The sequence below is a fragment of the Zea mays genome, chromosome 8 (assembly GCF_902167145.1).
Source record: "Zea mays cultivar B73 chromosome 8, Zm-B73-REFERENCE-NAM-5.0, whole genome shotgun sequence".
Classification (NCBI taxonomy): domain Eukaryota; kingdom Viridiplantae; phylum Streptophyta; class Magnoliopsida; order Poales; family Poaceae; genus Zea; species Zea mays.
Window position 1 is genome coordinate 23,204,686 of NC_050103.1, and position 143,456 is coordinate 23,348,141.

Below are 143,456 nucleotides of genomic sequence, written 5' to 3' on the forward strand. Positions count from 1 at the left end.
TTAGACAATAATTGATCAAAGGTCGGGCCGGATTTGACCACCTATTTCTGGTCATCGTGGTTTGAAGGTACATGGTCGTCGTGGCTCCTGGGCGTTGTCGGATCGTCTACTGGGATGACCCGGACTGTCCGACGAGGTCCTGGACTATCCGCGACGCGTAGAACAAGTTCCCGCGTTCGACCACCTATTTGTGCTTGCCCCCAGCGTTGGAGGTTGTGATGGTAACCTTCAGTGTCTCCCCTCCATCTGGAGTCTTCTCGGCAACCACCTTCCTGTAAGAAATTCTATTATTTTCATCGGCCTTTCGTGCGTTGTCGATGATGACTCCCTTGCTTTCGCCCTTATCGGTCGCGCTGGGCCGAATTAGTACTTTTTTGCCCTCGAAGTCGATCACATTCATTGGGAAGGGCTCCATGTCCTCCTGAAATTTCAATCGTCCCTCGTTAATGGCTGATTGGATTTGTCATCGAAACAAATTACAATCATTAGTGGCATGGGAAAATGAGTTGTGCCACTTGCAATATGCGCGACATTTTAATTCGTCGGCGGGTGGAACAATATAATGTTGCCATTTTTTTAGTAATTTGTTGAATATCTTATCATTTTCCAACATTAAATGTAAACTTAAACTCCTCCTGACGTTTCCTTTGAACCGGCTGCAAGGAAGAACAAGCCGAAGATTTGTCTTGCTTGGGCCAAACCATTTCGGCAGCGTAAACTTCCTTTGATTTGTCGTCCGAACTATTTTGATCGCATTCTACTATATGGACATCGTGACGAACCGTTTTGGCTAGTTCTTTGCTTCGTCTTTCACAAGCCAAAGCTCTCTGATGCAACTGTGCTAGCGTAAAGAACTGAACGCCTTCTAATATCTCTTTTAAATAATAGTGCAATCCATCAAAGGCTAATCCCGCCAGCTGTCTTTCTGCTAAATGAATTTGAAAACATCGGTTTCTCATATCCCGGAATCTCCGGATGTAATCATAGGACGGGTCATCTCTTCCTGGCCTTCTATGGGATGGAAAGTTCTCTCCCCCACGTGTTTGAAATGGTAGGTTATGGTGCTAGGGTGTCGTATTATGGGGCTGGTGCATTATGTAGTGCGATGGGAAGTGTTGCTGGGACGAATGAGGATTTAGGTAACAATCCTCCTCAAATAACCCTGTGCCGGACTGTTCGGTCGGATGCGCGGATCGTCCGGCTGCGTGTGCGGACTATCCAGCCATGTGGTCGGACCGTCCATGGTCATATGCGAATCGTCCGTTGCTGTATGGGGACGGTCTGACTGGGTAGTTTAGGGCTTGCGTGGCATGTGGCGGCTCGTATGCATGTCTCGGTAATTCATTAAAAATGGGACTAGGCGCCGCCTACATGCGTAGATCGGCAAATCTATCGCCGATGTGCATAGAAGGTCGTGACTGCCAAGGGTACGTGTCTATCAGCATCCCATAAAGGGGTTGTGACTGGTCGTGACAATCTATAACCGATGATTCACGCGTGTTTTCCCCTAACTCAACCTCGTGCAAAGGAAAATTTGCAATAGTAGACTTATCAAATGCACGCATTAGCCTTTTATAATTATTTTATATACCCCCTACGATATGTTGCATTTGCTCTCGATGTTCGTCTATGTAAGCTTTAAGATATTGGAGCTCGTTGGTGTTACTTACATTGGGGGTATTCGTAGTAGGTTGGAGCGAAGTCAGACCTGTCACCCGTTGTCGAACGACTTTGTTGTTCCTGACACCTTGAAGTCGGCCAGAAATTTCGCCTTTGCTTCCTGGATCAGCTGCTCCTGGCGCTCCTCGAACAGGAGCTGTTCTTCAGTCGGTAAGGTTTCCTATATTGGCTTGATGATATTGCTGGTGGAAATGTCTATCCTTTGAACCGGCCATTGAGCCCGATCTTGATAGGTCTATATAAAATGTCCCAAGTGGAGTCGCCAAAAAGTGTGTTGGCGCCGATTCGGTGAAAGGGAAATGTGCCCTTGGGCCATTTCTAAGTATTTTGGTGATTGAGTGCCAACACAAGTGTTTTTGTGCTAATCTATGCAAAGTGGTGGACAAAGTGCAAATCATGTCAAAAGGTATGTTTCTAGACTTAGTACATTGTTTTATGGACTAATGTATTGTGTCTAAGTGCTGGGAACAGGAAAAATTGAATTAGAAAAGAGATGGCTTTGTTCAGCCAAAGTCTGCGCAGTCTGGGTGCACCGGACTGTCCGGTGGTGCACTGCACAGTGTCCGGTGGTGCACCGGACAGTGTCCGGTGCGCCAGGCTGGCTCTGGCGAACAGGCTGCTCTCGGGAGTTCGACGACAGTGTACGGCTATAATTCACCGGACTGTCCGGTGGAGCACCGGACTGTCCGGTGAGCCGTTCACAGGCGAACTCGTCGCTCTCGGGAAACCATCAACGGCGTACGGCTAAAATTCACCGGTCTGTCCGGTGGTGCACCGGACTGTCCGGTGGTGCACCGGACTGTCCGGTGAGTCAACAGTCAGCCGGGGCAACGGTCGGCCGAGGATTCCGCTCGTGACGCGTGGCCGAGCCAACGGTCACATTGGTGCACCGGACTGTCCGGTGTGCACCGAACAGTGTCCGGTGCGCCAACGGCTCTCAGACTCCAACGGTCGGCTTCGCCAAATAAGGAAGGATATCTGCACCGGACAGTGTCCGGTGGTGCACCGGACTGTCCGGTGCGCCAGTCGACAGGCAAGATCTGCCTTCCAGGAATGTTCTCAACGGCTCCTAGCTGCCTTGGGGCTATAAAAGGGACCCCTAGGCGCATGGAGGAGGAAAATCAAGCATTCCTAAAGCACTCTTGATCACTCACACTCCATTCTTGCGCACTTGTTCGACATTCTAGTGATTTGAGCTCCGTTCTAGTGTGCTAGTCTTTTGAGCTTAAGTCTGGGTCTTGTGTGTGCGTATTTGCTGTGATCTTTGTGTCTTGTGTGAGTTGCTAATCCCTCCCTTACTCCGTGCTTCTTTGTGAACATCAAGTGTAAGGGCGAGAGGCTCCAAGTTGTGGAGATTCCTCGCGAACGGGATTAAGAAAAGCAAAGCAAAACACCGTGGTATTCAAGTGGGTCTTTGGACCGCTTGAGAGGGGTTGATTGCAACCCTCGTCCGTTGGGACGCCCCAACATGGAGTAGGCAAGCGTTGGTCTTGGCCGAACCACAGGATAATCACCGTGCCATCTCTGTGATTGATATCTTTGTGGTTATTTTGTTTTGTTGAGACTCCTCTATAGCCACTTGGCGATTATTGTGCTAACACTTAACCAAGTTTTTGTGGCTTAAGTTTCAAGTTTTACAGGATCACCTATTCACCCCCCTCTAGGTGCTCTCAATTGGTATCGGAGCCAGGTTCTCTTCACAAAGGGACTAATCGCCCGAAGAGATGGATCCTAAGGGGAAGGGAATCGTGATCAACGATAAGGAGAAGGAGTCCTTCGTCAACGAGCCAAAGAATGACAAGCCTACCGACTCGGGCTCCGGGCACAAACGCAAAGATGGCAAGAAGAAGACAAGGCGCATCAAGGAAATCGTCTACTACGACGACAGCGACGAGTCCACTTCTTCCCAAAAGGACAACGACGACAACGACTACGAGAGAAGGAAACCGGTTAATTCGAACTTTTCTTTTGACTACTCTCGTATTCCGAAAAGTACAAATGCTCATTTGCTCTCCATTCCACTTGGCAAACCCCCTCACTTTGATGGAGAGGACTACGGATTTTGGAGCCACAAAATGCGTAGTCACCTGTTCTCTCTCCATCCGAGCATATGGGAGATTGTGGAAAGTGGAATGAAATTTGATAGCTCGGATAGTCCTATGTTTATTAATGAACAGATTCATAGAAATGCACAAGCTACTACTGTGTTGTTAGCCTCCTTGTGCAGGGACGAGTACCATAAGGTGAGCGGCTTGGACAATGTCAAGCAAATCTGGGACACCCTCAAGATCTCTCATGAGGGGAACGATGTCACCATGCTCACCAAGATGGAGTTGGTGGAAGGTGAGCTCGGAAGATTCGCGATGACAAGGGGCAAGGAGCCAACCCAGACATACAACCGGCTCAAGACCCTTATCAACAAAATAAGGAGCTACGGAAGCACGCGATAGACGGACCACGACTTCGTCCGCCTAATGCTAAGGTCCTTTACTGTTCTTGATCCACATTTGGTGAATAATATTCGTGAGAATCCCAGGTACACCAAGATGTCGCCCGAAGAAGTCCTTGGGAAGTTCGTAAGTGGGCGAATGATGATCAAGGAGGCGAGATACGTGGACGACGCATTGAACGGTCCAATCCATGAGCCTCAACCCATTGCTCTCAAGGCAACGAGGAGCAAGGAGACGCTACCTAGCAAGGTGGCGCAAGTTGAGGTGGCCGGGCTCAATGATGAAGAGATGGACCTCATCATCAAGCGCTTCAAGACAGCGCTAAAGGGTCGCAAGGGACAGCCAAGCAAGACCAAAACCAAGGGGAAGCGCTCATGCTTCAAATGCGGTAAGATTGATCATTTTATTGCTAACTGTCCCGATAATGGAAGTGACCAGGAACAAGGGAGCAAGAGGGAAAAGAAGAAAAATTACAAGAAGGCCAAGGGCGAGGCACATATCGGAAAGGAGTGGGATTCAGATTGCTCCTCCTCCGACTCCGACAATGAAGGACTCGCCGCCACCGCCTTCAACAAGTCATCCCTCTTCCCCAACGAGCATCACACATGCCTCATGGCGAAGGAGAAGAAGGTATGTACTCGGGATACCACTTATGCTTCTTCAAGTGATGATGATTCTAGTGATGACGATGAGATAGACTATTCTAGTTTATTTAAAGGTTTAGATAGAATTAAAATTGGCAAAATTAATGAGTTAATTGATGCCTTGAATGACAAGAATAGGTTACTAGAAAAGCAAGAGGATTTGTTGTATGAAGAGCATGATAAATTTGTTAGTGCACAAAATTCACTTGCTTTAGAAGTTAAACGAAATGAAATGCTTTCTTGTGAAATATCTACTTGCCATGAGACAATTTCTAGCTTAAAGAGCATAAATGATGATTTAAATGCTAAGTTAGAAAAATCTAGTAAATTAACATCTTGTGTAGAACACGTTATGATTTGCACTAGGTGTAAGGATTTTGATATTGATGCTTGTAGTGAACACCTAGTTTCAATTTCCAAATTAAATGATGAATTGGCTAGTCTTAATGCCCAACTTAAGACTAGCAAAAGTGAATTCGATAAGCTAAAATTTGCAAGGGATGCCTACACGATTGGTAGACACCCCTCAATTAAGGATGGACTTGGCTTCAAGAGGGAAGCCAAGAACTTAACAAGCCATAAGGCTCCCATCTCCGCCAAGGAGAAAGGGAAGGCCCCTATGGCTAGTAATGTGCAAAAGAACCATGCTTTTATGTACCATGACAGGAGACAATCTAGAGATGCTTATAGGAATTGTAATGCTTATGATGCGTTTGATTCTCATGCCATGTTTGCTTCTAGTTCTTCCTATTTGCATGATAGAAATATGTCTAGGAGAAATGTTATTCATCATGTGCCTAGAAAGAATATTGTTCATGTTCCTAGGAAAGTTAATGAACCTTCTACAATATATCATGCGTGCAATGCTTCATTTGCCATTTGTAGAAAAAATAAGAAGGTGATTGCTAGGAAGTTAGGGGCCAAATGTAAGGGAGACAAGACTTGCATTTGGGTCCCTAAGACAATTGTGACTAACCTTGTAGGACCCAACAAGAGTTGGGTACCTAAAACCCAAGCCTAAATTTGCCTTGCAGGTTTATGCATCCGGGGGTTCAAGCTGGATTATCGACAGCGAATGCACAAACCATATGACGGGGGAGAAGAAGATGTTCACCTCCTACGTCAAAAACAAGGATTCCCAAGATTCAATAATATTCGGTGATGGGAATCAAGGCAAGGTAAAAGGGTTAGGTAAAATTGCTATTTCATCCGAGCACTCCATATCTAATGTGTTTTTAGTTGAGTCTCTTGGATATAATTTGTTGTCTGTTAGTCAATTATGCAATATGGGATATAATTGTCTATTCACAAATGTAGATGTGTCTGTCTTTAGAAGATGTGATGGTTCACTAGCTTTTAAGGGTGTACTAGACGGCAAACTTTATTTGGTTGATTTCGCGAAAGAAGAGGCCGGTCTAGATGCATGCTTAATTGCTAAGACTTGCATGGGCTGGCTGTGGCATCGCCGCTTAGCACATGTGGGGATGAAGAACCTCCACAAGCTTCTAAAGGGAGAACACGTAATAGGTCTAACCAATGTACACTTCGAAAAAGATAGACCTTGTGCAGCTTGTCAAGCAGGGAAACAGGTGGGAGGCTCTCATCACACCAAAAATGTGATGACCACATCAAGACCCTTGGAGATGCTTCATATGGACCTCTTCGGACTCGTCGCCTATCTGAGTATAGGAGGAAGTAAGTATGGTCTTGTTATAGTTGATGATTTTTCCCGCTTCACTTGGGTATTCTTTTTGCAGGATAAATCTGAAACCCAAGGGACCCTCAAGCGCTTCCTCAGGAGAGCTCAAAATGAGTTTGAGCTCAAAGTGAAGAAGATAAGGAGCGACAACGGGTCCGAGTTCAAGAACCTTCAAGTGGAGGAGTTTCTTGAGGAGGAGGGGATCAAGCACGAGTTCTCCGCTCCCTACACACCACAGCAAAATGGTGTGGTAGAGAGGAAGAACAGGACGCTCATCGATATGGCGAGGACAATGCTTGGAGAGTTCAAGACCCCTGAGCGCTTTTGGTCGGAAGCCGTGAACACGGCTTGCCACGCCATCAACAGGGTCTACCTTCACCTCCTTCTCAGAAAGACTTTGTATGAGCTGCTAACCGGTAACAAACCCAATGTGTCTTACTTTCGTGTATTTGGGAGCAAGTGTTATATTCTTGTGAAGAAAGGTAGAACTTCTAAATTTGCTCCCAAAGTTGTAGAAGGGTTTTTATTAGGTTATGATTCAAATACAAAGGCGTATAGGGTCTTCAACAAATCATCGGGTTTGGTTGAAGTCTCTAGCGATGTTGTATTTGATGAGACTAATGGCTCTCCAAGAGAGCAAGTTGTTGATCTTGATGATGTAGATGAAGAAGACATTCCAACGGCCGCAATGCGCACCATGGCGATTGGCGATGTGCGACCACAGGAACAATTGGAGCAAGATCAACCATCTTCCTCAACAATGGTGCATCCCCAAACCCAAGATGACGAACAGGTACCTCAAGTGGAGGCGCATGGTCAAGGGGGAGCACAGGATGTTCAAAGTGAAGAGGAAGAAGCACCTCAGGCACCTCCAACCCAAGTTCGAGCAATGATTCAAAGGAATCATCCCGTCGACCAAATTTTAGGTGATATTAGCAAGGGAGTAACTACTCGTTCAAGATTAGTTAATTTTTGTGAGCATTACTCCTTTGTCTCTTCTATTGAGCCTTTCAGGGTAGAAGAGGCCTTGCTAGATCCGGACTGGGTGTTGGCCATGCAGGAGGAACTCAACAACTTCAAGCGCAATGAAGTTTGGACACTGGTGCCTCGTCCCAAGCAAAATGTTGTGGGAACCAAGTGGGTGTTCCGCAACAAACAGGACGAGCACGGGGTGGTGACGAGGAACAAGGCTCGACTTGTGGCAAAAGGTTATGCCCAAGTCGCAGGTTTGGACTTTGAGGAGACGTTTGCTCCTGTGGCTAGGCTAGAATCAATTCGTATTTTGCTAGCATATGCCGCTCACCATTCTTTCAGGTTGTACCAAATGGATGTGAAGAGCGCTTTCCTCAACGGGCCGATCAAGGAGGAGGTGTACGTGGAGCAACCCCCTGGCTTCGAGGATGAACGGTACCCCGACCACGTGTGTAAGCTCTCTAAGGCGCTCTATGGACTTAAGCAAGCCCCAAGAGCATGGTATGAATGCCTTAGAGACTTTTTAATTGCTAATGCTTTCAAGGTTGGGAAAGCCGATCCAACTCTTTTCTCTAAGACTTGCGATGGTGATCTTTTTGTGTGCCAAATTTATATCGATGACATAATATTTGGTTCTACTAACCAAAAGTCTTGTGAAGAGTTTAGCAGGGTGATGACGCAGAAATTCGAGATGTCGATGATGGGCGAGTTGAACTACTTCCTTGGGTTCCAAGTGAAGCAACTCAAGGACGACACCTTCATCTCCCAAACGAAGTACACGCAAGATTTGCTAAAGCGGTTTGGGATGAAGGACACCAAGCCCGCAAAGACTTCGATGGGAACCGACGGACACATCGACCTCAACAAAGGAGGTAAGTTCGTTGATCAAAAAGCATACCGGTCCATGATAGGTTCTTTGCTTTATTTATGTGCTAGTAGACCGGATATTATGCTTAGCGTATGCATGTGTGCTAGATTTCAATCCGATCCAAGGGAGTGTCACTTAGTGGCCGTGAAGCGAATCCTTAGATATTTAGTCGCTACGCCTTGCTTCGGGATCTGGTATCCAAAGGGGTCTAACTTTGACTTAATTGGATATTCAGACTCCGACTATGCTGGATGTAAGGTCGATAGGAAGAGTACATCAGGGACGTGCCAATTCTTAGGAAGGTCCCTGGTGTCGTGGAACTCTAAGAAACAAACTCCCGTTGCCCTATCCACCGCTGAGGCCGAGTATGTTGCCGCAGGATAGTGTTGCGCGCAGCTACTTTGGATGAGGCAAACCCTCCGGGACTTTGGCTACAATCTGAGCAAAGTCCCACTCCTATGTGACAATGAGAGTGCTATCCGAATAGCGGAAAATCCTGTTGAGCACAGCCACACAAAGCACATTGACATCCGTCATCACTTTTTGAGAGACCACCAGCAAAAGGGAGATATCGAAGTGTTTCATGTTAGCACCGAGAACCAGCTAGCCGATATCTTTACCAAGCCTTTAGATGAGAAGACCTTTTGCAGGCTGCGTAGTGAGCTAAACAGGCCCGTATATGGCCCAGTGCAACTGGGCCGACGGAACCAGGCCACCAATATCAGTAGGCCTCCAATTATGAATTCTCCATATACACGTGGTCCATGTATGCTGGTCCAGGATATACTTGGCCTCCAAATTTGTGCATTACGATTGGAATTCTAGGCTTTGTTTCTTCCTTCCGTAGTTCCGCCAATCTCGCTAGCTGAAATGACGCCGATCTGGGAGTGCGCCGCCACCACAAACGCTCCATCGCCAGTCATCACGCCATCGATGCCGAGCTACTATGGGGCCGTGATCTCGCCGTTGCCGACGCTTTGACCGTTTGCCGCACCTGGACGTTGCAAGGTCGACGCAACAAGCCAATCGAGACTGCAGGTATGTGATCAGGAAACACTCCATTGTTTTTTTCCTTTGCTTGCAAATTGCAATCGATAGGCGAATGATGCTTTTTAATAGAAGATATAATCGAGACTGCAGGTATGTGATCAGGAAACACTCCATTGTTTTTTTCCTTTGCTTGCAAATATGAAGATATAATTGAAGATTTCATTTCTAAGAATGCTAGATGAATGATGCTTTTTAATAGAAGCTAAGAATATTTGTAAGGAAGATTCATCTTTTACTGTTTAACATGAATGCTCATGATAGTTATGATATCTAAATACATATGGTTAATTGCAATATTATATAAATATAGGCCTCCACTTTGTGTTTTGCACCAGGCCAAAATAAACTCAGGTACGGGCCTGGAGCTAAATGTCCTAGATTCGCGGAACCTGGATTGATTTATAGCATACATGTGTTTATGCCTTTGATCATGTTCCTTATGCATTTTGTTGTTTACTGTGGTGCTCAAGTTGTACAATCACTCCCCGGACCTCACAAGTCCTTGTGCAAGTGATGCACATATTTAGGGGGAGTTGTGCTACAACTTGACCCTTTGAGACTAACCGTTTGCTTGAGTTTGCTTGATTTAGTCTCAAAGGAGGTTTGAAAGGAAAAAGGTGGACTTGGACCATGCAAGACTTTCACTGCACTCCGATGAGAGGGTAACTTATTCCAAGTTCATCTCATGTACTCTTATTGCCTTTGTACTCTCATTTGAAGATTTTGGTGAGGCAATGGAGTTAAAGGGCCAAGATTGATCCCTTTTTGGTGCTTGATGCCAAAGGGGGAGAAAATAAAGGCCAAAGCAATAAATGGATCAGCTACCAATAAATGGATCAGCTACCACTTGAGAAATTTTGAAAATAGTAGAATAGAGTTTTTGGTTTGGCAAAACTCTTTTATTGTCTATTTTGTCAAAAGTTGGCCTCTTGTGGGGAGAAGTGTTGATTATGGGAAAAAGGGGGAGTTTTTGAAATCCTTGATCAATTTCTGTTGGAATACCTCTCTTTATGTCTCTACATGTGGATTTGACTTAGAGATAGTAATTTGAGTTTGATTTGCAAAAACAAACCAAGTGGTGGCAAAGTATGATCCATATATGTCAAAATTGAATCAAAACAATTTTGAGTGTTCATTTGCATTGATATTGCACTTGTTCTAGTTGCTTTATGTTGTGTTGGCATAAATCACCAAAAAGGGGGAGATTGAAAGGGAAATGTGCCCTTGGGCCATTTCTAAGTATTTTGGTGATTGAGTGCCAACACAAGTGTTTTTGTGCTAATCTATGCAAAGTGGTGGACAAAGTGCAAATCATGTCAAAAGGTATGTTTCTAGACTTAGTACATTGTTTTATGGACTAATGTATTGTGTCTAAGTGCTGGGAACAGGAAAATTGAATTAGAAAAGAGATGGCTTTGTTCAGCCAAAGTCTGCGCAGTCTGGGTGCACCGGACAGTGTCCGGTGCGCTAGGCTGGCTCTAGCGAACAGGCTGCTCTCGGGAGTTCGACGGCGGTGTACGGCTATAATTCATCGGACTGTCCGGTGGAGCACCGGACTGTCCGGTGAGCCGTTCACAGGCGAACTCGTCGCTCTCGGAAAACCATCAACGGCGTACGGCTAAAATTCACCGGTCTGTCCGGTGAGTCAACAGTCAGCCAGGGCAACGGTCGGCCGAGGATTTCGCGCGTGACGCGTGGCCGAGCCAACGGTCACATTGGTGCACCGGACTGTCTAGTGTGCACCGGACAGTGTCCGGTGCGCCAACGGCTCTCAGACTCCAACGGTCGGCTTCACCAAATAAGGAAGGATATCTGCACCGGTTAGTGTCCGGTGGTGCACCGGACTGTCCGGTGCGCCAGTCGACAGAAGGCAAGATCTGCCTTCTAGGAATGTTCTCAACGGCTCCTAGCTGCCTTGGGGCTATAAAAGGGACCCCTAGGCGCATGGAGGAGGAAAACCAAGCATTCCTAAAGCACTCTTGATTACTCACACTCCATTCTTGCGCACTTGTTCGACATTCTAGTGATTTGAGCTCCGTTCTAGTGTGCTAGTCTTTTGAGCTTAAGTCTGGGTCTTGTGTGTGCGTATTTGCTGTGATCTTTGTGTCTTGTGTGAGTTGCTAATCCCTCCCTTACTCTGTGCTTGTTTGTGAACTTCAAGTGTAAGGGCGAGAGGCTCCAAGTTGTGGAGATTCCTCGCGAACGGGATTAATAAAAGCAAAGCAAAACACCGTGGTATTCAAGTGGGTCTTTGGACCGCTTGAGAGGGGTTGATTGCAACCCTCGTCCGTTGGGACGCCACAACGTGGAGTAGGCAAGCGTTGGTCTTGGCCGAACCACGGTATAATCACCGTGACATCTCTGTGATTGATATCTTTGTGGTTATTGTGTTTTGTTGAGACTCCTCTATAGCCACTTGGCGATTATTGTGCCAACACTTAACCAAGTTTTTGTGGATTAAGTTTCAAGTTTTACATGATCACCTATTCACCCCCCCTCTAGTTGCTCTCATTCGGGCGCCAATCACTGCGTTGAGAACCGGCGGCGGTGCTCTCTACACAGGTGCGGACGGTCCGCGGCCAGGGGCCGGACGGTCCGCGACCTAGAGCAGGGCTAGGGTTCCCTACCTGACGGGCCGGACGGTCTGCGCGTGCGCAGGGTCGATGGAGTTCGCCAACGACGCCTGAATCTCTCTCCCAGGAGGGACCCCGTCGGGGAGGAGAGATTCTAGGTGTTGTCTAGGGTCAGCAGGCCGACCTGGACACCTCTAATCGACGTAGAGCCGAAGAGAAGCGAAGAATTTGGGGATTGGGAGGCTAAACTAGAACTACTCCTAATGCCTAAGGTAAAAACGAAAGATAAACTGATTATTGATTATTAATCGGCTGTATCCCTACTACTCCTTAAGAGCCTATTGTAGGCGTCCACAACGGTATATGGCGCACGGTTCTACCTCGGCGATCAACGCCCGCGCGACCCCCGCCATCCTCCCCACCGCCCGTGTGACCCCCGCCATCCTCCCCACCGCCCGCGACCCCCGCCATCCTCCCCACCGCCCGCCCTGGCGCCTCCGGCATCCTCCCCACTGCCCGCCCTTGCCCCCCGCCATCCTCCCCACCGCTCGCCCTGCCCCCCCCGCCATCCTCGGATCCACCGCGCCCCCGCCCTGGCACCTCCGGCCTCCACCAGCACGGTCGCGCCCCTGCGCTCCCAAATCTCACATCCCCACCCTCCTCCCCACGCCGTCAATGGCGCGCGACCCTCCTCCCCACGCCGTCGATGGCGCGCGCAGATCCAGGTGGCCGAGGATCCACCCCACCCTCCTCCCCCACCTTCTAGGCCCCCGCTGTGCCCTCGCATGCGGGTATGTCCCGCATCGCGAGATTCTGGTCTCCATCGACGCGATCCCGTCCCCCACCCATCCGCGCGATCCCCTCTCGTGTTGCGGCGCGGATCTCCTCCTCGGCGCGCAGATCAGCGCGATCCACTCCCGTGCCGTGGTGTCCTCCTCGGCCTCTCCCCCGTGACCGATCTCTCTATGGAATACCGGGGTTGCCTCTCCCCCGCGATCCAAAAACTCGGCGCGATCTCTCTATGGATTGAGCCAATGTCTCCTGAAGGATCTACATCGGCGACGAGGTAAGCTCTTTTGGTCTTTTTTTCTGCAACGGTGGTGAGATAAGCTCTCGGGTTGGCACAGCCGTACATGTCTGTTTCTTGGTTGGATTTCCACCCCCTTTCTGCTAAACCGTGACTTAATTAGGTTTGGGAGATTTTCTCAAATCCGACAGGCTATTGGTCTCGAATTCATATATACAGTCTCCTAATTAAGCGAGGAGGACAAGAACTTTAGATACTTTTCATAAACCCTCATGCTCATTCAGATTGTTATGTTTGTCTGTACTGCACCATTCTTTTGTGTTGTTTGTACAACCCTATTTGACATTTTTCTTGTCGGGGGTATATGTGAATATGGCATCTGATCTTTGTTGCTTGTGTGAGTAGTGCGTAGGGATTTGTTAGAGATGGCCAGATGGGAAACGAGTCAGAGAACGTGCTCTCAAGAAGAATGATGAAAGTTCAAAGTTGATCCTCTTGAAGGACTGAGGAAATATAAGGGAGGGTACAACATCACTGACAAGCACTACTAGAGTGTAAACTCCCTACATATCTGAACTGTTAACATACTATTTTCTCTGAACTCTGAACTATAAAATATCCATATGTTAGCGGTCTTCTTGAAGAAGAATGACATGTCCCAGTTTGCAAGCCTACATAGGTTTCCTTCAAGGCCTACTTCTTGTTTACCTTTCATGCATGTTACTTTCCAAAGTATCCTCCAGCATATCCATATAGTAACAATATTGCCATATTCCCAAGCAATATGAAGTTGCACATGTTCTTTTTCTTGCAGAGGTCGTGTTGGCATCCCTTGAGTACGAGAAGACTACCTGCAAGCCAATGTCGTGTTAGCAACACAGGGAAGACAAATATGTTTCATACTCCATATGGTATTATGGGATGTCAGTATTTGCTATTTCGTTTGGAATGTCCTTTTGTGATATTTTAGTCTGTGGTCCAGACACCTTTACTTTTTGGAATGTCTTTTTGTGATATTTCAGTCTGTGGTCCAGACACCTTTGACATCGATTCAAGATGCTAGTGGAGTGTTATTCGTGTGAGTGTTATTTAGTACATGATCCAACTGGTAACAAACTTTATGATACTAGCATATCACATAATAGATGAGATTCATGTTATTGAATATAGAAATTTTAGTTCTATTGTTTTTACACAAATTTGTTTGTGATGTTTCAAACCGCTAATGCATTTTTTTAAAAAGTTGTGCAATGAGCATATCACATAATAAATGAGATTCTTAGGAATAAACCAATTTGCTAATGAGTAAAATTTTGGCTTTGCTTTTAAAAAATATGGGTTCAAGTTGTTCCTGACAGATGCCACTGCACAAATGGACGTTGTAGTGATCACACTGTCACGAGAGCTGAGCAAACTACAACCTGCAAGAGCTACACATGGTAGCCTATACTCCTGCCATGCTATAATTTTCTTATTTTTCTTTTGTTAATGAGTGCAGTTTCTCTAGCTAATGGTAAAAATAATCTGTTCTACAGGCATTCTTGACCACATCATGGTGGAGAATGCAAGTGTTAAAGTTGCATTGAATCGCATTGTCGTTGTTTCTGTCCTGGATGCACATACCCTGTCAGTGATGTCTTATGAAGCTTGGAGGCTCATACATCCGTTTCTGTTGGCTCTCTCTAGCTATATGCATAGTGGAGCTGCTAATATTTACTACTAATTATGTCACTACTGTAGGCGTCCACACCCCCATGGTGCACGTTATGTCGTGCCCCTGCATCCGCCTGCGGTCGCACGCCGCCCCGCATCCCGCCGGCAGCAACCATCTTTGCTGACTGATGGCTACAAATATTTCTTCACGGTAGCTCTCTGCTCAGCAACCATCTCCCAGCAGAGCCGCCACGCCATCTCCCTGACCATCACCAGTTGTGCCCTCTCGGCATTTGCAAGGTATAAATTTTGCTAACCACATTGGCATCAATCAGCGAACTCTTTTCTGTTTAAGTAGCATCGATTTTGTTTCTTAAAAGGGTGCTAAGTTAGGCACATTTGGAGTATTCAATCACATTGCAATGATTGACTTGGTAGAAAGATTTTCATGTTGTCTTTGATAAAATGAAATGTTGAAAGTCTTTGTTGGGCAGTAGTCGGGAGAAGTAATTAGATGCTTGACATTTATGTGATTTCTTACGGTGGGTTAGAGGAAATATTCTTTTAGGGAAGTGAACTGAAGTGTTATACCGTAGAGTGACCTGATTACACAAAATCAGGGTTTCTCCGTACACATTGTAAATCAATAGTATCACAATAAGATGCAAACATGGGAAACATGAGAGGAGTCCACATTTGATATGTAGATATTAAAAATGGGCATGCTTGTGTTCATTTTTATAGATTTCGATGTATTTTGTTCTACAACCAGTGTGACCATCATTGTAAGGAAGCATTTTGATGATATGTGGAATATCAATAACTTTGCCTATGTCCTGCATGTTAGAGAAATCTCTACTACTCCTTAAGACCCTATCGTAGGCGTCCACACTATATGTCGCACGGTTCTGCCTCGGCGCATGGGAAACTTTACACTATATGGCACACTATATTTAGAACTAGAATTTGTGGAAAGATTTACCCAATTAAATTATCATTGCAGATTTACCAGTTGCTAAACTATCCTAAATTTATTCATGTTGCTTTACTGCCCAATTAAATTCCTTCGAGTGTTTATCAGTTGCTTTACTGTCCAAAATGTATTCATGTTGTCCATAAGTATCTCGTGCAAATTTAGTAACCAATGAGAATTTGTCCAATACTTGAATTGAAAGATCACGACCTAGATCATTTTCTATTACCAGAAACTTATTGCTTATGACCATTAAAAAGGTGATCCTGGTTTAGGTGGTGGTACAAATTCCCCACTATTTACAGACATCCTGAACATGGTATGTGGTCGCGTCGATAAAACATCCTCTGACAGGTATGCATCACATTAATCGCGATAATGTTGTGTCACACTTCCAATTCTGTAGTTGTCTGTAACCCTTGGTATCATGTTTGCCTATTTGCTCTGCTTGTTTGTTCCTTGGAGGCTTCTTGCAGTAATAGGTAAAGTGGCTATACCCTGATACACTAATGGGACTGTTGTTGTTCTTACTGTAGTTTGCACTTCAATTCTGATATTTCAGGTCGCATGATCAGAAACAGAAAATGCTTTGAGCAATATATTGAATAATTGAAATAAGGCAGACAAATATTTTTGTTCTGGCCCTATTTGAAATAAGTTCTATCCTAAAGCGTGTGATGCCATACTTGTAGGAACCTTGCCCTGCATAGTGTTGATACCTGGCCTTTTCTTCATTGTAGAATCTCCAAGAAGGCTGGTATATACATGCACAAGTGGGATAATGAACTTTGCATCACTGTTTCAAACTGAAATTTCCAATGGATGTTTCTTTCCCTTATATTTCTAGGCAAAGATGAATATAATGGATGATTGCGAGACTTCTCTACAAGTTCTGAGAGGATTCGATGCTGACATCACTTCAGAATTGAATGATATAAAGGTTAGCACTTCCCTTTGTTCTTAGACTGACTGAATATGATTTATGTTAGCAATCTTCCCTTTGGGTATCTTTATTTCTTTAACATTGAACACATGTTTATATGTAATTCATTTTTATGAAATCAGTGGGATTAACTCTTTAGGTTTGGTCCCCATTATGCAGAGAGCAGTAATGTTAGCAAACAAAAGGACTACAATTCGTTTCCAAGAGTTGAACCAAAAGAAATATCGAACGCCCCTAATTGTAACATTGTCCAAGAAGCAAGGCTGGCGAGGACCGCGTCTATATCTGTATTTTGTTTATTAGGTAAGTTTAACTAATGCTGTTTTTAAATGCATTTATGAGATATGACGCTAATTGTTTAAATAATGACATCATGTACAAACCGGTGAAGCTTATACACAACACTGCAACATGGTTGTATTAATTTGGACAATGTTCCTATTCATGCTTTTTCCTATGTGTAAGTGTCTTTATGAAAATAATGTAAGAAAATATGTTGCAAGTTGTTCTGTGTAAATTCTTCCTCGCTCAGTCATGTCATCCCCGTGCAGCCTCCCTCGCCGGCCGCCACCACCTGATTTTGTTTCTTCCTCCCTCATCATACCATATCCTCCAGTGGCGATGAGCTCCACCTGCTGCTGCTTATAAGGTATGGTGCTTGTGAGACCTATCATGGTTGCTTGCTTTGCTTTGTTTAGAGATGCTCTCGCCGTGGCTGCCAGTTGCTCTGGAATTCAGACAACCTACGTTTGGTCCCTGCAATATAGTTGCTTCTTGAATGTAGGTAGGTGGAGATGGTCGAGAAATTGAGACACATGGTTTTGCTGTCCTGGATAACTTCCGCGGCAAGTGCATTCGATGGTACAAAAGACATAATGGAAGTTCTTAGAAACAAACGTAGGTTTCTAACCAATGAGCTTGAGTTAAATAGCATATTATTATGTTCTCTAAAATCACGTTAAGCTTTACTTTATTTATTTTGCTACATTTTTAATTGGTTTTATTTTATGGTATTTGGCTAGGTGCTTGGTAATACTGATTTTGAAGGCTGATTTGTTTGCCTGTCTAGAAAAAACATAACAGAGTGGATAAGGAAAAAACATAACACTGGGAGCAACATATGGTATGACTTCATTATTTCTGCTTTACAGCTATCACTTTCTAGGATTATCGGATTGGATTGCTACACTGGGAGCAACATATGGTATGACTTCATTATTTCTCTGACTACCTGATTATGTTTAGTGGGAAAGAATGTCTTTAATTATCCAGTAAGCCGCACTTGGTTTGCCGCCAAATTCTATTGGTTCCTTCTTCTCTGCATGCACGAATAGTGAAGCATGTCAAATTGTAAGATGTTTTAGAAGCAAGCAACTCAAGGTTAAATGATTAGCTCAGCTAAAGTGTTTGCCTTGTGTGCAAGGAGGTGCTATTTTTAGTGACAGTCGACGGCGAGCTTGAGATGGAGACGCTGCTCAAGGCGTCGGCCTACATCCTCGGCGCCACGAGTTCGAGCATCGTGTACAAGGTCATGCTCGCTGATGGCACCGCGCTAGCGGTCCGGCGCATCGGCGAGAGCGGTGGCACCGAAAAGCTCAAGGACTTTGAGGCGCAGGTGTGCGCCGTTGCTCGGTTCCGCCACCCCAATATCCTCCGGCTGTGCGGCTTCTACTAGGGCGCCAACGAGAAGCTTCTCATCCATGACTACGCCCCCAATGGCAGCATTGCCAACATCGCATTCCGAAGTAAGCCATTCGTCGCCCACCTCGGCCACACACTGCTTTACCACATTCAGCACTAACTTTCATTCAGATACTAAAATTGCATCGAAAAGTTGCTTGATTTGACATCGACATCTTAACAGAATTAGTTATGCACCTCGAACTTTATAATCATTTGCGAAGTTGGAGTCTTTGGCTTCAACCTTCAACGGCCTGATGAGTCCTATGAAAAGATGGCACTTTACTGATTGTACATGCTCCAGCTTAAATGTGCATTAGTAGTACTGATTCATCTGATCTCTCTTAATCGTACCGGTCATATGTACTGATAGTGCAAAAAGATACTGAAAGAAGCTGTCATTGGCAGATTCAGTAGTTGCAAATCGTAATGCTCGCTCTATCCAGAAAAAACGGAATTCTAACAGAGTGTTATGTTTTAGTATCTTATACTTCTTCCCTCCTAATTTTAAATTCATTTTATACTTTCACTAGATTCATACAATAATTTTGATGCACATGTTTTGTATATGTGTCTATATTCATCACCATTCATTTAAATATAGACACATGTGGAATAATGGGTCACCAATGCACAAGTTTGCTGGTTGACGTCCTGCCCAGTTCTACAGCATGGACTCCTTCCAGACCGCCAACAACCTCGTCCGCACCCAGGCATCAGCAAGACAACACAACAGTTGGATGGAATCTATGCACTCTTTGCAGTATTGAGGCTTGCTGTTGTTGATACAAAAGCAGGTTTTCCACTATTTCTTGTATCCAGGTGCCTTTTTGTATGCTTGCTAGCACATTTTGCCTTAAATATGGTTTGATGAATATGCAGATGGTGCCATTCTGAAGGAGAAACTATGGACATTGATTGCTCAAAATGAACCCTCGTTAATCTCTTTATAGTTGGTAATTCTGTTGTTCTGAATTTTCCACTAAGAATACTTTGTTATCCCACAAAAATAACACGAAAGTGCATGTATGGATGTACTTCAGCATCTCAGCACCTTTTTATTTATTATTTAGAGATCCTGATGAGCTACTTATGGAATATACATTTATGTAAGTTGTGTTTGGAGAAATAATTCTTAGTGGTTATGTTGGGGACTTATTCTCAAGTGCTATGAATTAGGAACAAGGCAACATAGAATGTCAGATGTTAAAGCCCTTCGTCCGCTAAAGCATTATTTCCCCAAGGATTTAATGAACTTCAAACGAAGGTTATGGATAATATATCACGAAGGTTGCACCTTCGTGATCAAAGATAAAACAATGCAAAATGAAATATAAAATATAAAATATAAAACGTTACAGAATAGCAAGAATAAATAAATTCAATTATTTTTTAATGTGAACTTAGATATCAAAACATAATGTTTAGGCACATTTGTACCTTCGCCTTGGCAGAAAACAATAATTCCAGAGTAATACGTCAGCAATTACAAGATTGCGTGAACAGGAAAGGAGTACTGTTCACCTATTTATAGGCACAGGACGCAGCCTGTAAGAAATTACAATCATGCCCCTTACAGAAGATCACAATTATAACTCAGACTCTTATGGACTAAAAAGTAATTCCATCTTTAAGTCGGTTCGGTCCTTCGTCTTTGGACATGCTATAGTGTCGAAGCTTTATGAGCGGTAGCTTCGGTATCTCATATAAACAGATTTGCCGAAGGTGTTTTCTTCCTGCAGGACCTTCGGCGACGAAGCATGATCCCAACAGTAGCCCCTTCGTGGCGCTAGATCGTTTTTCGTAACGAGCTTGACCCGTGAAAAAGTCTCTTAAGCTTCGGGTAGCCGAAGGTCCGAAAAAAACCTTCCCTGAGCTCGTTGCGGAGAAACGATACAACTTCCGAGCGCGGAGTAGTCCCATCATGCATATTTACCTTCTCGGGTTTTGTGGCCCACTGTTCAGTGGGTGCGGGCGAGTGTTCGTCCGGTGTGGGAGACTTGACGATTCACCTTTTTACCTGCAGCACTATATAAACAGACAAGTAGGTGTAAAGTTACCACAACATTCATTGCAATTGCACTGTTTTGCTGCCAAAAATTTCACCATAGCCGAAGCTTGACCCTTGCACTCAAACGAAGCACCACTCCGGACTCTGCTTCGTCACAAGAAGAGCTTCGGAAAAAAGGTCATTAATTTCAAAAAACTTTAGGAATTCATAATCAAATGGCTAGATTGCGCTCTACTACCAGGATTGAGCGTGAGGGAGACGAGGCCGAAGCCACTGAAACTGTTCCGATTTCCGAAGCAATGAGGCGTTCCGGGCTTATTTCATCAGAGGACACACCTGCTGTCGAAGCAACACAAGTTGTTGTTGAAGAAATTGGTTCCAAAGATGAGTACATCTTCAGGATGCCAAGTAAACCTAGTCATCTGGACTTTGGAAGGTCCACCATCTCTAAAGCTGATCTTCCTAAGATGGTGAAGCTGGGTTATTTTAGCGAGGCCAAAAGGAATTAATTCATTTTGGTGGAGAAGAAACTATCCCAAAGCCAGGAAAGAATGAGGTAGTAGTCTTCAAAAGTTTTCTGAAAGCTGGTTTAAGGTTCCCCCTTAACAAGATGATTGCTATTGTATTGAAGAAGTTTGGGATTTACCTTCATCAGCTGACCCCTAATGCTATCGTTAGGTTGAGTGTTTATATTTGGGCCCTTCGTAGCCAGGGAGTGGAACCGTTTGGTGAGGGTTTCTGCCGAGTTCATGAGTTACACTACCAGACTAAAGCCAGAGGAGACGGTCTGCACGAGAATTTTGGCTGCTACAACTTTGCTTATCGCAAGACTACGAAGTTTCTAGTGATAAGCTATCGAAGCAAATGGCCAACCAGATGGAAGTCTGAATGGTTTTATGTTAAAGTTGACGAAGATGAGGATAAATTGGTCCAGAGTCCGCTAGAACTGACCTTCGAAGAGACGAGGCCCCAATGCAACATGATAATGGGGAGCCCAAGTCAGATTGCTTTGGCTGAATTTCGAGTGATTTCAGATCATATTGGCACTAGGGACTTAGTGCAGGAATTCTTGGCTTTTAAAGTGTTCCCAACACTGAGGGACTGGGAGATGCCGAAGCTAAAGGGAGAAAAGAAGAAGGGAGAACTTGTTCGATTGCCTTATCACTACAAATTTAAGAAACATTTTAAAGCACCATGCCAAGAATGGTTGGACACAATTGAGGTTATGTGCAACGAGATTCTCGGCTGCTATTCTAAGAAAGAAGATCAGTTAATGACTGCTGCCTTCGGCACTCGTCCGAAACGAAGATTGAATCAGGTGCTGGATGCCTTGAATTTTGATTATCCTGATTATGAACAACTGAGCGGAGATGCCGAAGGCCAGAAAAGAAAAAGGATTGCCAGTGATAGTCGCCTAGAGGGGGGGTGAATAGGGCGAAACTGAAATTTACAAATATAAACACAACTACAAGCCGGGTTAGCGTTAGAAATATAAACGAGTCCGCAAGAGAGGGCGCAAAACAAATCGCGAGCAAATAATGAAGTGTGACACACGGATTTGTTTTACCGAGGTTCGGTTCTCTCAAACCTACTCCCCGTTGAGGAGGCCACAAAGGCCGGGTCTCTTTCAACCCTTCCCTCTCTCAAACGGTCCCTCGGACCGAGTGAGCTTCTCTTCTCAAATCAAAGCCGGGAACAAAATTTCCCGCAAGGGCCACCACACAATTGGTGCCTCTTGCCTTGATTACAATGGAGTTTTGATCACAAGAACAAGTGAGAAAGAAAAGAAGCAATCCAAGCGCAAGAGCTCAAATGAAGACGGCAAATCACTCTCACTAGTCGCTAGGGCTTTGTGTGGAATTGGAGAGGATTTGATCTCTTTGGTGTGTCTAGAATTGAATGCTAGAGCTCTTGTAGTAGTTGGGAAGTGGAGAACTTGGATGCAATGAATGGTGGGGTGGTTGGGGTATTTATAGCCCCAACCACCAAACTTGACCGTTGGCTGGGCTGTCTGTTCGATGGCGCACCGGACAGTCCGGTGTGCACTGGACAGTCCGGTGCCCCCTGCCACGTCATCACTGCCGTTGGATTCTGACCGTTGGAGCTTCTGACTTGTGGGCCCGCCTGGGTGTCCGGTGCACACCGGACAGGTACTGTTTGCTGTCCGGTGTGCCAGCATGGGCGATTCTGACTCCTGCGCGCGCTGCGCGCGCATTAAATGCCGCAGCAGGTAGCCGTTGGCGCGAAGTAGCCGTTGCTCCAGAGTCGCACCGAACAGTCCGATGCACACCGGACAGTCCGGTGAATTATAGCGGACTAGCCGTTGGAGTTTCCCGAAGCTGGCGAGTTCCTGAGGCCGACCTTCCCTGGCGCACCGGACACTGTCCGGTGTACACCGGACAGTCCGGTGAATTATAGCCGAGTCGCCCTTGGAAATTCCCGAAGGTGGTGAGTTTGAGTTTGAGTCCCCCTGGTGCACCGGACATGTCCGGTGGCACACCGGACAGTCCGGTGCGCCAGACCAGGGGTGCCTTCGGTTGCCCCTTTGCTCCTTTGTTGAATCCAAAACTTGGTCTTTTTATTGGCTGAGTGTGAACCTTTTACACCTGTATGATCTATACACTTGGGCAAACTAGTTAGTCCAAAGGTTTGGGTTGGGCACTTCAACCACCAAAATTATATAGGAACTAGGTGTAAGCCTAATTCCCTTTCAATCTCCCCCTTTTTGGTGATTGATGCCAACACAAACCAAAGCAAATATAGAAGTGCATAGTTGAACTAGTTTACATAATGTAAGTGTAAAGGTTGCTTGGAATTGAGCCAATATAAATACTTATAAGATATGCATGGATTGTTTCTTTTATTTTTAACATTTTGGACCACTTTTGCACCACATGTTTTGTTTTTGCAAATTCTTTTATAAATCCATTTCAAAGATCTTTTGCAAATAGTCAAAGGTAAATGAATAAGATTTTGCAAAGCATTTTCAAGATTTGAAATTTTCTCCCCCTGTTTCAAATGCTTTTCCTTTGACTAAACAAAACTCCCCCTAAAAGAGATCCACCTCTTAGTGTTCAAGAGGGTTTTGATATATCCTTTTTGAAATACTACTTTCTCCCCCTTTTTGAACATAATAGGATGCCAATTGAAAATACTCTTTGAAAAATTAAGTTTTTGAAATTGGTGGTGGTGCGGTCCTTTTGCTTTGGGCTCATACTTTCTCCCCCTTTGGCATGAATCGCCAAAAACGGAATCATTAGAGCCCATAAAGTACTATCTTCACCTTTGGTCATAATTAAATGAGTTAAGATTATACCAAAGACGAAGTCCGGTCCTTTTGCTTTGGGCTTTTACTCTCTCCCCCAAAGACAAGGTCCTTTTCTTGGAGCGATGGCGAAGGATGAGTTACGGAGTGGAAGCCTTTGTCTTCGCCGAAGACTCCAATTCCCTTTCAATACACCTATGACTTGGTTTGAACTAGACTTGAAAACACATTAGTCATAGCATATGAAAGAGATATGATTAAAGGTATATAAATGAGCTATGTGTGCAAGTTAGCAAAAGAAATTTCTAGAATCAAGAATATTGAGCTCATGCCTAAGTTTGGTAAAAGTTTGTTCATCAAGAGGCTTGGTAAAGATATCGGCTAATTGATCTTTAGTGTTAATATAAGAAATCTCGATATCTCCCTTTTGCTGGTGATCCCTAAGAAAATGATACCGAATGGCTATGTGCTTAGTGCGGCTATGCTCGACGGGATTGTCAGCCATTTTGATTGCACTCTCATTATCACATAGCAAGGGAACTTTGGTTAATTTGTAACCGTAGTCCCGCAGGGTTTGCCTCATCCAAAGTAATTGCGCGCAACAATGGCCTGCGGCAATGTACTCGGCTTCGGCTGTGGAAAGAGCGACCGAATTTTGCTTCTTTGAAGCCCATGACACCAAGGATCTTCCCAAGAACTGGCAAGTCCCCGATGTGCTCTTCCTATTAATCTTACACCCTGCCCAATCGGCATCCGAATAACCAATCAAATCAAAAGTGGATCCCCGAGGGTACCAAAGCCCAAACTTAGGTGAATAAGCCAAATATCTCAAGATTCGTTTTACGGCCGTAAGGTGGGATTCCTTAGGGTCGGATTGGAATCTTGCACACATGCAAACGGAAAGCATAATGTCCGGTCGAGATGCACATAAATAAAGCAATGAACCAATCATCGACCGGTATACCTTTTGATCCACGGACTTACCTCCCGTGTCGAGGTCGAGATGCCCATTTGTTCCCATGGGTGTCTTGATGGGCTTGGCATCCTTCATTCCAAACTTGCTTAGAATATCTTGAGTATACTTCGTTTGGCTAATGAAAGTGCCCTCTTGGAGTTGCTTGACTTGGAATCCTAGAAAATACTTCAACTCCCCCATCATAGACATCTCGAATTTCTTTGTCATGATCCTACTAAATTCTTCACATGTAGATTCGTTAGTAGACCCAAATATAATATCATCAACATAAATTTGGCATACGAACAAATCATTATCAAGAGTTTTAGTGAACAAAGTAGGATCGGCCTTGCCGACTTTGAAGCCATTAGCAATAAGGAAATCTCTTAGGCATTCATACCATGCTCTTGGGGCTTGCTTGAGCCCATAAAGCGCCTTAGAGAGCCTATAAACATGGTCAGGGTACTCACTGTCTTCAAAGCCGGGAGGTTGCTCAACATAGACCTCTTCCTTGATTGGTCCGTTGAGGAAGGCACTTTTCACGTCCATTTGATAAAGCTTAAAGCCATGGTAAGTAGCATAGGCCAATAATATGCGAATTGACTCAATCCTAGCTACGGGTGCATAGGTTTCACCGAAATCCAAACCTTCGACTTGGGAATATCCCTTGGCCACAAGTCGTGCTTTGTTCCTTGTCACCACACCATGCTCATCTTGCTTGTTGCGGAAGACCCATTTGGTTCCTACAACATTTTGGTTAGGACGTGGAACTAAATGCCATACCTCATTCCTAGTGAAGTTGTTGAGCTCCTCTTGCATCGCCACCACCCAATCCGAATCTTGAAGTGCTTCCTCCACCCTGTGTGGCTCAATAGAGGAAACAAAAGAGTAATGCTCACAGAAATGTGCAATCCGAGATCGAGTAGTTACCCCCTTATGAATGTCGCCGAGGATGGTGTCGACGGGGTGATCTCTTTGTATTGCTTGGTGGACTCTTGGATGTGGCGGCCTTGGTTCTTCCTCATCCTCCTTTTCTTGATCAATTGCATCTCCCCCTTGATCATTGCCATCATCTTGAGGTGGCTTATCTTCTTGATTTTGCCTTTCATCAACTTGAGCTTCATCCTCATTTTGAGTTGGTGGAGATGCTTGCGTGGAGGAGGATGGTTGATCTTGTGCACTTGGAGGCTCTTCGGATTCCTTAGGACACACATCCCCAATGGACATGTTCCTTAGCGCGATGCACGGAGCCTCTTCATTACCTATCTCATCAAGATCAACTTGCTCTACTTGAGAGCCGTTAGTTTCATCAAACACAACGTCACATGAGACTTCAACTAGTCCAGTGGACTTGTTAAAGACCCTATATGCCCTTGTGTTTGAGTCATAACCAAGTAAAAAGCCTTCTACAGTTTTAGGAGCAAATTTAGATTTTCTACCTCTTTTAACGAGAATAAAGCATTTGCTACCAAAAACTCTAAAGTATGAAATGTTGGGCTTTTTACCGGTTAGGAGTTCATAGGATGTCTTCTTGAGGATTCGGTGAAGATATAACCGATTGATGGCGTAGCAGGCGGTGTTGACCGCTTCGGCCCAAAACCGGTCCGGTGTCTTGTACTCATCAAGCATGGTTCTTGCCATGTCCAATAGAGTTCGATTCTTCCTCTCCACTACACCATTTTGTTGAGGTGTGTAGGGAGAAGAGAACTCATGCTTGATGCCCTCCTCAAGGAAGCCTTCAATTTGAGAGTTCTTGAACTCCGTCCCGTTGTCGCTTCTTATTTTCTTGATCCTTAATCCGAACTCATTTTGAGCCCGTCTCAAGAATCCCTTTAATGTCTCTTGGGTTTGAGATTTTTCCTGTAAAAAGAATACCCAAGTGAAGCGAGAATAATCATCCACTATTACAAGACAATACTTACTCCCGCCGATGCTTATGTAAGCAATCAGGCCAAATAGATCCATATGGAGTAGCTCAAGCGGCCTGTCGGTCGTCATGATGTTCTTGTGTGGATGATGGACTCCAACTTGCTTCCCCGCCTGGCATGCGCTACAAATCCTGTCTTTCTCAAAATGAACATTTGTTAATCCTAAAATGTGCTCTCCCTTTAGAAGCTTATGAAGATTCTTCATCCCAACATGGGCTAGTCGGCGGTGCCAGAGCCAACCCATGTTAGTCTTAGCAATTAGGCATGTGTCGAGCTCAGCTCTATCAAAATCTACTAAGTATAGCTGACCCTCTAACACACCCTTAAATGCTATTGAATCATCACTTCTTCTAAAGACAGTGACACCTACATCAGTAAAAAGACAGTTGTAGCCCATTTGACATAATTAGGAAACAGAAAGCAAGTTGTAATCTAAAGAATCTACAAGAAAAACATTGGAAATAGAATGGTCAGGAGATATAGCAATTTTACCCAATCCTTTGACCAAACCTTGATTTCCATCCCCGAATGTGATAGCTCGTTGGGGATCTTGGTTTTTCTCATATGAGGAGAACATCCTTTTCTCCCCGGTCATGTGGTTTGTGCACCCGCTGTCGAGTATCCAACTTGAGCCCCCGGATGCATAAACCTACAAAACAAATTTAGTTCTTGACTTTAGGTACCCAAACTGTTTTGGGTCCTTTGGCATTAGAAACAAGAACTTCGGGTACCCAAACACAAGTCTTTGATCCCTTGTGTTTGCCCCCAACAAATTTGGCAACTACCTTGCCGGATTTGCTTGTAAGCACATAAGAAGCATCAAAAGTTTTAAATGAAATAGCATGATCATTTGATGCAATAGGAGTTTTCTTTCTAGGCAACTTGGCACGGGTTGGTTGCCTAGAGCTAGATGTCTCACCCTTATACATAAAAGCATGATTAGGGCCAGAGTGAGACTTCCTAGAATGAATTTTCCTAATTTTGCTCTCGGGATAACCGGTAGGGTACAAAATGTAGCCCTCGTTATCCTGAGGCATGGGAGCCTTGCCCTTAACAAAGTTAGACAAGTTCTTAGGAGGGGCATTAAGTTTGACATTGTCTCCCCTTTGGAAGCCAATGCCATCCTTGATGCCAGGGCGTCTCCCATTATAGAGCATACTTCTAGCAAATTTAAATTTTTCATTTTCTAAGTTATGCTCGGCAATTTTAGCATCTAGTTTTGCTATGTGATCATTTTGTTGTTTAATTAACGACATGTGATCATGAATAGCATTAACATCAATATCTCTACATCTAGTGCAAATAGAAACATGCTCAACATTAGATGTAGAGGGTTTGCAAGATTTAAGTTCTACAACCTTAGCATGCAACATTTCATTCTTAGTTCTAAGGTCGGAAATGGTAGCATTGCAAACATCAAAATCTTTAGCCTTAACAATCAAATTTTCATTCTCTAATCTAAGGCTAGCAAGAGAAATGTTTAATTCTTCAATCCTAGCAAGCAAATTATCATTATTATCTCTAGGATTGGGAATTGAAACATTACAAACATGAGAATCAACCTTAGCATTTAAACTAGCATTTTCATTTCTAAGGTTGTCAATTATCTCACGGCAAGTGCTTAGCTCACTAGATAATTTTTCACATTTTTCAACTTGTAAAGCGTAAGCATTTTTAACCTTAACATGTTTCTTATTTTCCTTGATTAGAAAGTCCTCTTGGGAGTCCAAGAGATCATCCTTCTCATGGATGGCACTAATTAGTTCATTTAATTTCTCCTTTTGTTCCATGTTTAGGTTGGCAAAAAGAGTTCGCAAATTATCTTCCTCACCACTAGCATTATCATCACTAGAAGACTCATATTTAGTGGAGGAGTTGGATTTAACCTTCTTCTTTTTGCCGTCCTTTGCCATGAGGCACTTGTGGCCGACGTTGGGGAAGAGGAGTCCCTTGGTGACGGCGATGTTGGCGGCGTCCTCGTCGTCGGAGGAATCGCTTGAGCTTTCGTCGGAGTCCCACTCCCGACAAACATGAGCATCACCGCCCTTCTTCTTGTAGTACCTTTTCTTTTCTCTCCTCTTGCCCTTCTTGTCGTTATCCCTGTCACTGTCACTTGATAATGGACATTTAGCGATAAAGTGACCGGGCTTACCACACTTGTAGCAAACCTTCTTGGAACGGGATTTGTAATCCTTCCCCTTCCGTTGCTGGAGGATTTGGTGAAAGCTTTTGATGATTAAAGCCATCTCCTCATTGTCGAGCTTGGAGGCGTCAATTGGTTGTCTACTTGGTGTAGACTCTTCCTTCTTGTCCTCCGTTGCCTTGAAGGCTACCGATTGCGCCTCGGATGTGGATGGTTCGTCAAGCTCGTTGATCTTCTTTGAACCTTTAATCATGCATTCAAAGCTCACAAAATTCCCGATAACTTCCTCGGGGGTCATTTTAGTATATCTAGGATTACCACGAATTAATTGAACTTGAGTGGGGTTAAGGAAAATGAGAGATCTTAGAATAACCTTAACCACCTCGTGGTCGTCCCACTTTACGCTCCCGAGGTTGCGCACTTGGTTCACCAAGGTTTTGAGCCGGTTGTACATGTCTTGTGGCTCTTCCCCTTGGCGAAGACGAAAACGACCGAGCTCCCCCTCGATCGTTTCCCGCTTGGTGATCTTGGTGAGTTCATCACCCTCGTGCGCCGTCTTGAATAGGTCCCAAATCTCCTTTGCATTCTTCAACCCTTGCACTTTGTTGTATTCCTCCTTGCTTAGAGAGGCGAGGAGTATGGTTGTGGCTTGGGAGTTGAAGTGCTCGATTTGGGCCACTTCGTCCGTATCGTAGTCTTCATCCCCTACGGATGGTACCTGTGCTCCAAACTCAACAACATTCCATATACTTTTGTGGAGTGAGGTTAGATGGAATTTCATTAAATCACTCCACATTGCATAATCTTCGCCATTAAAGGTTGGCGGTTTGCCTAATGGAACGGAAAGTAATGGAGTATGTCTAGATGTACGAGGGTAGTGTAGGGGGATCTTACTAAACTTCTTGCGCTCTTGGCGCTTAGAAGTTACGGACGGCGCATCGGAGTCGGAGGTAGATGTTGATGAAGTGTCGGTCTCGTAGTAGACCACCTTCCTCATCCTCTTGTGCTTGTCGCCTTTCCGATGCGGCTTGTGGGAAGAAGATTTTTCCCTCTTCTCTTTGTGGTGAGAAGAGGAAGACCTTTTCTCCTTCCGTTTGGAGGAGTCCTTTTTCTTCTCCTTCCTCTTGGTGCGGGACTCTTCCGATGAAGTGCTCCCGTGGCTTGTAGTGGGCTTTTCGCCGGTCTCCATCTCCTTCTTGGCGTGATCTCCTGACATCACTTCGAGCGGTTAGGCTCCAATGAAGCACCGGGCTCTGATACCAATTGATAGTCGCCTAGAGGGGGGGTGAATAGGGCGAAACTGAAATTTACAAATATAAACACAACTACAAGCCGGGTTAGCGTTAGAAATATAAACGAGTCCGCGAGAGAGGGCGCAAAACAAATCGCGAGCAAATAATGAAATGTGACACACGGATTTGTTTTACCGAGGTTCGGTTCTCTCAAACCTACTCCCCGTTGAGGAGGCCACAAAGGCCGGGTCTCTTTCAACCCTTCCCTCTCTCAAACGGTCCCTCGGACCGAGTGAGCTTCTCTTCTCAAATCAAAGCCGGGAACAAAACTTCCCCGCAAGGGCCACCACACAATTGGTGCCTCTTGCCTTGATTACAATGGAGTTTTGATCACAAGAACAAGTGAGAAAGAAAAGAAGCAATCCAAGCGCAAGAGCTCAAATGAACACGGCAAATCACTCTCACTAGTCGCTAGGGCTTTGTGTGGAATTGGAGAGGATTTGATCTCTTTGGTGTGTCTAGAATTGAATGCTAGAGCTCTTGTAGTAGTTGGGAAGTGGAGAACTTGGATGCAATGAATGGTGGGGTGGTTGGGGTATTTATAGCCCCAACCACCAAACTTGACCGTTGGCTGGGCTGTCTGTTCGATGGCGCACCGGACAGTCCGGTGTGCACCGGACAGTCCGGTGCCCCCTGCCACGTCATCACTGTCGTTGGATTCTGACCGTTGGAGCTTCTGACTTGTGGGCCCGCCTGGGTGTCCGGTGCACACCGGACAGGTACTGTTTGCTGTCCGGTGTGCCAGCATGGGCGATTCTGACTCCTGCGCGCGCTGCGCGCGCATTAAATGCCGCAGCAGGTAGCCGTTGGCGCGAAGTAGCCGTTGCTCCGGAGTCGCACCGGACAGTCCGGTGCACACCGGACAGTCCGGTGAATTATAGCGGACTAGCCGTTGGAGTTTCCCGAAGCTGGCGAGTTCCTGAGGCCGACCTCCCCTGACCGGACAGTCCGGTGAATTATAGCCGAGTCGCCCTTGGAAATTCCCGAAGGTGGTGAGTTTGAGTTTGAGTCCCCCTGGTGCACCGGACATGTCCGGTGGCACACCGGACAGTCCGGTGCGCCAGACCAGGGGTGCCTTCGGTTGCCCCTTTGCTCCTTTGTTGAATCCAAAACTTGGTCTTTTTATTGGCTGAGTGTGAACCTTTTACACCTGTATGATCTATACACTTGGGCAAACTAGTTAGTCCAAAGGTTTGGGTTGGGCACTTCAACCACCAAAATTATATAGGAACTAGGTGTAAGCCTAATTCCCTTTCAGCCAGCGTCCTTGATAAAGAAGGCACCAAATTGGCTAAAAAGGACAAAGAAAATTCTGAGAAAAGAAAATTGAGCCCTGAGCCGAAGATAGCTGCTCCAAAGAGAAGAAAAGCTGCATCCCCAAAACCGAAGACGCCAACCCGAGAGGAGGAAGCTCCTGCAACACCTTCTGCTGCCAAAGTGGAAGAGATTCTAAAGGTAATGACTGAACCTTTGCCTATCAGGCTAAGTCCACTGGCGCCAGAACTGACGAAGTTTTTTCAAAAGGAAAAAGAACCTTCGGCAACAGAAAGTCCTGCCAAGCCGAAGAAGAAAAGAAGAATTATGCAAGTGGCCAACGTCATTCATCAGACACCACCACCAACATCGGCGTCAAAAATAATTGAAAGCGCTGTTACTGCTGAAACCACAGCCACCAGAGCCAAAACTACCGGAGCCGAAGCCACCGGAGCTGAAGCCACCAGAGCCGAAACTGAGATCACGGAAGATCCTAATCTAGAAACCACACTTGGTGATATTGATAACATACTTCTGAAAATGGCTGAAGAAGAAGTTGTTGCGGTCGCGGTGGACACGACGATTGAGAAAGAAAAAGGGCAGATTGAAGACACTTTGGAAGAAGAAAACTTTAATTTTCAAGATATACTTGGACAAGAGTTATCAGAAGCTGAAAAAGAAGAACTAAAGAAATATGCTATATCCTGTGGATACAAACCAGGGGCTCTGCTGTTTGGCGGAGTCAATGAAGGGAAACTAAGATGCCTTCGGAATCGAACCGAGGCTAAAGTTGTTAGAACTTTCTCAAAGAATGTTGGGCTGCCGAAGATTGAAGCGGACTTGTGCAGATACCAGCGACAGTATATCGCCGGTAGTCTGTTCTATGCTAATTTCAAGGTAAAAACTTCTCAAAATTTTTTTATTTTATATTAAGATGTTTTCTGACGAAGGTTGTTTTGCCAGAGTATATTACTAAGTAAAGTGCTGAGGATGCAACAAGATCTTGAAGATGAGAAAAACGAAGCTACCATCAGAGATCTAGAAACTAAAGTCGAAAGTTACGAAGCTGCTTTGAAGAAAAAGGACTTCGACATTCAAGAACTTGAACATAAAGCTAAAGATCACGAGGCTGCCTTGGAGAAGAAGGACTTCGTCATTCACTCTATGGAAGGCTCGCTAGCTGAAGCTCAGGCTGAAATTGACAAATTAAACAACGAATTACTCATAAAATTAGAAAAATCTGAACAGGAAAAGAAGAATCTTGAAACAAGTCTCAAGACCAAAATTGAGAAGAATTCAAATTTGCAAAAATTACTGAAAGAGCTTCAAGAAAAGTGTTTAGATTTCGGCAACCGATGTGTGCAGCGGCTGAAGGATGTGTTCCACTCAATTGGAGCTAGCTCTGATAAGTTTACACCTTCAGCTGAAAACCTGCCAAACACCTTCGAATACATTGAGGGCGAAGTTGACGCACTTGATGAAGTTATCGCTGGGCATGCCGATTTCTGCGCCCTGTTAGCTTCTCGAGGCACGGCTGCTGCTTTCCTGAAGGCTGGCTGTACGCACGGGAAAATTGTCAATAGGCCAAACTTCAGTTTGTCACCAGCAGATTTAATTGACATCCCCAGCCTAGCTCGAAGCATAGGAAACAGATTTATGACCCAGATTTAGATAAACGGTGGGCGAAAAATGGCTGGTGATGAAGCTCGGAGCCACCTTAAGCCAGTGAGAAACTTATACTTGTTACTTTTACCTTCTCCTTGAACTCTGCGGTTTCCTCATTCCGTTTTAATATGTACAGGATGATGAAGCTAAAGAATGAGGAGCTGAAGCTTTAACAGATATCCCGAAAGACTCTACTGCACAAGATTTTAGAGAAAATTTTGTAATATGATTGTAAAGAAACCTATGTGAATTTGTGCATACCTTGTAATATATTTTTCCCTTTTGTCCATGTACAATCTGCTTTGCTGTGGACGAAATTTTCATTTTGAGCCGAAGGCGAAAAACACCTTCCCTTCTTTTCGTACACAACGAAGCATGAAAATTTCTTCTTTCTGTTTTTCTCCGAAGCTTTGTCCTCGTAGCCGAAGCATCTGTCTTTTCTGTATGAGATGATGATAATGATCCTATGCATGTCTAAATGAATGTTTATGAATGCAAATGTCATGATGTGATGTATCGTGCAAATGAATGTCTGAATATATATTCGAAACCATAATCGTAGCCTTCATTCTCTTAGGAATGACTCAAATCTTTTTGCCGCTTACTTTTTGGCTTCACCGTTTATTTTTCGGTGTATCAGCGTTGACTTTTCGCTGTATGTCTCCCTTAGGAGCTTCTTCGCCTTTTACTTCAGCGGAATCAGCGTTTATTTTTCGCTGTAAGCCTCCCTTAGGAGCTTCTTCGCCTTTTACTTCAGCGGAATCAGCGTTTATTTTTCGCTGTAAGCTCTGCATTCCCTTAGGAACGACTTTTGAGCTTCTCCCTGTTTTCTTTTCTTTTTTGTTTGCACTCGATGGTGCATTCTCAGCTTTTACATTTACATCTTTGGGGGATATTGCTCTTATAGAGCTGAAATAAGGAAAAAGAGAAATTACATGCTATGGCCCCATTAAAAACCTTTCTCCCCCTTTGAAAAGGAAAAGGGTGCCATAAGAAAAAACTAAAAACTAAAAAATAAAAAATAAAAAAGATTACATCAGGTTACACATAATACCGCTGAAGCTCATCCGCATTCCAAGATCTAGGAATGTCGTTGTCGTCCATATCCTTTAATCTGTAGGATCCGGGTCTTGACGAAGATACTACCAGAAAGGGGTCTTCCCACTTCAGCTGTAGTTTGCCCACTGTGTCTGGGTTAGCCACTCTTCGAAGCACCAAATGTCCTGGTTTAATGTTCTTCAACCGAACCTTTCTATCACGCCATTTTATTGTTTTGGCTTGGTATTTATTGATGTTTTCCATAGCCTGAAGCCTGATCCCTTCTATAGCATCTTTGTCCACAGAGCAATCAGCTTCGTCTTTTGCCGAAGCCACTGTTCTTATTGATCCTGCCTAAGCTTCTTCTGGGGTTATTGCTTCATCACCCAACAGCAATTTGAATGGTGTAAAACCTGTTGACCTTGATGTTGTTGTGTTGTGGCTCCACACCACTTTGATTAATTCATCTGGCCACTTTCCCCTTGGCTAATTGAATATTAACTTCATTATTCCTGTCATTATGATGCCATTAGCCCTTTCAACTAGTCCATTTGATTCCGGATATCGAACTGATGCAAAATGGATCTTTGTGCCAATTTGTTCACAAAATTCTTTGAAAGCTTCGGAATCAAACTGCGTTCCATTGTCCACAGTGATGGCTTTCGGCACTCCGAAGCGACAGACAATGTTTTGCCAAAAAAACTTTTGAATAGTAACCGAAGTTATTGTGGCTAAAGGCTTTGCCTCAATCCATTTAGAAAAATATTCCACCGCCACTACAACATATCTTAAGTTCCCTTGTGCTGGTGGTAGTGGACCTAACAAATCAAGGCCCCATCTTTGCAATGGCCAAGTGGGTTGTATTAACTGGGTTAGAGACGAAGGTTGTTTTTGATCTCTTGCACATTTCTGACAGCCTTCACACTTTTGGACTAACTCCGCTGCATCCGAAGCTGCCTTTGGCCAATAAAATCCTTGACGGAAAACTTTTCCCAGCAAAGGCCTAGATCCAATGTGAGATCCACATAGGCCTGCATGTATTTCCTTCATCAATTCTATACCTTCGGCTCTGGATAAACATTTGAGTAACGGAGAGCAGACCCCATGCTTGTACAACTCCCCTTCTATTATTACATATGGACGAGCTCTTGCCTCTATTCTCTTTGTAACACCCCAGGTGTTTATCGTCAGCTCGACCACGAGTGCGGACTTTAACACGTGATAGCGGTGAATAAAATGGACACTAAATTGTTGGCGAAATTCATGAGGACGAATAGGACGAGCATGCATCCTGATCGTTGCATTGTGTTTGTCGTTTGTGCACAAATATGCTTCTCTCACCTTTATTGTAATAATTGGTGATTGTGAACGAACGTGCTTCCCTCATCTTTATTCCGATAATAAATAATTGGAAAATGTGTGAAGCATTACTATCCTATAAGCAAATTTCTAGTCTTGTTTGTTGGGTCCTTTAGACATGTATTTATGTGGCCTATGGTTCTTCTTAGTTTGACCGCTAGTCCAACTTGTGTTTGTTCTGGTGTGTTTGTGTCGGTAGAATGTTGGTGGTATGTTTGTGTAAACTAAAAATTTGGCCATGTCCTCATCTAGGAGCCATGACCCAAATCGATGTTAATTCCCTGAAATATTTCCCCAGTTTCCAAACGTGGACGAGACTGAATTTTTCCATCGTTACTTTGTGATCAAGGTCATATAAATAGATGTTTAGGTAATCACCTTATTGGACCTAAGATGCAATCAAACTTAAAAAATATAATAATAATCTCGAGTCCCTGATCTTAACAGCCAACTTGTAGCTCTTATGGTCATATTTTCATCCTAAAACATACCTTTGTTCGGTTGGTGCAAGCTGATATCTCTATGTCAGTTTGCGTCTCCATCAGGATCATCTTGTTGCTTTCTCGGTCCAACCTAGGAAAGCAGTGCCCAATCGTTTTCTTGAATTTAATGCCTTTGATTTTTTTTTCATATCTCTCGAAGGCTTATCAATTTAATCTTATGATTGTTTCCCTTCCATTTTTTATTGGACGCTAATTATTGACATGATAATCTCTGCGATGGACATAGAAATACGCTTGGGGCTAAAGTAACAGTCTCCCATCGTACTCCCTTATCAACCAATTTTTGGTTTTGGCCGTATCGTGTTTACTTCACCGGGCCATGATCTATTTGGCTCTCTACTTGTAATCATTCTTACAGGTGGAGTCTCTTTTGTATATTGTCATCCTGGCTCAATCTATTTGTTACCGCGTGAGATTTCTTATTGGTTACGTCTGGTAATGGTGTTATGACTAAAATTCACGGTGCCGCGACGAAACCGAGGGCCTCCTGTGGGTGATCAACACATGGTTGCGCTATTTGGCACGCGCTGGTATCACAATTAGTAGTCATAATCCATTATGAGATTATATCGATATGTTATCTTTGCGCAAATTGTTCTTACCACGTGAGATTCATTATCGGTGCTAGTTCGACGGTGGTGTCCTAGTTAATGACTTATGGTGCCGCGTAAAGCCGAAAGTCTCATGTGGCGGCCGACACATGGTAGTGTTGTTCGGTACGCTGGTATCGAAGTCTTTGGCTATGATCCATTATGAAACTACATTGACATGTTATCTTCCGTAGACTGCTTCCTTTAAATGATTTCTATGTTGTTTGTCAGAATGATCAAGCCACATATGCCATCACTGTTAGATCAAAAGGGTATATAACTCTGATGTATTCCTTGGTAAATTTTCTACCCATTCAGAAATCTCCATCGAAAATCGAAACCTATTTGTGTCTAATCATGTGATAAAATCACCCTTTTCATGCAGAGACTCCTTTCTCTTGATCTTAGTGACAACTACACACATGGAACCTTATGTGTTCTTTGTCAGTTGTCGTCTGCTTGTTGACATCTCTAGTTGGCTTAAAGTGATACATGCTATATCCACTAGAGAAACCACATCCTGAGACACTCGCCTTCGCTCAGGACCGTCTTATACTATCGCTAATATAGACAAGGGTTACACACCTCTCTACTCTTAAAAGTCTTTCGTTTCGAATCTCGGGACGAGATTCTTTTAAGGGGGGAGGATTATAACACCCCAGGTGTTTATCGTCTACTCGACCACGAGTGCGGACTTTAACACGTGATAGCGGTGAATAAAATGGACACTAAATTTTAATTATCTTCGTCTATCACGATTTTGATATCGTATCTGTCTCCATCTGTCTAAATTGTCCTAATTTATTTTGCAAAATTCATACTTGAGTAATCTTCCGAAACATCGAATCCAGTATCATTTGGGTTAAGCCATCGGCGTCTTGCCCAAACTTTAATCCTTGAAATCAGATCGGGTTTCTTAAACTTCATTTGAAATTCTTTCACGCTTGTGTTGCACGTGTCTATCTGTGGCCTGGCATCGTGGCGCGTGGTAGGTGCTAACCGTTGTCTGGACAGCGCACGGCCTCTCGCCCACGTGAGCGATGTGTGGCGTCGCTTCCGAAAGGATCACAATTGCGATGCCGCATCGATCTCGCGTATTTATTTCGCGAAATGCCGAGTCTCTGTCGTTCGGATAGCAGGTGATCTTCGTCCGAACTCGACAGAATCAAATACAGATTTTGAACATAGAAGCTGATGTCGTAGTTCGATCCGAGTTCTCTTCCTTCTGATTCAAACATTCGAGTGTAGACAGTTGGTAAAATTTATTTGCTTCTAGGAGCGTCTAACAAATCGAACACAGTCCCAATATTGTCGCCAGTCTCAGCTTGATCTAAACCATTTTTTTATCTTCAAAATCCTAGTTTCTGAAACTGTATTTATCTGTGTATATTTGTATACAATGATTTCAAGTCGCCTGGTCGAACCCTGGGACCGACCAGGCGACTAGTCGCGATTAGGCGACGACTAGGGCGACTAGTCGACCCCTAGTCGGTCCTAGTCGGTCCCTGGTCGTCCTAGACTAGTAGCTATACTTATATAGGTATATATATATAAATATACCTGTATACATTATATAAATTAGAACAAACAACTAGGATAAACAAAGTAACATATTGCTTCATTGTGATTTGTGACTTACCTGAACCTGATGGGCTAAAAAAGGCCCAATAACTGAACCCTAGCCAGGACGACCAGGTCACACAAGTCGGACGACTAGTCGCCCTAGTCGACGATTAGTCGGACGACCAGGACGACTAGGTTGTCTAGTCGAGTCGTCCACCAAATCGTGCACTAAATACCGACCAGCCCGACTAATCGCGATTAATCGCGATTAGTCGGACGACTTGAAATCATTGTTTGTATAGAAAAGAGAGAAAGAAACATCTATGTTTTTATCCTCTACGTGTCATCTTCCTCTCTTATACTGAGTATGTGTGGTGTTCTAGATAGAGAAATCAAATAGGTTCGAATGGCAAATAAATATTTATCCGATTTCAGCTGAATCAAATATCATCTGAAGTATTAAAGCCGGTATTATTTTGGATCTGTCTGTTTACGTGTCGTCCAAACCTAAATCTCAGATCTCGTAAATATCTATAGGATTAAAAAACTTTATTTCTTTCTCAGCCTTATCTTCAGTCTTCTAGCCGATTCTACCATCTTCAATTCATCCAATTAGATCAACCACCGCTCAGTCCTCCTCTCTTATCCATTTGACGCTTGCTCCGTGGAACTCTCACGCACGTCTCTCCGTCAAGTCCCTGGGCCAGCGCTGCTAGGCCCCGTTGATCCCTCATCTCCCTCATGTCCGGAGCCCTGCTTCTTTTTTTCCCAGCCCTGGTGCTCGCTTGCTGCTCCCCATGGCCGCTAAAATCCCCTGCCCTCTCATGGCCGCTGACCCATGGCAAGCTCTGCCGTCGATCTGCGCAGCTGTCCCGGCATCGTCGCGCAGCGAGCTCCGCCCTGGATTTGCGCAGCCCCAATACACGCCGTCGATCTGCGCAGCCGCGGCCACGACAGCTCCCTCGCATCGTGTATTCCGCCTCATCGCACTCGTCGTGCTCGACAAAATGTCGCAGCATGCTGCACCTTGAACTGTGCAGTCCCGATTGCGTTGTCGTCACCCCGGTGAGATCCCGATGTTCCTTCTCTGTTCAATTCTGCATCAGCGTCGGTTCCCTGCTATTAATTGTGTATGATTATATTTTTATTAAGGAATAAAATCCCTGGAAATTTGGTGGAGAAGAAGGTTCAGTTCAACACTCCCTACGTGTTCGATGATATGCTCAAACCGCTGGTCGTCGTCGTTCTTGCAAAAAAAAATCAAGTCGGATCAGGATGTGGTGAGCCACGTCGTTTCTGCGTCTATTTAGTTAATAAATGGTTTGGTTAGATAATTATCATTGTAGTTGTGTTTGATGTATGATGAAATATTTTGCTTGTGTGCCATGATTTTATTGACGTTATGATTGGATAGAAGTGTTGTTTGAGGGGATGTTTAGGAATTAGGTGCAAATTATACAAGGAGTGCTTTAGAGAGTACATATGTCGAGTATGATTAAATGGGTGTTATAAAACGCAGAGGATGGTGTTGATTAGGCAAGGAATGCTTGATAGATACATTGGTAAGCTGTGGTTAACTAAAATAGAAACCAAATTGAATTCTTGCTGTTCTGTTTGGGACTGCATGACCAGTTTTATTTATGCAGCTAGTTCAATAAAGTAAATCATATTTTCTGTAGAAATGTTATATAGGAAAGTTGTAGATAACTTCTTTATCTTGGTTGTGTTAAAATTTCATGACCATAGGTATAGTAGGTTGAGAGTTATGATTTTTCCAAGTCCAGTTTCAGAATCTGTCCAAATTCTGTACAGGTTTCGAAAATTGGATTGTTTGGCTAAGTTAAATTGGGAATCAGCCCTTAGTAATTATAGAAGAATTGTAGTACTTTCCTTAAGCTTCCCAACAAATTTTGGATCACCCTTTTTGGTGATCTATAAGTTAAGTTACAGCTGTTTGAAGTGCGATCTATGAATCTGTCCAAATTTGGACATCAGAGTCTTTCTCATGTTTTCTGACCTTGATATATATTGAATTAACCTGGGATATTTATAAATGAATTATAGATAATTCTATTAGCTTTCTAAAAAGTCTAGGATCACCTGATTTGGATGCCTGAAACTCTAGTTATGGATTTTTGAAGTAAGTAGTTGAATTCTGTCCAAATTTGGACAGAATTTACGTTTAGTACTGTTTGATATTTCTAAATGTCGAATCTCATTGTGATGATAATACCAAAGTTGTATAGGACTTTATAAGCTTTCCAAAAAGTCTTAGTTTACTATTTTTGGATGAATATCGTGTGAGTTATGAATAAAATAACTGACTGTTGTACTGTTGTCCAAATTCAGCAAGTCTGAAATGATTGTTTGGAGTTTCTTTTGTCTCCAAATTCAGCAAGTCTAAAATGATTGTTTGGAGTTTCTTTTGTGTAGTATGATTAAATGGGTGTTATAAAACGCAGAGGATGGTGTTGATTAGGCAAGGAATGCTTGATAGATACATTGGTAAGCTGTGGTTAACTAAAATAGGAACCAAATTGAATTCTTGCTGTTCTGTTTGGGACTGAGTTTAGAAAATTAATTAGATTGCATCTGCTCTTAGTCTAAGTTTTATTAGACCTCCGATGGTATATTTTAACTATGGGTGATAGTGTGTGTTTATAATTTTTCTTACTTGATAATAGCATTAGATCCAATTAAACAGGAGAAACACAAGTATTGCAATTAGTGTATAGTTTACCATTTCGTGATGTTTTGTATTAGGTCCAGTTAATCTAGAAAGGTGTAATTATTGCATTTAGCCATATGTCGATAACTAGCGGTTGCTGATGAAGTGTTATAATGTCTCGTCATTAAGTGTTTAATTCATTTCTGTGACAAATTATTTAGTCTTGCTATTACTTCTCATATTTAAACATGTGCATCATGCATTTCAATTAGGTACGCTAGTTGATCACGTGATGCGGAAATCGAGCTGAGTCGACCACGAGATGCTGTTAAGCGTGGGCTTCTTCGCAAGGAGATACTGATGATAAACCTGAAGATGGATAATCTGAACGAGTGCCAACACAAAAGGCTGGTCACCAAGTGATCGTCATCTAACAACACTCACTTAGTGTTTATCCCAGGCAAGCCCCGGTGCATTTGCCACCTCCCTTGTGTTTACAAAATTTTATCACTTATATGCTGCATTAGGTGATAGGAGTTGAGTGATTAAACACTTGATACATTACCATCCTTGAAAGGTTGATTACCACACTTTGTCACCCGTTTTATAAAAGCTAGAGATGCTTAGTCTTGCTGATAGATTAAGAAACATATTTTTGATCTATGACTCATGTTTTTACAAAAAAAGAAAATGGGCTTGGGATAATGAAGGCATCAAGACGTTGATAAATTCATTATCCAGGTATGGCCCCTCTGTCAGGCGCCAAAATTTTGAAATAGTTTAAAATGGGACCAGACGTTGAGCAGGAAAGGTCGCCCGTCTGTGTCGATTAAGGACCGTACCGATTGTTGGCCTGATGATCTAGGACCTTTTAACTGGCCATATACCTCGTCATGGGTAAGCCTGAACCCGGCTATTCCATACGTGAAAAGACAACCGCACACTGGGCGTGGGAGATGGTGGGAGTAGCAGTTGCCCTCCTGGCAAGAGGCTGGATGGTAGGGTAATGTGCTCCCGGGTAGCGCGGACCGGTTCATGTAGTGGAGGATCCGTGGGAATGGTTGACATATGCAAGTGTTAAGTGCTACATATGTCGTGTGGTTGGAGATCCCCAGCTGGGTATTAATCGATTCGGATCGCCGTTACTTCTCGGATATGAAGATTGGATCGCTGCCCTTCATCGTAGATAACAAGCGAAACAAAATTTTGATTTTAAAAGAAAGTTAGTATAGGACAAGTGAATGCTCTAGATTAGGCAAATCTAGATTCAAAAAAAGTACTTAACTTGTGATGTAAAATTTTGGCATAAGGATCCACTACTAGTAAGCTTTTCTGCAAAAATGAGCTTTTGAAATTTGATAAGCTTTACCTTGATTCCCGACAAACCAACATACCCTTGAGAGTCTTTTCTTTAGTCGGGTAAGTCTTGCTGAGTAATTGCGTGCTGAGTAATTGCGTACTCAGGGTTTTATTCCCTATTGTTTTTCAGGTTGTAATTTTGTTCTGTTGTGGATGGTGCTAAGTGCCGGTGGGCTCGGCCTTCTTATATAAGTATATCCCTTCTATAGTTTCTTTAATGAGGATTGTCACTTAAGCTAGCATGTATTTCAAATTTACAAATATTCTATAACATTTTAAAATGTAATTCTTTTGAAACACTTTCTTTTGTAATCACTCCGATGAGGTATAATAAAATCTTGATAAACTTGTAATCATTTTATAATAAAGAGTTTATTTCCGCTGCAAGTGTTTGTATGTGAGTTATGTTTACTTAATCCTGCGATCTTGGCGGTAAGTGGTTTATCCGGGGTCCTTGGGACACTCGGACAGATCCTGTTAAGTTATTTGGTGCATATGCATAGCTGTTTGAGGTCCTTGGGATAAGGACAGGTGCATGTGGGCCTAATAACTTGGGAGGTTCTGCCACACTCTTGTTATAAGCTTCGTCATCTGAAAGGAAGTTACCCTGAAGGTAAGAGATGATCTCGGTTCTCCAGTCTTCACTATAAACAGGAGATATATTGAGGACTGCTCTTTCAAGGAGTTCAACCGAGGGTGCTTTTATTGTTTCAAAAAATACTTCCGAAGGTAAGGGCAGCCCCTGTGATGCTGACTTGGCTAGCAAATCAGCATGTTCATTTTCTCCTCGAGGAATATTTTTTACAGAAAACCCTTCAAAGGAAGCTTCAATCCTTCGGACCGTATCTAAATACTTCTCAAGCTTCGGGTCTCTTGCCTTACAACTCTTGTCAATATGACCAGAGATAACCTGGGAATCAGTTTTAAGAACCGCCCTTCTGATTCCCATTGCCTTTAACTTTCGAAGACCCAAAAGTAAAGCTTCGTACTCAGCAATGTTATTTGTGCAGCTAAAATCGAGTCTTGCTGCGTAACAAGTTTTAACTTTGGAGGGTGCGACCAACACAGCGGCTGCTCCTGCCCCGAAGGTTCCCCAAGAACCATAGCAGAATATTGTCCATGCTTCGACATCTTTACTCGCTTCTTCTTCCTGAGCCCCTGGCGTCCAGTCAGCAATGAAGTCAGCTAGCGCCTGGGACTGAATCGAAGATCTGTGCACATAATCAATGCAGAATTCATTGAGTTCCGCAGCCCACTTTCCAACCCTTCCAGTAGCTTCTCTATTTCTCATAATGTCCTTCAATGGTTGTGAAGAAGGGACAATTATATTGTATGCTTGAAAATAATGCCGAAGCTTTCTGGAAGCCATCAAAACAACATACAACACCTTCTCCAATTCTGTATAATTTTTCTTTGATAAACTAAGAACTTCAGATACAAAGTATATTGGAGCTTGCTTTTTGACTTGCCCTTCAAGCTTTTCTTGGACAAGTGCCGCACTTACCGCTGAGTGCGAGGCTGCCACATATAACAACAGAGAAGCCCCTGGCGTTGGTGGAGTTAACGTCGTTAAGTCTATCAAATATTGCTTCAGCTCTTCGAAGGCTCTCTGCTGAACTGGACCCCATTGAAAAACTTCGGACGATTTCAGCACTTCGAAGAATGGTAAATTTCTCTCTGCTGATCTAGATATGAATTTGTTGAGAGATGCCAATCTTCCTGTCAATCGTTGAGCCCCCTTCTTTGTGCTTGGTGGTTCCATTCGAAGAATAGCTTCGATTTTATTTGGATTAGCCTCAATCCCTTTTGTTGAAACTAGGCAACCAAGAAATTTCCCCTTCTTTACTCCGAAAACACACTTTTCTGGATTCAATTTTAGATCGGCCTATCTAAAATTAGCGAAAGTCTCCTACAGATCAGCAATGTGATTTTCTTACTTCGTGCTTTTACAATGATATCATCAACATAAGTTAGCACATTTCTGCCTATCTGAGAATGAAGAACCTTTGCTGTCATTCTGCTGAAGCTTCCTCCAGCATTTTGAGCCCCTCAGGCATCCGAAGGTAACAATATGTTCCGCTAGGGGTTATGAAGCTGGTTTTTGGCTCATCCTCCTTCTTCATCCAAATCTGATGATAGCCTGAATAACAGTCCAAGAGACTCATAAGTTCTGATGAAGCTGTTGCATCAACTAGGGAGTCTATCCTTGGCAATGGGAACTCATCCTTCGGACAAGCCTCGTTGAGATCAGTGAAATCAATACACATCCTCCATTTGTCGTTGGCCTTTTTTACCATAACAGTGTTAGCCAGTCATTCTGGATATTTCACTTCTCTGATGACTCCGGCACTGAGGAGTCTTTTTACTTCATTTCGAGCACCTTCGGTCTTGTCATCAGACATCTTCCGAAGCCTCTGCTTTCTGGGCCTAAAGGATGGATCAACATTGAGCGAGTGTTCAATAACATCCCTGTTGACGCCACAAAGATCGTTAGCCGACCATGCAAAGACATCTTTATTGTTGAACAAGAATCTTATCAGGGTTTTCTCTTGTTCCTGAGACAATTGAGATCCCAGCAGCACCTTCTGCTCTGCGATATCTTCGCATAAAAGCATGGGTTTCGGCTGATCGGCCGAAGCAGCCTTCTCCCTTCTATGCTTGTACTGCTCACAAGCTTCGGCTTCATCTATATTGTGGATTGCCTTTGAATCAGTCCAATTCCCCTCGGCCTTTCTGGCAGCTTCCTGACTCCCATGAATAGCAATAGGTCCCTGATCCGAAGGTATCTTTATGCAAAGATATGCTGGATGAAGAATTGCTTCGAAATCATTGAGTGTTCCGCGACCAATGATAGCATTGTAAGGATACTCCATGTCAACAATGTCAAACACAACTTGCTCAGTCCTTGTGTTGTTGACGAATCCGAAGGTCACTGGCATGGTAATCTTACCAAGTGCTACAATCTGTCTCCCTCCGAAGCCACAAAGAGGGTGCGTAGCATCATGAATCTTGTCTTCGGGCTCTTGCATTTGTCTAAAGGCCTTAGCAAATATGATATCCGTTGCACTGCCTGTATCAACCAAGACATTGTGGACCAGAAATCCTTTGATCACACAAGAGATAACCATAGCATCATTATGTGGGTAATCCTTGAGCTGAAGATCCTCTTGAGAGAAGATAATTGGGATGTGAGACCATCTTGACTTGATGAAGGGTCCTTGTACCCCTACATGTTGTACTCTTCTTTGCGCCTCCTTCTTCTGCTTCTTGTTAGCCGGCTCTGAGCATGAACCACCTGTTATCGGGAGAATCAGCTTTGGAGCCGAAGCAGTTACAGCTTGGTTCTTGAACGAAGCCATTAGCTCAAAAAGTGGAAGTGAGTTCATCGGAGGTGGGCGCTAATGTTGGGGACTTGTTCTCAAGTGCTATGAATTAGGAACAAGGCAACATAGAATGTCAGATGTTAAAGCCCTTCGTCCGCTGAAGCATTATTTCCCCAAGGATTTAATGAACTTCGGACGAAGGTTGTGGATAATATATCACGAAGGTTGCACCTTCGTGATCAAAGATAAAACAATGCAAAATGAAATATAAAATATAAAATATAAAACGTTACATAATAGCAAGAATAAATAAATTCAATTATTTTGTAATGTGAACTTAGATATCAAAACATAATGTTTAGGCACATTTGTACCTTCGCCTTGGCAGAAAATAATAATTCCAGAGTAATACGTCAGCAGTTACAAGATTGCGTGAACAGGAAAGGAGTACTGTTCACCTATTTATAGGCACAGAACGCAGCCTGTAAGAAATTACAATCATGCCCCTTACAGAAGATCACAATTATAACTCAGACTCTTATGGACTAAAAAGTAATTCCATCTTTAAGTTGGTTCGGTCCTTCGTCTTTAGACATGCTATAGTGTCGAAGCTTTATGAGCGGTAGCTTCGGTATCTCATATAAACAGATTTGTCGAAGGTGTTTTCTTCCTCCAGGACCTTCGGCGACGAAGCATGATCCCAACAGGTTACAAGAACTCTAAAGGGTGTAGTGTAATCATTCGTATTAAATCTTATAACTTTTAAGATCTTTGATGATACCTCGAAACTAAATCTCTTTGTATTAATGCTTTTGTAACACTGTTTTCTCCCGACAGCTTCTCAAACTAGCAGATGACGATTGCTTAGCCATGCTGGATCTTCTTCAATCACTGCTTATAGATCATTACTTTAGGTCTAGCTCAAGCATATGAATTGGATTTTGTGTGTCAGACCAGCACCTTTCTTTTTTGCTCTCAACTTATTTTTTCTCGAAAACACGCAGGAGAACTGCGCCTCATTATATTAATAAGAAAAAGAAACCAGGGTCTAAAGGAAGACCTAATAGAAAAGACCCCTTACGGGGCCAGAAACATGCATATAGGAAGAAATCCATCTAGGAAAACAAAGGAAAAACCCACACACTGCCAGGGAAGTCCCTATGGCTCAGCTAAGGGGGCTGCCAGGTAAGAAATGCCTTTTGCCCTCGCTATTTCCCATCGATGCATCTCCTCAAGCAGGTATTTCTTATTCTAAATTGTTGAGTTGGAGAATATTTTCCAATCCAGTCATTGCTGCAGTTACATATATTTGGCTTGAATGCTCTAAATTATTGACCTTGTTTTTCTTATTCTAAATTCTTTTAAAATATTGATGCACACAGTTAGCTTCTTACTACTGAAGAAATATGTCTATAGCATGTATTGATTCATTGTCCTTTTGTACAACTACTAATATATCTACTTTGCCATCCAAGCTCGGAGGTGAGAAGGTAGTTTATGATGCTACCAAGAAAATCTTCTCAAGCTCCAGTGGTCTAGCCGAAGATATTCTATTCTTATTCACAGATTGGTTGTCACTACTGGGAGAGATTGTCAATATTGAAACAATGGTACACACCTAATTCTTTGTATTCCTCTTGCAATCATCTGCTTTCCTCTGAATTTGCTTGGGACTCATGTTGGGTACTTGTGTTTTAACTATAGCCTACCGCAACTTGCTTGAGACTAAATTGCTTTGTTGTTGCTGTTGAATCCTCTGCTACTCCAAGCTTCTTTGATGTCGGGTGTAACGTTGTAACTGGCTATCGTTGTTGGCCGAACATTTGGCTAGCGTGGATGATATATATTGCAATGTGAATCCAATAAGCAGGAGAGTGATCAATGTATGTAATCGTTGTACACTAACATTTGTCGAATATTTTGTATATCGTTTCAAGGCACCTAAATATTTTCTAAAGATTTGTATAAGTTTGTAGTTTTTGTGATATATAGAAGTCCGTATAGTACAGTGTAGTGTCGAAATAGCTAGATTAAAATAACAATTTATATATGTCTAAATCATAAATGGATTACGAAACGTTTTCTCACAACAGTATAACACACATTTATACATACGTTATTTTGATATTATATGTTTCCGTTGCAACGCACAGGCATTCACCTAGTACCTCTATATTTATAGAGGAGGGGCTGGACACGTTACAAACCAATCTCTCGGGCTAATCCCACGAATTTAGCTAACAACCGTAGTAAGAAACTCGGAACCCTGATTGGCTCTGCGCGCACGGGCCATCTGCACCACCAGGGCGGACTGTCCAGTCTCAGGGCTGAACCGTCCGGTCTCATTTTGGTGCTCAACACGTAGTACGCAAAAAGTTAACGATATTTTATAAATCATAACTAATAGATTGAGCACCCTTGTAGATCGACTGAAAAAGAATATTTATTATTTGAGAAATTTTTGAAATCACAATCCATAAAAAACACTATTATTAGGAGCAACTCTAACAGACTAAGTATAAATCCTAGCTAAATTTAAAGTATTGAAGGCTATAAAAATGATAGAGGAGTTCAACCTAGGTGGATGTATCCAATAGACTAGCTAAAATAAAAACTATAGAACGTTTTTGTCCTTCCTCGCAGGAGCATCCAACAATCGCGTTTGCCAGCAATCAGCCTGCCATCACGAGTGTGAGTGTGAAGACCGCGCCGGGCCATGAGGTATGCAAGCTGACGGTAGGAGTGATCTGCAGATCGTCGACATGATCGAGACGGCCAGCCGCTCGCCCGGTTCAGTCAAGACTCGAACGCCGAGATAATGAAGGCTGTTGTCGCGAGCACATACATGTCTAACACATTTTTCTCTAGGCGGTTAGAGGTGCTCTAAGATCAGTTAAAACAAAATCTATTTTTCTCTCTCTAAAAATACATACATGTCTAACACATTTTTGACACATGTTAATCTTATTATAATTATGCAATCCATTTATAATAATCAAAACCATAAAGGAGGGGCCATGCTAGCTTCACCATCAAACAAAAAGTCATTCTTGTTTGACATCACACGATCCATCCGTGTACAATACTGCTATTCAGGTCCTTCCTTCTACCATTTCACATTTTTCTTCAAAAAAAAAACAAAAAAAAAACCGAAACCATTTTACATCCCAATAACCAAAGGGCGATTTGAGACGTACGTACCCTCAAGCACGTCACCGATCAACTGATTTTCCCCTGAGCGCGACGGACCTGGTAGCAGACGCGTCACACAAACGACCAGTTGACGAACATGAAGCAGACGCAGTGCACGCCGCCGCTGCCGTCGTCGAGCACCTTCCACGCCAGCGCCTTCTCGTACGACACCGGCCGGCCTAGGCCCGACACGCACATCCCGCCGGGGACGCACGCGAACCCCTGCTCCATGACGCCGGGGAGCTCCGCGCACAGGTTCTTCCTCCCTTGGTCGTCGAACACTCTCTCCAGCGCGATGTCCTGCAGCGCCACCAGCGTCGTCTCCAGCATGTCGAGCCCGGACTGGTTCGCGAACGTGAACACTGGCAAGGCCTGCGTGGGAACGTCGAGTCGTCACCGTGGCAGCCCTCACTTGCCAGTTCCCACTCCACAAGCTAGCAACGTTTTAGAATGATGCAATGCAATAGAGCAGCGAACCTTGAGAGAGCAGCAGAGTATAGCGCCGGCATGGTGCCAGAGAGTTTTCAGCACTGCTTCACCACAGCCGCTACCGTCTGCGGATTTGATAAGCTCAGCCCCGAAATGGAACCTGCACAAGCAAGCAAGCAAGCAGCAGCAGCATAAATCCAAGTATCTAGAACGCAAGCTAGGTGTTCGATCAGGGTACATAGAGAGAGAGAGAGACCACAGACCTGTAACTCTGGCAGATCCATCTTGCAAGCGTGGCTGCCTCCGGACCAGCAGCAGGAGCACCGTGGCTGACACCGCTGCCATGAGGGACGACCAGGCGCGCGGAGGAGAGCGCCAGCGCGATCCTCTGGACCGACGCGACGATGCTCCGCACGTACTGCCTCGCCATGGCTGCGACGCTGTCCTGCAGATGGCTCTCGAAGGCAAACTGGAACACGATCGTCATCACGGCCTTGGAGCCGGCACAAGCGGCGGCGGCAGTTCCAGGGCCGCCGCTCCCGCTTGTCCTGCTTCTGGGAGTTCCGGCTTCGAGGGTGGAGGCAAGGTCCAGCGTGCACTTGGGGCTGGACGTGTCCTGACATGACATGTGTTTGCAGAGGTAAACGAATCAGGCGAAGTTCATCGATAGCTGAATCTCTGAGTGACTGGTGTGGGCTTACAAGAGGAGCGTCGATCGGGATGATACGAAAGCCGGATGGGAGCAGTGGCGAGTCGTCGCTGAACGATGCGTCTATAGGGGCAAAGATGAGCTCTGAACAAGTGCCTGCCATGTTCTCGTCTACCCCGTTGTACATCTGCCAACCCAGCAGTGTTGGAGAAAACACAAGTTATTCAGCTACCAAGCTTCACAGCTCAAGCTCTCTTGTTCATGGTGAACACTAAAACTAGAGTCAGCGACACAGACGTCGTACAATCGAAAACTAAGAGTTACCTGCAACAGAAACAGATCACGGTGCAGGAGCGCGTCTTGGTAGTTACCGGCATTTCCTACTTTTATAACCTCGAGGAACTGGCATGACAAATTAAGCAATGAACACATCAAACAGTAGAGATTTTTTTAAATAAAAAATAAAAAATAAAAAACTGGAGAGATTGATTGAGGTCCACAGTAGAAATAGGAGCTTACTTCTTCAGGGTCAAACGTGTGGGCTAGAGGAAGTATGACCTGGCCACCAAACCCTCCAAGGCGAGGAGGAATAGGCAAGCTGCAGAAATCCGGTTTCATCGCAGAAGCGAAGAACGCGTCTAGATTGCTGTCGGCCCACTGCGACCGCTGCTCCCGCATGAAGCGCAGGAGCTCTGGCGGAGAAACGTCCTAGCAGACAGATAGATAGAGGTAGGGTTTTCATGTGAATCAGATGAAGCGGAATGCTCCGACAGTGTGTACAGATAAAAGGACAACAACAACAAAAAAACAGATTCTAACTGTAAGGCGAAGGCGGCGAAGCTCACCTGCAGCAGCATCGATGCCTTTGCGCAGAGCACACTGCTGCTGCCAGTGCCGACTACAGGTCCGTTACTGAAAGTTGCATTGCAGCTGACCACTCTACTCGGGGATGAACTGACAGAGACGCAGACATCGTCCACCCCGTCACTTCCGACCACAGACCACCCGTCGTCAGCGAGCCCATTGAGAGCTTCATTGAACCCTCTGAAAGAGTGTGGGGAAAAAAAAGAAGTACAGTTGTGACTAAAGAAGATCCATGGCAAGAACCATCAGCATGCATCCTGTCGTCGGCACCGTTCAAGTTCAAGACCCCCAAACCTGGTGAGCTTCTGGCTCAGAGCCCGTAGAGAAGCAGGCTGCCGTCCCCACCCGCCGGTTACCACAGAATGGGCGGTATCTTCGTGAGCAACCTGCCTGAGATAGCGCAAGGCCTGGATTTTGCAACAACGGCAAGAAAATCAATCAGTCCCCCCCCAAAATCGGTGTGCTATCTATGTGAGAGGGAACAGCAGAGAGGCTGAAGTCCATGGTGCAGTACCGCCATTGACATCTTCTGAGCAACCATCGCAGACGACTCGTACAGTGGGCGAACGACTTCGGGCACGCTCCAAGGCTGAGAGAGAGAGCAGATACATACGAGTAGCTCAGGTTTTTTTGCTGTGGATGAACTCGCGCTAAGTAATCAGCAACTGTCGCCTTATTTTTCTGGATTCCATTATTACCTCCAGGTCCATGTGATCAACGATGTGTATGACGCTGCCTCCGCCGTCGCTAGGCCGGACCAAGAACCCACTGGGAAGCATCTCGCCCCTGACAAAAGGCTGGACGAGAGGCATGCTTGGGCCGCCCTGGTTGGCGCCGAGTGATCTCTCGCATACCTTCGTTAGAGCAACCAAAAGTCAAGCAGCTAGCTTGCAGCTTGTTCATGGAGCACTCAGCAGTCAGCTCACCACTAAGCTTCCGTCGTCGAGAATGGAGGTGTACCGCAGCAGCCAGAAGTCGCGAGCTGGCGCGAGCGTCGTGGGGGCGTAGAGCTAAATTAAAAAGACGACGACACAGAAACCAAGCAGGTTTGAGAAGGCTGTTTCCCTTTGAGTTCTGTTAATTAATTAATTAATCGATCAGCTTATTAATGCATTGGGTCAGCGGTTGGCGAATAGGACCTGCATGTAGAGAAGCTCGACTGTGCCACTGGTACCGGCAGGGAGAACGTTCACCACTTCCATGGATCGGCAGTCTCGCAGCCACAGCGGGCGGTCCTTGAGGACCTCAGCGACCTGAGCACGCACGTACGCACCAGCAGTCGGCAGTCAGCACTCTCGGTTATGTATACGCAGGGAAGTGAAGCAACAAGCAAGTGAAGACAGAGAGATCTAGAGAGAGCTTACTTTCGCAGGCTCCATGCCCACGAGGCCGCAAGCTCGCGCGGCGACACCGGGGCAGCCATGCGAGATGGCAATGATTCCAATAGAATCCGGACCAGGCTGCAAGGGTGCCCATGGAATGGAGAGTACGTAGGCAAGAACGATGGAGCAGTTCAGTTAAGCCGCGCGAGGAAGGAATATAATAGTGATTCAGAGGCAAACAAGCAAGCGAAATAGTAGTAGTGATTCAGAGGCCGTGACCAACCTTCATCCCGGGCATCTGGACCCACTCGACGGCGGTGCCGGTGGCCTTGGACAGAAACTCCGTCAGTGTCTCCTCCGCTATGGACATGAGCCTGCAGAGAAGAGACGCTCATGGATACTGCAGGTTGGTGCCAGCCATACTGCCATGGCAAAATAAAGGCAAAAAAAGGCAGGCACGGGCTAAGTAGTACGTACCCGGCAGGGCCCGCGTCGCGCGGCTGGGCTTGTGGCAGCACCGCGGCCACGTTCTGGGGGCCGCTGGTGACGACCGACTCGCAGCTCGTGTCCGTGGTCGCCAGCCCCGCCTGCAGCAAAGCAACGGCGGAGGGGTGAACACAAGCACAGCGGTGCTGCTGCCTGGAATGGAAGGTGAGGGAGAGGGAGAAGGAGTTGAGCGATGAGGGGGAGTACGCGTACGCTCTGCGTCTGCTGGCGGTAGTAGCCGTTCTCGTAGACGAGCTGCGAGACCTGCTTCTGCAGGCGGTCGTTCTCCTCCATGAGCAGCTTGTTCATGGCCGTCAGCTTCCGGTTTACCGCCTGCAGCCGGGACGACTCCTTCCGCTGCTTCTCCCGGCACCTGCGTGCGTGCGTGATGCGCGCCGGTGGAGATCGGTTAGTTCGGGGCCATGGAGGACGACGACGGTACGCGCGCGGGTGGACAGAGCCGGCGCCAGAGGAGAGGAGGAGTGGCTCACGTCACGTGTGGTGTGATAATTACCGGCCGTACCGTACCTGCGGTTCTGGAACCAGACCTTGATCTGCTTGGGGTCGACGCTGGCGAGGACGGGGCAGTCGCGGACCAGCTGCTGGCGGCGCAGCGAGCTCGGCTTGGGGCACTCGTAGTAGAGCCGCTCCAGCGCCTCCACCTGCTCCGGCGTGTACCGCACGTACTTGCTGGCGTCCATGGCCGCCGCCGCCGCCGCGGCCTCCTTGGCCGTCACCATCTGCCTCCGACTCGCGCTCGCTCCCCGGCCCGCCGGCCGCCGTCGCAATGGCACAGCAGCCAACAACTGAGTACTCGATCGAGCGGCCAGCAACACCCAGACGACGACCCCCTACTCTCCTACTAGCTAGCTGAGCTACAGCTCTGGCAGCTGGCGGCTCTGGTAGCTATAGGCCTATAGCCTATACTCCTATAGCAGGTGGTGGCTACTAGCTTAGTAGCACTTGTGCTCAGATAGCTCGACGACGTGGTGCTCAATGCAAGTGATGAGGGTGTGGGAGGCATGTGCGTGGGCGTAGCCGTGGAGTAGGGAGTAGTAGAAGAATAGGGCCGGGCCGGGTGGGGTCGGTCATGGGCGGAGGAGGAGGGGGCGAGAGGCCATATGGCCGGAGCACCGGTGCCGCTTTCCTCTAACGCCCGGACATCGGCAAGCACGAGGAGGATTTGGAGCCGGGCCGGAGCCTCTGCCTGCTGGTGCTGGTGCTGGCACACATGCAAGGGCTGGGCTGCTGATGTGTGGGGCTTCTTCGCCGATATGATCGATCCTACTGGTACTTTGAAAACGAGAGGCGATCGAATCGGCCGTGGAGCCCGCCTTCAATTCTTCCGCTCGCCGAAACGATGGTTCCGTGCTGCAATGCAAAACATCTCTTCTGGTAATATTATATCATCAATATTCGCCGAAAGCAGGAGACCCGTACCTACATTCCAATTCCATACCATGGCCGCCACTTTTTTTAAAAAAAAAATCACTATATAAATAAACAGAGAGAGGGAGAGATAAGATATTTCATACCTATAGAATATTTAATTATCTCCAAAAAGTTCGAATTTTCGCAGCCCTGGTTAGAAACCCTAAAGCTAATAGGTCAGCTAATAAATAAATTGTTAACGGGAATGAGATGCTAACTATTAGCTAGGGCTGTATTTCGAACCCCCAAATTAATAATAGGTTGGTCGGGCCGCTAACTTCCCTATTAAGTTGCATGTACTAATCAGTTTAATCAAAAAACTTAATCTGATGAAAGGAGGTGGAGAATTCACTTATGTTATATTCTAATACTTTTCCTCACGTCGAGCCTCTTTTAGGTCCCTGACGTGAAATATAGGAGCGAATAACAATTATTTTATTTAATTGTGCTAAACAGGATTCGAACTTGAGAACTCTGGCTGCGATATCATATTCAGTTGCATGTTCCAACCAGTTTAAACCAAAAGCTTAAGCTGACGGAGAGTGTCCCTAATTCTTTTTTTCTTATATTTTTTCTTTCAAATTTAAATGGATTTCACACCCTAACCATGACACAAGCAACATAAATTTGTAAAAAACACAAATTTCTTGAATAATGAAACTAATTAAGGAGGCGATGTGGCGGGGACGAGATGTCGACAGTGTGTGTGTGTGGGGGGGGGGGGGCAACAACGAGAGGGCGGTCCCGCAAGGCGGAAGGAGGACACGTACAGGAGTAGATGAACATGTGAGTCTCAAAGGAATAGGAAGGTCTTTTACAAATTTTTAACTGGTTTTAGCTAGGTTAAACCAGCTAATGATCCAATTATTAGCTAAGATGTTAGGTACTAATTAGCTTGAATATTAGTTGGGGTGTTTAAAATCGCTTGAATATTAGTTTGGGTGTTTAAAATCGCTTGAATATTAGTTGGGGTGTTTAAAATCCCCGTGAATAATTTTAATGACTAACTATATTAGAGGTAGGGTTCCAACATGACCTTAATTCGATGAAATGAAACAGGGCGCGAGATGCTAGTTTATACCACGAAATAATTGAGGGCTTTCTGCACATGCTTTAGGAGAGATTCCGAGCTTTTCTTCTTTTTTTTTCCCCTTGCTTGTTTTTCTATCGCTAGAATACAACCTGCATCTTTTCCTTTTTCCCGTCACGCCGATAGAGAGAAAGAGGAGGGTACCAGAATAAAATTTTGGCAGGCGAGCAGTTGCAGTGCTTAAAGGAATCTCTTTCCCTTTTTCTTTTAGCACTCGCTCCTTTTAATATTTTTACTTACCAGCAGCAGCGCTCGACTCCATACAATCCATCTCAGCGCAGGGCGTGAATTTTCTTTGCCTATAATATTAATTACGGTGTTCCAGCACGAAAAAACTGAGAAATCACTCTTCTCTATTTCGAACTTGGACAAGATACATAAAAAAAAAGAGCGCGTTATAAGTTGTAGAGTAGAAATATAGGCTAGTGATGCATAAAATTAATTTCCACCCATAGTCCTATAAATTTAAGGTAAGCTTATAAATTATGTCTATATTTAAGTGGATGAAGATAAATCTAGACATATATATAATGCACATAAAACGAATTTTAATTTGGGACGATATACTAAGTAAATTCCAATTCTTTTGAAAAATTGAAACGAAAGGATCCAAATGGCCCCTTAAACTATCTATGAAATGTATCCTTATAAGAAAAAAATTTAGAGATATAGATATTGGTATTATCTTTCTATTAATAAAACCATACTTAAGAAAAGCTTGACGTAGTTCAAATCCAACTTTTTTTTTGGTTCAAATCTAGAGAGGGGGTTACGCACTGGATAAGGAGGACAGGTAGAGAGATACGGAGGGAGGTCTGGGGGGAAGACCGAAGACCAGGAGGATGTTCCTCGAGATTGGAGGGCGCTGCAGGTGCAGGGCAGACAAGGCAGCAGGTTTTTCATTCTTTTTACCTTGGATTTTTGAGAGGCGCGCACATCAACCAGGGTGCCAAAGCTAGGTTTATAAAATCAAGAAAGAAAAAACATCGGGTCGAAGACCCGCGGTGAAAGCGGATTTTTTTTTAATCGGCGATTAAAGGCGGCGATCCGTCATGCACGCACATCCCCGCGTCGCCACGCCGGCCGCGCGCATTGGTGGAAAGAAAACTGCCCAGGCTCAACCTTGCTGCTTTTTTACTGACAGATACTGTAGACCGCTCGTCGGTTGGACTCGATTTGAACCAGGGCTTCCATGGTGCTGACTGCTGAGTTTTGAGCCTCAAACCAGAGCATCAGCCGCCGCATGTTCTAAAACTGTATTCGTTTTTCTTCCAAAACCAAGAGTGCTCGAATGAAATTCAATTTTTATTTTTACCTTGGCCTGTCAGAAGCTACTATGGGGCGTGTTCGGTTGGCTGCAAGCCGACACTGTTGCAGCTGTTTGGACTGCTGCAGCTGCAATCTATAGAGAGAAAAATACTGTAGAAGCCGCAGCCGCAGCCGGATTGCAGCCGCAGCAAGCCGCAGCGAACAAGCTAATGAACTTGGGTCACAGACGACACACAAGATTATAAAACGGATGTCCTGTTTTTTTTATTCGTTAGTAGCTCTGGCGCACACACACACACGTGTGATATATATTTATTAGGACTACATCAAATCAAATGCAAGCACGGTTCGCGGGGCCTCGCGCGCGAATATGCAAACGAATTCCATTATGAGGTCGCGGGTCCTTTCTTGTACACCCCATGATTCAGTGCTTGTTTCGGCGGTTAGTTCCTGGCCCCTCCAGTAATTGGGAACATCCTTATATAGTCTTTGTGGCAATGGCGCACACTAAGGCCATGGTTACATCTATGATTCTAACCGGGAACCCATTGGCACAGCAATGCCTTTGCGAGGAATCATGATCTAGGTTTTTCTTTCTTTTTGGTGAGCGTTCAACTAATATATTCTGGTAAAAAGAAATTCTAGAGAGAACTAATACACACAAAAAATACATTTCTTTCACACCAATAAGTGAGCCTAATGATTGTAGCCGTCGTCTCCAGAATCGTCGACTAAAAAAGCACCAGACATTTATGTTTGAATCTAACCAGAAAACGAACTGGCAGCCATTTATTGTTTTTCTTTTTTTTTTTGGTCCAACTGAGTAAGTATGCTGTACTTGGCAATGATGAGGTATTGGTACTAGAAAGTAGAAATACGGATACGGCGTACCCTACGTGTGGTCGGCCGAGCATCCAGCCCGGACCCTTTCAGGAGGAAAGTTGCAGGCTATCAGCTTGACAGCTGCAAGCCAACCCACTATTCAACACTGCTCCACATGGCGCTTGCCAAGACCACGCTTTCTCTCAAATCAAAACTCCAAAAGAGATCCTCCATGTTCTTCTTTCCTGTGACGAGAGGAGGCCAGGGATACCCCCATGCTTTGCCGAACATAAGAAAATGGAAAAGCTGGCCAAAGCTACAAAAGCTAGGGCTTGTCCTATCCCACTACCAACCACTTACTACCTGGGTCTGACGTGTCATGGCCTGGATATGCACGCCTTTTGTGTTCTCTAGACTATTCTAATAAACCAATAATCCACCCCCAACCCCAACCCCCCCCCCCCCCCCCCCCCCCCCCCCCCCCCCCCCCCCCCCCCCCCCCCCCCCCCCCCCCCCCCCCCCCCCCCCCCCCCCCCCCCCCCCCCCCCCCCCCCCCCCCCCCCCCCCCCCCCCCCCCCCCCCCCCCCCCCCCCCCCCCCCCCCCCCCCCCCCCCCCCCCCCCCCCCCCCCCCCCCCCCCCCCCCCCCCCCCCCCCCCCCCCCCCCCCCCCCCCCCCCCCCCCCCCCCCCCCCCCACCCCCAAGCCAGATGATCTTAGCAAGTGGGGCCCAGCTGTTGAACGTCCAACCTAACCCAGCTTTTGCACGGTAGTATTATTCTTAAATTTTCTAACACATCGCCAATCCTTCCTTTTACTAGGCAATCAGGCTTCTAAACAATAGCACCAAAACCAGACTTTTCCTCCACTTGATATAATGGTGGTGGCCATATCGAATGCTTTGGGGTTTTTTTAATTAGGGTAATCAGAGAGCACTAAGCATATTTAAGGCATAAATCAGCTAGGAAAAGCACCAGGCCTGGCAGACAACGAAATGGAACGGAGGGGAGCCAGGAAGACCTACCGTGCAGGCCACTAACACAAGAGAAAAAGGAGCGGAGGCGAACAAATTCCGGGACACCCCTGGCTCAGTGGAAGTGGATGCTGTCTGAATTGACTGCTGCTGCAGTCACAATGTGACAAAACATAGTCGGCAAATCATTACAGAAACCTCTGCATGGTAGTGAAATTCTATAATTCAGTATCAGACAGATTAGACAGAAATTGGTTGTGTGTGTGTGTGTGTGTTTTTCCGCCACAAAGTTTACTGGGCCTTAATTAAAAGGGAATAAGCAGTTCGCCGAATAATACAAGGCTCACGATACCCCCCTGAAGTGATTGCTGCTGACACACAGATGTCCGGTTCAGCGACAAAAAAGGGAGATGTCCCCATCCTTTGAGGCATATGGGATCGGTGTCAGATCCTGTGACAGGATGTATTTTGATCAACATATGTTACGTAGATGATGAAGTGAAAAGGACAGCGAAAGTCATCTCTGGCTGACTTACAGGTGGATAGGTATCCAATCAATCGTCTGTCGAGATCAAAATGCTGGCAAAGAAGTTTCTGCAAGACAAGACACAGGCACGATATTAACCATCACATAATTGGTTTTCATGCTGGGCCATTGAGAGTGACTCTATAGCTAACTGAAATTTCAGGAGTTGGATCATTGGCATGCTAAAAAGTTGGTCATCACAGTACTTTGATTGAGTACAGAGCCAGATAATCAACCCGGATGTAATGTCGAAACTAAAATGAAAGTGAACTGGAGTGTCAAACTGTATTTCTTCTTGTCTTCTTGCGTGGCGTTCTTTTTAGGCCATATTTCATTACGTAACTTCCACCTATTGCTTTTGTGTTTCCTCAACCCCACTACACAAACTATCTTATCTCCCAGCTACTTTTTCCATTACAGGATAATGGTTATCTGTTATCCGCCAATTAGAATAACCAGCCTCGCGCCCACGCCAATAGTATACTACCAAAAAATGCTTAGGGTTGTGTTTGGTTTGAGGGCAGGACAGAGTGTTGGTTTCGGGACATGTGGAATGGAACCATCCCCTGGATGGTATGTTCTCCTAAGATGCCGTCCCCAGGCGTCCATCAAAATCGGTCCAACCATCTTGTATTCTTGTTCCCTCCCGACGTCGTTATTGCTCTGTTCATGTTTCTTCTTCCACCTGCTTCAGTCCTTCATCCTTCGTGCACACCAGATGCTGTGCCTTGACACTGTGCCCCACCTCAAGCCCCCACTGCGCCCGGTGCAGGCCCCACAGTGCCCTGTGTAGAAACAGCAATGTCGAGGCAGCTTCTTGTTTGTGTCCCTTCCACTCCCTCAATCAAACAAGAAACAAGGATGACTCTATCCCTAGAACCAAACAAGCTATTCGGCTCATCCCACCCCAAAAACTAGGGACAGGACCATCCCATCCCTAGGTGTGTTCTGAAACCAAACGGACCCTTAAGCTCTTCAAATAGCATATATGAAAACTGATATATTTATATTTAGGTATATAGTTGTATAATTTTTAAGTAGCATTAACCCTTACCAAAGGACATGTTGATCAAAACATTACAGATAATATACACTCATGTAGATTGATCTATAAAAAGGGAAAAATACGATAAACCATGAGAACAAAAGGTGATGAAAATAACCTTAGTAACTTTTGGCACAAATACTTTTGATTCACTTGTGATTTCTGGAAACCGAGAAACTTCAGTCACCTTGTCAAACAATATGTAAGTGGGGAGATGATCTGTTCAAAGAAATCAAGTCAAGAGTTAATACTTGATAGAGCATATAAGACTGAAATTCAAGCGCTCCAAATCTCCAGCCCAAACAGATAATGGTAAACAATGAAGCAGATAAAATGAAGTCAAAAAATTTACCCCACATGGATATCCCAAACTTTGCTGCAGCATTTGGGAAATGCCCAAGGTCAATTGTTCCAAAAGAGATGTTCTTGTTGGAGTACCTGCATTAATAGAATATGCAAATGCAATTAATAGAAAAACATGAGTCACGCTATGTTCAGGACAAAAGGAAAGTACTCTGAAGTCTGAACAGTTTCGTAAAGTAACTTGGAGATATTGGTTGGGAAGCATAGATCAGTTAAATAGTGTATTTCAAGAGCAAATAATGGTCAGGTGGCATGTAACTGCATGGAAGAATGGCATGAAATTTTAATGCTTTTAGTTGAGTCTCAAACTCCCATCACGACAAGGAGATTTTGTTGTAGGATCTTAATACTACCTTACAGCACAGAATAGAAACTACACAAGGTAGTAAACACTAAAACAATCAGAAAATTCAATAAATACTTACACGATAGAAAGTTCAGGCAGAATGCTGCTTGCTTGTACACATTTTGCTGAAAATGAAGTTCGGAATTCTACCTGTTTGCATTGAAATAAAAATATCCAGTCATCAAAGAACCAGGGAAATTGAAACATACACCTAACTTTATGGGCAAGAAACTTTTGGGGCAATTCTTAAAAAAGAACCCCCTACAAGTTCCCTCACTAACCAAAAGAAATGAGAAGACTCCAAACTTCATAAGGTAGTCAGATTTTGATACCGTTGCTATCGAAGTAGACAAACTATATTTTTAATGATAGGCACTAAAGTTATATAGCAACTGTGTCTCTAAATCAAGTTGCGCAGTTGGGCAAGGAATTTAACTGGTTTCCATCAGCCCATCAAACCATATGAAATTCTTCTCAGGCTCCTCTAATCCTTCTATAAGATGAGAGTGACACATTTGTAACAATTGTAGGCACCTACAGGCTACAAGTCTTGACAAAATAGTAAAGCGGGCAGGAATGTACTGGAAATTTGGGAGATAACAATATTAGAATTCCATTAAAAACATGTACAGAAATACCAGCCAAAATCGTGATGTTGGCTCTTCAGTTAGCAAACTTTCAAGTTGCAATGGGGTCAAGTGATTTGAATGGCCTGCGTGAAAAGTAAAATATCAGTGCAACTGAGAGAAACAAAAGCAATGTTTGAATCTGGGTAGAAAACAAAGGATGGATACAAATCTTTCTGGACTAGGTAAGAAAATGACAAACAGTTTGTCTAACAAATAGATATGCTTTTCACATCTGTACTGGCAGTGTGTCAATATCTGATGCTGTTGCATTTTAGCTTTTAGTGTATACAGGAGCACAAACAGTTTATCCAAAGTAGTAAAGTACCAACATTTGCAATAATATTGTTGGTAATCCCAGTTAAATCAATTTATTTCGGGACAATCCAGTCTAGGAATATCACATTAAAAACTGGTAGATCTATTTGTGAACAGATATGCCTCATCAACTGCACTCAAAGTAACAGATAAGATAGATGATACCAACCAAAGTCCGCTTCACCCTTAATAAAGGACAGTGGACAGTGTTCCATTCAGTAAAGAACCACTTACCACCAAGGCCCCAATGCAAGCACTCAATCATATAAGCAGTCCATGATTTGTACAAGAGACGCTGAGAAAACTGATAATAAAAATGCCACATGCAGTGATTACCTAATGATTGATGTGCAACCGCTTACTTTACCAAATGTAAAACTTCTTATACTGGTATAACCCATCACAAAGCCATTAACTAGTAAGTTACAGATGCTTTTTTCGTTTGCGAAAGGTACATGTGCTTTAGTGTCTCATGGGATGTGTGGGTAAAAAAATTTAGCTAAAAACACATTAAGAACGAGCAACCCAAGGGTGCAACCAAAGATACAATCATACAAAATATTTATTAAAAGCATAGTATCCAACACTTAAGAATACAGTTCTCAGCTGTCAAAGAGTTACATATAAACATTCTATTAATATAAGACATGCACTTATAATATTCTATACCCAATATGAGCATACATACCTAGGCCATCATAAGGTGGCTGTTGAGCTACAGCATATATAACTGCAAAAGGAAAGAAAAATAAACAAAGTTACGTCGAGTCCAAAATATATAAACATTTGAGAAAGGAGAGTAAATGAAGCAGTTGAGAACTTGAGATTAGCATCATTCAGCTAAGGGGGTATCTCAATTGCTGCCAACCAATTATTGTATTTACATGATATAAAGTGAGGGCATAGTGTTAGCGTATGTGTATATGGGCCAGGCCCACTAGGGTTCTATACCCTGTAGCTGCTAGGGTTTCTCTGTACTATTCACTCTATCACATGGTATCAGCCGGTCCTCCCTCCAGCCGCCGCCCACCCCCATCCTCCATAGCGGGCCAGCCGCCGCCCCCTACCCTCTTCCCCAACGCCGGTGAGGCCTTTCCTCCTCTTCCTCTCTCCTCCCGCGCCGCTCTGGCGCCCACGGCCGGCGCGCCACCGGGTTTTCCCGGGCCCACGGCGCTCGTCTCTCCCGCCGCCGGGCATCCCCACCCCTCCGGCGAACCCCATCCTGACCGCAGCTGCGCCGTCGGGCCTTGCTGCACCTCTGGCGCCCTGTCTCCCCATGGACGGCGTGCCGCCGGGGCCTGCCGCCCCTCCGGCGGCCCTTCCCTCTACGGCAGGGGCGCTGCCGTGGCCCCCTTTTCCCTGCCGCCCTTCCCTCCTACAGGCAGCACGCCGCCGGCTGTCGTTCCACCCCCCGCGGCCCATTTCTCCGGTCCTGCGCACCCCATCGCTGCTCCCAGCGCGCCATCGGGGCACGCCTTCGTCCTCACCACTGCGCTGCCCCCCCATCGTCGAGCCACCTCCGCCGACGCCAATCAAATCCCCCACCCTCGCGGCCGCCTCTGGCCCCGACGCGTCTCGACCAGCTCTTGCGTTCTCCCTGCCGAATGCCGCCCTGCTTCGCTCCCAGCTGCTGGCGCCGGGCTTTCCACATATTCCACTCGACACGACTGGCGGGACCCCCGTGCGTGGCTGCCCCCTGCCGACCACTATCTACAGTCAGCTGCCCGCCATCACCTCCTCCCTGCGCGCTCCTTCGGATGACGCTGCTGCCCTTCTCGCTGCCACCCGGGCGGCCGTTACAGCTGCTCGCCAGCGGGCCTAAGACACCGCCCGCGCCCTTGAGCAGGAGCAGGCAGTTGTCGACGCCATCGAGCGCCAGTACGCCGAGACCTACTGCCGTCTCGCCGGCAAGGGCGTGTCGGATGGTTCCCCCACATCCGCTCACCACAGCGCCGACACCTTCGAGCCCGCGCCCGCCCCGGCCTCCACCCTTCGCGCTTCTCTTCACACTCAGGCAGCGGCCCTCACCAGCATCCGGGCAACCGTCACCGACGTTCTTGCTCCAGACTCCACTCAGTACCCCCGGTGGCGCGATCAGGTCCTGCAGACCCTTCGTCGGTACGCCCTCGCCGACCACGTCCTCTCAGCGGTCCCTGACCCGTCAGAGGATTGGCTTCTGATGACGAGGTGGTGCTCTCCTGGATCCACGACACCCTCACGGCCGAACTTCAGGACATCGTTCGTGTGCCGGACGATACTGCTCACCGGATCTGGGGTGCCCTTGAGGCTCAGTTCCTTGGCCACCGCCAGACTCGGATCCTATACCTCGAGACCGCCTTCCGTCAGCTGCTCAGGGCGATCTCTCTGTGGACGAGTCCTGTCGTCAGATGAAGACGGTGGCAGACACTCTCCGCACCCTCGGCGCCCCTAGCCCCCCATTACCGACGAGTGCCTCGTGCTCAACCTCCTCCGCGGCTTGAGCCCTCGCTTCGATCGTGTGATGCCCATCCTCACCCGCATGAAGCCTTTTCCCACCTTTGCGGAGACCAAGAACGATCTGCTTCTCGAGGAGCTTCGCCTCTCCGCCACTGCTACCGTCGCCCCCGCCACGGCGCTCTACAGCGCCCCTTGGGCTTCCCCCTCTGCCTCCGAGGGAGGGGGGGTTCCTCTTCAACGCACTCCGGTCCCCCGCCGCCTGGAGCTCTTCGGCAACCTACTGGCTCCGGGGGGCGCGGTCGTGGTCGCGGCCGTGGTCGCAAGAGGACGCAGTGGCACGACGGGCGGCCGAGGGCATTCTCCGAGTGGTTCCCAGTGGCCATCCTTCTACAACCTGTGGACTGGCACCATCCACATGTGGCCCGGGCCGTCCGCGGGTGCCTCGGCCCCTCGCCCCGCCACCCCTCAACAGGTTCTCTTTGCCGCTCCACCTCCGGCAGCGCCCTCGGCACCTCCCCAACCTCAGCAGGGGCTCCTTCCCCTTCCAGGGCCTCCGGCCCCACCCGTGTGGGGGCCTTGGACCAATGGGTGGGACACGCAGTCTCTCGCCGACTCCTTCTCCACAATGACGTTGGCCCCACCCACCTCGGTCTCTAACTGGGTGGCTGACTCCGGTGCTTCCTACCACACCACCCCGGACGCAGGTTTTCTGTCTTCCACCTCCCCCCCCCCCACACCCCTCCCTTCCTCCATCGTGGTTGGAAACGGCTCTGTCCTTCCCGTCACCTCAATAGGTGACGCGGTCCTTCCCGGTCCTTTCCGTTTATCCAACGTTCTTGTTGCTCCCCATATCATTCAAAATCTTCTCTCCGTCCGTCAGTTCACTACTGACAACTCTTGTTCCATGGAATTTGACCCGTTTGGTTTTTTGTGAAGGATCTTGCCACCAGGACCCTTCTCGCTCGGTGTGACAGCCCCAGACCGCTCTACGCACTTTGCCTGCCTGCTTCCACTACACCGACCTCTGCCCCACGTGTTCTTGCAGCAGTTGCCTCTTCTGTGACTTGGCATCGCCGTCTCGGTCACCCCGGTCGTGATGTGATGTCCAAGCTCTCCAGCATCACCTCTGGTTCAGGTTATAGGGGATCTTTTGAGCACCTCTGTCATGCTTGTCAGTTAGGTCGCCATCTTAGGCTTCCCTTCCCCATCTCCTCTTCTAGAGCAGCAGGCATTTTTTATCTAATACACTGTGATGTATGGACATCCCCTGTAATAAGCATTTCTGGTTGTAAGTATTATTTACTCATTCTCGATGACTTCTCGCATTATCTATGGACTTTTCCTTTACGTCAAAAGTCCGACACTTATCCCACCTTGTCTCACTTCTTCGCTTGGGTCTCCACACAGTTTAGTTGCACCATCCGGAGCATCCAATGTGACAACGGGCGCGAGTTCTATAACAATGCATCACGTGACTTCTTCCTCTCTCGTGGCGTCCATCTCCGCATGTCTTGCCCCTACACGTCTCCCCAGAACGGCCGGGCTGAGCATATGATTCGCAAGACGAACGATGTCATGCGCTCTCTACTCTTCCAGGCTTCCCTTCCCGCTCGTTACTGGGCTGAGGCCCTCGCCACTACCACCTACCTTCTCAACCGTCTCCCCACCGAGGCGGTTGCCCACCCCGCCCCTTACTTCGCTCTCTTCGGCATCCATCCCTCTTACGACCATCTTCGTGTCTTCGGGTGCGCTTGCTACCCCAATCTCGCTTCCACTGCTCCTCATAAGCTTGCCCCTCGCTCCACGCGTTGTGTCTTCCTCGGTTACTCTCCCGACCATAAGGGTTATCGGTGTCTTGACCTCGCCTCCCACCCCCGCACTGCCACGTGCGGCCTCGGCGCCCTCTGCGCCGCCCTCCCCCGCACAGCCACGTGCGGCCTCGGCGTTCCCGGAGTCACCTCGCGCGGCCCTGCCTGCGCCGCTCTCCCCCGCATAGCCACGTGCGGCCTCGGCGTCCCCTCTGTCGCCTCGTGCGGCCCCACCGTCTCCCACACAGCCCAGTGCGGCACCGGCGCCTTCCGCTCCACCACACATCGCTCCGTCGTCGCGCTACACCGACCCCATCCAAACATACCAGCGTCGTGGTCAACGCGGTACCCCGGCTCGTACTCGCGCCGAGGCCCCGACCTATCACCCCGTCGTCGTCCACCGCGATCCTCGACACATCCACCCTATGGTCACCCGCCGCGCGGCCGGTGTCCTTCGGACACCTGATCGCCTGATTCTCTCCGCGACCTCCTCTTCAGCTCTTCCGTCGGTACCACGACTGTCCGTGGTGCGCTTGCCGAACCACAGTGGCGGCGCGCCATGGAAGCGGAGTACGAGGCCCTTCAGGCTAACCACACCTGGGACCTGGTGCCTTCTCCACCTGGCGCCAACGTGGTCACCGGAAAATGGATCTTCAAGCTGAAACTGCACGCGACGGGTCCCTAGAGCGGTACAAGGCCTGTTATGTGCTCCGGGGCTTCACCCAATGCCCTGGGGTCGACTACGACGAGACCTTGAGTCCGGTGGTCAAGCCTGCCACCATCCGGACTGTTCTGACTCTGGCCCTGTCCAGGAACTGGCCGGTCCATCAACTCGACGTGACGAACGCCTTCCTCCACGGCACCCTGACGGAGACGATTTGTTGCACCCAGCCCGTTGGGTTTTACGACCCTGCTCACCCCAACTTGGTCTGCAAGCTCAACAAGTCCCTCTACGGCCTCAAACAGGCCCCCCGGGCTTGGTACAGTCGCTTCGCCACCTTCTTGTGTTCGCAGGGTTTCGTCGAGGCCAAGTCGGACACGTCCCTGTTCATCCTTCGTCACGGTCCGGATACAGCGTACCTCCTCCTCTACGTCGACGACATCGTCCTCACCGCCTCCTCCCCTGAGCTTCTGCGTTGCATCATCTCCTGCCTCCATCAGGAGTTTGCGATGAAGGATCTAAGGACACTCCACCACTTCCTGGGGATCACCGTCGAGCGTCGTCCCCAGGGCCTGTTCCTCCACCAGCGGCAGTACACCGTCGACATCCTTGAACGCGCTGGCATGGCTGACTGCAAGCCCTGCGCGACCCCGGTGGATACGCAGGGCAAACTCTCCGCCGCCGGCCCCCCGGTCGCCGATCCAACCGGCTACCGTAGTATTGCCGGGGCCCTTTAGTACCTCATCTTCACCAGGCCCGACATCGCCTACGCCGTCCAGCAGGTGTGCCTCCAAATGCACGACACTCGGGAGCCACATCTCACCGCGATGAAGCGGATCCTACAGTACTTGCGGGGCACTCTTGACTTTGGGCTCCTTCTACGCCGGTCCTCCGCCACGGAACTTACGTCGTGTTCCTCGGCAACAACCTCGTCTCCTGGTCGTCGAAGCGCCAGCCAGTTGTCTCTCGCTCTAGCGCCGAGGCCAAGTATCGCGTCGTGGCCAACGGCGTGGCTGAGGCGGTTTGGCTCCGTCAGCTGCTCCATGAGCTCAACAGCCCGCTGGCCACGAGCACCCTGGTCTTCTGCGACAACATCAGCGCCGTCTACCTCTCCACCAACCCCGTCTAACACCAGCGCACGAAGCATGTCGAAATCGACCTCCACTTCGTCCGCGAACGGGTCGCCTGTGGAGCTGTTCGCGTTCTTCACGTCCCGACCACCTCCCAGTTCGCCGATGTCTTCATCAAGGGGCTTCCGTCGGTGGTGTTCACGGAGTTTCGATCCGATCTCAACATCTGCAGTGGCTAGAGTTTCGACTGCGGGGGGTGTTAGCGTATGTGTATATGGGCCAGGCCCACTAGGGTTCTATACCCTGTAGCTGCTAGGGTTTCTCTGTACTATTCACTCTATCACACATAGTACTCTGAGTTCTGTTATCAGAACCTAATAACCATTTTATCAATAAGCAGGTGACTAGAGAAATAATGAAAGGTAAGGAGGAACAAGTAGCTAATCCACATCCAGCACATCCCACATCTAGGGGTGATAATGGATCACGATTCAAATGTCTCTACACAATTTATTTGAGCTCTTAACTAATTTTAGTTCAAAAATGAATAGAAATAGAGTCCGACCCTAATCTAATCCGATCCTTAAATTCTATAGTGTAAAATTTAGAGCTCATTACCACCCCTACCCACATCAACTGTAAGAAGACTATTATTGAACTTCGTGCTTTCCAGTATGCTAGTATAAGACATCTTATAACAAAAGCATGCAGTTCACATGGGTTTAATGGAGCACCTATGGTTCTAGATTAAGAGGTCATCAATGCAACCATCTCTAAAAATAATTACTCTGCTTCGAGATAGAAGGTATAGGGCTTGTTTGTTTCAACTTTTTCTAACGAGCTTTTCTGAGAATCTGGTTGTGGGGAGAATCTAATTGTGGGGAGAATCTAGTTGTGGGGAGAATCTGAGTATCGTGGGGATTACATGTGGAGGAAGATGAAGGGGTTCATAGGGTTTAGGATCTAGGAAGTGACAGGTTCCTTCTATCGCGACGATTCAGCCGAGTGTGCGTGTACGTTGATTTTAGACGGTTTTCACCAAAGCGATTCTCATATAAGCAGGCTGAAAAGTTGGGCATTTGGCAGTCCGCAACAGCTTCTAGTGGCAGAATCAGCAAAATAGCTAAAACAAACAGGGCAACAGGCCAATAGTATAGTTGTTGAGTTCAGTAGCATATAGTGGTTGTTGTAACGTCTTGATCTTGGGTGTACAAATTTATTGAGAAGTGAGAATCGTAAGTTAAGAAATTACGTTTTAAGTATAATCATTAAGCAAGTAAGTATGAGATCGAGGGAAAGAGTCAGACACCTTACTCGCGCTCTGATCGGGGGCACAACATTCTATTAGTTGCGGCTCCCTTTCACACCGTGTATATAAAAACAAGGAAAGGGCCATCTCACGAACCAGCGTTCGTCATAACCCTTCATCACACATACACCAAGATCCGATCTATCTCTATGTTTAGTGAAAGAAAGGCCGCTGCCGTCATGTTAACCGCTCCTAGCACACCAAAATTTGACCTAATAGCATCCTCCCAAAACCCCGAAGGTATAATCATATGTTCTACCATTTACTAGTGGCTAGGGCTATGAGCTAAGTTCATTAGAACTCTAAGAGAAACCAACTCTCCATAGATAATCTCTTCTCTCCTAATGGAGTGATGGGGTACATAATTTTCCATAATTTCATGAAGGAAATCCAGAGCTCCAATCTAAACAGTTTGTCATGGGTATCAGGTAATTAGGGCCTACACCCCAGGCCAATGATTTCAAGTCGTCCGACTAATCGCGATTAATCGCGATTAGTCGGGCTGGTCGGTAATTAGTACACGATTTGCTGGACGACTCGACCAGACAACCTAGTCGTCTTGGTCGTCCGACTAATCGTCGACTAGGGCGACTAGTCGTCCGACTTATGTGTCCTGGTCGTCCCGGCTAGGGTTTAGTTATTGAGCCTTTTTTAGCCCATCTACAGTCACTGCACGTCTCCTCTCCTCTCCTATTATAACCTACCCGCCAACAGTCTCTGGCTCTCTGCACGTCTCCTCTCCTCTCTTGCACCGCCCCTGCAGTCCTGGACTTTGATTGCCGACGGCTACAACACCCTGCGTCCCTGCCCCTTCTCCTGGAGTCCTGCAGCCTGCTGCACTACTGCAGTCTCTAATTTATATAATGTATGCACTACTACAGTCTCTAATTTATATAATGTATACATGTATATTTATATATATACCTATATAAGTATAGCTACTAGTGTAGGACGACCAGGGACCGACTAGGACCAACTAGGAGTCGACTAGTCGCCTAGTCGTCGCCTAATCGCGACTAGTTGCCTAGTCGGTCCCAGGGTTCGACCAGGCGACTAGGCGACTTGAAATCATTGCCCCAGGCATCCCTCAGGGTAGCTATCTGGACACAAACTTCACAGATCCATTTATTCAGGAGAAGACTGAATTAATTACACAGTCTATGGATACAAGTTCAGATATGCTGGTTAATAATCAGATTGATAAATATCATGTGCCATCTGTGATAAAAAAAACATACCAAGAAATCCCAGAAAGTAGGCAAAGGCCAGCCACCAATCAATAACCAAAGTAACTGCCAGCAATAAACCCTACAACGTGAGGGGGAAAGAAAAAGGAATTACATTGTCAATTCCACAAATAATAGCTGCAGTATTGAAACAAGATGCTCTACAGTCTACAGTAACCACAAGATTATTATTTTATTTGGGATCAATGACAATAGATAAGAAAATAGGATCATCCCACATCAACAAACCTTCGCATAAAGCAACGAGTCAGCAATTACTGCTTCCCAGGTTTCCTCTTTCACAATCTGCTGAGCATTAACAATTTAATTTAATTAGTAAGAGCATCTCCAACAAGGTGCCTTATAAAAATGCCCTATAAACTAAAAATGATGATGTTTTAATTTAAATGATTTAGGTCATCATATAAAAGTTGAACTCCAACAATAAAGCCTCAAACGAGATAAATAACTGAAATTGGATAACTTCCTCCCGCCATCATCCTATATGAACTCTACAGTATATGTACTACAGCGATCTTGATTTTATGATCTGCGATCCTCTTGTTAATCCTGATTTCCTGACAACAGCCTCCTCAGTGTTGAACACAAATGCTGTAGTTGGTTGGTCAGCAAAGGTACTGCCAGGCAGGTTTCCCACGCCAATGATTTGTAGACTACTTGGAACTCCAGGGCAGCAGTTCACCGATGTTTACAAATAAAAACAATGGCATAATTAGATACTTGCAACTCCAGATCAGCTGCCATTCTCATTATTATAACCTGTAACTATTCAGTTAACTCATACCATCTTGACGTAATTAGATATAAAAATCTGACATGATGTCTGCCCCCCCCCCCTCCAAAAAGCTGAAGGAAGACTATGTAAAAAATCTAATCTCCACCAGCGAAAACACATAAGATCTGAATAACAAAAGGCGATGTAAAAGCAGATCATGTTCAGAACCAGTACAACGCATGACAAACATGAGCAGCAACAAGATAGAGCAACCAACTCTGCACACAAAATAGAGCAATCAACACATTATTTTCCAGGTGGTGAAGCTCCATGCCTGGCTGTTGGGACTTCGGCAAGGCCCGCGGGGGTTGGCACTCCTGCAGGGCCCTGGAGCGGCAGCAACATGATGGCTTGAGGGGCGACGACCCATTGCCGCTGCTTAGCGGCGCCCCATGGCCGGTGTCAGGGGCGGCGGAAGGCGTCTTCTGCTGGTGGCTTTGGACATGGGCAGCGCGAGAGTCCAGACCTGGGCTAGGAGAAGGGAGGGCCGGTTCTATGCGACGGGGAAGAGTTCCATGAATGTTTAGTTGGGTAGAACGCAAGGACGAGGCAGCCCAAGAAGTGCAATATATCTATGGCACTTTAACTGTTGCCCTATATCTTTTTGACATTTTTTGTTAAAATAAGGCACGATTGAAGTACTTTTTTTAGAAAAAGCCCTATATTTTAATTTGAGGCACTCATTTAGGTCACTGTTGGAGATGCTGTAAAACATACATCATCACGAGCTTTTACACAATCATCAAGCCATACCAAAATAGACTCCAAAATAAATATTGTGATAATCTGATTGTGCATTTGAGCATGTGGAGAACGAAGCACAAAAATAATAAAAATCCACCTAGGAAAATTTCTTTTCTTACGAATCAATGTGGAACTTCAGCAATGAACATTCCTCGAGCATGCAAATAATCCACTTCGAGCAAAGAAAAAAAGATAAGGTGTACTTGGGACTCTATGCATATTTGCCATAAATATGGAGAAGTATCACACAAGGAATAGCAAGAAATTCCTATAGTGTGTGGATAATCGACTTCTAATGGCAAAAAGATAAAGGCACAAGCAAATCTATATGCATATTTGCAATAAGAGAAAGTATCCCACAAGGAATAGCATAACATTGTCTCTCACATACCAACCTGCATTGCTATTACTTCAACGAATCTTGCATCTTTCAATATGATGCAATCTAACCTCATAGCAAACCTAATTCTACCACAAAAGCAATCCATGCAATCGCCTAACAATGTGACCCTTTTGTTTTAAAATTTACTGAGACATCAAGTTTAACATCTCAAGTCGCAGGTTGACTGGTTTATAAAATGCAAAAGATAGAAGAAACACCCAAAGTCCTTATCCGTGTAACATAACAAATATGAAGGCACGCATAACAGCATTGCAATCCACGTTTTAGAGCAACAGAACAGCTACTCCCACCAATTTTAACACCAAATCCAAGCATGCTACTCAGAAAATAAGCTCGCAATAGAATTCTAGCTGGAATTGATCATCACACCTTCACTACGAAGAGCACCAGGAACACGAGCACTGCCTGGATCTCCTGCAAAACCAAGCACATCAACACCGATTCGCATGAGCGGATGAGCCAACACAACTCAACAACCAACCGAATGACACGATCCGGATCGGGCACACGGGGATCTCCGAAGCTTACCCTACGGAGGAGGCGGTCGTGGAGCTCCCCTCCGTCGTCGGCGGAGAGCGCCGCGCTGCGGGCCGCAAAGTAAGAGAAGAAGGCGAGGAGATGCAGGAAGTAGTAGGGCTCAGAGATGGCAGCGTCTAGCCACGGGAACGGGTGGCCCTGCCCCGCCGCGCCGCCGCTTGCCGCCGGCGCAGACGCCTCCGTCGCCGTCGCGACCTCCATTTTACGAGCGACAAGGAGCCTGGCGTATTCTTAATTTCTTCATCGCCTTCGAGTAGAGCCGAGAATCAAAACGCCAGCACTCCGACATGTGGGACCTGTAAAGTTCTAGGGTCCACATGTTGGTGACACAAGCGTTCTGTTTGCCTCTTCACATTCACACACGTGAGGCTTCCAAAAACCCAAGGCGCACTCGGCAGTGGAACTCCGCTTTCTCTTGCTAGGGTTTCAGCTCTCCGCCACCGTCATGAGTGCCTCCAGGCCGGATCACCGTCGCCGCCACCCGCCGTTCCTGCGGGACCTCTCGTCCCCGATCTCCTCGTCGTTTCGCCTCCCACCGGCCTCGATGCGGCGAGAGGCGCAGGCCTCCACCCCGCCGCCGCCTCCGCCGCTGCTCTCCCTCGACGACCTCTCCCACCTCTCCCCCTCCAGGCAGCCGGCCACGCCTCCGCAGGCGACGACGACCCCCTCGCCTCAGCCCCCGCGTGGAGCCGTTCTCTTCTCCTCGCCGCTGCGGTCCAACGGCTCGCCGGGGCCCTCGGCATGGTGGACCCCCTCGAGGGAGGAGAATCCCAGGGAGGGATCACCGATGGATGGCGTCGTGCAGTACCAGCAGCAGTCCCCGACGACGCCGTCGGGTCAGCAGTCACAGCAGCAGAAGGTAGCGCTGATCACGCTGCCGCCCCCCAGGGAGGTGGCGCGGCCGGAGATGCCCAGAGATTCGGCTCCGGCTGCTGGACGGGTCGACGAGGAGGAGTGGGTCACCGTTTTCGGGTATGTTGCCTCGCCCCCAGCTAAGTCGATGCAATGGGTATGGTAGGATGTGTGGATTATTGTATAATAATCTGCTGCATTAGATTCATACAGTTTTATGTTTCGTTTTGTAATTAGATTAGTATAGTACAGTACGCTTAGAGGCTGGTTATGGCATCTGTGCGTGTGGAATTGGTAATGTTTCTTAAACACTCATCTGATGCTGCCAGAGAGTTCCCCTTTGAACATAAGCATGCAGATTTCCAAGAATTTTATATCATCGGTCTATGGACTTCTTACCCCCAACATAACTCCAGAGATTCAGAGAACATAGTACAGTAGGGTACAAGATGATTTTGATGCCTACATTACCAACATTGTCTAAACAGGGACCAACAGATTAAGTTTCCTAATTGAAAATACATTTTAACCATTTAATATGTTGGATTTTTATCTTTGACAAGCAAGTTACTATGAGGAACTTTAGAGGTCATGAGTTCGAGTGCCGGCATGTTTGCAGTTTGGGTTTATTAGCCATGTTGGGACATAATACCGGTACTCTCACCCCTTGGTCGGGTTTGCAAATTTGTGAATCGATAAGGTCTGATTTACTTTTGGTGATTTTAATGATGAAGCTAGAGTATGGCTATTGACGTGATTGAGTTCAACGCTGATTGGTGGAATTTTTTGCTGAGTTTGTGGCACTTTTGATAGCTTCTAGCTCTCTAGTGTTGAAGGTAGCATGTGAAAATTGGATCATGCCTCATGGGTTAAAATAAATGTAGTTGTCTGCGAACCTAGAACAATAACGTCAAGGGGTATTAATCTACTCCCTCTGGTCCAAATTGTAAGTTGTTTTATCTTTTTTAGATACATAGATTTTACTATGTATCTTGACATACTGCATATGTAGGTGTGTAGCAAAATCTATGTACCTATAAAAGCCAGAACGACTTACAATTTGTAACAGATGTGGTAGTTTATTAGTAGATTCTGCTAGTATCAGTTTTAAACCAGGATACTTCATATTTTGTTCAATGGTGTTTGTTGATGTGCCTTCTATCAGATCATGTTCTTCTTTTCCCATGTGATAGAGTTACACAATGCTCATATCCAATAGATTGGTTATCCACTTATCCTCTCCCATGATAAAGCACACCTTTTGTTAGTGTCATACTGATAAAGTTGGCTACATGTTGGTGGGGAATGGAAACATGCATTATATATAGGGATTTTACTTTTTAGTGCACAGTTTTTCAAACTTAGGAGAGGAAAATCCCAACAAATATTAATCATACAGTTTTAGGATCTCCCCTCTTGTACTGATTTAGTTTTTATTCTATTTTCTCACCTACATTTACATGCACTGCTGCACTATATGGTACCCTAAATGTTGAAACTTGAAATACAGGTGTCTACACTTATCTATTTCTGTTTACAAGGTGTGTTAGGATTTGGGGGAAAATATTTAGAAGCATACTTCGATGTTGATTTTGGATTACTCTTACATTATGTCATCAATTGCTTCAAAATCTGTTTGTTCAAATGTGAATCTATTGATGCAACTTTTATTTACTAAGGGCTAGTTTGGAAACTTTAATCCCCTCCGGGATTCCCGGGGACTTGGGGGGGGGGGGGGGGGGGGGGGGGATGAGCTAATTTCCCACTCAATCTCCGGGAATCCCGGAGGAGATTTAAGTTTCCAAACTAACCCTAAGCATACATATAATTTGAGTAATCATTCGTCAAAATCTATAAAGTTGCTTCTAAAATTATAATACACCTAGTATTTTGAAGCAGAGAACTTTGGTTGATCATGTGCTTTTGAAAAATCATGCTATCCATAAGCCACCACCACCAGAATGCCCTTGCGCGCTTGATTCTCTGAACATCTGAATAGCTTGAATGGGTGTGATGGTTGGATGTTAATGGTGTTTTAGTGTTATAATTTATTCCATTTTTTATTAGTCTTCCATTCCATCTCTTTTTTTATTTCAGATTTTTTCCTGGTGATACTAACATGGTGCTGCGAGAATTTGAGAAGTGTGGGATAGTCTTGAGACATGTTCTTGGTCCAAGGGATGCGAACTGGGTGCATATCTTGTATCAGGTAACTATTAACAGCTCTATTCACACATTTTCATGTTTGACGTGTAGATGCGAACAGATAGTCATCACTGAGAATAGACCTAAACTAATACAGTGCTCCCTCCGTCCCAAAATAGATGACACTTTTGATGTGTAGATTTCATGTTTGACTATTCTGTATTATTCAGTTCTTTTGTGCAAATAATAAAATAAATGACATTATTAAAGTATCTCTTATGGTAAAATAAGTCATAACAAAATAAATAACATTTATATACAAAAAAATGAATAAGACGAACAGTTAAACAAGATGTCTAAAAGTAAAAAAATGACATGTTCTGTTATCATAAAAGCAACTAACCACACATTTTCTGTTTGAGATGCCATTTACCTTTGCTGTTGTTAGTGCACTTTTTCCTTTGTGGACTTGCGGTCACTGCTATTATCTTTGCTGAGTTGTGTGTTCTATTTTTTCTTATGTTCAGAGCCGGCATGATGCGCAGAAAGCGCTCGCCAAGCATGGGCAGCAGCTAAACAGTGTTCTTATCATTGGTGTGAAGCCAGTGGATCCGTGGCAGCTGCAGTACCTGAACGAGAACACCAACGAGAACTACCAGGGGAGCGCTACAGCCACGTTCACATCGCAACCTGTAGCGCCAAGTGGATTTGCAACCAGGAATGCACTAGCACCTCTACCTAGCAACACTCTGACGAATGGCAGCTGCAACGACAGCAACCTTGGCGCGTCTGGGGCCGTTGCGTCGCCTACAAAATCTGTCCTGTCCAAAGTCATGGACTTGATGTTCGGCCTTTAAGTTGCGTTGCTCACCCAAATGGTGCCGGGTTTTTTTTTGAGGGGTTCCTTCTGGGAAAACTCTAGGCCAGAATGAGGTTCACTTATCGATGTTACGGTAAAAACGTTACGTGATCACCGTGGTTGAACCACTGGGTGTCAATGCGACCGTTATATGATGCTGCGAGCTAGCATCGCGAAATTCAAACGGTTGTATTGATGCGTTGCAAATCATGTCTGAAACGACGTCATGAACCTGACTTGTATTTTGTTGGACATGTCACATGCCCACGACATTTATGAAGGATGTGAGCTTGGGGGCGCCAGCTATGCTGTCTTCAAAAGTCAAATTGGAAATGGAATATGAATTGTTCCCCTCCCGGAGACAACGAAAAGTTGGGTTTGACCTTTTGCTTTTGTCAGCTCGGCGTACAGTCTTTCGCAGACATTCTCAAGGGTCGGTACGTTATACAATGAAACATTGAAATCGTAAGCATTAAAAATCAGATTATCGGAACAAGTGGTCAAGGTTGACCTCTATCGAAAGTGTGGATAAGTCAAACCGTCATCACTAACCTGCTCAAAATAATATGAAACCGCTCGGTTAATGACATGCTTTGCAGTTAACGATACGGTATAAAATTTGTCAAGATATAATACTTGTTTAAACAGCACTACAAACCTACCTGCCCCAGATGGCGGTCTCTGCCCCTGCAGATAAAATCATAAAACTACTAGATGTCAACGAACCACGAGTACCTTTACGAAAAAGAAAAGCAATGTCTTTGCGAATTAAATAGTAGCAATACAGTACACAAAAAAAGAACTTGTCTAAGCTGGAATATATATACTTCTCATATATAATCAAACAAATAAATACATAAATATACTTTATTTAATCGCGACAAAGCCAGCCGTCTCCGGTCGTCATTCACATACCATACACGACATCTTGTATTATTTTTTTTATAGATCCATGACATGTTTTTGTCTCGTTACCAGTACACGCATAATTAGCAGCGATCGTTTAAACATGTGGAAACGGTTTGCGCACGTACCTCACTCGCCAGAGGAGCCAACCCCCCAAAAAAAAGTGTCACTAAAGCACGGTGTATCCATTATTCAAGTGCTGTTGTGACACAAACGTCCCAACGACAGAAAACGGAGCCAGACAAGGCGACTCGACGTCGAGAGAAATCATTAGCCTCTTTTTTTTTCTTTGGTTTTTGTCCCTCATTCATTGACAAGAGCCCCGCGCCATCTGCCATCATCATTGAATCTCTCTGGAGAGAAGCTGGCTATCAGAGCTGCTGAGTCGGCACATTAAAATTTAGCATTTGACATCCTTCGTTGGCCCCGACGGGGGAACGCGGCTGCTGCCAACACCTGTCCGACGTCGCTCAGGTGTGGTGTGGAGCTGGCTAGCCGTTGGCACTTGGCAGAGAAAACGATGACGATGGCACGACGATTAACTAGAGGGAGGGACCTGCAACTGCAAGTATTTAGTTTGTACTTTGTAGGAGTTTGTTTAATCATTTTTTCTATAACAGCAAGTGTACCAAGGTGATGTAGACGGGCTACAAAATAAGGCACGTTAGATTTGGGGTGACATGGAAGAAAGAAAAAAAAACGAATATAGAAGCGAAAGGTGGATCAAGTATTAAATATACAACTTGTATCGTTAGAGGGTTACTGTATGACTACGTTTTTGGACGGTTGAAAATGACATGGCCGACGGCAGTTGTTCTATAAATCAAACGGGAGGTTGTCTTGCGTATGGGAGACATCCTACTTGGGATCAACACTAATGAAGGTAGTACGCATGTGTAATTATAGGTCGCAGACGTGGACACTTGCACGAGCGCGAGGGTGAACTATATGCAGTGTTATCCTCCATTCCCGCCTGCTGTTGTTGTTGTTGTTGTTGTTGTTGTTAGTTTTAGCAGTTGACAAACCGAGAATGTCGTTTGATTATGTATTAACGCACGCATGCGTGCTATAAAAAATAGATTAAGTACATACACTGAGAGTCTGAGAATTGAGATAGCTCTGAGCCTTTGACCCATAAAGGACATGGTTTTTACTTTTTAATTTTTTTTCCTTTTCTTTGGCGAGAGAAGGAAGGACACGCAGTTAGTGGCAGTCATGTACAGGAGGATCTTGGGTTGTTGGTAAACTCTCGAGGTAATCCTATGGCCGGCGTACACGTGTGCGTGCCCAGATGGCATGGCATGGCACCTTCTCTGTCGAGCATCTGCCGTGTCGCTGGACGGTACTAGTCCTAGTCCTACAGCTAGTACAGCAGTAGTTTTCAAGACCGTTAGCACACACGACACGGACAAACACACAGGAGGTGTGTGGTTTGCATGTCCTGCACTGTCCAAACCTCCATCGCCAGTCGGCAGCCGTCTACCTGTCGTGCCGGCGTGCAAGAGGAGGCAGGCACACCTGGCACTCCACGAAGACGACAAGGACCACGACCTGCTGCAAGCTTGCTCCGCGCAGCTGCTGCCTGCAGCTAGCGTAGCCGACCCAGGGCAGCTCAGGAGAACACGCCACGGTGGTGCCTGCGGCTAGAGAGAGAGAGCAAAAAATATCCGTTCTTTGTCGCGTCCACTGACATGAACATGCTCGCAATGGCCAGAGGTGCACGGCCAGCCTATTGCGTGCAGGGGCCGACAGAGATATCAGTCGGTTCGGTGTTGTATTATCACGATAGCTTTTCTCTTTGCAACGCCTCCCGCACGGCACCATTGACTCCCTAGCTGCGACGGCGAGATCCGGCCGGCCTGCCGGAGTGGAGCCCCGTCCACCGCCAGGTGCGCCCGGGGAAGGAGACAGAGATGTCTCAGACAGCTGCTTCTTCCCACAATTACTAATGCCGCTGCCTCCTGCAGTCCTGCTTCCTTCCAGGGTTTAGCTTCCCGTCTTGGCAGCCTCCAGCCAGCTCCATGGACTATGGAAGGAAGCTGCGGCCAGCAGAGGGTAGGGTTTCGTTTAAAATTCAAAGGATTTTCTTTTTTTTTTTAAAAAAAATATGAAATCCAGGAGGAGTCGGGGGACCAAACCAAATCTCCGTGGGATCTCCGAGTTGTGCAGAGTGGTCGATCGGGCCAATGCTTTGCTTTCAGAAAAAAAGTGGTTTCGCATGCACAAAATGACACAAAAACAAATGTGCAGGATCCGGCCGGAATCAGTGCTTCCATAGTAAACCTGTCGTTTAATCTTAACCCCCTTTCGTGGGTAACAGTGTCGCACGAAGAAATTACGAGCTAGTTTTTCCTTGCGTTGGGAGGAGAAGGAATGGCAGTGTTCTTTTTTTTCTCTCTCTCTCTCTCCTTTTCACGGATAGAATAACAGGATGAAAACAAGTGAAAAAAAGAAGACAAAGACCACACAGGCTTGCACTGGAAAACAAACACGAAACAGAGAACCAGAACGGTTGAAGGCCATGCACAAGCGAGGCGAGGCGAGGCGAGCTAGTAGTCGTCCCACAGGAGAGGGAGAGGGTGGAAGCCGGCGGCGATGTCGAGCCCATCGCACGGCGTCCACGGCCACGGGTGATCGGCGGACGGCCCCAGCTCCACCACGTCCTCCACCCACAGCGGCGCCAGCTCGTCGAACACCAGCTCGGCGGCCACCTCTAGGGGCTGCCGCTCAGGCTCAGGCTCGTCGTGCGCAGCGGCGCCATCTCGCCGCTGGCCGCAGCCGCCGACGTCCGCCGCCGCCGAGGAGGAGGATGAGGACGAGGTGGCGGTGGCGGTAGAGCCGCCGCCGCCGCCGCCACCGCAGCAGCAGCAGCCTGCGGACGAGTGGTGCATGAGCGCGGCGCGCGCGGCGGCGGCCTGGACGTCGCGCGGCGCGAGGGAGGCCGGGCGCGGGAGGTGGCGCGCGAGGCCCGGGAAGTTGAGCACTGCGCGGGCGCCCTTGACGCTGAGCGCGGCCGCGTCGTGCGCGCGCGCCGCCATCTCCGGGCACGGGAAGGTGCCCAGCCAGATGCGCGACTTCTTGCGGGGCTCCCTGATCTCCGACACCCATTTGCCCCACGCGCGCATGCGGACGCCGCGGTACGCCGGGGCGGAGCTGGAGCTGGACCCGCCGTCGTCTGAGCGCGGACGTTTCTTGCCGCCGCCCGATGCGGCGGCGGCGGCGGCGGAGGGCGCCGCGCGCGGGCTGGTGGACGTGGAGGGTCCGGACGAGCAGGAGGACGTGCACGAGGTGTCGGAGCTCGGCTCGCTCATTGCCATATACACTACTATACGACACCGAGCTGGAGGCTGGAGCAGTCGATCGGGTATGTGTGTATGATGATCGAGCAAGAGATGGAGACAGAGAGGAAAGACGTGGTGCAATGGTGGCTAGCTAGTTAGCTGCTGTAGAGATCGAGAGGACGGACACGGACACGGACGGACCTGCCGGGGGGGTTGCTGGGTGTTTAAGTAGGGCAAGCCGGGAGGAGAGGAAGGGGAGTCGCGCGACGCGTCAGGTGTGCGAGGGACCGACCGATCCATCTCGCGCTCCCGCACGTAACAGTGGTGGCAACAGCGACGCGGCAGCGGACAGCAGCGCTGCCCTCGCCATGGCCATTATTACTGGCGATCGATCGACATGGACGGCGCGCGTCTCGGTCTCAGGGGAGGCTCTGGCCGGCCGGGCTCCGGCTGGCTGGCTCTGGCTGCAGTACACGCACGTGTCCCTGCCGGCCTGCCCTGCTCTGCGGCGGGCGTCTCCGAGTCCGACGATCCGATCGATCGACGACCCCGGGCGCAGGCGCAGCTGGCTGGGTAGGCATTTACTGGTCAACTCGATCGGCGTCTCCGATCCATGTCCCGCCGGCACGAGTGCATGCGGTGTGCTCGCGCGCACGCTCACGCCATGCCGCCCGCCATTATCCACCCATATCGATCGATCCACCGCGCCCATACGATCAGCTGTCGTTCCACAGAACGCACACATGCTACTGCACTGCTATTTACTACTCCAGCATTTTTATTTATTATTTTTTTAAACAGCAACGGGGAGGGACGAAGTGTCCCTGGTTAGGGCTCATTCGTTTTCTCTCCAATCCATATAGATTTCAAGGGATTTGATAAGTTTCAATTCATATCAAGTCAAAATCTCTACTAATTTTTTTAATTCCATCCAATCTATATGATATATGAATAATCAAATAAGACCTTAAGTGGTTATATTACCACATGTCCACATATGCCAGAGCCAAATGGCCAGGCCATTCGGTACAGTGTAAGATTTGTAGAGGGGAAAGAGAGGTAGAGAGAGAGAGCCAAAGCATATCTAGTACACTGTCAATTGGGTTTCTCTTATTTCTTTTATAAACTAAAATCTATTATCGAACTCGACTCCACTCCACTCGGTATGTCTACATGTGTTTCTACCTATCGATTAAAAGTTTTGCACTATAAGTTCCAATTCTCTACTAGCATGGTATGTAATTCTAGTAATATGAATGTTCGAATATAATTACTCGAATATAAATACTAAAAGTATAATAAAGAATCAAACGCCTCGATTTTTACCAAGGTATCAAAAAAAAGTCGGTTACTAGTCTCTAATAGCACGTCCTCGTTGCACATGGCATCTTGCCATCTTTGTGCCCCCTGTTTTGGCCTCAATATTATTGGTTGCAAGCCGGTCTTCAAGCTCGAATGCGAACTGGATGGTTCTATTGATTGTTATAAGGCGCTCTGATGGCGAAGGGGTTCTGTTGAGTACCAAATTGAGGACTGGACAATTCGGCCCTGGGGTCAGACGGTCCGCGGTTCGGACGGTCCGCACTGGTGGTACGGACGGTTCGTGCGTGCGCAGAGTAGATTAAGGTTCCGAGTTTTGTGCTACGATTGTTAGCTAAATTCATGGAATTAGCTCGGGAGATTAGTTTGTAAAAAGTCTACCCCCTCCTCTATAAATACAGAGGATTACGGCCGATTTGGAATCAATCAATCGAACCTACAATCAATATAATTTACGTTCTATCTTAGGAGTAGTTCTAGTCTAGTTCTAGTTTAGTCTTCCAATCCCCAAAATCTCCGCTTCTACTCGACTCTACGTCGATTAGAGGAGTCTAGGTCGGCCTGCCGAGCCTAGACAACTCCTAGGATCTCTCCTCCCCCCCCCCGACGGGGTCCCTCCCGGGAGCGAGATCCAGGCGCCGCCGACGACCTTCGCCGCCCCTGCACACGCGCGGAACGTCCGGCCCCAGTGCGCGGACCATCTGGCCGTCAGGCAGAGAACCCTAGCCCTGCGCCAGGTCGCGGACCGTCCGCCCTTGTGTAGAGAGCACCGCCGCGGTTCTTGTTTAGTGATTGGCGCCCAAAAAAGGCACCAACACACTTTTGGCGACTCCGCTGGGGACTATTTCATATAGACCTATCAAGATCGGCCCTTAATGACCGGTTCAAAGGATGGCTCTGAAGTTTCCACCAGCAATATCATCAAGCTAACATGGGAAACCTTGACAGCTGAAGAACAGCTCCTGTTCGAGGAGCGCCAGGAGCAGCTGATCCGGGAAGCAAAGGCGAAATTCCTGGCCGATTTCAAGGTGGGCAGGAACAACAAAATCGTTCGACAACGGGCGACAGATCTGGCTTCGCTCCGACCTACTACAGATATCCTCAATGTAAGTAACACCAATGAGCTCCAATCTCTTAAAACTTACATAGGCGAACAGCGAGAGCAGATGCAACGTATCGTAGGGGATATACAAAATGATCATAAAAGGCTAGTGCGTGCGCTTGATAAGTCTACTATTGCAAATATTCCTTCGCACGAGGTTGAACTGAGGGAATACACACGTGATTCGTCGGCTACAGGTTGTCACGACCAGTCACAACCCCTTTATGGGATGTCGATAGACATGTACCCTAGGCAACAACAGCCTCCCATGCACATCGGCGATAAATTTGCTGATCTACGCATGTCCGAACCATCCGCACGTGAGCACGGACCGTCCGGGCCAGCGGCGATCGGTCCCATTTTTAGAAGCGAATTACCGAGGCCTGCACCCAAGCCGCCACATACTGTGCAAACCCTAGATAACCCATTTGGATTGTCCGCGTATGGCGCCAGACGGTCCGAATATAACGCCGAACGGTCCGGACACATGGCCGGACAATCCGCGCACTTAACCAGATGGTCCGCGTATTTAACCGGACGGTCCGGCACAAAGTTTTTTTGAGGAGGATGGATATCCAACTCCGCATCCATCCCAGCTAAACTCCTCATCTCACCATACGACACACCAGCACCATAATATAACCTACCAAACCCGTGAGAGTGAGTATTTTCCGGCCCCCAGAAGACCAGAAAAGAATGGCCAGTCCTATGAGCCTCATAGGGCATATATTAACGCGCCGCAAAACTCAAACCAATGGGGAGGAAAACAACATACTAACATCCAAACAACCTCACCCATATTGGACCAAAGAGCCGGTGGTCTCCCACCGGCTGCCATCGATATAGTAAGAGAGGAAATAGCTGGGGCGTTCCGAGATAAGCTCGGAGTTAGTATAGTCCCCGGGGGCAGTCAAATCAGAGACCTTATGATAGCCAATTTGACCGTCTCCCATACCCACAGGGGACCAGAATACCCGAATTCGCGAAGTTTTTGGGTGACCAAGGAAAGAGCACGCGTGAACACATAGACCAGTTCTTAGCACAATTAGGAGAATTGGCCGACACCGAAGCATTCCGTGTGCGTTTATTTTCATTATCTTTAACAGGGACTGCATTCACATGGTATGCTACGCTCCCTCCTAATTCCATTTTGCCATGGGGAGACTTAGAACAAAATTTTCATGAACATTTCTTCTCTAGCGATTACGAGCTAGATTTAGTAGACTTAGTGGCCCTACGACAAGAAAAAGATGAATCGGTTAATGATTACATCTGGAGATTCCGAGATACGAGAAACTGATATTTTCAAATTCATTTAACAGATAAACAACTGGCAAGAATAGCCTTTGATGGATTACGCTATTATTTAAAAGAGAAATTAGAAGGCATCTAGTTCTTTACGCTAGCACAATTACATCAGAGAGCTTTGGCTTGTGAAAGACAAAGCAAAGAACTAGTCAAAACAGTTCATCATAATATCTGAAAGGGAAATAGGGTCAAACCTTTTCCTATATGAATTTTGGTGGTTGAATTGCCCAACACAAATTATTGGACTAACTAGTTTGCTCTAGATTATGAGTTCTACAGGTGTCAAAGGTTCAACACAAACCAATAAAAAGACAAAGAAAGGGTTCAAATAAAAAGAGCAAAAGACAACCGAAGGCAGCCTTGGTCTGGCGCACCGGACTGTTCGGTGTGCCACCGGACAGTGTCCGGTGTGCCAGGGAGGATCAACTCAAACTTGCCAGCTTCAGGAATTTGGGGAAGCCGCTCCGCTATAATTCACCGGACTGTCCGGTGTAACACCGGACTGTCCGGTGTGCCAGCGGAGCAACGGCTACTTCGCGAACAGTGAAAGTGAACAGTGCGCGCCTGCGCGCGCAGAAGTCAGAGCAGGCGCCAGAAGGCGCACCGGACAGTGAACAGGACCTGTCTGGTGCACCACCGGACTGTCCGGTGGCCCCACTTGTCAGAGCTCCAACGGTCGAACCCTAACGGTTGGGTGACGTGGCTGGCGCACCAGATAGTGTACGGTGGCGCACCGGACTGTCCGGTGCGCCATACGACAGCAGCCATCCCCAACGGGCACTTTGGTGGTTGGGGCTATAAATACCCCCCCAACCACCACACTTCAAGGCATCCAAGTTTTCAGCTATTGCATTCAATACAAGAGCTCTAGACTTCACTCCAAGACACAAACAAAGAGATAAAATCCTCTCCCAAGTCCAAAGATCATTCCAATCAAATAGTGACTAGTGAGAGAGTGATATTTGTGTTCTTTTGAGTTCTTGCGCTTGGATTGCTTTCTTCCTTCCTCATTTCTTGTTCTCAAGTGTTTTGTAACCAAGGCAAGAGACACCAAGTGTGTGGTGGTCCTTGCAGGGTCTAAGTGACCCGTGAGATAAGGAGAAATCTCACTCGGTCTAGGTGACCGTTTGAGAGAGGGAAAGGGTTGAAAGAGACCCGGTCTTTGTGACCACCTCAACGGGGAGTAGGTTTGCAAGAACCGAACCTCGGTAAAACAAATCATCGTGTCATCCGCTCTATTTCTTTGGTTGATTTGTTTTTCACCCTCTCTTTCGGACTCGTTTATATTTCTAACGCTAACCCCGGCTTGTAGTTGTGCTTAAAGTTTATAATTTCCAGATTCCGCCTATTCACCCCCCCTCTAGGCGACTTTCAATTGGTATCAGAGCCCGGTGCTTCATTAGAGCCTAACCGCTCGAAGTAATGTCGGGAGAACACGCCAAGAAGGAGATGGTGACCGGCGAGAAGCCCGCTACAAGCCACGGGAAGGCTCCATCGGGATAGTCCCGCAACATGAAGAAGGAGGAATCACCTCCTCACAAGTCGCATCGGAGTGGCGACAAGAAAAAGAAAATGAAGAAGGTGGTCTACTACGAGACCGATTCTTCATCGCCATCCACCTCCGGCTCCGACGCGCCGTCCGTAACTTCTAAGCGCCATGAGCGCAAGAAGTTTAGTAAGATCCCGCTACGCTACCCTCGCATTTCTAAACGTACTCCATTACTTTCCGTTCCATTAGGCAAACCACCGGTTTTTGATGGTGAAGATTATAACATGTGGAGTGATAAAATGAGGCATCACCTAACCTCACTCCACACTAGTATTTGGGACGTTGTTGAGTTTGGAGTGCAGGTACCATCCGTAGGGGATGAAGACTATGATTCGGACGAGGTTGCCCAAATCCGGCACTTCAACTCCCAAGCCACCACTATACTCCTCGCCTCTCTAAGTCGATAGGAGTATAACAAGGTGCAAGGGTTGAAGAGCGCCAAAGAGATTTGGGACGTGCTCAAAACCGCGCATGAAGGAGACGAGGTGACCAAGATCACCAAGAGGGAGACGATCAAGGGGGAGCTCGGTCGTTTCATGCTCAACCAAGGAGAAGACCCGCAAGCCATGTACAACCGACTAAAAACCTTGGTAAATCAAGTTCGCAACCTCGGGAGCACTAAATGGGATGACCATGAAATGGTCAAGGTTATTCTTAGATCACTTGTTTTTTCTTAACCCTACTCAAGTTCCATTAATTCGTGGTGATCCAAGATATAAACTAATGTCTCCCGAGGAAGTGATAGGAAAATTTGTGAGCTTTGAATTGATGATCAAAGGCTCCAAGAAGATCATCGAGCAAGGCGCCTCCTCCTTCGTACCCGAAGCACAACCCGTTGCATTCAAGGCAACGAAGGAGAAGAAAGAAGACTCTACACCGAGTAGGGTCCCCATCGATGCCTCCAAGCTCGACAATGAGGAAATGGCGCTCATCATCAAGAGCTTCCGCCAAATCCTCAAACAAAGGAGGAGGAAAGACTACAAGCCCCACTCCAAGAAGGTTTGCTACAAATGTGGTAAGCCCGGTCATTTTATCGCTAAATGCCCTTTGTCTAGTGATAGTGACAGGGATAACGATAAGAGGGGGAAGAAGAACGAGAAGAAGAGATATTACAAGAAGAAGGACAGCGATGTCCATGTTTGCCAGGAATGAGACTCCGACGAGAGCTTCACCGACTCCTCCTCCGACGAGGACGCCGCAAACATCGCTGTCAACAAGGATCTTCTCTTCCCCAATGTCAGCCACAAGTGCCTCATGGCAAAGGACGACAAGAAGAAGAAGGTAAAATCAAGATCCTCTACTAAGTATGCAACTTCTAGTGATGAGGATAATTCTAGTGATGATGAGGACAACTTGCTTACTCTTTTTGCTAATCTTAACATGCAACAAAAAGAGAAATTAAATGAATTGATTAGTGCTATTCATGAGAAGGATGAACTCTTGGATAGCCAAGAGGACTTCCTTATTAAGGAAAACAAAAAGCATGTTAAGACTAAAAATGCTTATGCTCAGGAGGTAGAGAAAAATGAAAAATTAACTAGTGAGCTTAGCACTTGCCATGACATTATTTCTAGCCTTAGAAATGAAAATGACAAATTAATTGCTAAGGTTGAGAAATCAAATGTCTGTGATGATTCAATTGTTAATCTTAGAAATGATAATGCTAGCTTAATTGCTAAGATTAACATGTTGAATGAATCTGTTGCTAGCCTTAAGTTTGAGAATGATAAATAAATTGCTAAGGCTAAGGAATTAGATGTTTGCAATGTTTCGATTTCCAATCTTAGAGATGAGAATGCTATTTTACATGCTAAGATTGTTGAATTAAATGATTGCAAACCCTCTACATCTAAGGTTGATCATGTTTCTATTTGCACTAGATGTAGAGATGTTAATGTATATGCTATTCATGATCACCTTGCTATGATTAAACAACAAAATGATCATATAGCTAAACTAGATGCTAAAATTGCCGAGCATGAACTAGAGAATGAAAATTTTAAATTTGCTCGTAGTATGCTTTATAATGGGAGACATCCTGGCATTAAGGATGGCATTGGCTTCCAACAGGGAGACAATGTCAAGCTTAATGCCCCTCCTAAAAGATTGTCTAATTTTGTTAAGGGCAAGGCTCCCATGCCTCAGGATAATGAGGGCTATATTTTATATCCTGCTGGTTATCCTGAGGATAAGATTAGGAGAATTCATGCTAAGAAGACTCATTTTGTTCCTCACCATGCTTTTATTTATAAGAATGAGGCTTCTAGCTCTAGGCGTTCTACCCATGTTAAAATGCCTAAGAAGAAATCTCCTATTGCATCAAATGATCATAACATTTCATTTAATACTTTTGATGCTTCATATGTGCTCACTAACAAATCAGGCAAAGTAGTTGCCAAATATGTTGGGGGCAAACACAAGGGGTCAAAGACTTGTGTTTGGGTACCTAAGGTGCTTGTTTCTAATGTCAAAGGACCCAAGACCGTTTGGGTACCTAAGAACAAGGCCTAAATTCGTTTTGTAGGTTTATGCATCCGGGGGCTCAAGTTGGATCATCGATAGCGGGTGCACAAACCACATGTCTGGGGAGAAAAGAATGTTCTCCTCCTACGAGAAAAACCAAGATCCCCAACGAGCTATCACATTCGGGGATGGAAATCAAGGTTTGGTCAAAGGACTTGGTAAAATTGCTATATCACTTGACCATTCTATTTCCAATGTTTTTCTTGTAGATTACAACTTGCTTTCTGTTTCTCAATTATGCAAAATGGGTTACAACTGACTTTTTACGGATGTAGGTGTTACTGTCTTTAGAAGAAGTGATGATTCAATAGCTTTTAAGGGAGTGTTAGAGGGTCAGCTATACTTAGTTGATTTCAATAGAGCTGAACTCGACACTTGCTTAATTGCTAAGACTAACATGGGTTGGCTCTGGCATCGCCGACTAGCCCACGTTGGGATGAAGAATCTTCATAAGCTTCTAAAGGGAGACCACATTTTGGAACTAACCAATGTTCATTTTGAGAAAGATAGGATTTGTAGCGCATGCCAAGCAGGGAAGCAAGTTGGTGTTCATCATCCACACAAGGACATCATGACGACTGACAGGCCACTGGAACTACTCCACATGGACCTATTCGGCCCGATAGCTTACATAAGCATCGGCGGGAGTAAGTACTGTCTAGTTATTATGGATGACTATTCTCGCTTCACTTGGGTATTCTTTTTGCAGGAAAAATCTCAAACCCAAGAGACTTTGAAAGGATTCTTCAGACGGGCTCAAAATGAGTTCGGCTTGAGGATCAAGAAAATAAGAAGCGACAACGGGACGGAGTTCAAGAACTCTCAAGTTGAAGGCTTCCTTGAGGAGGAGGGCATCAAGCATGAGTTCTCTTCTCCCTACACGCCACAACAAAATGGTGTAGTGGAGAGGAAGAATAGAACTCTATTGGACATGGCAAGGACCATGCTTGATGAGTACAAGACTTCGGATCGGTTTTGGGCCGAGACGGTCAACACCGCTTGCTACACCATCAACCGATTATATCTACACCGAATCCTCAAGAAGACATCATATGAACTCCTCACCGGTAAAAAGCCCAATGTTTCATATTTTAGAGTCTTTGGTAGCAAATGCTTTATTTTTGTTAAAAGAGGTAGAAAATCTAAATTTGCTCCTAAGGCTGTAGAAGGCTTTTTACTTGGTTATGACTCAAACACAAGGGCATATAGAGTCTTTAACAAGTCCACTAGACTAGTTGAAGTCTCATGTGACATTGTGTTTGATGAGACTAACGGCTCTCAAGTGGAGCAAGTTGATCTTGATGAGCTAGATGATGAAGAGGCTCCGTGCGTAGCGCTAAGGAACATGTCCATTGGGGATGTGTGTCCTAAGGAATCCAAAGAGCCTCCACAAGCACAAGATCAACCATCTTCCTCCATGCAAGCATCTCCACTAACCCAAGATGAGGATCAAGCTCAAGATGATGAAAATGAAGATCAAGAAGATGAGCCACCTCAAGAGGAGGACAATGATCAAGGGGGAGATGCCAATGATCAAGACAAGGAAGATGAACAAGATCAAAGGCCGCCACACCCAAGAGTCCACCAAGCAATCCAATGAGATCACCCCGTGAACACCAACCTCGGCGATATTCATAAGGGGGTAACCACTCGATCTCGTGTTGCTCATTTTTGTGAACATTACTCTTTTGTTTCCTCTATTGAGCCACACAGGGTAGAGGAAGCACTTCAAGATTCGGATTGGGTGTTGGCGATGCAAGAGGAGCTCAACAACTTCACTAGGAATGAGGTATGGCATTTGGTTCCACGTCCTAATCAAAATATTGTAGGAACCAAGTGGGTTTTCCGCAACAAGAAAGATGAGCATGGTGTGGTGACAAGGAACAAGGCCCGATTTGTGGCCAAAGGGTATTCACAAGTCGAAGGTTTGGATTTTGGTGAAACCTATGCACCCATAGCTAGGCTTGAGTCAATTCGTATATTACTTGCCTATGCTACTTACCATGGCTTTAAGCTTTATCAAATGGACGTGAAGAGTGCCTTCCTCAACAAACCAATCAAGGAAGAGGTCTATGTTGAGCAACCTCCAGGCTTTGAAGATAGTGAGTATCCTAATCATGTTTACAAACTCTCTAAGGCGCTTTATGGACTCAAGCAAGCCCCAAGAGCATGGTATGAATGCTTAAGAGATTTTCTTATCACTAATGGCTTCAAAGTCGGAAAGGTCGATCCTACTCTCTTTACTAAAACAATTGAAAAAGATTTGTTGGTATGCCAAATTTATGTTGATGATATCATATTTGGGTCTACTAACAAATCTATTTGTGAAGAGTTTAGTAGGATCATGATACAAATATTCGAAATGTCTATGATGGGGGAGTTGAAGTATTTTCTAGGATTTCAAGTGAAGCAACTCCAAGAGGGCACCTTCATCAGCCAAACGAAGTACATTCAAGATATACTCACCAAGTTTGGAATGAAGGATGCCAAGCCCATCAAGACACCCATGGGAACCAATGGGCATCTCGACCTCGACACGGGAGGTAAATCCGTAGATCAAAAGGTATACCGGTCGATGATAGGATCCTTACTCTATTTATGTGCATCTCGACCAGATATTATGCTTTCCGTATGCATGTGTGCAAGGTTCCAAGCCGATCCTAAGGAAGTTCACCTTAGGGCCGTAAAGAGAATCTTGAGATATCTAGTTCATACACCTAAGTTTGGTCTTTGGTACCCCAAGGGATCCTCTTTTGATTTATTAGGATATTCCGATGCTGATTAGGCAGGGTGTAAAATTGATAGGAAGAGCACATCAGGGATTTGTCAACTCAGTAGCTCTTTCTACCGCCGAAGCCAAGTATATTGTCGCAGGCCATTGTTGCGCGCAATTGCTTTGGATGAGGCAAACCCTTAGGGACTATGGCTACAAATTTAGCAAAGTCCCTCTCCTATGTGATAATAAGAGTGCAATCCGCATGGCGGATAATCTTGTTGAATACAGCTGCACTAAGCACATAGCCATTCGGTATCACTTTTTGAGAGATCACCAACAAATGGGGGATATCGAGATTTCCTATATTAACACCAAAGATTAATTGGCCGATATCTTTACCAAACCATTAGATGAGAAAACCTTTACCAAACTTAGGAATGAGCTAAATATTGTTGATTCTAGGAATTTTGATTGATTCTTTGCACACATAGCTCATTTATATATCTTTGATCATATCTCTTTTATGTCTATGACTAATGTGTTTTCAAGTGTATTCTCATGCTTAGTCATAGAATTGAAAGGGAAATGGAGTATTCGGCAAAGAAGGCGCTTCCACTCAACTCCATCGGTATTTGCCGGTATTCCGCATAGTTCTCCACTTTGGTATAATCTTCACTCATATCTATTTGTTTGCCATTGGAGAGAAAGTAAAAGGGCTTATATTTCACTCACAAGTATCCGTTTTTGACGATTTATGCCGAAGGGGGAGAAAGTATTCGCCCAAAGCAAAAGGACCTCACCACCACTAAATTTTTTAAAAAATAAAGTTTTCAAATTGATATCTTATTGTGTTCTAAAGGGGGAGAAAGTTCTAGTATCTTCAAAAATTTGTAAAACCCTCTTGAACACTAAGAGGAGAATTTCATTGAGGGGGAGTTTTGTTTAAGTCAAAGGAAAAGCATTTGAAACAGGGGGAGAAAATTTCAAAACTTGAAAATGCTTCTTTCAGTCTTACTCATATACCTTTGACTACTTGCAAAAAGAATTTCGAAAAGAATTTACAAAAGAATTTGCAAAAACAAAACTCGTGGTGCAAATGTGGTCCAAAATTTTAAACAAGAAGAAAACAATCCATGCATATATAGTAGAAATAATTATTGGTTTCATTCCAAGCAACCTTTGCACTTACCTTATGCAAACTAGTTCAATTCTGCACTTTTATATTTGCTTTGGTTTGTGTTGGCATCAATCACCAAAAAGGGGGAGATTGAAAGGGAAATAGGGTCAAACCTTTTCCTATATGAATTTTGGTGGTTGAATTGCCCAACACAAATTATTGGACTAACTAGTTTGCTCTAGATTATGAGTTCTACAGGTGCCAAAGGTTCAACACAAACTAATAAAAATACCAAGAAAGGGTTCAAATGAAAAGAGCAAAAGACAACCGAAGGCAGCCCTGGTCTGGCGCACCGGACTGTCCGGTGTGCCACCGGACAGTGTCCGGTGCACCAGGGAGGATCAACTCAAACTTGCCAGCTTCAGGAATTTGGGGAAGCCGCTCCGCTTTAATTCACCGGACTGTCCGGTGTGCCAGCGGAGCAACGGCTACTTCGCGTCAACGGTCGTCTGCAAAGGAATAGTGAAAGTGAACAGTGCGCGCCTGCGTGCGTAGAAGTCAGAGCAGGCGCCAGAAGGCGCACCGGACAGTGAACAGGACCTGTCCGGTGGCCCCACTTGTCAGAGCTCCAACGGTCGAACTCTAACGGTTGGGTGACGTGGCTGGCGCACCGGACAGTGTCCGGTGGCGCACCGGACTGTCCGGTGCGCCATACGACAACAGCCATCCCCAATGGGCACTTTGGTGGTTGGGGCTATAAATACCCCCCAACCACCACACTTCAAGGCATCCAAGTTTTCAGCTAATGCATTCAATACAAGAGCTCTAGACTTCACTCCAAAACACAAACAAAGAGATCAAATCCTCTCCCAAGTCCAAAGATCATTCCAATCAAATAGTGACTAGTGAGAGAGTGATATTTGTGTTCTTTTGAGTTCTTGCGCTTGGATTGCTTTCTTCCTTCCTCATTTCTTGTTCTCAAGTGTTTTGTAACCAAGGCAAGAGACACCAAGTGTGTGGTGGTCGTTGCGGGGTCTAAGTGACCCGTGAGATAAGGAGAAAGCTCACTCGGTCTAGGTGACCGTTTGAGAAAGGGAAAGGGTTGAAAGAGACCCGGTCTTTGTGACCACCTCAAAGGGGAGTAGGTTTGCAAGAACCGAACCTCGGTAAAACAAATCATCGTGTCATCCGCTCTATTTTTTTGGTTGATTTGTTTTTCACCCTCTCTTTCAGACTCATTTATATTTCTAACGCTAACCCCGGCTTGTAGTTGTGCTTAAATTTATAATTTTCAGATTCCGCCTATTCACCCCCTCTAGGTGACTTTCAATATCCATATAGTAGAGCACAATCAAAGTAGTTCGGACAATGAACCAAAGGAAGTTTACACTGCCGAAATGGTTTGGCCTGAGCAAGCCAAATCTTCGGCTTGCTCCTCCTTGCAGTCAGTTCAAAAGAAACGGCAGGAGGAGGTTAAGTTTACATTTAATATCGGCAAATGTGATAAGATATTTGAAAGTCGTCTAGAGGGGGGGTGAATAGGCGGAATCTGAAAATTATAAACTTAAGCACAACTACAAGCCGGGGTTAGCGTTAGGAATATAATTGAGTCCGAAAGAGAGGGCAAAAACAAATCACAAGCAAATAAAGAGTGAGACGCGGTGATTTGTTTTACCGAGGTTCGGTTCTTGCAAACCTACTCCCTGTTGAGGTGGTCACAAAGACTGGGTCTCTTTCAACCCTTTCCCTCTCTCAAACGGTCACCTAGACCGAGTGAGCTTCTCTTCTCAATCAATCGGGACACCAAGTCCCCACAAGGACCACCACACAATTGGTGTCTCTTGCCTTGATTATAATTGAGTTGGGAACAAGAAAGAAAGAAGAAGAAAAGCGATCCAAGCGCAAGAACTCAAATAAACACAAATGTCACTCTCTCTAGTCACTATTTGATTGGAATGAACTTTGGACTTGGGAGAGGATTTGATCTCTTGTTTGTGTCTTGGAATGAAGTCTATAGCTCTTGTATTGAATGCAAATGGCTGAAACTTGGATGCCTTGAAGTGTGGTGGTTGGGGGTATTTATAGCCCCAACCACCAAAGTGACCGTTGGGGAGGCTGTCTGTCGTATGGCGCACCGGACAGTCCGGTGCGCCAGCCATGTCACCCAACCGTTAGGGTTCGAGCGTTGGAGCTCTGACAAGTGGGGCCACCGGACAATTCGGTGGTGCACCGGACAGGTCCTGTTCACTGTCCGGTGCACCATCTGCGCCTGCTCTGACTTCTGCGCGCGCAGGCGCACACCGTTTGCTTTTACTGTTCATTTGCAGACGACCGTTGGCATGGAGTAGTCGTTGCTCCGCTGGCACACCGGACAGTCCGGTGTTACACCGGACAGTCCGGTGAATTTTAGCGGAGCGGCTCCCCGAATTCTCGAAGCTGGCAAGTTTGAGTTGATCGTCCCTGGTGCACCGGACACTTTCCCGTGGTGCACCGGACAGTCCGGTGCGTCAGACCAGGGCTGCCTTCGTTATACTTTGCTCCTTTGTTTTGAACCCTTTCTTTTGACTTTGTATTGGTTTGTTGTGAACCTTTGGCACCTGTAGAACTCATAATCTAGAGCAAACTAGTTAGTCCAATTGTTTGTGTTGGGCAATTCAACCACCAAAATTCATATAGGAAAAGGTTTGACCCTATTTCCCTTTCAATCTCCCCCTTTTTGGTGATTGATGCCAACACAAACCAAAGCAAATATAAAAGTGCAGAATTGAACTAGTTTGAAAAAGGTAAGTGCAGAGGTTGCTTGGAATTGAAACCAATATAATTATTTTAATAGATATGCATGGATTGTTTTCTTCTTATTTAAAATTTTGGACCTCATTTGCACCACGGGTTTTGTTTTTGCAAATCCTTTGTAAAATTCTTTTCAAAACATCTTGCAAATAGTCAAAGGTACATGAATAAGATTGAAAGAAGCATTTTCAAGATTTTGAAATTTTCTCCCCCTGTTTCAAATGCTTTTCCTTTGACTTAAACAAAACTCCCCCTTAATGAAATTCTCCTCTTAGTGTTCAAGAGGGTTTTGTAAGTTTTGAAGATACTACTTTCTCCCCCTTTTGAACATAATAAGATATCAATTTGAAAAACTTCATTTTAAAATTCGGTGGTGGTGCGGTCCTTTTGCTTTGGGCCTCATATTTTCTCCCCCTTTGGCATGAATCGCCAAAAATGGATACTTGTGAGTGAAATATAAGCCCTTTTTACTTTCTCCCCAATGGCAAATAAATAGATGATGAGTGAAGATTATACTAAAGTGGAGGGCGTTGCAGAGTATCGGCAAATATCAATGGAGTTGAGTGGAAGCGTCTTCTTTGCCGGACACTCCATTTCCCTTTCAATTCTATGACTAAGCATAAGATTGCACTTGAAAGCACATTAGTCATAGACATAAAAGAGATGTGATCAAAGGTATATAAATGAGCTATGTGTGCAAGGAATCAGTCAAAATTTCTAGAATCAAGAATATTTAGCTCATTCCTAAGTGTGGTAAAGGCTTTCTCATCTAAAGGCTTGGTAAAGATATCGGCCAATTGATCTTTGGTGTTTATATAGGCTATCTCGATATCCCCCCTTTGTTGGTGATCTCTGAAAAAGTGATACCGAATGGCTATGTGCTTAGTGCGGTTGTGTTCAACGGGATTATCTGCCATGCGGATTGCACTCTCATTATCACATAGGAGAGGGACTTTGCTAAACTTGTAGCCATAGTCCCTAAGGGTTTGCCTGATCCAAAGCAATTGCGCGCAACAATGGCCTGCGGCAATGTACTCGGCTTCAGCGGTAGAAAGAGCTACTGAGTTTTGTTTCTTTGAAGCCCAAGACACCAGGGATCTCCCCAGAAACTGACAAGTCCCTGATGTGCTCTTCCTATCAATCTTACGCCCTGTCCAATCAGCATTGGAATATCCTAATAAATCAAAAGAGGATCCCTTGGGGTACCAAAGACCAAACTTAGGTGTTTGAACTAAATATCTCAAGATTCGCTTCACGGCCCTAAGGTGAACTTCCTTAGGATCGGCTTGGAACCTTGCACACATGCATACAGAAAGCATAATATCCGGTCGAGATGCACATAAATAGAGTAAAGATCCTATCATCGACCGGTATACCTTTTGATCTACGGATTTACCTCCCGTGTTGAGGTCGAGATGCCCATTGGTTCCCATGGGTGTCTTGATGGGCTTGGCATCCTTCATTCCAAACTTGGTGAGAATATCTTGAATATACTTCGTTTGGCTGATGAAGGTGCCCTCTTGGAGTTGCTTGACTTGGAATCCTAGGAAATACTTCAACTCCCCCATCATAGACATCTCGAATGTTTGAATCATGATCCTACTAAACTCTTCACAAATGGATTTGTTAGTAGACCCAAATATGATATCATCAACATAAATTTGGCATACAAACAAATCATTTTCAATAGTTTTAGTAAAGAGAGTAGGATCGGCCTTGCCGACTTTGAAGCCATTAGTGATAAGAAAATCTCTTAGGCATTCATACCATGCTCTTGGGGCTTGCTTGAGCCCATAAAGCGCCTTAGAGAGTTTATAAACATGGTTAGGATACTCGCTATCTTCAAAGCCGGGAGGTTGCTCAACATAGACCTCTACCTTGATTGGTCCATTGAGGAAGGCACTCTTCACATCCATTTGGTAGAGCTTGAAGCCATGGTAAGTAGCATAGGCAAGTAATATACAAATTGACTCAAGCCTAGCTACGGGTGCATATGTTTCACTAAAATCCAAACCTTCGACTTGTGAATACCCTTTGGCCACAAGTCGTGCCTTGTTCCTTGTCACCACACCATGCTCATCTTGCTTGTTGCAGAAGACCCACTTGGTTCCTACAACATTTTGATTAGGACGTGGAACTAAATGCCATACCTTATTCCTTGTGAAGTTGTTGAGCTCCTCTTGCATCGCCAGCACCCAATCCGAATCTTTAAGTGCATCCTCTACCCTGTGTGGCTTAATAGAGGAGACAAAAGAGTAATGTTCACAAAAATGAGCAACACGAGATCGAGTGGTTACCCACTTATGAATATCGCCGAGGACGGTGTTCATGGGGTGATCTCGTTGGATTGCTTGGTGGACTCTTAGGTGTGACGACCTTTGATCTTGTTCATCTTCTTTATCTTGATCATTGGCATCTCCCCCTTGATCATTGTCCTCCTCTTGAGGTGGCTCATCTTCTTGATCTTCTCCTTCATCATCTTGAGCCTCATCCTCATCTTGGGTTGGTGGAGATGCTTGCATGGAGGAAGATGGTTGATCTTGTGCTTGTGGAGGCTCTTCGGATTCCTTAGGACACACATCCCCAATGGACATGTTCCTTAACGCGACGCACGGAGCCTCTTCATCATCTAGCTCATCAAGATCAACTTGCTCTACTTGAGAGCCGTTAGTCTCATCAAACACAATGTCACAAAAAACTTCAACTAGTCCAGTGGACTTGTTAAAGACTCTATATGCCCTTGTGTTTGAGTCATAACCAAGTAAAAAGCCTTCTACAACCTTAGGAGCAAATTTAGATTTTCTACCTCTTTTACCAAGAATAAAGCATTTGCTACCAAAGACTCTAAAATATGAAACATTGGGCTTTTTACCGGTGAGGAGTTCATATGATGTCTTCTTGAGGATTCGGTGTAGATATAACCGGTTGATGGCGTAGCAAGCGGTGTTGACCGCCTCGGCCCAAAACCGATCCGAAGTCTTGTACTCATCAAGCATGGTCCTTGCCATGTCCAATAGAGTTCTATTCTTCCTCTCCACTACACCATTTTGTTGTGGCGTGTAGGGAGAAGAGAACTCATGCTTGATGCCCTCCTCCTCAAGGAAGCCTTCTATTTGTGAGTTCTTGAACTCTGTTCCATTATCGCTTCTTATCTTCTTGATCCTTAAGCCAAACTCATTTTGAGCCCGTCTCAAGAATCCCTTCAAGGTCTCTTGGGTTTGAGATTTATCCTGTAAAAAGAATACCCAAGTGAAGCGAGAATAATCATCCACAATAACTAGACAGTACTTACTCCCGCCGATGCTTATTTAAGCTATCGGGCTGAATAAGTCCATGTGGAGTAGCTCCAGTGGCCTGTCAGTCGTCATGATGTTCTTGTGTGGATGATGAACACCAACTTGCTTCCATGCTTGACATGCGCTACAAATCATGTCTTTCTCAAAGTGAACATTGGTTAGTCCCAAAATGTGCTCTGCTTTTAGAAGCTTGTGAAGATTCTTCATCCCAACATGGGCTAGTCGGCGGTGCCAGAGCCAACCCATGTTAGTCTTAGCGATTAAGCAAGTATCGAGTTCAGCTCTATTGAAATCAACTAAGTATAGCTGACCCTCTAATAGTCCCTTAAAAGCTACTGAATCATCACTTCTTCTAAAGACAGTAACACCTGTATCTGTAAAAAGACAGTTGTAACCCATTTTGCATAATTGAGAAACAGAAAGCAAGTTGTAATCTAAAGAATCTACAAGAATAACATTGGAAATAGAATGGTCAGGTGATATAGCAATTTTACCCAATCCTTTGACCAAACCTTGATTTCCATCCCCGAATGTGATAGCTCTTTGGGGATCTTGGTTTTTCTCATAGGAGGAGAACATCTTTTTCTCCCCAGTCATGTGGTTTGTGCACCCGCTGTCGATGATCCAACTTGAGCCCCCGGATGCATAAACCTACAAAACAAATTTAGGCCTTGTTCTTAGGTACCCAAACGGTCTTGGGTCCTTTTACATTAGAAACAAGCACCTTGGGTACCCAAACACAAGTCTTGGAGCCCTTGTGTTTGCCCCCAACATATTTGGCAACTTTTTTGCCTGATTTGTTAGTAAGCACATAAGAAGCATCAAAAGTCTTGAATGAAATGTTATGATCATTTGATGTAATAGGAGTTTTCTTCTTAGGCATTTTAACATGTGTAGAACGCCTAGAGCTAGAAGCCTCATTCTTATAAATAAAAGCATGGTGAGAAACAGAATGAGTCTTCTTTGCATGAATTCTCCTAATTTTATCCTCAGGATAACCAGCAGGATACAAAATATAACCCTCGTTATCCTGAGGCATGGGAGCTTTGCCCTTAACAAAATTAGACAATCTTTTAGGAGGGGCATTAATCTTGACATTGTCTCCCTGTTGGAAGCCTATGTCATCCTTAATGCCAGGGCGTCTCCCACTATAAAGCATACTACGAGCAAATTTAAATTTCTCATTTTCTAGTTCATGCTCGGCAATTTTAGCATCTAATTTTGCTATATGATCATTTTGTTGTTTAATCATAGCAAGGTGATCATGGATAGCATCTACATTAACATCTCTACATCTAGTGCAAATAGAAACATGCTCAACGGTAGATGTAGAGGGTTTGCAATCATTTAATTCAACAATCTTAGCATGTAAAATGGCATTCTCATCTCTAAGATTGGAAATAGAAACATTGCAAACATCTAATTCTTTAGCCTTAGCAATTAATTTTTCATTCTCAAACTTAAGGCTAGCAAGAGAGGCATTCAATTTTTCAATCTTAGCAATTAGACTAGAATTATCATTTCTAAGATTGGTAATTGAATCATCACAAATATTTGACTTCTCAACCTTAGCAATCAAATTAGCATTCTCAATTCTAAGGTTGGAGATAGTGTCATGCAACTACTTAGCTCACTAGTTAATTTTTCATTTTTCTCTACCTCTTGAGCATAAGCATTTTTAGTCTTAACATGCTTTTTGTTTTCCTTAATAAGGAAGTCCTCTTGGCTATCCAAGAGTTCATCCTTCTCATGAATAGCACTAATCAGTTCATTTAATTTCTCTTTTTGTTGCATGTTAAGATTGGCAAAAAGAGTAAGCAAGTTATCCTAATCATCACTAGAATTATCCTCATCACTAGAGGTTGCATACTTAGTGGAGGATCTTGATTTTACCTTCTTCTTCTTGCCGTCCTTTGCCATGAGGCACTTGTGGCCAACGTTGGGGAAGAGGAGGCCTTTGTTGATGGCGATGTTGGTGGCGTCCTCATCGGAGGAGGAGTCGGTGGAGCTCTCGTCGGAGTCCCACTCCCGGCAAACATGGGCATCGCCACCCTTCTTCTTGTAGTACTTCTTCTCCTTCTTCTTCCCCCTCTTGTCGTTATCCCTGTCACTATCACTAGACAATGGACATTTAGCGATAAAATGACCAAGCTTACCACACTTGTAGCATACTTTCTTGGAGCGGGGCTTGTAGTCTTTCCCCCTCCTTTGCTTGTGGATTTGGCGGAAGCTCTTGATGATGAGCGCCATCTCCTCATTGTCCAGCTTGGAGGCGTCGATGGGGACCCTACTTGGTGTAGAGTCTTCTTTCTTCTCCTTCGTTGCCTTGAATGCAACGGGTTGTGCTTCGGGTACGGAGGGGGACGCCCCTTGCTCGATGATCTTCTTGGAGCCTTTGATCATCAATTCAAAGCTCACAAATTTTCCTATTACTTCCTCGGGAGACATTAGTTTATATCTTAGATCACCATGAATTAGTTGAACTTGAGTAGGGTTAAGAAATACGAGTGATCTAAGAATAACCTTGACCATCTCATGGTCATCCCATTTGGTGCTCCTGAGGTTGCGCACATGATTTACCAAGGTCTTTAGCCGGTTGTACATGGTTTGCAGGTCTTCTCTTTGGTTGAGCATGAAACGACCGAGCTCCCCCTAGATCGTCTCCATCTTGGTGATCTTGGTCACCTCGTCTCCTTCGTGCGCGGTCTTGAGCACGTCCCAAATTTTCTTGGCGCTCTTCAACCCTTGCACCTTGTTATACTCCTCTCGACTTAGAGAGGCGAGGAGTATAGTGGTAGCTTGGGAGTTGAAGTGCCGTATTTGGGCAACTTCGTCCGAGTCATATTCTTCATCCCCTGGCGATGGTACCTGTACTCCAAACTCAACAACATCCCAAATACTTGTGTGGAGTGAGGTTAGGTGATGCCTCATTTTATCACTCCACATGTTATAATCTTCACTGTCAAAAACCGGTGGTTTGCCTAATGGGACAGAAAGTAATGGAGTACGTTTAGAAATGCGAGGGTAGCGTAGGGGGATCTTACTAAACTTCTTGCGCTCATGGCGCTTAGAAGTTACGGACGGCGCGTCGGAGCCGGAGGTGGATGGCGACGAAGAATCGGTCTCGTAGTAGACCACCTTTTTCATTTTCTTTTTCTTGTCGCCACTCCAATGCGACTTGTTGTGGGAGTGTGATTCTCCCTTTCCTTTGGAGCCGGACTCCCTTGATAGAGCCTTCCCGAGACTTGTAGCGGGCTTCTCGCCGGTCATGACCTCCTTCTTGGCATGATCTCCCGACATCACTTCGAGTGGTTAAGCTCTAATGAAGCACCGGGCTCTGATACCAATTGAAAGTCGCCTAGAGGGGGGTGAATAGGCGGAATCTGAAAATTATAAACTTAAGCACAACTACAAGCCGGGGTTAGCGTTAGGAATATAATTGAGTCCAAAAAAGAGGGCAAAAACAAATCACAAGCAAATGAAGAGTGAGACGCGGTGATTTGTTTTACCGAGGTTCGGTTCTTGCAAACCTACTCCCCGTTGAGGTGGTCACAAAGACTGGGTCTCTTTCAACCCTTTCCCTCTCTCAAACGGTCACCTAGACCGAGTGAGCTTCTCTTCTCAATCAATCGGGACACCAAGTCCCCACAAGGACCACCACACAATTGGTGTCTCTTGCCTTGATTATAATTGAGTTGGGAACAAGAAAGAAAGAAGAAGAAAAGCGATCCAAGCGCAAGAACTCAAATAAACACAAATGTCACTCTCTCTAGTCACTATTTGATTGGAATGAACTTTGGACTTGGGAGAGGATTTGATCTCTTGTTTGTGTCTTGGAATGAAGTCTATAGCTCTTGTATTGAATGCAAATGGCTGAAACTTGGATGCCTTGAAGTGTGGTGGTTGGGGGGTATTTATAGCCCCAACCACCAAAGTGGCCGTTGGGGAGGCTGTCTGTCGTATAGCGCACCGGACAGTCCGGTGCGCCAGCCACGTCACCCAACCGTTAGGGTTCGACCGTTGGAGCTCTGACAAGTGGGGCCACCGTACAGTCCGGTGGTGCACCAAACAGGTCCTGTTCACTGTCCGGTGCGCCATCTTCGCCTGCTCTGACTTCTGCGCGTGCAGGCGCACACTGTTTGCTTTTACTGTTCATTTGCAGACGACCGTTGGCACGAAGTAGCCATTGCTCTGCTGGCACACCGGACAGTCCGGTGTTACACCAGACAGTCCGGTGAATTTTAGCGGAGCGGCTCCCCGAATTCCCGAAGCTGGCAAGTTTGAGTTGATCCTCCCTGGTGCACCAGACACTTTCCGGTGATGCACCGGACACTGTCCGGTGGCACACCGGACAGTCCGGTGCGCCAGACCAGGGCTGCCTTCGGTATACTTTGCTCCTTTGTTTTGAACCCTTTCTTTTGACTTTGTATTGATTTGTTGTGAACCTTTGGCACCTGTAGAACTCATAATCTAGAGCAAACTAGTTAGTCCAATTGTTTGTGTTGGGCAATTCAACCACCAAAAATCATATAGGAAAAGGTTTGACCCTATTTCCCTTTCAATATTCGATGAATTACTAAAAATGGTAACATTAAGATCGATTATACCATTCCACCCGCCGACGAACTAAATTGCCGCGCATATTGCAAGTGGCACAACTCATTTTCCCATGATATTAATGATTGTAATGTGTTCCGATGACAAATCCAATCGGCCATTAACGAGGGACGATTGAAATTTCAGGAGGACACGGAGCCCTTCCCATGAATATGATCGACTTCAAGGGCAAAAGGGTCCTAATTCGGTCCAGCACAGCTGATAAGGGCAAATACAAAGAAGTCATCATCGGCAACGCACGGGAGGCCGATGGAAACAACAAAATCTCTTGCAGGAAAGTGGTGGCCGAAAAGACTCCTGATGGAGGGGAGACACTGAAAGTGACCATCACAACCTCCGGCACTGGGGGCAAGCGCAGACAAGGGGACATGCACGAGAACCCATACTACGCATCACGGACGGTCCGGTGCCCAAACACGGACGGTCCGTAACATCGCCAGACGGTCCGAAGCGTTCCAGCGGACGGTCCGACAACACTCAGGGGCCACAACGACCGCATACCTTCAAACCGCGACGACCAGAGATAGGTATGTGGAAAACTAATACATTTAACGCAGTCGGACAACTGGTCAAATCCGGCCTGACCTTTGATCAATTATTGTCTAAATATGTGAAAAAGAAGGCCGACCCCAGTGATCGGCCACCAAAGCGACCTCGCTTACCCACCCAGGAGCGACAGCAGGTCAGGCCGATTGGACCACCTCACCAATCGGAAAGGACAGGAGGTCATGATGTTCAATTAAGACCTAACACACCTGCGTGGACACCTCCACCTCCACATACACCCATGTCATGTCATTATACATACATACCACCGCTACCATATATCCCAAATCAGATGTGGGGCGCGCCACCATATCCATTCGGGATACCACAATACCCCGCCTGGAGGGCACCTCAATCATCTATTTTTGACAGGTTGACGCCTCCAGTACAAGACCGATTGAGAGCCCCTCAATCTGGTCCACGAGCACAGGCCCAGCAAGATTGTCGAACAACTCGGCCCCAAAGGCTGATTAATCTGGTAGGGGGCATATAGCTACAACCTCTAACAGTATGATAAAAGAGGACGTCATTAAAATAGGAACGACAGATGTCGTCGTACAACAAAATAACGAAGGGCCGATGATTTTTGGTGAATTGGCCAACACAAACAAAAAAGAAGATACAGCTGTCAACAGAACAGCCGATCCAAAATACTCCATGCCCCGATGGTGCCCATCGGGATTGACACGATCGCAAAAGCGAAAATTATAGTGCCTCAGAGCAAAGGAGAATCGGGAAAAAAGAGGCGGAAAAAATATTCAATGACACACATCCGCAGTACCCGCCACTGCAAAAGAGATGGAGACCAACGACCATTGAGGAAAAGCAAACGGCCACAAAGACAAAAAAATAAAACAATAACTATGCAGCTCTTTGCAGGTATGGCAGACAGTCTAGCTATAAAGGCCGGACCATCCATACAGGACGCGGACCGTCCAACCCCTGAGGTCGGACCATCCGCACTACACCAGGACACCTCCAACGGCGCACCGACACCCATGGAGGAAGACGACCTGCAAGGAGAAGACCTGGTCGACTATGGAGCTACGCCAGAACATTCAAAAAATTAGGAAAGCAAGATGACGAATTGGTCAGGACCAGTACGACACTCGATAGTGTTGGGACTGACAGTTCAATCAAAGCTAAATGGGTCACGTCCATTGAGTTAACCATCGGGACCAAGACCCTTGCGTACTATCCTAGTAGGTGGCAAGATGCCTAAGAAAACCGATGTGATCACATCGAATTAGTTGCTTTTGGTTCGCTCAGCTCCACCAAAAGGCAGGGGGCATATATTGAGTACCAAATTGAGGACCGGACGGTCCGTACTGGTGGTGCGGACGGTCTACACGTGCGCAGAGTAGATTAGGGTTCTGAGTTTTGTGCTATGATTGTTAGCTAAATTCACGAAATTAGCTCGAGAGATTAGTTTGTAAAGGGTCCAGCCCCCTCCTCTATAAATACAGAGGATTACGACTGATTTGGAATCAATCAATCAAACCTACAATCAATACAATTTACGTTTTATCTTCTGAGTAGTTCTAGTCTAGTTCTAGTTTAGTCTTCCAATCCCCAAATTCTCCGCTTCTACTTGACTCTACGTCGATTAGAGGAGTCTAGGTCGGCCTGCCGAGCCTAGACAACTCCTAGGATCTCTCCTCCCCGACAAGGTCCTTCCCGGGAGCGATATCCAGGCGCCGCCGGTGACCTTCGCCGCCCCTGCACACGCGCGGACCGTTCGGCCCCAGTGCGCGGACCGTCCGGCCGTCACGCAGGGAATTCTAGCCCTGCGCCAGGTCGCGGACCGTCCGGTCGTCAGGCAGGGAATTCTAGCCCTGCGCCAGGTTCTTGTTTAGTGATTGGCGCCCGAAAAAGGCACCAACAGGTTCAAACAACGGTATGCCATGGACTATGATGACACATTCGGTCTTATTGTCAAGCCTACTAATATCCGTCTTATGTTGTCCTTTGCGGTATCTCATGGTTGGTGTGGCTTCGACAAATTGATATTTAGGATGCTTTTTTGTATGGGAGTCTCAATGAAGATGTTTATATATACAGTCACAAGAATTTAAGGATTCTAATTGTCCCAATTATCTTTGCAAAGCTTGATAAATAACTCTATGCATGGTCTTAAATGGGCTCCCAACGCTTGGCTTTAGAGATGTCCAAATGGGTCACCCGGTCCGACCCAGTCCGGACCCGTTGAAGCACGACATGGTTAGGCCTGAATAGTTATTCGGGTCGGGATGGGCTGCTCGACGGGCTCAATTCTCTGAATGAGCCTGGGACGGGATGGGCCCAACCGTGTCGGGACGGCCCGTTAAGCCTGACCCAAAAATAAACACTGTGTCGCCCGAGCCCACCAGCGCATAAACCAAGCTTAAAATTAGATCATCATAAAAATGAACACATTTTCAAATCATAATTAAAGGATATAACTAAATACAATAACATATATCTCTACTACTTATTAAGACAGTAAGGGGTAGGCTGTCATTCCGTGTTCTGCCATTCCCATTCCCCCTTCTTCTTTCTCATTCCCCCTCCCCGCAACGCCCATTCCCATTCCCGACTGTCACTCCGTGTTCTATCATTTCCATTCCCCCGTCCTGGCAGTATCTTTCTCATTCCCCCCTCCCCGCAAAGCTCATTCCCATTCCCACGTGCATCCCACGCCTAGATAAAATTAAATTAAAAAACACAAATGTGACCCATATGGGATTCGAACCCACGACCCCTCAAACAAATGTGCTCGTAGCTACCACTACACCACATGTGTGTTTATGTCAATAACTGTTACAGTAAAAATATCTACGACATCTCTCCTAAAGCCCACCTACTACCCTTGCAGAATGTGTATTAGTAGATAATTATCAACGAGATTCCTGAATTATATTTTTGGATTAAGGGAGTAGTATTTAAAGAAGAGCCTTGCATGCAATTTCTTTTGTTTGAATAATGTTTTTAACTTAAATTCCTTTTTTATATGTGTGGCATTTATTCTCAGTAATATTTTTTCATGGATCTGACTTGTGAGTCATTTTCATAAACCAACGCCAAAGATGAATCCATGTTTCTTACTTGGAAACCCAAACAAACACCACTGACAGGAGACGCTCGCGTTGGCGTCACTCATCGACGTCGAGAAGAAGCTTGGCGACTGCCAGTTCGACCTCTAAAAGCAGTCCTACGTGCCCGCATGTGCCGCTGTGTTCGGCAAGCTCCGTCGCAACCGCCTCTTGGACGCGGTCCAGAGCGGCTGCATCGCGCTGTCCATCTTCAAACAGGAGAACCTCATGGTTGTCACCAACACCGGCGACTCTTGGGTTGTTCTGTGCACCACATCTGACGATGGCGCCGCCACGCCGTTTAGCTCATCATCCACCTGAAGCTCAACCTGCCACGTAAGTCGCTACTGACCGGCCATGAATTCTTGTGCGCTGGGACGACGGCCGTTGCTGACGTTGTGTGAGTGTCCTCGAACAAGATGTATGTAGAGGAGTAGCACATCCAGTGGTGCAACGGCTAGGTGTACTACCTCGCTGATGAGCCCGGGGTGCACTTCGTTTGGCAGCTCAGCTAAGAGTCATCGGTACTCGCCATGTCGTGCGCGTTCGACGACTACTATATCAAGGACTGTGGCTTCATCTTGGCGCCAGAGGTGACGCAGAGGAGGACCGACAACAATGACTACTCACCATCGTCGGGGTAGCTTTTGTGCCGGCCTGTGTCGGCGTTTCGAGACCGGGGGGTCCCTGAGCCGACGAGTGAAGTGTCGCCGCGTGCCCCAGCCCAGATGGGTCGATGCGAGGCCGAGCGCGAAGGGGGGAAGTGAGGTGGCCGGAGATGGGCGTGAGAGAGGTGGAAATCCCGCGGCCTTCGTGTTCGTCCCGCGCCCAGGTCGGGTGCGCTTGCAGTAGGGGGTTACAAGCGTCCACACGGGGGAAGGAGCGAGTGGCCTCACGCGAGCGCCCGTCTCGTCCTCGTCCTCGTGCGGCCAACCCTCTCTAAGAGGGCCCTGGTCCTTCCTTTTATAGGCGCAAGGAGAGGATCCAGGTGTACAATGGGGGGTGTAGCAGAGTGCTACGTGTCTAGCGAAGGAGAGCTAGCACCCTAAGTACACGCCATCGTGGCGGCCGGAGAGATTTTGGCGCCCGGTTTGTGTGATGTCGTGGCCGTCGGAGGAGTGCTGGAGCCTGGCGGAGGGACAGCTGTCGGGGCCGTCGAGTCCTTGCTGATGTCCTCTTGCTTCCGTAAGGGGGCCGAGAGCCGCCATCGTCAGGGAGCGTGCGGGGCGCCATCATTGCCTATCTGGCGGAGCGAGCCAGATGGGACGTCGGTCTTGTTCCCCATAGCCTGAGTCAGCTTGGAGTAGGGTAATGATGGCGCCTCCTGTTGACGTGGCCGGTCCGCGCCCTAGGTTGGGCGATGTGGAGGCTCCTCCGAGGTCGAGGTCGAGTCCGTCTTCCGTGGCCGAGGCCGAGTCCGAGCCCCTAGGTCGGGCGAGGCGGAGGCCGTTGGCTGAGGCCAGGGCGGAATTTGAGTCCTGGGGTCGGGCGAAGCGGAGTTCGTCGTCTTTTGGGGTTGAGCCCAAGTCCGAGCCCTGGGTCGGGCGGAGCGGAGTTCGTCGTCTTCTGGGGCTGAGCCCAAGTCCGAGCCCTGGGTCGGGCGGAGCGGAGTTCGCCGTCTTCCGGGGCTGAGCCCAAGTCCGAGCCCTGGGTCGGGCGGAGCGGAGTTCGCCGTCTTCCGGGGCTTAGCCCAAGTCCGAGCCCTGGGTCGGGCGGAGCGGAGTTCGCCGTCTTCCGGGGCTTAGCCCGAGTCCGAGCCCTGGGTCAGGCGGAGCGGAGTTCGCCGTCTTCCGGGGCTTAGCCCGAGTCCGAGCCCTGGGTCGGGCGGAGCGGAGTTTCCTATGGTGCGTGCGGCCGGGCCTGACTGCCTGTCAGCCTCACTCTGTCAAGTGGCACCGCAGTCGGAGCGGCGCAGGCGGCGCTGTCTTTCTGTCAGACCGGCCAGTGGAGCGGCGAAGTGATGGCGGTCACTTCGGCTCTGTCAGCTGAGGGGCGCGCGCCAGGATAAAGGTATCAGGCCACCTTTGCATTAAATGCTCCTGCGATTTGGTCGGGGTTGCTTCTCGGTGAATACAGGGCCTCGGGCGAGCCGAGAACGTGTTCACCGCTAGAGGGGGGGGGGGCTCGGGCGAGGCGGAGATCCTCCGGGGTCGGCTGCCCTTGTCCGAGGCTAGGCTCGGGCGAGGCGTGATCGAGTCCCTCGAATGGACTGATCCCTGACTTGATCGCACCCATCAGGCCTTTGCAGCTTTATGCTGATGGGGGTTACCAGCTGAGAATTAGGAGCCTTGAGGGTACTCCTAATTATGGTCCCCGACAGTAGCCCCCGAGCCTCGAAGGGAGTGTTAGCACTCGCTTGGAGGCTTTCGTCGCACTTTTTTGCAAGGGGACTAGCCTTTCTCGGTTGCGTTTTGTTCTGGTGGGTGAGCGCGAGCGCACCCGCCGGGTGTAGCCCCCGAGGCCTCGGAGGAGTGGTTTGACTCCTCCGAGGTCTTAACGCCTCGCGCAATGCTTCGGCTGGTCTGGTCGTTCCCTCATGCGAGCTGGCCGTAGCCCGGGTGTACGGTCGGGTCCCAAGTTCTCGGGCTGGTATGTTGACGCTGTCAACGGTTTGGCCGGAGCCAGGTTTGCGAGAGCAGCCCCCGAGCCTCTGCACAGGGCGAGAGGGCGATCAGGGACAGACTCGACTTTTTTACATACGCCCCTGCGTCGCCTTTCCGCAAGGAGGAGGGGGGAGAGCGCCATGTTGCCCTCGGTGGGCGCCGAACATGGTGTCTCTGGTGAGCTGCAGGCGGGTGATCCGAGTGGACGTCCGTGCCCCGTTCGTTAGGTGTCGGCTAGGGGCCCAGAGGCACGCCCAAAAGTACCTGCGTGTGATCTGCCGGACCCGGTCCCCTGGCGACGGGGTCCGAGGGCTCGATGCCTCCCTCTGATGGGATTCCGTTACAAGATCGTTCCCGCTGGTCTCAGAAATGTCCTAGGGTACCTCGGGAGCGCAGCCCGAGCCTTGGTTATGTATCGAACGTACCCATGGTCATCCCTCGCTCTGTGTCTGAGGCGGCTGTGAACCCTTCGGGGGCCAGCCTTCGAACCCCTGATCAGTAGTGGGCGCGGAGCCCGAGTAGCCTGAGGCGGCCGTTGAACCCTTCCGAGGGGCCGGCCTTCGAACCTCTAACCAGTAGTGGGTGTGGAGCCCACGTGCTCTGAGGCGGCTGTTGAACCCTTCCGAGGGGCCAGCCTTCGAACCTCTGATCAGTAGGGAGGCTCGGAGCCTGGTTCCTTCACGGGGAAGGATCCCTTTCGGGGTATCCCCCTTTCCTGGTCCCTGTTGCAAGAGAGAGAAAGAGGAAAAAAGGAAAAGGATACGAAACCGAACGACGCGGCGTACCTTTTTTGATGTGGTCATTATGGCGAAGGCGAAGCGTCGCTTGCTTCTCCCGCCTGGGGCGTCGCATGTCCCGCCGCGGAGTTAATGCGACGGGGCGAGTAGTTCGCGAGGCGGCCGTTGCGCGTGCGCGAGCCGTTCGAGGAACGGATCACGGGCGCGTTGTCTTCACGCCGTGAGAGAGGGCTCCCTCGCTGCCCCTGGATAGGACGTGAGCTTGGCTGATGACGCGACCGCTGCTGCTGCCCGCCTGTCTCCGCCATTACTGCCGGCCCATTTTTGACCGCTTTTGACTGTCGCGCTTGGCTGGTCCTGCAGGGTCGCCTCGAGTCGCGGTATTGACTCCGCAGTCGAGGAGGCGCGGTAGTGGCACGAGTGGCGGTGCAGTTGCTCACACGTAGCAACCGGCGCGCCGGTTGCATGACGCGTGGGTCTGGGCCTCCATGCTGGGCGTGTCGGGAGTCGGAGAAGTGCACCCACTTGGCGCGGTTGCATGCCGCCTGCATGGTTGCCCGCCCTTTCGCCTGCTGGTCTGGGCAAAAGTGGAGAGCCGCTTGTAACCGCTGGGCGGTTGCACGCACCATGCGCGGTGGTTTGGCTTCTTCTGCTCTGGGCCGGCTTGCATGACGTGTGGGACCCAGCCCCCACGCCGTAGGGGAGGACCTTGGAGCGTGTTGGAGAAGACTCAGCCCACGACGGCTGGGGACGCAAGTAGGGAGAGTCGCCTTTAAAAGGAGGGTGACCCTCTTGGAAGGCGGCCATGTCTTCGCGCTCCCTTATGCATCATGTCTTTCCACCTTCTAAGCCCCCGGATGGGGGATATCCGCCGTCTTTCCGCCTCGTCGTCGGAGGAACGCAACTCTGCGGGAGTTGGTACCTTTCAGCCATCGTTCGGCTTCAAGGATTTTCATCCTGCAGCCCGGCCGCATCCCCTTGCCGGTGGTCACCCAAGACGGTGACCTCCAGCTTGATGGCGGGGAAGAGCGAACCGGGTCGCGGCCTCTGCCCCTCCCTCAGCCTCAAGGATTTTCATCACCAGGGCTGGGGAGGGGAGTGTGCCGAGTTGGGGTCGGCCCCTACGTGGGCGGTGGCCCGCTCCTTCCCTCAGTGATCAGGGGGAAGGGCGGTAGTCGTCCGTGGCGCTGGCAGCTGCCGCGTGCCTGGCTCTCGGACCCGAGTGGCTTCGGAGCCGTTCTCGGCGCCGGCTTCCGCCACGGCAGCTGGAAGAGGTTCCTCTGCCGACGAGATAGCCAGGGCCGCCCACGGACCGACCTCCAACTCTACGGCCTTCTGCCCGTCCTTGCCTCACGAGTTTGGGCACGGGTGGGGGCCTCCTGGCAGCAGCATCCGCCCTAAGGTCATCGTTGCCGCTGTTCGGCCCCCCGAAGCAGAAGTCGTCGTCGTCGTCGCTGCTGGGGCAGGCGACGACGAGCCGTTCGTCGGTCTTCTGTTGCTCCGCAGGTCCCCCCAGTCGCGTGGGGTTGTTCGTACCTGCGGAGGTGGAACCGGAGTTCCGTTTGTAATGGCCCTTCGAATGCCAGTGTTTTTGTTCATTGTGGCTGTCGAGGCCTGAACATGTATGTAAATTCGGCACGGAGCCGTGTTTTTTCCCCATTTTCGAGCACTAAGACTCGCCTGTTGGTTGTCTGAACCGCTTCACCAAGCGTGAGTTGCCCCGTGTAAAGGTGACGAGTGAGGTATCCGTATCCCAGAGGCGTAGGAGTCCCTCGGCTCGGTCAGCCTTGTTGTTCGAGGCTTCCCTTGCTTAGTTAGAGGAAACCCCTTGGCCGCTCTTCGATGAGCCGAGGCCAGGGGTAGCGGTGCCAGCGCGAACAGAGGCAGAGTTGGCTCGAAAAGAAGACCAGGTCGGCTGGAGCCTGGCCGGGTCGTCCGTTAGCGGGACCGACGCCGGAATTGACCTGCCGAGGCCTCGGGCCGGGCTGATATCCTTGGGGGACAGCTAGCCGAGGCCCCGGGGTGACCGGCTGAGCCGCCTGCTCGGGCCGGATTCTTGGAGAAGACCCTGACGGCGATGGCCCGGGCTTGGTGGTGACGTTGTCCTCCAGAGCGGAGGCCCTTGGACCGCGTCGCCGTCCGAGGCTAGGTCGGACCCCACCAAAGGTGTTGTCGACGCCTAGGGTGCTGCTGCTCCCTTTAGCCGTCAGGATCCGAGCCTGCAGGATCGGATTATCTTGTAGCGTGTGTTTTCTGCGGCCGCCGAGGCCAAAACACACCCTCGCTGTATTGTGAAGCCGCGTCTCCTTTCCTCTTGTTTCGAGTATCTGGACTTTTTTGTCGGTAACAGAATTGTTTGTGCGAGCGAGAGATGCTTCTCACGGAAGGTGATGAGTGAGGTATCCGTATCCCGGAGGCGTAGGAGTCCCTCGGCTCGGTCGGCCTTGCCGCTTACGCGCACTCTTACCCGTCCATGGGGTTCTGTCACCGACGCAGTCGAGAGGGCTCGAAGAATCGCTCCAGCAGAAGAGTTTCCGAACATGAAGACTTGTTCGGTCCGCGGAATCACTTATCCGAACATGAGTTACTTATCGCAGAAGGTGATGAGTGAGGTATCCGTATCCCGGAGGCGTAGGAGTCCCTCGGCTCGGTCAGCCTTGGCTGCTTACGTGTACTCCGTCGTTTTCAGGATCCACTTTCGAAGTAGTTGAAAAGCACGAAAGACATTCTGGCGGAAAAGATCTTTTTTCGAGGAAAATTTCGACGTAGAGGGGGTTCCCCCCTTTTAGCCCCCGAGGGAGGGTCGGGCTTTGCCGAGTCAAGGCTGACCCTTCCTTGACGACTAAACTTTGCGTGGGAGCGAGGTATATGAACAACTTGAAAACATCTTAAGGGTAGAAATGACGTAGCTGTTGGATGTTCCAAGCGTTGCTGTAGACCTCGCCTTGACTGTTGGCCAGCTTGTACGTTCCGGGTTTTAGAACTTTGGCGATGACGAACGGCCCCTCCCAGGGGGGCGTGAGCTTGTGTCGACCTCGGGCGTCTTATCGCAGCCGAAGCACCAGGTCGCCCGCCTGGAGGTCTCGGGACCAGACCCCTCGGGCGTGGTAGCGTCGCATGGACTGCTGGTACCGCGCCGAGTGTAGTAAGGCCTTGTCCCGAGCCTCTTCCAGCTGGTCCAGCGAGTCTTCTCGACTAGCTTGGTTGCTTTGGTCGGCATAGGCCCTCGTCCTCGGGGAACCGTATTCTAGGTCTGTGGGCAAGATGGCCTCGGCCCCATAGACTAGAAAGAACGGCGTGAAGCCCGGGGCTCGGCTCGGTGTCGTCCTCAGGCTCCAGACCACCGAGGGGAGTTCCTTCATCCATCGCTTACCGAACTTGTTGAGGTCGTTGTAGATCCGGGGCTTGAGTCCTTGTAGAATCATGCCATTGGCACATTCTACTTGCCCATTCGTCATGGGATGAGCCACGGTGGCCCAGTCCACCCGGATGTGGTGATCCTCGTAGAAGTCCAGGAACTTTCTGCCGGTGAACTGGGTGCCGTTGTCGGTGATGATGGAGTTTGGGACCCCGAAACGATGGATGATGTTGGTGAAGAACGCCACCGCCTGCTCGGACCTGATGCTGTTCGGGGGTTGGACCTCGATCCACTTGAAAAATTTGTCGATGACGACCAACAGGTGCGTGTAGCCCCCGGGTGCCTTCTGCAAGGGGCCAACGAGGTCCAGACCCCACACAGCAAAAGGCCATGTGATGGGTATCGTCTGCAGAGCCTAAGCGGGCAGGTGGGTCTGCCTTGCATAGAACTGACACCCTTCGCAGGAGCGGACAATTCTAGTGGCGTCGGCCACCACTGTTGGCCAGTAGAAACCTTGTCGTAAAGCATTTCCGACAAGGGCTCGAGGTGCTGCATGGTGGCCGCAAGCCCCCGAGTGTATTTCTCGGAGGAGTTTTTGAACTTTGGTGGTGGAGATGCATCGCTGGAGGATGCCTGAAGGGCTACGGTGGTAGAGCTCCTTCCCTTCTCCCAGCAAGACGAACGACTTAGCGCGCCGCGCCAACCGCCGAGCTTCAGCTCGGTCAGGGGGTAGCTCTCCCCGGTGAAGATATTGCAGGTACGGGGTCTACCAGTTTTGATCAGGCGTGACCCCGCTTTGCTCCCCCTCGACGCGCAGCGTCTCGCCCTCAGGGGCCGAGGGTACCTGGGGCCGAACCGAGGGTGCCTCGGGCCGAGCCGAGGGTGCCTCGGACTGTGCCGAGGGTACCTCGGGTTGGGCCGAGGGTGCCTCAGGCTCGGGCGCGTCGTCGATCTTGACGGAGGGTTGATGCAGATCTCGGGAGAAGACGTCCGGGGGAACCGTTGTTCGCTCCGAGGCTATTTTAGCCAGCTCGTCCGCAGTCTCGTTGTAGCGCCGAGCGATGTGGTTGAGCTCGAGCCCGTAGAACTTGTCTTCCAGGCGCCGAACCTCATCGCAGTAGGCCTCCATCTTCGGGTCGCGGCAGTGGGAGTTCTTCATGACTTGGTCGATGACGAGCTACGAGTCACCGCGAGCGTCGAGGCGTCGGACCCCTAGCTCGACGGCAATCCGCAACCCGTTGACCAGAGCCTCGTACTCAGCTACATTGTTGGACGCCGGGAAGTGGAGGCGTAGCACGTAGCGTAGGTGCTTCCCGAGGGGCGAGATGAAGAGTAGGCCTGCGCCGGCTCCTGTCTTCATCAGCGACCCATCGAAGAACATGGTCCAGAGCTCCGGTTGGATCGGAGCTGTTGGTAGCTGGGTGTCGACCCATTCAGCCACGAAGTTCACCAAGACCTGGGATTTAATGGCCTCAGGGGTCCAAGTGAAGCGCTCGGCCTTCCTTAAGAGGTGGTACAGGGGTAGACCTCTTTCGCCGAGGCGTGCGATGAAGCGGCTCAGAGCCGCGAGACATCCCATGACCCTCTGTACGCCTTTCAAGTCCTGGAGGGGCCCCATGCTGGTGATGGCTGCGATCTTCTCCGGGTTGACTTCGATGCCCCGCTCGGAGACGATGAACCCCAAGAGCATGCCTCGGGGCACCCCGAAGACACACTTTTCGGGATTGAGCTTGACACCTTTCGCCTTGAGACATTGGAATGTCACTTCAAGGTCGGAAAGGAGGTCGGAGGCTTTCCTCGTCTTGACTACGATGTCATCGACGTAGGCCTCGACCGTGCGGCCAATGTGCTCGCCGAACACATGGTTCATGCACCGCTGGTACGTCGCGACCGCATTCCTCAAGCCGAACGGCATGGTGACATAGCAGTACATGCCAAAGGGTGTGATGAAAGAAGTCGCGAGCTGGTCGGACTCTTTCATCCTGATTTGGTGATACCCTGAGTAGGCATCGAGGAAAGACAGGGTTTCACACCCAGCAGTGGAATCCACGATCTGATCGATGCGAGGCAGAGGGTAGGGAACCTTCGGACATGCTTTGTTCAGACCAGTGTAGTCTACACACATCCGCCATTTCCCCCTTTCTTTCTCACAAGCACAGGGTTGGAAAGCTATTCGGGATGGAATACCTCTTTGATGAACCCTGCCGCCATTAGCTTGTGGATCTCCTCGCCTATGGCTCTGCGCTTCTCCTTGTCGAATCGGCGCAGAGGCTGCTTGACGGGTCGGGCTCCGGCTCGGATGTCCAGCGAGTGCTCGGCGACATCCCTCGGTATGCCGGGCATGTCCGAAGGACTCCACGCGAAGACGTCGGCGTTCGCGCGGAGAAAGTCGACGAGCACTGCTTCCTATTTGGGATCGAGCCCGGAGCCGATCCGGACTTGCTTGGAGGCGTCGCTGCTGGGGTCGAGGGGGACGGACTTAACCGTCTCCGTTGGCTCGAAGTTGCCGGCATGACGCTTCACGTCTGGCACCTCCTTAGAGAGGTTCTCCAGGTCGGCGATGAGGGCCTCGGACTCGGCGAGGGCCTCGGCGTACTCCACGCACTCCATGTCGCATTCGAACGCGTGTTTGTACGTGGGGCCGACGGTGATGACCCCGTTGGGGCCCGGCATCTTGAGCTTGAGGTAGGTGTAGTTGGGGACGGCCATGAACTTCGTGTAGCAGGGCCTCCCCAATACTGCGTGGTAGGTTCCTCGGAACCCGACCACCTCGAACGTCAGGGTCTCCCTTCAGAAGTTGGAGGGTGTTCCGAAGTAGACGGGCAGATCGAGTTGTCCGAGGGGTTGGACGCGCTTCCCGGAGATGATCCCATGGAAAGGCGCGGCGCCCGCCCGGACCGAGGACAGATCGATACGTAGAAGCTCGAGGGTCTCGGCGTAGACGATGTTGAGGCTGCTGCCTCCATCCATGAGGACCTTGGTGAGCCTGACGTTGCCGATGACGGGGTCGACAACGAGCGGGTATTTCCTCGGGCTCGGCACATGGTCGGGGTGGTTGGCTTGGTCGAAGGTGATGGGCTTGTCGGACCAGTCTAGGTAGACTGGCGCCGCCACCTTCACCGAACAGACCTCCCGGCGCTCTTGCTTGCGGTGCCAAGCCGAGGCGTTTGCCGCTTGCCCGCCATAGATCATGAAGCAGTCGCGGACCTCGGGGAACTCTCCTGCCTGGTGATCTTCCTTTTTGTCGTCGTCGCGGGCCTTGCCACCCTCCGCGGGTGGCCCGGCCCTGTGGAAGTGGCGCCGAAGCATGACGCACTCCTCAAGGGTGTGCTTGACGGGCCCCTGGTGATAGGGGCACGGCTCCTTGAGCATCTTGTCGAAGAGGTTGGGACCTCCGGGGGGTTTCCGAGGGTTCTTGTACTCGGCGGCGGCGACAAGGTCCGCGTCGGCGGCATCGCATTTCGCTTGCGACTTCTTCTTGCCCTTCTTCTTGGCGTCGCGCTGAGTTGACGCCTCGGGGGCATCTTCTGATGGGCGGCCCTGGGGCTGCTTGTCCTTTCTGAAGATAGCCTCGACCGCCTCCTGGCCGGAGGCGAACTTGGTGGCGATGTCCATCAGCTCGCTCGCCCTGGTGGGGGTCTTGCGACCCAGCTTGCTCACCAGGTCGCGGCAGGTGGTGCCGGCGAGGAACGCGCCGATGACATCCGAGTCGGTGATGTTGGGCAGCTCGGTGCGTTGCTTCGAGAATCGCCGGATGTAGTCCCGGAGAGACTCTCCCGGCTGCTGTCGGCAGCTTCGGAGGTCCCAGGAATTCCCGGGGCGCACGTACGTGCCCTGGAAATTGCCGGCGAAAGCTTGGACCAGGTCGTCCCAGTTGGAGATCTGCCCCAGAGGCAGGTGCTCCAACCAGGCGCGAGCGGTGTCGGAGAGGAACAGGGGGAGGTTGCGGATGATGAGGTTGTCATCGTCCGTTCCACCCAGTTGGCAGGCCAGACGGTAGTCCGCGAGCCACAGTTCCGGTCTCGTCTCCCCCGAGTACTTTGTGATAGTAGTCGGGGGTCGGAACCGGGTCGGGAACGGCGCCCGTCGTATGGCCCGGCTGAAGGCTTGCGGACCGGGTGGTTCGGGCGAGGGACTCCGATCCTCCCCGCTGTCGTAGCGTCCCCCACGCCTGGGGTGGTAGCCTCGGCGCACCCTCTCATCGAGGTGGGCCCGACGATCGCGGTAATGGTGCTCGTTGCCGAGGCGACTCGGGGCCGCAGGCGCTGTGTTGAGCGTGCGCCCGGTGTAGACCGAGGCTTCCCGCATGAATCGGGAAGTCGCGGCATGATGTTCCGAGTGGTACCCCTGCCTTCGGGAGGCGGAGCTCTCAGCCCGCCGGACCACGGCGCCTTCCAAGAGATTCTTGAGCTCTCCCTAGATTCGCCGCCCCTCGGTGGTTGATGGCTCCGGCATCGCGCAGAGGAGCATTGCTGCCGCAGCCAGGTTCTGGCCGACCCCACTAGATGCGGGTGGCGGCCTGACCCTGACATCGTCGGTGATGCGGTGCTGGAAGCCCTAGGGTAGATGACGCATTTCTCCGGCCGGAGGTTGGCCCGCCCATGCCTGCCCGACGTCCCGGCGGATTGGCTCAAGCGCTCCTGCTCCCTCGTCGAGCCTGGCCTGCACCCCGCGGATTTGCTCGAGTTGTGGGTCGTGACCCCCCGCCGGAACGGGGACCACAGCTAGCTCCCGCGGGATGTCAACGCGAGGCACCGGCCTGGGGAGATCACCGTCCTCCGGCATACCGAGATGGTTGCCTTCGGAGGGACCCCCTAGATCGACGTGGAAACATTCGCGGCTCGGGCCACAGTTCTCGTCGCCGAGGATATGGCTACCGTCGGAACAGTCGGAAAGGCAGTAGTCGCATGCGGTCATGAGGTCCCGCATGGCACTGGGGTTGCCAAGTCCGGAGAAATCCCAACAGAAGCTGGGCTCGTCGTCTTCCTCGGACCCAGAGGGCCCGTAGGTCGAGACGTCCGTCAGCCGGTCCCAAGGTGACCGCATACGAGACCCCAGAGGGTTCGGATTCGCCTCTACGAAAGCGTCCGCCAAAGCGGAGCCGCTAGGCGGGTCGAGGCTAAATCCGAGAGGCGTGGGATGGGAATCGGTCGGTACCTCTTGGTCGACGGGCGGTGATGAGGTCACGTCAGGGACTGACTGCACCGTCGTCTCAGGTACGAGGGTGACACCCAGCAAGCCTTTCGCGAGCGTGCTGGCGTCGTCCGTTTGCTCGGGATTGACGTGTCGCGGGGAGACAGCGCTCGTCTTCGTCTCAAGCGCGAGGCCGATGCCCGACGCGCCCCCTGTTGGAGTGCTGGCGTTGTCGACTCGCTCGACGGCCGACGAGGCGCCGCCTCCTGCTTGGCCTTGGTTGCCCCGCCTCCTCCTCCTCCGTCGACGGGGAAGAGGACGGGGCGAGCTCGAAGGTTGTTCTTCCACCACACGGGGAAGACGTCGTCGATCCCGCCGCAGGCGGGCGGACTGTCGGCCGCCGTTGTCGCTGTCGCCCGGCGGTGGAAAGAGTATCATGTCGTAGCTGCCGTCGAGGGACATGAACTCAAGGCTCCCGAAACGGAGCACCGTCCCGGGGCGGAGAGGTTGCTGGAGACTACCCATCTGGAGTTTGACGGGAAGCTGTTCGTCAACACGCAGCAGGCCCCTACCTGGCGCGCCAACTGTCGGCGTTTCGAGACCGGGGGGTCCCTGAGCCGACGAGTGAAGTGTCGCCGCGTGCCCCAGCCCAGATGGGTCGCCGCGAGGCCGAGCGCGAAGGGGGAAGTGAGGTGGCCGGAGATGGGCGTGAGAGAGGTGGAAATCCCGCGGCCTTCGTGTTTGTCCCGCGCCCAGGTCGAGTGCGCTTGCAGTAGGGGGTTACAAGTGTCCACACGGGGGAAGGAGCGAGTGGCCTCACGCGAGCGCCTGTCTCGTCCTCGTCCTCGTGCGGCCAACCCTCTCTAAGAGGGCCCTGGTCCTTCCTTTTATAGGCGCAAGGAGAGGTTCCAGGTGTACAATGGGGGGTGTAGCAGAGTGCTACGTGTCTAGCGAAGGAGAGCTAGCGCCCTAAGTACACGCCATCGTGGCGGCCGGAGAGATTTTGGCGCCCGGTTTGTGTGATGTCGTGGCCGTCGGAGGAGTGCTGGAGCCTGGCGGAGGGACAGCTGTCGGGGCCGTCGAGTCCTTGCTGACGTCCTCTTGCTTCCGTAAGGGGGCCGAGAGCCGCCATCGTCAGGGAGCATACGGGGTGCCATCGTCGCCTATCTGGCGGAGCGAGCCAGATGGGACGCCGGTCTTGTTCCCCGTAGCCTGAGTCAGCTTGGAGTAGGGTAATGATGGCGCCTCATGTTGATGTGGCCGGTCCGCGCCCTAGGTTGGGCGATGTGGAGGCTCCTCCGAGGTCGAGGTCGAGTCTGTCTTCCATGGCCGAGGTCGAGTCCGAGCCCCTAGGTCGGGCGAGGCGGAGGCCGTTGGCTGAGGCCAAGGCGGAATTTGAGTCCTGGGGTCGGGCGAAGCGGAGTTCGTCGTCTTCTGGGGCTGAGCCCAAGTCCGAGCCCTAGGTCGGGCGGAGCGGAGTTCGTCGTCTTCTGGGGCTGAGCCCAAGTCCGAGCCCTGGGTCGGGCGGAGCGGAGTTCGCCGTCTTCCGGGGCTTAGCCCGAGTCCGAGCCCTGGGTCGGGCGGAGCGGAGTTCGCCGTCTTCCGGGGCTTAGCCCGAGTCCGAGCCCTGGGTCGGGCGGAGCGGAGTTCGCCGTCTTCCGGGGCTTAGCCCGAGTCCGAGCCCTGGGTCGGGCGGAGCGGAGTTTCCTATGGTGCGTGCGGCCGGGCCTGACTGCCTGTCAGCCTCACTCTATCAAGTGGCACCGCAGTCGGAGCGGCGCAGGCGGCGCTGTCTTTCTGTCAGACCGGCCAGTGGAGCGGCGAAGTGATGGCGGTCACTTCGGCTCTGTCAGCTGAGGGGCGCGCGCCAGGATAAAGGTGTCAGGCCACCTTTGCATTAAATGCTCCTGCGATTTGGTCGGGGTTGCTTCTCGGTGAAGACAGGGCCTCGGGCGAGCCAGGAACGTGTTCGCCGCTGGAGGGGGGGCCTCGGGCGATGCGGAGATCCTCCGGGGTCGGCTGCCCTTGTCCGAGGCTAGGCTCGGGCGAGGCGTGATCGAGTCCCTCGAATGGACTGATCCCTGACTTGATCGCACCCATCAGGCCTTTGCAGCTTTATGCTGATGGGGGTTACCAGCTGAGAATTAGGAGCCTTGAGGGTACCCCTAATTATGGTCCCCGACAGCCTGCCTTTAATTCTCTTCGCAAACACATACACTTGCCTTTTTTTAAGCAAGCGTGTATGGTGGTGCGTACCAGATGACTGACAATGTACGAGAGAACTTTTACCGGCAGGTGTGGCACGTGCTCTTCAACGATGAGACCATACAAATCGTGGCATATATCGAAGTCTGTATGATACTGATGGTTGCAATGTAGTAGTGAAACAGCTAAATTAAAATAACAAAATTTATGTATGACCAGGATTACAAATGAATTATGAAACATTTTCTGATAACAATATAAGACACATTTTGTATATAAGTTATCATGTTATTATATGGTCTGTTGCAACGCACGGGTACTCACCTAGCTATAAATAATACACATATCACAAATAAATGATAGACCTTAAATAAATGATATAGCTATTTTGTAATTTTTGCCTTATTAAACGGGTCAAATCCAAGTCCGTTTCGATTTGAAATGGTCCGTGCCCGGGCTAGCCTAATTGGTCGAAAACGTTGAATAAGCCCGACACACCGCTTGTGTCGAGCTGAGTCCAAACCCGTATAGAGCCGAGCCAGGTCAGATCCAAATAGCCGGGTTTAGGAGAAGGGCAATAGAGAGAATTGAGGGGATCCCTCACTATTCAGTTTTAAATAGTGATAGATTACAGCCTCATCAATTGCACTTGCTCTCAAACAAGCCTCTCAAAGGTGTCTCTTCTCCGATGCTGCCCACTGACAAGCTGTGAAGTGCATGATCGGAGAGATCGATGATATTGGCAAAACCTTGATACCGGCCGGCCGGCCGGGATCGGAACAGAGAAGTCATGGGAGGCGAGAAGGTGGTGGAAGAAACGGTAGCTAGAAGGGACCCCTCGATCGGGTGCCACTAATTAATCCCACTATCACTGCGTGGATGGGGAGAAAATGAGATCGTTTCTTCTAGATGGCATAAGGATTTTATTTATTATTGGACGGTACCGTACGGTGGATCCGTGACTTGATTAATTATATACAAAGGAGACGATGCATCCGATCTTCTGGGGTTGTAATAAAAGCTACGCCATTGCCCATTGGTAGCAGCTACAGTAAAGCTCGGGCAGGGCAGATATAGGCGACAGCGACATGGCATCCATCGGTCGACGACGAGTTCATTCACCAGGCGGCCCGATCGAGGGTACCTGCTGCATCCATCATCGTCTCGCCTTCGCGTCAGAGAGATGCAGCGGTACGTACGTAGCCCGGCCGCCTCAGATCGACCGCCGTCGATGGCTGTGCTGTGCGCCGAAAGCTTTGGCCGGAGAACCCACGCATAGGGGTGGTAATGGATCGTGATCCAAATAGTTCTTCACAAAATGTCAAGGCCCTAAATAAATCATAGTTCAAAAATGACTAGAAATAAAGCCCGATCCTAACCCGCTTCGATCCTTAAATCTTATAGTGCAAAAATTATAGCTCATTGTCAGCCCTACCCACGCACAGTTCCCTGTTGAAATACAGTAGTAGGGCGCGCGCGGTTGCCCGGCCTTATCGGGTTCTAGATGAGTCAGTCGATCTGGTGATGAGATGATGCAGCTACCAGCAGGCAGCCAACAGGCGTACACAGTAGCGCAGCGCGTACTGTTGCTTAGTCATGGGTAACCCTGACAGAATAATTAATTCAGATCATGGAGGGATATCACATCAATCCAAATCTCTTCTCTCTCTCTTTTTTTTTGGTTATATGTAAAGAAAACATGCATGCCACAGACGACATTGACGCCGGATCGATCCACCATGTAGATTAACTCTGACGACGACGAGATCAGATAAACTATTATATTCATGAGCAGTAGCATGCATGCACGGTCGCATATATGTAGAGATGTACGTACATGGCCCGGAAGCCCACCCGTGCTCGGGCCAGGCCGACACCAACGGTGGACTGGGCCTGGACAGAGAAGTGAGCCCGTCTGGCTGGTCTGATCTGGCCCGTTTAACGTATAGCCCTATACACCCGTTTCTATGTTTATGCGTGCTTACCGGCAGACCTAACCCAACATTTGAGTGGGGCCCAACAACTGAATGAGGGTATAAATAGGGACTTATTAACTAATGAACCTTGGTAACTATGGGGGTGTTTGGTTTCTAGTGACTAATTTTTAGTCCCTACATTTTATTCCACTTTAGTTACAAAATTATTAAATATAGAAACTAAAACTCTATTTTAGTTTCTATATTTGTCAATTTATATACTAAAACACCCCCTATATTAAATATGATGAAATGTCCATTAAAATGAGAAAGTTGAGTGGCGGTCATGTCCTCACTCAACACAACATGAGTCCGCCTCTGTTTATCGGTTTTTTTTTTCTGTGATTACTAGACCGGGCTGAGCTGGCCCGTTTAAGCAATCTGTTGCTTAATTTTGCCATCATTGGCTCCTGCGCGCATGATTACGCGCTATTAAACTAATTAATAATTCCAGTAGCCAACAGCACGGCCCTATAGTGTATACTGTAGTATTATATGTCTGGAAATCAGCTACCCGTCTATGCATGGTTCACCACCAACTGTGGTATCTGTCCGTGCGTGCAGGTGCTGCATGCTTTGCTGCTTCAATCAATTAACTACCTGCCTTCCTCCCACTCTCCATCCTCGTCACATGCATGCATTGCATATGCATGGTTCACTATCGAGAAACCACCGCTGAGCGCTGATGAGCATATGTGCCTATACCAGCTTTGTAATCAATATAGCCTTCTTATTACTCCTTCATTATTTTTTATTTATCATATTTTAGTTTAAAAATAAATTAGCCGACGATAAATATTCGAAAATGGTTGTCCATGCCGTGCCTTTAATAACACGAGCACAAGCACTCGAGATGGGGTCTAAGACAAAATCCCATATGGAGGACCATTAACCTGATATTTATACATGTATATATTATATTTATGTATATATAAAAATCATACATATAAAAACCTTCTATTTAATGTTTAATAGTTTATAAGATAACAAATGTAAAATATAGTCATAAACACTTACTTGTTACTTGATATCGCGCTAAAAATACCTTCTGACAGTTTATGTTACAAAGTCGTCGATTATATCGTTAAGATCAATCTCATCCAACAACTTCTTCTCGATGTATAGAATCGCTAAACCATTTAGTCATTATTGACCTTAACTAGTTTCTCAATAATTTTAGTTTAAAAAACTTCTCTCAATCGATTAAACTGTCACTGTATAGTAAATAATATTGGATAAGCAATTGAGACATTAGGCTAACAATCTAAATCTCTAACATGCTAGCATTCGACGATCGGGTGCCCACGGTTTTTAGGGACCCGGCGTGGCCGCACCCCTGCACCCCCTCAGGGATGGCCCTGCACTCATATAGCTAAAAGTATACATGTATATGTCGGGTCTACCGTCTAATCGTTGGGCGATCTCTCGCCTGCCGTCAAAGTCCAGTCCAAGGTGCTCACTCGTGCTCGTGCTCGTTTCGTGTTTGGGTTGTAGGGGGCATGTGCTGCAAGTATATATGAGCATGTCCCATTTAAGAAGTTAGTCTATTTTCTTAGGTTATTTATACCCTATCATGTGAGCCCTCCTCCCCTGCGACCCTATAACTCTAATTCATTTCCCCTACACTCACCTCAACCACAACTCCTCATTTTCTCGTCTCTCGTCTTCACCTTCTCTCTTCTGTCTCGAAACTTGCTCGTCTTGGTGAGATGGACGTCAGTGAGCCACCATCGACGGTCGACACTACCACATCATGGCCTCCAATGCTCCACTGATCCTCTTCCATATCCCATTCCCCCTCTATCCTAAATTATATCCCTCTCTCGCTTTATCTCCATAACCCTAGCTCTAATCCTCGATCTGGTCAAGATCCACGTTAAGGTTGCTCTATTGTTTCTGCATTGGTGAATCTGGTGCTCCCGCTGCACAAGTGAACCTCCCTTTCTTCCTCTATCACTACCACTCATCCTCTCTCTATCTAACATTTTTATCTTTTCCATTTTATTTTCTTTTTATCTTTGTTGTAGATCATTGTCATATGGATCCTCTTCTATATAATGGGTGTGGTGCATGTCGCTAGGAGTCCAAGATGTGTTGGTGGCCATGTCCATGGATAATGATTATGTTGGACTTGGAACAAAATCAAGCTGTCGGGGATGAGGAGTGGCTGCTTGAAAACAAGAACAAGGAAGATGTTGTTAGGTGCTTCCTTGTCAATAACAGTGTAGCTGCTACTACTGACGTGGATGGTGTTAGCATGGCAGTGGTAGGGACAAGGATGAGGATGAGATCTAGGAGCCCAGTGGTCTTGACAAGCACTTTTGTCCTTGTTAAATGCTCGAGGAGGAGGGCCCCACCTCAAAAGTATGGATGAACTTTAAGGAGGCATGACTACGATGAATGGAGGTTAAAGTTTTTGCCATTTGCCTTCACAAGGATACTTTATCTACTAAATCTTCTTATAGTACTAGGCGCTTGATCTGACATTTAGATTGTTGCCTTGCTAGAAAAATAAAAGGATAAGTAGGCTTAACTCAAATAGTTCTTAAATTTAATCCTAACAGCTTTGTTGTGCATTGGAAGTACTTTGTTGCACTTGCACAAACAAAACTTTGTTGTTTGATTGCTAGACTATGTATTTCTCTTTGCTTTGGTGAAACTAATGCTTTTCAAAACTATATTACACGTGCTCAAAATCCTAAGTTTGTTAAGTCATCTAGGCAAACAACTTATTGAGACTTAATCAGAATTTATAATGATCGTGCTAAATAACTTATTAATATCCTAAATTCATTTGTTTTGTTTATTGCTCTTACATTTAATATTTGTTGGACTACCTTAATGTGGTTACTCTTGTGAACTCTAATTGGTGTTTAGAGAAAAAAAGGTTGCTTGGTCTAAGACTAGTAGAAGTTGCACATATAAGTCCTAAGAATGTTGAGGGTGTTAAAATGGTTGTAATTTACTACGGAGTTACTAATAAAATGTTTGCTATTAAGCTTGGACCAATAGAAGTTGCACATATAAGTCCTAATATTGTTTAGAGTGTTAAAATGGTTGTAATTTACTACAGAATTACTAATAAAATGTTTGCTATTATGCTTGATAATGCTTCATCTAACAAAACTTTTGTTAGATATGGTTATTATTAAACCTGTGTTCTCTAGTTACATTAGCCATTTGATACCTCCTCCTTAACCTGATAAGAACGAGGATGATTTGTGTTTTCCTTGCATCTATGTTGTGCTTGCCTCATTATTAACTTGATTGTTAAAAGTGGTTTGAAACAATAAGTTGATGATTTTAGAACCGGTATAACATTCTTGAATGCTTCAAAAACAATGTATTGTTTTTTAAAACAATATTGTTTGAGTATTGTTGTCCACCCTCGTAAGTTTGAGTGGACATGGATGCTATACTAACTCCACTTCTGTGATGCTTAAGTGTCTAGTTCTTTATCACAGTACTTTCTCTGTCTGGAGCAAAACAAACTATCATTGTAAAGAGGATGGGTCAACTTTTTACTGCTGGTAATCATTGGGTTATTGCTTAAAAGTTGCCCTTTATTGAGTTATTCTATGATTTAACGAAACAGTATCTAGTGTTTATTACCCAAAATCACCTTTAATGTTGCACCATATCTTGAAAACTACTAGACATCTAAATGCATATGAGAATAGTGAACTACTAAGACACGTTGTGAAGAAAGTTTAAAAATTTTAACAATAAGGTCCCTATCGCCTATTGGTGGAGCGGCAGACACTCATTTCCATAATTTTTCCAGTTCTATGGTATAGTTTTGATATATCAAATATTTTAAAATATAAAATGAAAAGACTACCTAACTCATAGCCTACAACAACCCAAAAATAGAAAGAAAAAACATTGAAGTAAAAGAAATATTTATAAATATAAAGAAACTAAAGAAGAAGAAAAACACACATAAACAAGGAAAGGAATAAAAGACTAGCCGAGTGAACTCAAAGGAAAACAAACAGTAAAAGAAAAGAGGAATAAAATAAAGGTTTTAAATATAACAGGAAATAAATAATAATAATATACCACATACAAAAGAAATAATTAAGAGTTAGTTTGGAAACTTAAATCTCTTTCAGGATTGAAGGGGATTAAAGAGAAAATTAGTTTATTTCCACCTCAATCTCCTACAACCCTTTTGGGGGGAGGGCGTTGCTGCCTGCTTGTATGGCCAGCTCGTCCTGATCGCTCCGGGCTCGTTCGCATGTATGGCCAGCTCGTCCTGATCGCTCCAGGCTCGTTCGTATTGGGCCCAAGTAGAAATAGAAGAAACAACAGCCCTAGCGGCGCAGTCCTCAGGCCGAGATGCATACGTTGGATCACAGTACATGAGACATTGGATCTGTTTCGTTTAACTTTTTTCTGAACAGCTTTTTTCTAAATAACTTTTCCGAACAGCTTTTTTAGTGTTTAAAAACATGGAGCACAAAGACAGTAAAAACCGTGAAAACAGGAAAACTAGTGTTTTAATATATTATAATATAATAGATATTAAGTAAAATAAATAATTAAATAAGATGTTTAAACGTTACAAATATCGAGTATTTTGGAACGGATAGAGATCCCAATTCGCCCGAGCGGCTGGTGGCCTACCTCTAGTTGTTGCATTCCATCCTTCGCTGGCTCGCTCTGCGAGACACTGCGTGTGCTCTACTATGCGAGGCAAGCGACCCGTCGACCCCTGCCCAACGTTCTTGTCCGTACCCAGTAAGCGACACATAGGCAAGACTATATTATATGCGTGCTATAAGTCATGTGCTTACAATAACTAAAGAAAGCCTGGGTTAGACAGTGTCATCCTATCGTGCCGGACTAGGTCCACATGTCTATAAAAGAAGACACAAGCGCTAGGGTTCAGTTTTTAACGTCTAACCACGATCCACGAGCGACGGCACCCATCCAGGCACGTGCGACGATGGCGGTTACCCGAAAGCACGTGCGGCGGTGGACCCCATACGGTGGTTGCGGTGGCGGCGGCTCCCCGACTCGAACACACGGTGGTGGCAGTTCCTCGATTCAGAGCGACGGCAGCGGTTCCCAGATCGGCGACGCAGTGGCGGCGACTCCCCGATCTAAAGGGCGAACGATGGCGGGACCCCGGTGCGGGCAAGAGGCGGTGACCCCGGGGCCCCGAGGCGAGCAATAGGTGGCGTCTGTAACAACCAATTTGTAATATATAATAAAAGAGGAGAAAAATCATTTCCTATATTTTATGTGTGTGTTGAATCTACTTGTCATCACATGTGAATACCATATTCAAACAACAAATAAATAATAAAAAAGATATACCACTAAATTATGCATCATACTGGATTTATTTTTTTGTGCATTTTGTGACAACATAAAAAGACAGGAAATATATTAAATCTCATAGTGGAATTTAAATTCTAAAAGGAATTCTAGAATTTAGAAAAGAGAAGAAAACAAGTATGAAGTGGATATGAAAATAAGAGAATAAAAATATATTATCCCTGCACTAGGGTTTGAATTTGTGTAATTTACTCAAAAGAAACTCATAACAAGATTCAAATATAAATTTGAGGTTTAAATGAAAAGGAAAATGAAAATATAAAAAGAAAAGGAAAGGTGACCTTACCTGGGCCGCAGACCTCCATTTCGGCCCACTTAACTCCATTGTCGCGCGCCTGTGATTCTCACTTAGTCACTTACACGTGGGGCCGCCAGGGCAGGAGCGCGCCCACGCGCTTGTCACTTATCCCGCCTGCATGATTTTCGCACTGAGTCACTGACGCATTGGGCTGGCGTGTCAGCCTTTCCCCGCGCGCACGCCCTTGACTCTGCGGTCGCTGTCGTGTGGGTCGTCGGTGGTCAGACTCGTCCCTAACCTTGCAGACTGTTTCAACCGCCCGCGTATGGCGGCATGGGAGCTGGGGATTGGGATCACCCTATGCCCGGGGATAAAAAGGCGTGGACCGGTGGCTCCGCTACGAACCCTAGGACCAAGGACCCCCTAGGTTTCTGCCACCACCATTAGGACCGAGAGAGTAAGGAATGGGAGAGTCAGGGCGCTACTGCTGTGGGGATCGAGCTGGGCTGCATCCCTGTCCGTGAATGGGAGTCCCAAGGCATCGCGGGTGTTCACCGCAACCGTGCCGGGTCTTCCCTGATGCGGTGGGATTTCATCAAGGGCAGAATTCGTCGTCGGAGTTCAATGCCCTGGCGCCTCGTCTGGGTTGCGGCGATGCTCTAGCTCACTTTTGCGGTGGACGGAGGAAGGAAGAAGACGCGACTCGGATCGTTGATCCGGTGATGGGCGGACCAGATTAGTGGAACACAACACTTTGGCCAGGGGCAATGGAGTCCGTAGATCATCTAGCGAACGGATGAGATGGGGTTCTAGTGTATCTGTTCGCTCATTTTGATCGAGCCGTAGATTCTAGGCTCGATGGTCCGGATCGGGTGGGTGCGCACCGTTGGATGACGATCTGGCGGCCTTAGTTTAGTACCGGTTCGGTTAGGGAAAGATTTAATCTGAGCCCTAGGTTTCTAATCGGACGGCTAGAGTTTACCCGTACCCCTTCGCCATGGCTAGTTTTCAAAAGAGTCCCCGCAGAATTCCATAACTAACCCGCCATCCAACTCGGAATAGCCTGTGTCTGGGGAACCTTTCAAGATAGCCCCCGGCCTTTTATAAATGAGTACTAGAACTTGAATAATTCATAGAAAATTCATATGAACTCCAAATCGATCCATTTAACTTTCTAAATTTTTATAATATTATTCTCTATCACTTAGAGTCTCTGTTTTTACATGACAACAATAAGAAAATTAATTTCTCACTTAATCCTATTTCAAGCACATAAAACCTTTGGAAATTCACATCTTAAAATCTATAACTCCAAAAATTATGATTTCTATTCCTAGGATTTTGTTTTAATGTATAGATTGTAGCATCCCAAAAATTCAAACCTTGAAATTTTCTCAAACTTGCTCTAAATTCAAAATGAATTTCAAATTTCATTTCAAAATGTTTGTTTGCGAGTTGATATCAGCAAATAAAATATAGTGGTCTATATTCTCTCCAAAATCCTCCTCAAAATATCCTACAAATGTTTCTCGAGTGATCCCCTCAAATTCTTTCCAAAAATACTACCCAGATATTTCCCCAGTGACCCTCTCAAATTCTTTCCAGAAATACTGTCCAAATATTCCACCGATATATCTCCAAGTATTTTTCTCTTGAGAAATACCTTCAGAATCATTTTTCAAGTCCCTATAAATATTTTCTTCATAACTTTCCTCATGCTCATACGTATACGTATGCCTCCAGTGTCATACGGTGAGCTCTACAAGCTAATCTCACTTATACAAGACAAATACATGCTAATATCCCACTAATCCTCTCATCCCTCCCCCTAATCCCCCCACCATGGCTATAAATAGAGGGGCAAGGGCCTCCTCTCATCCCACCCCAAGCCATTTCATGGCAACTCTTCCCCCCCCCACACACACGCCCACTCCACCTCCCACACAAGCACACACTAGCACAAGGATCGTTCGGTCGTTCTTCGATCGTTCGTCCACCTGTTCTTAGTTCGTTCGTCCACATGTTCTTAGTTCGTTCGTCCGATCGTTCGTCCGATAGTTCGTGGTTCGTTCGTCCGTTCATCCGATCGTTCGTGGTTCGTTCGTCCGTTCGTCCGATCGTTCGATCGTTCGTCCGTTCGTTCGTCCAAATAATCTTTTTCCTGCCGTTATGCTGCCGAAATTCCGATCGTTTGTTCGTTCGATCATTCGATCGTTCATCGTTCGTTCATAGTTCCTATTCATCGTTCATCGTTCGTTCATAGTCCCTATTCATCGTTCTTACAGATAATCTTTGTCCTACCGTTATGTTGCCGAAATTTCGATCGTTCGTTCGTCCGATCCGTTCGTTCATAGTTCCTATTCATCGTTCGTTCATCATCACTATTTGTCGTTCATCGTTCGTTCATATGACTATTCACCATCACTATTCACCATTACTATTCATCATTACTATTCACCGTTACTATTCATCGATCATCTGATCACCCCAAATTTCAACCACTCATCCATCATGTTGTCCAGTCCACCTAAGACTAGCCAGACCCATATTCCAGTCATACGAACTCCGGTGATTGTGATTTTCCTTCCAGTAGGGAACTTCCCATCTGGTCACCCATCCCAGATTTCTCCAAGTTGAGCACGCTTAACTTTGAGATTCCTTCGAACGAGGCTTCCAAACTCAGATTCCAATAATTCTTGTTTCTAAATTCTTATCAAACTATTCCCTATCCAACCATGTCATCCCTTAAGCATGGTTCATGTTCCAGAAAACTCCCAAAATACTCTTGTCCCATATTCTGCCTATAACTCTCCTGTTCATACTAAGTCAGATGATTCATTCATCACTATTCTCACCAACAGTGAACTTCACTGTGCTACACCACATACACCCAGCTATAAATACACCCAGCTACCCTCTCCCTCTCCACACACACTCAACACCCTCAACCAAGGCAAACACCCCACCCACTCAGTTACTCCACTCTGCCGGCAACACGCATAGTGTCGCTTCGCCTCCAATCCACCCTCCTGGTAAGCACCTCCGCTCCACCACTAGTAGTATCTCAACACCACATGACACAGATTCTGCTCAAGACTCTACCCATCGATATATCGCTATTCTGACCACTATACTAAATATCTGTTGATATACTTGCTGGTTTGTATGTTTGCTTATTCATGTTGCATAGTTATCGGAGCGTTCGTGCCGTCTCATGGAAGCTAGATCTGCAAGTCTACGCCAGGCAATGGAGCTAGAAGCCAGTTTCGCGAGCTCCCCTTCCCCCTTCGCCGGATAAGCACGACAAGCTCACTGGATCCCTTTGATGTATAAAGTACCTATGATTTTTCAACCACAATCCTCGACCTATTATTTTATGCATGATATGATTTTGAGACAAGTTATTATGGTCACCCAGCCGCTTGCCGCAATCAATCCTTGATATATTTGTTACAAATGATTTGAGAAAAGGTGTGAGTTTTCAAAAGAAAATGCTTTTCAAAATGTGTGTGATGAAGGGTTTTCACCCTTATTATCACCTTTGAGTAGGGATGATCAGGGACTCCCTGGTTTAGGGAGGGCCTAAGGTGATGGCTCAGCTGGTTTAGGTGTGAGCAGAAGGATTGTCCCCTCACATAAGGACCGGTTTGTCATCCTTGACTACCTGTACTCATGATAAGTACAACCACTCGAGACTGTGTGGGCAGTCACTCAATCTGAACTCGTACGGTCCAAACCCCAGGGTTATGAAGGCTGGGGAGCACCGAGAGGATAAGGAGGGGGAACGTTTTGTCCGGTTTGGACATGGCGGTGGCATGACTCCTTCTGGTATAACCGTTAAGGTTAGGACGTGCGAGGAAAGAAAGAGATTCGGATTCGGATCTCATTGGCCATGAGATCACAGAGCCAGACTAGTGGGTAAACTGTACCCCTCTGCGTAGAGTTCAAACCTATTCGAATAGTCTGTGTCCACAGGAATGGACGAGTCTGGTGTGGTATGGCAATTAGTGTTTTGTTTTCCAAAAAAAAGAGAGATGATTTTGAGAAAAGTGGTTTTTAAAAGGTCCAGCGGTTGAGCCGTGAGCTATGGTGGACGGGAAGTCCAGTAGCTGTTTTTGAAAATGAAAACCAGTGGGAAACTGCTGAGATACCTGGATGGTTTAGTCCAGGGGATTTTGTTCTAATATTGAAAAACTTCCTGCTCCTTTGGGAGAGGATGCGCTTTGCAAAATACAAAATGTTTTACAAAACAACCCTGCATAAAATATTGATATTTCTGCAAAATACCCTGAGCTCCACATATTCCATGCATTATATCTGATTTCCCCATTCCGCGGGTCAAGGTGGGCTGCTGAGTACGTTTGTACTCACCCTTGCTTATTTGTTGTTTTTCAGAAAAAGGAGATCAAGTAAGAGTTACGACTGTTCCCAACCTTGTCTGTGGCTGTTGGACCGCTGATTTGCTTCGCTGCGTATATCGGGCTGCTTCAATCCCACTCTGATGATATGTCCCGAGTTGTGGACCAACTCTTAAAGTTGATCGCCACCTTTATAGGTTTGTCTCGTTTAAGCAGATTTGGAATCATCTGATGTATAAATGTGTTTACTAGCCTCCTGGGACTAGTAATTGTATCACATTTAAGTCCCAGAGGATCTAGGGCGCTTCAGGTGGTATCAGAGCTGTTAGGTTGGCCGCAGGACGTAACCCTTAGTCTGATCCAAAAGTGAAAGGGAAATAGGCTTACACCTTTTCCTAATTAATTTTGGTGGTTGAATTGCCCAACACAAATAATTGGACTAACTAGTTTGCTCTAGATTATGAGTTCTACAGGTGCCAAAGGTTCACTACTAACCAATAAAAAGACCAAGAAAGGGTTCAAATAAAAAGAGCAAAAGACAACCGAAGTGTGCCCTGGTCTGGCGCACCGAACAGTGTCCGGTGCACCACCGGACAGTGTCCGGTGCACTAGGGAACTCGACTCCGAACTGCTCACCTTCGGGAATTCAAGGAGCCGCTCCGCTATAATTCACCGGACTGTCCGGTGTAGCACCGGACTGTCCGGTGCGTCAGCGGAGCAACGGCTACTTCGCGCCAACGGTCGTCTGTAGAGAGCAGTTAATGCGCTACAGTGCGCGCAGAAGTCAGAGCAGAGCCAGAAGGCGCACCGGACAGTCTACAGGACCTGTCTGGTGCACCACCGGACTGTCCGGTGACCCAGATGTCAAAAGCTCCAACGGTCAGAACCCAACGACCGGGTGACGTGGCTGGCGCACCGGACTGTGTCCGGTGGCGCACCGGACTGTCCGGTGCGCCATGCGACTGCAGCCTTCACCAACGGCTCATTTGGTGGTTGGGGTTATAAATGCCCCCAACCACCCACCATTCATTGCATCCAAGTTTTCAGCCCTCACACCTTATACAAGAGCTATAACATTCAATACGAGACACAAAACAAAGAGATCAAATCCTCTCCCAAGTTTGGAATCACTCCAACCAAATTAGTGACTAGAGAGAGAGACATTTGTGTTCATTTGAGCTCTTGCGCTTGGATTGCTTTTCTTCTTCATTCTTTCTTGATTCCAACTCAATTGTAACCAAGGCAAGAGACACCAATTGTGTGGTGGTCCTTGTGGGGACTTAGTGTCCCGTTTGATTGAGAAGAGAAGCTCACTCGGTCTAAGTGACCGTTTGAGAGAGGGAAAGGGTTGAAAGAGACCCGATCTTTGTGACCACCTCAACGGGGAGTAGGTTTGCAAGAACCGAACCTCGGTAAAACAAATCACGTGTCATCCGCCTTATTTGCTTGTGATTTGTTTTCACCCTCTCTTTCGGACTCGTTTATATTTATAACGCTAACCCTGGCTTGTAATTGTGCTTAAAGTTTGTAAATTTTAGATTCGCCCTATTCACCCCCTCTAGGCGACTTTCAATTGGTATCAGAGCCCGGTGCTTCATTAGAGCCTAACCGCTCGAAGTGATGTCGGGAGATCACGCCAAGAAGGAGATGGTGACCGGCGAGAAGCCCGCCACAAGCCACGGGAAGGCTCCATCAAGGGAGTCCGACAACAAAAAGAAGGAGAGATCCCCTTCATGCATTAGGATGCACAAGAGTGGCGAAAAGAAGAAGAAAATGAAGAAAGTGGTCTACTACGAGACCAACTCTTCATCGCCCTCTACTTCGGGATCTGACGCCACGTCCATCACTTCTAAGCGCCAAGAGCGCATGAAGTATAGTAAGATCCCCCTATGCTACCCTCGCATTCCTAGACATACTCCATTACTTCCGGTCCCATTAGGCAAACCACCGACATTTGACGGTGAAGATTATTCTAGGTGGAGTGATATGATGAGATATCACCTAACCTCACTCCACAAAAGCATATGGGATGTTGTTGAGTTTGGAGCACAGGTACCATCCGTAGGGGATGAAGATTATGATGAGGACGAGGTGGCCCAAATAGAGCACTTCAACTCTCAAGCGACTACTATACTCCTCACCTCTCTAAGTCGAGAGGAGTATAATAAAGTGCAAGGGTTGAAGAGCGCCAAAGAGATTTGGGATGTACTCAAGACCGCACACGAAGGAGATGAGGTGACCAAAATCACCAAGCGGGAAACGATCGAGGGGGAGCTCGGTCGCTTTATGCTCAACCAAGGAGAAGACCCGCAAGCCATGTACAACCGGCTAAAAACCTTGGTGAACCAAGTGCGCAACCTCGGGAGCTCCAAGTGGGATGACCATGAAATGGTCAAGGTTATTCTAAGATCACTTGTATTTCTTAACCCTACTCAAGTACAATTAATTCGTGGTGATCCTAGATATAAGCTAATGTCTCCCGAGGAAGTTATAGGAAAATGTGTGAGCTTTGAATTGATGATCAAAGGCTCCAAAAAGATCATCGAGCAAGGCACCACCTCAACACCCGAGGTGCAACCCGTCGCCTTCAAGGCAACGGAGGAGAAGAAAGAAGACTCTACACCTAGTAGGGTCCCCATCGATGCCTCCAAGCTCGACAATGAGGAGATGGCGCTCATCATCAAGAGCTTTCGCCAAATCCTCAAGCAAAGGAGGGGGAAAGACTACAAGTCCCGCTCCAAGAAGGTTTGCTACAAATGTGGTAAGCCCGGTCATTTTATCGCTAAATGCCCTTTGTCTAGTGATAGTGACAGGGATAACGACAAGAAGGGAAAGAGGAGAGAAAAGAAAAGGTACTACAAGAAGAAGGGCGGCGATGCCCATGATTGCCGGGAGTGGGACTCCGACGAGAGCTCTACCGACTCCTCCTCTGACGAGGACGCCGCCAACATCGCCGTCACCAAAGGACTCCTCTTCCCCAACGTCGCCCACAAGTGCCTCATGGCAAAAGACGGCAAGAAGAAGAAGGTAAAATCTAAATCCTCCACTAAGTATGCAACATCTAGTGATGAGGCTAGCTCTAGTGATGATGAGTATGATTTATTAACGCTTTTTGCCAACCTAAACATGCAACAAAAGGAGAAATTAAATGAGTTAATAAGTGCTATTCATGAGAAGGATGAACTCTTGGACTCCCAAGAGGACTTCCTAATTAAAGAAAACAAAAAGCATGTTAAGGTTAAAAATGCTTATGCTCTAGAAGTAGAAAAATGTGAAAAATTATCTAGTGAGCTAAGCACTTGCCATGATGTTATTTCCAACCTTAGAAATGAAAATGCCAAATTAATTGCTAAGGTTGAGAAATCAAATGTTTGTGATGATTCAATTGACAATCTTAGAAATGATAATGCTAGTTCAATTGCTAAGATTGAAAAATTGAATGCCTCTCTTGCTAGACTTAGAAATGAGAATGAGAAATTAATTGCTAAGGCTAAGGAATTAGATGTTTGCAATGTTTCTATTTCCAATCTTAGAGATGAGAATGAGATTTTACATGCTAAGATTGTTGAACTAAATTCTTGCAAACCCTCCACATCTACCGTTGGGCATGTTACTATTTGCACTAGATGTAGAGATGTTAACATTGATGCTATTCATGATCACATTGCTATGATTAAACAACAAAATGATCATATAGCAAAATTAGATGCTAAAATTGTCGAGCATGAGTTAGAAAATGAAAAATTTAAATTTGCTTGTAGTATGCTCTATAGTGGGAGACGCCCTGGCATTAAGGATGGCATTGGCTTACAACAGGGAGGCAATGTCAAACTCAATGCCCCTCCTAAAAGATTATCTAACTTTGTTAAGGGTAAGGCTCCCATGCCTCAGGATAACGAGGGTTACATTTTGTACCCTGCCGGTTATCCCGAGCACAAAATTAGGAGAATTCATTCTAGGAAGTCTCACTCTGGCTCTCATCATGTTTTTATTTATAAGAGTGAGGCATCTAGTTATAGGCAATCAACCCGTGCTAAATTGCCTAAGAAGAGAACTCCTATTGCATCAAATGAACCTAACTGTCGGCGTTTCGACCCCGGGGGGTCCTTGGACCGAAGAGTAAATTGTCGCCGCGTGTCCCAGCCCAGATGGGTCGGCGCGAGGCGGAGCACGAAGGGGGAAGGAACATGCAAAGGGGAAACCCGCGGCCTTCGTGTTGCCCTGTGCCCAGGTCGGGTGCGCTTGCAGTAGGGGGTTACAAGCGTTCGCGTGGGAGAGCCTTACGCGTCGGCCCATTCTCCCGCGCGACCAACCTTCTCGTACGAGAGCCCTGGACCTTCCTTTTATAGGCGTAAGGAGAGGGTCCAGGTGTACAATGGGGGGTGTAGCAGTGTGCTAACGTGTCTAGCAGAGAGGAGCTAGAGCCCTAAGTACATGCCGTCGTGGCAGTCGGAGAAGTTTTGGCACCTTGTTCATGTGATGTCGTGGCCGTCGGAGGAGCGCTCGAGCCCTGCGGAAGGACAGCTGTCGGGGCTGTCGAATCCTTGCTGACGTCTCCTTGCTTCCATAAGGGGCTGAGAGCCGCCGTCGTCATGGAGCACGTGGGGCGCCATCATTATTTGTTTACCGGGGCGAGCCAGATGGGACGCTGGTCTTGTTCCCCGTAGCCTGAGCTAGCTAGGGGTAGGGTAATGATGCCCCCCTGTGACGTGGTCGGTCCGAGCCCTAGGTCGGGCGAGGCGGAGGCTCCTCCGAGGTCGAGGTCGAGTCCGTCTTCTGAGGTCGAGGCTGAGTCCGACCCCTGGGTCGGGCGAGGTGGAGATCATCTTCTGAGGCCGAGGCTGAGTCCAAGCCCTAGGGTCGGGCAAGGCGGAGTTCGTCGTCTTCCGGAGCCGAGGCTGAGTCCGAGCCCTAGGGTCGGGCGAGGCGGAGTTCGTCGTCTTTCAGAGCCGAGACGGGGGCCGAACCCTGGGGTCAGGCGAGGTGAAGCTTCCTATGTCGCCCGACGCTGGACTTAGCCGTTGTCGACCTCACTCTGGCGAGTGGCACGGCAGTCGGAGCCGGGCAGGCGGCGCTGTTTTCTTGTCAGGTCGGTCAGTGGAGCGGCAAAGTGACTGCGGTCACTTTGGCTCTGTCGACTGAAGAGCGCGCGTCAGGGTAAGGTGTCAGGCGATCCTTGCATTAAATGCTCCTGCGATACGGTCGGTTGGCGTGGTGATCTGGCCAAGGTTGCTTCTCTGCGAAGACTGGGCCTCGGGCGAGCCGAAGGTGTGTCCGTTGCTTGAGGGGGCCCTCGGGCGAGACGTGAATCCTCCGGGGTCGGCTGCCTTTGCCCGAGGCTGGGCTCGGGTGAGGCGAGATCGTGTCCCTTGAGTGGACTGAGCATTGACCTTAATCACGCCCATCAGGCCTTTGCAGCTTTGTGCTGATGGGGGTTACCAGCTGAGATTAGGAGTCTTGGGGGTACCCCTAATTATGGTCCCCGACAGTAGCCCCTGAGCCTCGAAGGGAGTGTTGATACTCGCTTGGAGGCTTTTGTCGCACTTTTTTTCAAGGGGACCGGCCTTTCTCGGTTGCGTTTCGTTCCGGTGGGTGCGCGCGAGCGCACCCGCCGGGTGTAGCCCCCGAGGCCTCGGAGGAGTGTTTTGACTCCTTCGAGGTCTTAGCGCGTTTCGTGATGCTTCGGTCGGTCTGGTTGTTCCCTTATGCGAACTGGCCGTAGCCCGGGTGCATAGTCAAGTCCCAAGTTCTCGGGCTGGTATGTTGACGCTGTCAACGGTTCGGCCAGAGCCAGGTTTGCGAGAGCAGCCCCCGAGCCTCCGCACAGAGCGAGAGGACGGTCAAGGACAGACTCGGCTTTTTTCATACGCCCCTGCGTCGCCTTTCCGCAAGGAGGGCGGGAAAGCGCCATGTTGCCCTCAGAGGGCACCGAACATGGTGTTTCCAGTGAGTTGCTAACGGGTAATCCGAGTGGACGCCCGTGCCCCATTCGTTAGGGGTTGGCTAGTGGCCCGGAGGCGCCCTCCAATAGTACCTGCGGGTGATTCGCCGGACCCGGTCCCCTTTTGACGGGGTCCGAGGGCTCGATGCCTCCCTCTGGTGGGATTCCGTTACAAAATCGTTCCCGTTGGTGTCGGAAATGTCCTAGGGTACCTCGGGAGCATAGCCCGAGCCTTGGTTATGTATCGAACGTACCCAGGGTCATCCCTCGCTCTACGTGCTCTGAGGCGGCTGTCGAACCCTTCGGGGGCCAGCCTACGAACCCCTGATCAGTAGTGGGCGCGGAGCCCGAGTAGCCTGAGGCGGCCATTGAACCCTTCCGAGGGGCCAGCCTTCGAACCTCTGACCAGTAGTGGGCGCGGAACCCGAGTGCTCTGAGGCGGCTGTTGAACCCTTCCGAGGGGCCAGCCTTCGAACCTCTGATCAGTAGGGGGGCTCGGGGCCCGCTTCCTTCGCGGAGAAGGATCCCTTTCAGAGTATCCCCTTTCTCGGTCCCTGTAGCAAGAGAGAGAAAGAGGAAGTGGAAAAGGATATGAAATCGAACGACATGGCACACCTTTTTTGACGTGGTCATTATGGCGGAGGTGAAGCGTCGCCTGCTTTGCCTGCCAAAGGTGCCGCCTGTCCTGCCGCAGAGTTAATGCGACGGGACGAGTGGTTCACGGGGCAGCCGTTGTGCGTGCGCGAGCCGTTCGAGGAACGGTACACGGGCGCATCGTCTTCACGCTGTTGGAGAGGGTTCTCTCGCTGTCCCAGGAGGGGGCGTGAGCTTGCTGACGACTTGACGGCTGCTTCCGCCTGCCTGCCACCGCCATTACTGCCGGCCCATTTCTGGTCGTATCGACCGTCGCGCCTTCTCCCGCGGCTGACTGACCCATGACCGATGTGCTCGGTTGGCACTGTCGGGTCATGCGCAGGGTCGCCTCGAGTCGCGGCACCGGTTCCGCAGTCGAGAAGGCGCGGTACTGGCGCGAGTGGCGGTGCAGTTTCTTCCACGTAGTAACCGGCGCGCCGGTTACATGACGTGTGGGCCTAGACCTCCAAGCTGGACGCGTCGAAGTCGAAAGGGTGCACCCCCTTGGTGCGGTTGCATGCCGCCTGCATGGCGGTCCGCCCTTTCACCCGCTGGTCCAGGCGATAGTGGAGGAATGCTTGTAACCGCTGGGCTGTTGTGCGCTCCGCGCGCGGCGGTTTGGCTTCTTCTGTCCTGGGCCAGCTTGCATGACGCGTGGAACCCAGCCCCCGTGTCGTAGGGGGAGGACCTTGGAGCGTGTTGGAGAAGACTCAGTCCGCGCCAGCTGAGGACGCAAGTGGGGAGAGTTGCCTTTAAAAGGAGGGTGACCCCCTTGGAAGGCAACCATGTCTTCGCACTCCCTTCATGCATTGCACCCTTCCACCTTCCGAGCCCCCGGATGGGGAGCGCTCGCGTCGCTTTCGTCTTGCTGTCGTTGGAGGAACGCAACTTCGCAGAAGTTGGTACCTTTCAACCATCGTTCGACTTCAAGGATTTTCATCAGGCAGCCCGGCTGCATTCCCTCGCCGGTGGTCACCCAAGACGGTGACCACCAGCTTGATGGTGGGGAGAAGCAAACCGGGCTGCGGCCTCTGCCCCTCCCTCAGCTTCAAGGATGTTCATCATCAGTGCTGGGGAGGGGAGTGCGCCGAGTTGGGGCCTGTCTCCGCGCGGGCAGCGGCCCGCTCCTTCCCTCAGTGATCGGGGGGAAGGGCGTTCGCCGTCCGTGGCGCTGGCAGCTGCCGCGTGTCTGGCTCTCCGGCCTAAGCGGCTTCGGCGCTGCTTCCGGTGCCACCTCCCACCGAGGCAGCCGGAAGAGGTTTCTCCGATGACGAGATAGTCGGTGCCACCCACGGACTGACCTCCAACTCCACGGCCTTGGAGGCTTGTCCTCGCCCCTCGAGTGGGGACGTGGGCGAGGGCCTTATGGCAGCAGCATCCGCCCTGAGGTCATCGATGTTGCTGTTCGGCCGCTCGGAGCGGAGGTCGTTGTCGCTGCTGCCGGAGCGGGCGTCGGCGAGCCACCAGGGGTCTCGTCGCCCCGCAGGCCCTCCAATGTGGGGGTTGTTCGTACCTGCGGGGGCGGAACCAGAGTTCCGTTTGTATGGCACCTTGAGTGTCGGTGTCTGTTCATTGTGGCTGTCGGGGCCTGAACATGTATGTATTTTTGGTGTAATACCATGTTTTTTCCTCCTTTCGAGCACTAGGACTCGCCTGTCGGCTAACTGAACCGCTTCACCAAGTGTGAGTTGCCTTGTGCGAAGGTGACGAGTGAGGTATCCGTATCCTGGAGGCGTAGGTGTCCCTCGGCTTGGTCGGCCTTGCCGCCCGAGGCTTCTCTTGCTTAGTTAAAGAAACCCTCGGCCGCTCTGCGGTGAGCCGGGGCCGAGGGCAGAGGTGTCAGCGTGGACAGAGGCGGAGTTGGCTAGAAAAGAAGACTTCGTCAGCCGGAGCCTGGCCGGGTCGTCCACTGGCGGGACCAGCGCCGGAGTCGGTTGTCGAGGCCATGAGCCGGGCTGGTGTCCTCGGGGGACAGCTGGCTGAGGCTTCGGGGCGACCGGCCGAGCCGTCTGATCGGGCCGGGTTCTTGGAGGAGACCCTAGGGCCATGGCCCGGGCGTGGTGCTGACGTCGTCCTTCGGAGCGGAGATTCTTCATCCGCATTGCGATGAGGGTGCTGCTGCTCCCCCTCCATCGACGTCTGAGCCTGCGGGATCGGTTCGCCTGTAGTATGCATATGTTTTTTGTGGCCACCGAGGCCCAAACATACTGTCGTCGCGTTGTAAAGCTGCGTTTCTTTTCCCCTCGTCTCGAGTATCTGGACTTATTTGTCGGTAACAGAATTGTTTGTCCGAGCGAGAGTTACTTTTCACGGAAGGTGATGAGTGAGGTAACCGTATCCTGGAGGCGTAGGTGTCCCTCGGCTCGGTTGGCCTTGCCGCTTACGTGTACTCTTACTCATTCGTAGGATTCTGCTATCGATATAGTCGAGAAGGCACGAAAAATCGTTTCGACAGAAAAGTTTCCGAGCATTAAGACTTGTTCGGTCAGCGGAATCACTTATCCGAGCGTGAGTTACTTATCGCAGAAGGTGATGAGTGAGGTATCCGTATCCCGGAGGCATAGGAGTCCATCGGCTCGGTCGGCCTTGGCTGCTTACGTGTACTCCGTCGTTTTCAGGATCCCACTTTCGAAGTAGTCGAAAAGCATGAAAGACGTTCTGACAGAAAGGCCTTTTCCGAGGAAAATTTTGACGCAGAGGGGGTTCCCCCCTTCTAGCTCCCGAGGGAGGGTCGGGCTTTGCTGAGGCAAGGCTGACCCTTCCTTGATGGTTAGACTTCATATGTAAACGAGGTATATGAACGGCTTGAAAACATCTTAAGGGTAGAAGCGATGTAGCTGTCAGATGTTCCAAGCGTTGCTGTAGACCTCGCCTTGACTGTTGGCCAGCTTGTACGTCCCGGGCTTCAAAACCTTGCGATGATGAATGGCCCTTCCCAGGGAGGCGTAAGCTTGTGGCGCCCTCGGGCGTCTTGTCGCAGCAGAAGCACCAAGTCGCCCACCTGGAGGTCTCGGGACCGAACCCCTCGGGCGTGGTAGCGTCGCAGGGACTGCTGATACCGCGCCGAGTGTAGTAAGGCCATGTCCCGAGCCTCTTCCAGCTGGTCCAGTGAGTCTTCTCGGTCGGTGTGGTTGCGTCGGTCGTCGTAGGCCCTCGTCCTCGGGGAGCCGTATTCTAAGTCTGTGGGCAAGATGGCCTCGGCCCCATAGACTAGAAAGAACGGTGTGAAGCTCGTGGCTCGGCTCGGCGTTGTCCTCAGACTCCAGACCACCGAGGGGAGTTCCTTCATCCATCGTTTGCCGAACTTGTGGAGGTCGTTGTAGATCCTCGGCTTGAGTCCTTGCAGAATCATGCCGTTGGCACGTTCTACCTGCCCATTCGTCATGGGGTGAGCCACGGCGGCCCAGTCCACCCGGATGTGGTGATCCTCGCAAAAGTCCAGGAACTTTCTGCCGGTGAACTGGGTGCCGTTGTCGGTGATGATGGAGTTCGGGACCCCAAAGCGATGGATGATGTTGGTGAAGAATGCCACCGCCTGTTCGGACCTAATGCTGTTTAGGGGTCGGACTTCGATCCACTTGGAGAATTTGTCGATGGCGACCAACAGGTGCGTGTAGCCCCCGGGTGCCTTCTGCAAGGGACCGACGAGGTCCAGACCCCACATAGCGAACGACCAGGTGATGGGTATTGTCTGCAGAGCCTGAGCGGGCAGGTGGGTCTGCTTCGCGTAGAATTGACACCCTTGGCAGGTGCGGACAATTCTAGTGGCGTCGGCCACCACGGTCGGCCAGTAGAAACCTTGTCGAAAAGCGTTTCCAACAAGGGCTCGAGGCGCTGCATGATGACCGCAAGCCCCCGAGTGTATTTCTTGTAAGAGCTCCTGGCCTTCGGTGATGGATATGCATCGCTGGAGGATGCCGGAGGGGCTGCGGTGGTAGAGCTCCTTCTCGTCACCCAGCAAGACGAATGACTTGGCGCACCGTGCCAGTCGCCGAGCTTCGGCTCGGTCGAGGGGTAGCTCTCCTCGGTGGAGATATTGCAGGTACGTGGTCTGCCAGTTTTGATTAGGCGGCACCCCATTCTGCTCTTCCTCGATGCGCAGAGCCTCACCCTCGGGGGCCGAGGGTGCCTCGGGCTGAGCCGAGGGTACCTCGGGCAGGGCCGAGACCTTCTCGGGCTCGGGCGTGTCGTTTGTCTTGACTGAGGGTTGATGTAGGTCTCGGGAGAAGACGTCTGGGGGAACCGTTGTCCGCCCCGAGGCTATCTTAGCCAGCTCGTCCGCAGTCTCGTTGTACCGCCGGGCGATGTGGTTGAGCTCGAGCCCGTAGAACTTGTCCTCCAGGCGCTGAACCTCATCGCAGTAGGCTTCCATCTTCGGGTCGCGACAGTGGGAGTTCTTCATGACTTGGTCGATGACAAGCTGCGAGTCACCGCGAGTGTCGAGGTGTCGGACCCCTAGCTCGATGGCGATGCGCAACCCGTTGACCAGAGCCTCGTACTCAGCCACGTTGTTGGACGCTGGGAAATGGAGGCGCAGCACGTAGCAGAGGTGCTTCCCGAGGGGTGAGATGAAGAGCAGGCCGCACCTGCCCCTGTTTTCATCAGCGACCCGTCGAAAAACATGGTCCATAGTTCCGGTTGGATCGAAGCTGCCGGAAGCTGGGTGTCGACCCATTCAGCCACAAAGTCCGCCAAGACTTGGGACTTGATGGCCTTCCGAGGGGCGAACGAGATTGTCTCGCCCATGATTTCCACTGCCCACTTTGCAATCCTACCCGAGGCCTCTCGGCACTGGATGATCTCCCCAGGGGGAAGGATGACACCACAGTCACCGAATGAGACTCAAAGTAGTGTCGCAACTTCCGCCGTGTCAGAATCACCGCGTACAACAGCTTCTGAATTTGTGGGTAGCGGATCTTGGTCTCGGACAGTACCTCACTGATGAAGTAGACCGACCTCTGGACGGGCAATGCATGCCCTTCTTCTCGTCTTTCGACCACGATCGCGGCGCTGACCACCTGAGTGGTAGCGGCGACGTAGATCAAAAGGGCTTCTCCGGCAGCG

General features: G+C 47.9%; 4 protein-coding genes and 1 pseudogene across 6 annotated transcripts; 2 read left to right on the forward strand and 3 right to left on the reverse strand.

The window, feature by feature from the left end:
* The first annotated feature begins 38,502 nt into the window (after positions 1–38,502).
* LOC100216956 (ILITYHIA pseudogene) lies at positions 38,503–47,094 on the forward strand (annotated as a pseudogene). Of its 2 annotated transcripts, NR_159522.1 has the most exons (5): positions 38,515–38,843; positions 38,931–39,058; positions 40,719–40,906; positions 41,936–41,997; positions 46,604–47,094. The product of NR_159522.1 is annotated as an ILITYHIA pseudogene, transcript variant 1 (transcript). The 2 variants fall into 2 exon arrangements; NR_159523.1 differs by lacking the exon at positions 46,604–47,094 and having other exon boundaries at positions 38,503–38,843; positions 41,936–42,158.
* A 1,026-nt stretch (positions 47,095–48,120) lies between these two features.
* Positions 48,121–53,333, reverse strand: LOC103634943 (homeobox-leucine zipper protein HOX29). The gene is made up of 17 exons (XM_008657521.4): positions 52,599–53,333; positions 52,284–52,443; positions 52,062–52,171; positions 51,868–51,958; positions 51,627–51,722; positions 51,402–51,515; positions 51,189–51,272; positions 50,961–51,116; positions 50,777–50,851; positions 50,557–50,669; positions 50,244–50,442; positions 49,918–50,106; positions 49,723–49,800; positions 49,451–49,585; positions 49,013–49,365; positions 48,798–48,909; positions 48,121–48,692 (listed from the first exon to the last, which is right to left on the reverse strand). The coding sequence occupies exons 1-17, from the start codon at positions 52,808–52,810 to the stop codon at positions 48,393–48,395; spliced, it is 2,577 nt and encodes an 858-aa protein (XP_008655743.1). The 5' UTR covers positions 52,811–53,333; the 3' UTR covers positions 48,121–48,392.
* Positions 53,334–57,751: 4,418 nt separating this feature from the next.
* Positions 57,752–72,160, reverse strand: LOC100274262 (uncharacterized). Its single transcript, NM_001148626.1, has 11 exons — positions 71,858–72,160; positions 71,699–71,743; positions 69,636–69,692; positions 69,399–69,468; positions 61,565–61,606; positions 60,571–60,644; positions 60,012–60,082; positions 59,576–59,661; positions 59,342–59,442; positions 58,189–58,246; positions 57,752–58,103 (listed from the first exon to the last, which is right to left on the reverse strand). Coding segments are annotated over exons 1-11 (816 nt in total). The 5' UTR covers positions 72,068–72,160; the 3' UTR covers positions 57,752–58,101.
* A 52-nt stretch (positions 72,161–72,212) lies between these two features.
* LOC100216910 (Nuclear pore complex protein NUP35) lies at positions 72,213–76,075 on the forward strand. Its single transcript, NM_001143296.1, has 3 exons — positions 72,213–72,838; positions 74,816–74,927; positions 75,391–76,075. Exons 1-3 carry the CDS (start codon positions 72,312–72,314, stop codon positions 75,718–75,720), a joined length of 969 nt encoding a protein of 322 aa, NP_001136768.1. The 5' UTR covers positions 72,213–72,311; the 3' UTR covers positions 75,721–76,075.
* Positions 76,076–78,877: 2,802 nt separating this feature from the next.
* LOC103634944 (ethylene-responsive transcription factor TINY) lies at positions 78,878–80,100 on the reverse strand. Its single transcript, NM_001371010.1, has one exon. It carries the CDS (start codon positions 79,943–79,945, stop codon positions 79,178–79,180), a length of 768 nt encoding a protein of 255 aa, NP_001357939.1. The 5' UTR covers positions 79,946–80,100; the 3' UTR covers positions 78,878–79,177.
* Between the last annotated feature and the right edge of the window lie 63,356 nt (positions 80,101–143,456).

Coding starts and splice junctions, on each gene's coding strand:
- LOC100216910 (NM_001143296.1), top strand. CDS start 72,312: ATGAGTGCCTCCAGGCCGGATCACCGTCGCCGCCACCCGCCGTTCCTG. Junction 72,839..74,815: donor GAGTGGGTCACCGTTTTCGG/GTATGTTGCCTC, acceptor TTTTTATTTCAG/ATTTTTTCCTGGTGATACTA. Junction 74,928..75,390: donor GGGTGCATATCTTGTATCAG/GTAACTATTAAC, acceptor TCTTATGTTCAG/AGCCGGCATGATGCGCAGAA.
- LOC103634944 (NM_001371010.1), bottom strand. CDS start 79,945: ATGGCAATGAGCGAGCCGAGCTCCGACACCTCGTGCACGTCCTCCTGC.
- LOC103634943 (XM_008657521.4), bottom strand. CDS start 52,810: ATGGTGACGGCCAAGGAGGCCGCGGCGGCGGCGGCGGCCATGGACGCC. Junction 51,117..51,188: donor TCGACGACGGAAGCTTAGTG/GTGAGCTGACTG, acceptor GCTCTAACGAAG/GTATGCGAGAGATCACTCGG. Junction 50,107..50,243: donor AGGCATCGATGCTGCTGCAG/GTGAGCTTCGCC, acceptor TCTGTCTGCTAG/GACGTTTCTCCGCCAGAGCT.
- LOC100274262 (NM_001148626.1), bottom strand. CDS start 72,067: ATGGAGGTCGCGACGGCGACGGAGGCGTCTGCGCCGGCGGCAAGCGGC. Junction 61,607..69,398: donor CTACTTTCTGGGATTTCTTG/GTATGTTTTTTT, acceptor TTCCTTTTGCAG/TTATATATGCTGTAGCTCAA. Junction 60,645..61,564: donor GCCACCTTATGATGGCCTAG/GTATGTATGCTC, acceptor CTTTTCACGCAG/GCCATTCAAATCACTTGACC.